Genomic DNA, 144,179 nt, shown 5'->3' with positions numbered 1-144,179 from the left:
GGGACGTGTCTGTCTCAGAGTTTCCATTTCCACTGAGCTGGGTCTGCTACCAAAATTCTTTACTGTTCTGTTTTGTGGCAGAGGCAATGACAGTCCCTGAATTTTCCTCTGGTCCCTTATATTTGCTAGCATTTTTATTCCAGTAGATTTTTTTAAAGAAATCAAGTATAGACCTCTTTATTAAACATTTCAAGTAAAAAATTCTTTTGTTTTATGCTGTACAGGAATGTCACATCTCATGTTATGCAGCCACTGTCTGTTAATGTGATATGACAGCCCCTTTGATGAGAACATCACCTTCCTTGTAGTTTAATAATTTCCTATTGAGTTCATTCATTCAAATGACAAGTATTTATTAAGTAACTATTATGTAACAAGCACCGGGTTCTATGAAACAAAACTGACCAGAAATCCTGCCTTTGGGGAACTTACATTTTAGTGTAGGGGAACAAACACAAAATATAAATAAAAGAAAATGATGTACTCTGGTCGGAGCTCATAGATGAAAGGAAATGGGTCACTTCCAGGATGAGGCAATAAAAGCACTAGTGTCTGTTTCCCTGTCTGGTTGAGTGAGGAGACCACAAGTTCCCGATGGTCTAGCTGTGAGGTAGCTGGACTTCATTTGCAGCTGGGGTCCCTGAGAAATGGGGCAGATACTATATGCCCCATTTTCCACCTCCCCACCAACTTCTCCGACTCCCACTGGCACTGAGTATGTACTGTGAATTAGAAATAATCCCCATTGTGTTAAGCCACTGAGAGCTTGTGGCTCAGTTGTTATGTATCATAATCTCACCCATATCAGCTAAAACAGGCTTTATTCACTATATGTTTATGAGCAGGAAATGATACCAAATGGAAAGGCAGATCTGTTTCTGAGAGACAATCTAGGAAAATGATTCTCAATCTGTGGTCTGCTGAGCATCTGAATTATTGTTAAAAATACAGGTTCCCAGGAGGTTTGCACATATGTTACAATGTGAGGGCCTCAGGCCTGGGCTTTATCCCAAAATTTATCTAATGCAGATTTTCAATATGTTTGCAATACTTGCCTACTTACTTAGGATGATTTTGAGTTAACATTCATGTAAAATTTATATGAAGAAAGAGTATTTAAGGTCTCACCTTGCTTTTATGGCCACCTGGGGTGGTCTCCTCAAACTCTTCTCCCAGTCTAAAGGAGATCTCATGGTTTTTAAAGATGCTTTTGGTCTTAATATTGGTCACATCCCCCTCTGTACTGATGGTCACAGTGAGTTTATCTAGGCAGCCAAGCTTCCTGCTGGCTCTTCCTGTTCCTGGAAACCAGAAAAAGGACACAATAGTTAACTCTGTTCTCAGCTCCCAGACTTCACCACGCTTGCTATATAATTCTTCGCTAAGTGGGAGGTGTGTGTTTAACAGATTTGATGCTACATGAATTCAAATTTCTAAAGCTAGTAGTCCGTCATTATATGTTAAAATGATTCCACTTGCAGAAAAATACCAGTCTCTAGTTTTTGTGTTATGATGGTCCTGTTTCTCTAGTCTAGTAGTTATTGATCGTGTTGGTTCATAGACCTCTTTGAAAATGTGATTAAAACGATGGACCACCTCCCTTTTAAAATAATACACTAATTTACTACAAAAACATACATTGGCATGAAGTCTTCCAGACGTTTTGCTCTTCACTTCCATTCTTATATGTACACAAATACAGGCTTTGTTTTCTCCATTATGTAGTTCTTCTTCTAGTTAAATATATATAATAAAATTTACACTTAATACCACTTTAAAGTGGTAAAGTGGTATTACACAGTTCAGTAGCATCAAGTACACTCACAATATATTGTGCAACCATTACCACTGTACATACAGGTTTTTTAACTATATAAATATTATGTCATAACTGTTGTTATTCAAGTTACTTGTTCCCCTTAGCTGTATCTCTCAGAGATTTTCCATATATATTTTTGTCATAACTACAGAATATTCCATAGTATGCATACACCAAAATTTATATCTGTTTCCTTATGGATGGGCATTTAGTTTGTCTTCATTTTCTATTGTTACAATGCTGTAGTGAACATCATTGCACACATAGCTTTATGCAGGAGTATTTTCTATAGAAATAGCTAGCATTCCATACACAGCAGTACCTAGGTTACATGTTAAGAGGAGGTACATTTGAGAAGCACTCAGATATGGTTTGTGGAATTCATAGCATACAACAGGATGACAAGATGTGATAGATTGGTCCCCAAAGGTATTTACACCTTAATCTCTGACCCCGTGAATGTTACTTTACATGCCAAATTACAGATTTCATTTAAGGATCTTAAATTGGGGATATTATTCTGGACTATACAGGTGGACCTTAAATGTGACCACAAGTGTCTTTATAAGGAGAGCCATTCCCTACAGAAAGGGAACAGAGATATGAGACCACAGCGAGGAGAAGGCAGACTGGGGTCATGTGGGCACACCAAGAATGCCAGCAGCCATCAGAAATGGGAACAGATGACCCATTCTGAAGAACCTCCATAGATTTAGGGCAAATGTTTGCCAAATAATAATTATTTTTTTAATTATTGTGAATTTTTATCTTAAATCATTTACTAAAACCATTTGCTGATTAGTATGTGGCCTGTACACGTTTTATCTATGTATTGATAAATTTACAGTAAATTACACAAAGGTAGGGATTGTGTCAATCCCAACCTAGTTTTCCACAGAACTATCATGTAGGTTCTGTATTAATATTTGCTGTTTCTATGTGAAAAATTGGAGGAAGGGGTCCAAGATTAACCTGACATCATGCAGAGTAAGTTCTGTGCTATCAAAGTTGCCATTTTTACTGTGTATGATGCATTAGGAAAGATGGCTTACCCTGTTCTTTCATAAATTCATCAAAATTTTTGCAAAAAATGAATTTCCAAGTTCCCTGGAGCTGATCAATTATTCTGTCCAAGCTGATGTTAAGGACAAACAATATCACATGGATGAATATGTTGGTGTTCCCTGAAATAGAATTGTAAAATCAGGGGGAAAAAACAAGGAACTCTATTCTTGTCATCTTCCCTTAACACCATCTAAAGAAGACAAGGTCTCTCAAATGTAAATAAGCCAGAATGACTTCCTTGTCTCCAATTTTTCAGTCCTTTCCCTTCCAGAGCAGCCTATCAGACTAGACCCTATACTCCGAGTATTTCATATTCCCACCTCAGACCGCTGGTCTCTGCATGCAGGAAAGTAACCGGTGCACCCTCTGAACTTTGTCCGTTGGGACCAGTTTTCCTCACCATTGTTTCTCTAGTCCTGTCCCACCCTAAGTGCCACTAAGCCTAGTCCATCAGCTTGCACTACACTCTGAGTTGACCTACCCATAACATATATTCAGTCTTTTCCTGCTCCTTCAGCTGGTCACAGGGACCCCTTCCATAGTCCTGAGAGAGGGTGTTGGTACACCTGGGGGGGGGGGTGACATGGGGCTCTGGGCTGCCTGCTCCTTCAGTCACCTCAGATCTTCTAGTCTTGCTTAGCCTTGGTCCCAGGTGCACAATTTCAGTCTAATATTGGGCGCCTGCTGGGCCCAGTGGAGTGTCTGACTCTGAGGGTCTGCCAGAACCCAGCTTACAATGGACAGTTCCACACGCACAGTGACTTGGTATACTCTCACCAAGAATTCTGCCTCTGTTAGGTCCCGGCAACACGCCGGGAATGCTTCCTCACAGAGTACATGCTGCTGCTGCAGGTGAGCTGGCCTCGCTCCCAAACCCTGGAGGCCTGTGTTCTATGCTCCCACCGGGACTTCATCTACATGCCACACTGTACCCTCTCCTGTCACTAAGGCCTCCAACGGCACAGCATCTGCCAGATCAGGTGGGCCAAGCAGTGGGGCCCCACCCAGCACACGGGCTGGAGACACTGCTAGAGGTAGAATTTGTTGTCACCATAAGCCAAGGATCCTATTAGGAATTTTGTTTCCTTCTTCCTGGTAGGAAAGCAAGATGCAGCAACTTGTCGTTGAGAAGACGTCCTCGCTTTCCCTGGATCCAGATGGATCCCCACACACTTTTCAACAGTGGAAGGTGCCTCAGTTGTCGCCGACTCTAACTTCCGTACCCTGTAGCACACAGCTCTGCAAGGCCCCTGGGATGCTAGCCACTGCTTGCTACCCTCCAGCTCAACACAGTGATGCATGAGGTGTCCAGACAGCTCAGACTGCGCCTGACTGTGCCGTGACAGAGACCAGAGGTGGAATGAGAAGAATTCAGTGTGGGGTTACTACACGTGGGGCCTGGGGAACTGACACCGGGTGGGTCTAAAGAACCACTTAGGCCCAGTGAGTCAGACCTCAGCCTGGATTCTATTTATCCCCTGCTCCCGCAGGCCTGCACTCTAACAGGACGCTTCGAAACTCCACATCTATGTTAATTCAGACCAACTGTGCTTAAAATAGTTGACTGTTTTTTCCCCACTACCCATTTTCTCAAGTGTAGTAAATGACCATAGGTCTCTTCGGAGAAAAACGGGGATATTAACACAGTATTTTTTTTTCCTGTGTAATTTATTAATTAAATTTTTTGAATTTGACTTTATTGGGGTACACATTCAGGTGTGAAACTCAATAAAATTTCATCTGTACACTGCACCATGTGCCCACCACCCCAAGCGAAGTCACTTTCATCCCCGTTTCTCCCCGTTGCCCGTCTCCCCCACTGCCCACCTTCCTTTCCCTCTGGCTCTCACCACACAGCATATTTTGGCCGTGGTATTTCAGGGTTCCTCTTCCGGTGGACTTGTCTGCTCTTCAGCCAATGGTTTCTAGGTCTGAAATTGGCTGCGGTCTGGGTCCTGACAAAGGATCATGACCTTCTAAAGGGGTGATGCCCTCAGCTGCCCATCCATTCTTGCCTTTTTTTGATCATGCTTATGAAGCAGCACCCTCATTGGCTATTCATCATCCCAACGACACCCTCTGGGCCCAGCCTCCTTAGCTGCTCGGCAACCTTGCCTGTTATGGTGATTGCAACCCTCGGGTTCTGGAAGTAAAGTGCTACCACCTGGCCCTCATTGCCGGAGCCTCATCATTCTGTTGCTATCAATGAGCTAATATACCCATAATATAGATGGATGAAAGATTGATGATTGATAGATAGATAGATAGATTATAGAAAAATATCCCTTTCTACAGGAAGGTATTTTGACTATATTGGTGCACAAGACAAGTACAGGTCCCATAACTTTCCTACAGAGGAGTGGAGAAGAGAGCCCACCAGTCTTTTGTCATTCTGAACTTGAACTACATTTCAACTAAGCGATCTGAAGCAGATTAGAGCCGGACAAGGCCCAGTGGGCACTCTGCAGAGACTGGCATGCTAGGGAAACTCAGGTCTTACTCATGTGCTGTTCATTCAGTGGGCATCTGGTCACCTTACAAATGCAAGATGCCCATGGAAAACACCGAGCACACAAAGGGGAATGAAGGAGATGCCCAAGATATTTGCAACATCATGGAAGAAAATCTGAAGTTACATTAAATTCACACTGTCTCTGTCTCTGGATACCTATCAATAGAGTAGAAGCGCAGAGAACTGGTAGGCATCTTAGAGCAGGACACTTACAATGCATTGTATTTAAAATTGTACAGGAACATGGCCACACTCACTTCTTTACCTATTATCTGTGGCTGCTTTCAGGTATAGCAGCAGAGTTGAGGAGCTGTGGTCACAGTGAGCCTTCCACCCTTTTGGTCACCTTAGTGATGGTAAGCATCAGGTTTTTCACAGAGTTGTAATGAATTCAAATTAAAACCATGCAGTAAGAAAAATATCTTTAATGACTTTGTAATGGAAAATTTATTGAAAATAAGGGATGGCCACTACAAGGCTTTCTGTGTTGTGGCCAATGGAAAACAGCGACTCAAAGAGCATCATCGTTCTCTCTCTCCACTGGCAGGCTTTGGAGGGCATTCGCGGGACTTGGGAAGGAGGCAGCCATCCTTGGTGAACCCTCGGTGTGTGCAAGGACAACAGGCCAATGCCGGCAGTGTGGTGTTAGCGAGATGCAGGTGTCTCTGCACGGTTCCTCTTGCTCCTGGGTAGTGGAATGTGGGCGGCAGACGGAAAGCTGAAACGGTTGGAATGGGACACACGACACACCAGCAATCAGTCACATGACATGTCTCCACACCAGCATTCTTCACGCATCTGTTCAATATTTTTAATAGGGTTGGGAAGCACTGTGAGTTGAATTGTGTCTCTCAAAAAGATATGTCCACATCCTAATCTTTGCTATGTGTGAATGTGACCTGTTTGCAGAAATGGGAAGGCAGCCATAGCCAAGGACACCACATGCTGCCCACAGCCACCAGAAGCCAGGAGCTGCGTGGGAGAGAGCTTTCCTCAGAGCCTCCAGAAGGCTGCCAACACCTTCATGTCACCTGTCTGGCCTTTAAGACTCTGGGAGAATACATTCCCATCTTTTCTAAGTTATAATAGTTTGTTATGGCCGCTCTTGGCAACTAGTTAAGGAAGAAACTAATTTTTAAATATTGTAGGTCACCTGACATTTAAAATCAGGAGTTTATTTTATTACTGTAATGCTGGTGGCCAAGGCCAGGCAGGTTCACACTGGATTTGCACAGACGGTAGAGAATTTGTGGAGCCAGAAAGTGTCAGGTCATATCTGTTTATTGGAGGCTTGCAAAGACAGTTGAGCAAATAAGCAACAAAAGTGAAAGAGCTAATGAACAAAGGAAAATCTGCTATTCACAGTAAGGGCAAGGGAGCAAGGAAAACTGCACCTCACGGTGGTGGGAGAGCGATCTTAGAGAGTCACTGCCCAGGGAAAGCACCCATAGCCTTATATAGGCTACGCACACGTGCCTCTGCCATGTGCTCACACTAATCAAGTAAAGTGCTTGCAGCTGGTAAACCCGCGAGCAAGCCTAACACAGCTGCCCCACATTCTACCCCTTTAGGGTTGCTCACCTCATAATCTATGCGACAGGTTTCTTCTGTGATGGTCCCTGTGCGAGGCATGAGGTATGTTACAAAAACCAAAACAGTACAGTCAACAGCAACAGAATTACAAACACAGCTATGGGCGAAATGATGGAGTGGTCAGCGGCACCAAGAGAGACAAATCTTTCCCTTCTGGCAGAATACAGGCCAGAGTTCTGTCTGCAGACAGCACAGTACCTGGTACCACAGGCCGCCCTGGACAGGCATACCAAACCTTATTGGCCAATATACCAGCATCTGCTGGTTCGATGTGCAGCAAAAGAGGAGAACTCATTATAAGCCATAAAGAAATCACAAAGGTGCCCTTCATAATGCTGCCTCCCTGAGCACTCAAGGGATAATACACTCTACCTTAGGTGGCCAGGTGCTGGTGGACCAGAAAGTTAACTGGAGATCCACCTCTAGCCCCTACCCCACGGTGCCAACAAGGCCACCTATCGTAGGTTGGGGGCCTGTACAGCCCAGGACCATGTCTATTGAAGCCACTGGCCTTTAAGGGGGACTGCTGGGGCAGGCAAAAGCACGTTGCCCTGCCATCCAAAGCCCAGCTTGAGCAAAGCGTCCTTGGTGCATATCTGCAACTGGATGGGAGCAGCTGTCTGGTGCAGGAGGGCCTCCACTGAAGCTGGGCACCCCCTGTCGAGGTCTCTCATTCAAAATCCAGAGTACTGTCCATAAGCGGCATGTCCATTCAGTAAGGGAGCCAGTGCCCCTCTCCTGTCACAGTCCCTGCTTTAAGAGGCCATTATACCGCTCAAGATACCAGCAGCCTGGGGGTGGTAGGGGACATGGTAATTCCAGTCCACCCCTACGTCTTGAGCCCATTACCTCACCACAGAACCCGTGAAATAGCTACCACTGTCACTTTCAAGGACCAGTGGCTGCCCGTATGCAGCACTCAGGTGGTCCAGAGCCTGTATGACCGCCCTTTGGTCTGGGTTACGGGCAGGGTAAGCAGCAAGCAGACCAGTGGCAGTATCTACACATGTGTAATGCCATTGGCTGAGGCCAGGCAGGTTCACATTGGATTTGGGAAGATGGTAGAAAAACTGCAAAGCCAGAAAGCATTGAGCCATTCCATTTAATAAAGTCTCACAACAACGGACAAGCACACAGGCAGGGGAAATCACCTCTTAGGCAAATAAACTGCAAAATGACCCCTCACAGTGGTGGGCAGGCAATCCGCACATCTGCAATACTTCTGAAGCACCCACAGCCTTGTATAGGCCATACACACATGGCACTGCCACGTACTAATGCCCTAATCAGGCAAAGTGCTTACACCTGGTAACCCCGCTAGTGAGCCTAACACAGCTGCCTCACATTCCACCCCTCTAGGGTTGCTCACTTCCAATCTACATGACATCAGAGACTACAGCAACAGCAAAAGTTACACAATAGCACAATAGTTATAATAATTACAAAGGTGTCCTTCACAGCGACTCCCTGGGCCCTTTGCCCAAAGTGCAAACTGGAGGCCCTTCTCTAACTCCCTACCCCATGGTGGGTAGGAGGGCCTGTATATTCCAGGGCTGTGTCCGGGGAAACCATAAAGTGTCCTTGGTGCGTCTCTCCCAGTAGACAAGAGCAGCTTCCTGGTGCAGGAGGGCCTCCACAGGTGCGATCCCCCCTACCCTCGATCAGGGTCTCTCATAGTACTGTCCACGAGTGTTGTGTCCATCCATCAAGGGAGCCAGTGCCCGCCTCTCGTCACAGTCCAAGAGTCAGTCCATGATAGATAGCCCAGCTGTCTGTGCAAGTCACCAAGGTAAAGATCCATTACAGGCAACTAGACATACAGCTCTTTATTAACGGACCTCAGCACCTTTCCATAGTGTGCTGTCTGTTGCCACAAGCCCCATCCAGACCCCTCAACAAGCTCACAGGGGCTGGCGGAGTCAAACACATTCAAGGCCTGTGTTGCCTTGAACAGTTCTCTTAGCTGCTGCTGCTGTTGCTGCTGTAAAAATAAAAAATGCACCTATTACCTTCTAATGCCTTCACTTACTGCACATTAGAAGGGGACCAGTGGATTGCCAATTACATATGAGGCCTCTGGCCCCCACCCATCCCTGGCCGACAGATCCCTCGCCCTTCTCTCTATCCAAACTATGACAACGGGTCTTGGGGATCCTGTAACCTGAATGCCAAGCCATTTCCTGGCAGATGCCAGGGCCACCCACTTCCCCTGCTCTTTTAGTGGCTGGAACCTTTGTTCTGACTCAAGCAGCTGCCAAAGCTCCATCAAGACCTTATTAAACTTGCCATCTAATTTCTCTCTATCTGCCCTGGCCACAATCAAATCTACCCACATCTGTGTTCGGGAAACTTTCAGAGTCTGTTTCTCTTGGTGGGAGGGGCAGTAGCAGCCCTCACAGCCTTATGGTCCATCTCTGTCCCAGAGATTATGATGCCATCCACCCCCTATGTCCCGCAGCTGCACCAAGCAGGCTGCCAGTGACTCAGTGGCTTTCTGCCTGAATTTCACCCCAACTCCATCAGCTCTGCCTGCGTGTAGGGCTGGGCCACAGAGTGTTCCACTACCTGGAGAGGAGGCTGTGGCTGCCCCTGAGGGACTCCTGCTGCTGGGATTTTGCCTTCTTGGCGACCATCGGCCAGGATCCAGTACTACAGATGAGAGTTGGAGCCTGAGCTTCCCCTCTGAAGAGTCGGAAACACCTACTCCCACCAACTCAGAGCCAATGCGTCAACACAAATGCAGGCCCATAGTTGGTGCCCAGTTCTGTTCCTGTGGCTGCCAGCTCTCGGCCTGAAGCTGACTCTTGAGCTCCTGAACCCTCAGTTGTTTCTCCAACAGTTGTCACTGCCAACGTTCAGCTTTCAGGACAAACTGCCACTTGCAAACCCATAACTATCTGTCCAGAGATCGTTCCAGTTCCAGGCGCTGTTGGTGCTCAGCCTGCAGCTCACACTGCAGCTCTCAGACCCAGTCAGCCTCCTTCTCCAGTGCTCACTCCAGTTCACGCCATGGTTGGCGCTCAGTATGCAGCTCATCCTGGAGCTTTTGACCTTGCTCAGCTTCTCGCACAGAGTTCCTGGTGTCTTCTCACAGGATTGTAGAAAACACCCAGCCTGCAGTCCCCAATGGGAGAGCCAATGGGAACAGCCATTCCTCTATTCCACCCCTCAAGGGTTTCAGCAGCTCCATTACCAATCTGCTGCAAACTCTGCTCACCATGCCAGATGTAATGCCAGTGGCCGAGGCCAGACAGGTCCACATTCAGGCAGACAGTAGAAAAACTGTGGAGCCAGAAAGCATTGGGACATTTTGTTTAATAAAGTCTCACAACGATGGACAAGCACACAGGCAGGGGAAATCACCTATCAGGCAACAAACCACAAAATGACCTCTCACAGTCGCGGGCAGGCAATCTGCGCATCCTCAATCCCCCTCAGCACAAGCGCCCATAGCCACACACACGTGGCACTGCCACACACACGTGGCACACACACGTGGCACTGCCACATTCTCACACACTAATCAGGTAAAGTGCTTGCACCTGGTCACCCCACGAGCAAGCCTAACACAGCTGCCCCACAACATGTGACTGCATACTGGTACAATTTGACTTTGGTAAAGGTCCAATGATGTCTGTTTGCTGCTGTATCACTGGGTTGTGACCTCTCTGGGTCTGTACAGGTAACGACAGCCAGTTGTCTCCGTGGGTGCTCCTTGGAACACATTGCACATTGCTCGCAGGCTGCAAGTACCTCTGCATAGGACACAGGCAAGTTCCATGCCTTAATGGTAGCCCACATAGTTTCTCGTCCCACATGGAGCAGATGCTAGTGGAGCCACTGTGCCATGATACCTGCCGGTACAGTCTCCAACCATCGCACCCTAGCCAAAGTGTCTGCCTCTTCATTCCCAGGTTGGTCTAGAAGGGCATGTCCTATGGTAGGGTATACCGTCACCTGTTTCTGGTGTCCTATTTCCCATAAATCCTCTATTTGGCACCCCATAGCAGATGGTGCATTGCCACCCACTGGTTAATGTGCCAAGTAGCAATACAAAGGGTCAATCCACAATAGACAGCCTAGCTCTCGGTGCAAATCACCAGACGTGAAGATTCATTATGGGCAACTAGCCAAACAGCTCTTAATTCTGCTCATTGGCTGCTTTGGCCTGTACCTGTGTCCATCCAAATAGTCTCAGTGGCTGGATGGAAGGCTATGGCCATCCACTTGGCCGGTTGGCCCTTGCTAGAACCATCAATATACTAGGTATACTCGGGGATGAGCATCCGCCACTCCTGGTAGGGACTGACTTCAGGTTCTGCCTTCTGAGCCTCAGCTGCACCTGATTCTAAGGTCACATAGGTGACTGGACCCAAGACTTCCTACAGTTCTGCTCTCAATGGGCTGGTGCTAAGAGCACAGCATTGTTGCAAATATACACCCCACTTGGCCAGGGTGGAGGTTTAGGCTGTGCCAGTACGAGGTTTGGTTGCCCAATCTCCCACCCATCCTGCAATAGGGTATGTGGTCTTGACCGTAACTAGAGTTGTGGTCGTAATACTCTCAGTGGCCAGGAGGGCAGCATACACAGCTGCCAACTGTTTCTCACTAATGAGTAATGGACTTCAGCACCTTTCCACAATTGGGACCAAAACCCAACAGGTTGCCGTAAGCGCTCTGTCTGTTGCCACAAGCCCCATCCAAACTCCTGAGGGGTTACATGGACATCAAACTCACAGGGCCGGGCAGTATGAAACACATTCAAGACCTGTGCCACCGTGACAGCTCTCTTAGCTGCTGCAAATGCACCTTGTGTCTGCTCAGTCCAATCCCAGTGACCCCCTTCCAAATAAGGTGATATAAGGGACACAGTAACTGAGCTTAATAGGGTATGAATGCTCACCAATACCTCAGAAGACCTAGGAATTCCTGTAACTGCTTTACCGCAGTGGGCATGGGGTACGCTTGGATCTTATCTATAACTGCGTCAAGGATAACCTTTGTCTTACCTGACCAGACAACTCCCAAGAACTTAACAGATAACACAGGTCCTTGTAATTTGCCCTCATTGACCACCCAGCCACATGCTTTCATATGGGATAGCAGGGTAGGGACTGCTTGCTCCAATTCTGGAAGAAAGTCACTGGTTAGCATAATGTCATCACTATAATGACACATACAAACTGCCTCTGGTTGTTTCCATTTAGCCAGGTTAGCAGCCACCAGCCCATGACACAAGGTGGGGCTATGCAAATAACCCTGGGGTAATACTGTAAAGGTCCATTGCTGCCCTTCCCAAGTGAAGGCATATTGGTCTTGACTCTCTGCATCTATATCAATAGAGAAAAAAGGGTTAGCCAAATCTGGCACAAAGTGGTATGTCCCCAACTCATGGCTTAACCAATCCATCAGGTTAGCTATTGAGGATACAGCAGCATGCAATGGGGAAACAACTTTATACAGTTCCCTGTAATCCACTGTCACTCACCAGGTTCCGTCTGGTTTGCGCACAGGCCACCCTGGGAAATTGTAAGGGCTGTGCTGGCCAGATGATCTCCTCTTTTTCTAGTTCGAGGACTGTCCCAGTGATTTCTTTGTAGCTGCCTGGCAGGCAATACTCCCTCATGCTAGTCATACACCAGGGACCAGGTATTTGCAAGGGGGAATGTGCTGCATGTCCCCGCAACACTGCCTTCATGACCTGGACTTGCAGGCTCAACTCTCCAGCTATAGTTTCCAACCACAGCCCTTGTAAGACATCTATCCCCAAAATATATTCAGGAATAGGGGATACATATTTCTATATGGCTTAGGAGGCAGTCTTCCTATCCCCAATGGAATAGTTATTGGCTTCACTTGAACGGTTTGGCCCCTATACCCATCAGTGGCCACTGGGGTCCCAGCAAACTGTTCTGGGTTCCCATAAAGAAGGGAACATTCTGTACCTGTATCCACCAAGGCCAATACCCATTGTACATTAGAAGGGGACCAGAGGATAGCCAGTTCCACATGTGGCCTCTGGTCCCTGCCCGTCCCTGTCAGACGGGTTCCTCGGCCTTCCCCCTATTCAAACTAGAGCAGCGTGTCTTGGGAGTCCTCCTCTCCTTCAGCGGTCTCCTTCATGCAATCTTGTGCCCATGCCACATACACACCAATCGTTTTAATTGATAGCTGCTGGGGCCATTCATCTCAGCAGCTGGAATCTCTGTCCTGCTTTAAGCTGCTCCCAAAGCTCCAAAAGAACCTTATTAGGCTTGTCATCCAATTTCTCCCTATCTGCTCCAGCTGCGATTAACTCTACCCACATCTGTGCTCAGGTAACTTTCACAGGCCCGTTCCTCTTGCTAGTCGGCGGGGGGGGGACAGCATGAGCAGCAGCCCTCACAGCTTTGTGATTCTGTGCTACCTCCAGCTCCCTCAAATCTGTGACCATCTGTGTAACTGCGTTGATTGGCTGTCCCACATAGGGGCCCAGGATAGCCACTAGTGACTCTAAAAAGGGCTGATGGGGCACTGCAGAGGATAAGATCCTGCATCCCAGCTGTCAACACTTCCTAGTCTGGTCTATGGGACCCAGGGTGGGAAGTAGCATTCTTCATATCTAGTTCCTGAAGGACTTTTACTAACTCACTATAGCACTGCCATCAACTCACTGCCTCCAGCAAGTCTCCAGCATTCTGCCAGACCATACACATGGCAGCCATCACCCATTCTAATAGGGTATGGTTTCCTGGGTTGTCAGAGTAGTTCTGAAGATGCTGCCTCAAGGAGGACTGTGTGGTAATGGCGGCCAATTTCTCCATCTCTGTTCCGGAAGCATAATACCATCTACCCCTACATTCCACAATCTCCATAGCCAGGCTGCCAGCGGCTCCATGGGTTTCTGCCTGAATTGTGCCACCAACTCCATCAGCTCTGCCTGGGTGTAGGGCTGAACCACAGAGTGCTCCACTACTGAGGGAGGAGGCTGTGGTTGCCCCTGAGAGACTCCTTGCTGCTGGGATTTTACCTTCATGGTGACCACCGGCCAGACTATGAGTTTGGGGACAGCAGTCGCAGCCTGAGCCTCCCCCTCAGAAGAGGAGGTGTTGGAAACTCCTGCTTCCGCCAACTCAGAACTGCTCCATCAGCAGGAATGCAGCTCCATCTTCCATGCCTGCTTCAGTTCCTGCGGCTGCTGACTCTCAGCCTGAAGCTGATTCTCAAGCTACTGAACCCAACTCTCGAGTTCTTGAACATGCAGTTGTTTCTCCAACAGCCATCATTGCCAACATTCAGCTTCTAGGGCAAACTACAACTGGTGAACCTGTAAGCCCTTCTCCAGAGACTGCTCCTATTTCAGGCACCGTTGGTGTTCTGTCTGCAGCTCACAGTGCATCTCTCGAATCCAGTCCACCTTCCTCTCCAGTGCTGGCTCTTGTTCATGCCATTGCTGATTCTCAGCCTGCAGTCTGACTTGCAATTCTTGGATCTGCTGCTTTTTCTCCAATGACTGTTCCAGCTTGTGTTGTTGCTGCTTGCTCTGTAGCTCACCCTGGAGCTACTGACCTTGGACCACCTCTTGCACAGAGCTCTTGGTTTCCTCTTGCAGGACTGTAAAAAACACCCAGCCTACAGCCCCCGAAAGGACAGCCACAGGAAACCATATGCTGGAAAACAGCGACCACTCCTCTACCCCACCCTTCAAGGGTTTTGGCAGCTCCATACCCATCTGCTCTGAACCCTGCTCACTGCACCAAATGCGATGCCGGTGGCCGAAGCCAGGCAGGTCCACATTGGATTCGGGCAGATGGTAGAGAAACTGCGGAGCCGGAAAGTGTCTGGCCATACCTGTTGAATGGAGGCTCACAAAGACTGGTGAGCAAATAAACAACAAAAGGGAAAGCTAGCAAACACAAAAAAAATCTGCTATTCACAGAAAGGGCAAGGGAGCAAGGAAAACCACACCTCAAGGTGGCAGGAGAGTGATCTGGGGAACTGTCGCCCAGAGGAAGCACCCGTAGCCTTATATAGGCTATGCACACACGGCTCTGCCACGTGCTCACACACTAATCAAGCAAAGTTCTTATAGCTGGTACACCCACAAGCAAGCCTAACACAGCTGCCTCACACAAAGATAGAGGTAATTTTTATAAATTATAATAACAATAATAGTAAATATGATACTATAACAAAAAGCTGAATAATAGTGCATAATAGTATGACTCTATACTAAAATGTATAAATTAAATTTTTTTCTGTAAGTTTATTTATGAAACACATTTTCATGTTTCTCTAGTTTTTTCTCCTCTTCCCCTCCCCTACCTATTTCCTTGAGAAACACTCAGAATATGCACAGCTTATTTCTGGTGACTGTCAGAGGATTTAGGACTGAGACAGTGACACTCAGGGGATGCTGGTAAGAGTGCAGGTCTCTAGCTTTCATCGTGCACAGGCTGAGTGCTATCTGCTTAGAAGCTGTCCTGTGACTCAGACAGATCAAGGGAGGCTTCCTGGAAGGATGAGTACAGACTGCAACATTGGGGCCAGTGGGCTGGAGGCTCCTTTATCCTCACCTCCCACAGTGGGGGCTGTTCAAACCCTGCCTGCTGCCTTGGTGTTGTCCTGGGGCTCCATGTCACACTCAGCATATTGTCAACTCCAAGGGGTCTTGACAATGTTTGTAAAATGTTGACTCCTGGGTGCCGCCCTAGACTTTCTCAATCAGAATTGCTGGGGACCAGACCTGGATATATACATTTTTAGAGCGTCCCCCAGGTGACTCTAGTGAAGTCTGAGGTCAGTGATGAAGGACCCATGCTCGAGGCCAGTGGTCCCCAGAGTGAGCTCTCTGGACCGGACCAAGTCGGAAGCTCTGGGAGGGGGGCCTGGCAGCCCGAGTTCAACAGCTCTGCCCATGAACCCAACATGGGCTCACGTTTCAGAAAGGCTGGCCGCTTAGACTCACCTCCAAAGAACAGAGGGCGGAAAGGGAAAAGAAGCAGTTTTAGAAACCCGGCATGATCACCTTACTTAACCAAGTGATTGAGTTGAAGGTCACCTGTGCTGAGTCATGCTGATATCATGTGACCCCTGCTACCAGGCAGTGAGAAGGTCGTTCACCTCTGCAGCCCTCCTCTGAAGCAGCCGTCACCCAGACCTAATCACGAGGAAGCCTCAGGCACAAGCAGACAACAGTGAGGACATCTTGCAAAACACTCCTGAAAACAGTTGAAGTCTCGAAGAGCAAGGAAAAACTGAGACACTGCCTTGTGGGAGGAAGCCAAAGAGACAGGTTGACTCGCTGTAAAAGGGAGTCCTGAATTCCATCCAAGAACAGAAAAGGACAGTACTGAAAACCTGGGGAATCTGAACAACGTCTGTAATTTATGTACTAGTGTTGTACTGACACTCATGTCTTAATTTTGATAAATGTTCACCATAACATAAAATGCCAATCCCAGAGAATATGAGGACACTCTGTCCTATAATTGCCATTCTCTGTCAATCAAAAATTATTACAGAATTAAAAATAATAATAAGTAAAAACTAATAAAAAAATAAGACCCCCCACCCAAGAGTGTGGCCCCCAGCTGAGCAGCACCTGCAGTGCCCAAGAGTGTGTTAGGGATGCAGACTCCCAGAGCCCACGCCTCATCTGCTGCAGCAGAATGCATTCTGCAAGACCCTCAGCGAGCCTTATATTGCACAACAAAACTGCAAAAACCATGCTCCTTACCAGAAGCTTGACATTTAGCATCAGCTCAACCTTGTCTGGGCCTGAACCGTGCGCTTGTGGTGATTACTGAATGTCGGCCTACTTCTCAAGACCTCGGGCTCAGTTTTCAAACTAGTTCAGGGGCTGACTTCGAGGCCACTCTTTAGGGCTCAGCCTCCCCTGGTAGCCCTTACCAACCGACTCGACTTGATCTTGTGTTTGCGAGACACCTTTCTTCCTTAGATACAGGAGTCTTGCCTTTGATCCCTAACTCCGCCAGAGCCTTGTTCCCTGCCCGAGACCCCCTCCTGCTGACAGCCAACATGCTTGGTGTTGTCAGAACCGCCTCTTCAAACCCTCCTCTCACTTTGTTCCATGCACCTCCCAGGCCAATGAGTGCTAAATTTCCACCTATTGTCACTAGAAACTCAGATATCGTGTTCCACTTGCCAGATTCAACCATGTCTGGAAGTATCTAGAGATAAGGTGGCATGTGGAAAACTCATTTCTCCATCAAAGGGCTCAGCATGAAGGGCAGGACTTCCCAGAGGCCCCAGTGTTTACAAAAATAAAAATAAAAAAAGGTTCAACAGGATGTGCGATTACAGGTAATGGCTAGGAGCCACTGGAGGGCAGGGAATGAAACTGGAAAGGTGAATGGTTTCATGAAGTCTCAGAAATCAGAAGCAACTGGTTCTAGAAAGATAGTTTCTGGTTGGGGTGTTATGAGATCCAGCTAGAATAGGGAAAAGGGACACTTCCCTGGACCTGTTGGCATTGACCTTCTTCTCTTTGAGTAAAGGACCTAAGTGAACTGCAGGTTAGAAGTCAGGAGAAACTACTCCATGAAAACATGCCTGACACAGTCTGCCATAAGGGAGACTGGGGTTTCTTGTTTCTGATACACAAACACTGGGCAGCTTGGGGCTGCTTGGCAAGTGTCATCCCAGGAAACATTGTCTGAATAGGACCATGGCATATGGATTTTTCAAGAGGAGTTGCACTATCACCCCAATGACTTGAGGGCAACTGAGGCAATCCTGCAATGACCTGAGAGTCAGAAACAAGTTTCTGAGTGGGACATGGGGAAAAATGTGTGGGATTCCACATTCTGCTGAGCCTTGGAAGAACTCTGGGCGAGGCTAGGTGCTCCCATGTCTGCAGGCAGTGGGCAGCTCATAGATAACCAATAAGCAGCTCTGCGGGTGTGCCAGATGTGCTTGTCATGTGACTCAAGATGTGCATTTGAACCAGCATACCGATACTCCACCAATGCACTCATTTCTAATGTTTTGTGCCTTATTTCTTTTCATCTCTACTTAAAAAAAAAAAAAGTTAATCTTGTTGCTGATGAATGAAGAGATTTTCCCACATTTTGATCAGGAGAGAAAGGAGATTAATATCTTCCACAACATCAGTGACTAATGCAGTTGCACAACTTGGGGAAACTAGGGAGGAAGGGGTGGGGTACCTGAGGACACTGACTCCCGGCTGCGGGGGAGGCATACTGCACCCCACGACAGAGAGGGCTGACTTCCGTGTCCACTGTAGGAACAAAGTCCACTGTCCTATCAAAAGGCTTATGCAATAATCTAACATCTCCAGTTAAGATACTCAGGTTTAAAGTTTTGAGCCTTTAGTATTTAAAAATCACAATGCAATATCCAAGAATCAAAAACATCGTCATAGAAGGTGGAGCATTTGCAACCTGAGCTGTATGATCCCAAATGTGCGTTGTGCATCCAAGTAGCCACAGGCTAGACAGCATGTGAGTCATTTATTCTCCTTCTATTAAATTCAACTGTGAAATCTCAGGTGAATAATGGTATTCCAGAAACAACTGTCTATAACAGATCTTCAACAGGTTGGGGCAAAGCAGAGTAGCTGTTAATGGGGATACATCACCTCATGCTGTTTGAATCATGATGGCTCCACTGGGAAGGAGCATGCAGGGTAGGGGTTGGGGGGTTAGCATCTGGGCTCCAGTTAAAGTGAAAGTAAAGATAGAAACCAAATATTGTTTTGAAATTAAATTTAGGAGATGGTTAGTAACAGATGAGGACTTCTATTTCAGGAATGTCTATAAACAAACACCCACAACTTTGAAAAGCAGCAAGATTTGCCCCTTCATTCATCTATGGGTATACAACATTATTTATCCTGTAATCAAAAATATGAAAAAATGCATACTAAAATGGCTGGGATTAAATGTACTAAGTTAATGGTGAGCATCTTTGGTGATATAACTATGGGCACATTAAGTTTTTCTTTCTTCCTACTTCTCAGTGATTTCAATTTTTCTAAAATTGTTCCATAATTAAGAGAATAAATTCTACTTTAAAAATAAAGCATCAGCCTGACCTGTGGTGGTGCAGGGGATAAAGCGTCGACCTGGAAATGCTGAGGTCGCCGGTTCGAAACCCTGGGCTTGCCTGGTCAAGGCACATATGGGAGTTGATGCTTCCAGCTCCTCCCCCTTCTCTCTCTCTTCTCTCCCTCTCTGTCTCTCTCTCCCTCTCTCTCTCCTCTCTAAAAATGAATAAATAAATAAAAAAAGAAAATGTCTAAAAATAAAGCATCAAAGGACAAATACTCTATGATTCTACTGATAAGAGGTATCTAACATACTCAAAAATCTCAGAAACAGAAGGCAGCAAGGTAGCAGCCAGGAGATGGGGAGGAAGGAGTTTCGTTCGGTGTGGGGAGAGGCTAGATGCAGAGTTTCAGTTTTGCAAGATGAAAAGTTATGGAAATCTGTTGCATAACAATGTGACTATACTGAACACAAACTGAACCATACACTTAATGGTTCAGATAGTAAATTTGATGTGATGTTACAATAATGTTAATGTTACATTATAAATAATGTTAATGTTAAATTATAAATAATAATATAATGTCATATGTAAAACAACAATACTAAAGAGATAAAACTTTAAAAATAAAATCTGTTCAGTAAGGACTTGTGAGGCTGACAAGTTATGAGAGTGAAGGTCAGAGATTTTAGTGGACAATTCCCTCCTGATGCTGGTACCCTGTATAATACAGGGCAAGCAGGACCGGAAGCAGTTCTGTAGAAAAAAGGGAGATGTGAGTTCAGTTACACACCCAATATCTGTAGCCAGGTGAAGTGTGCAGCAGGAAGTTACATACACAGATCTGGAACACAAGAGAAAAAGACAGTGGTATGGGATGGATAAGGTGAGTCGAGGTTTAAGGTGAAGCGTAAGAGGGCCTGGTGCAGAGTTATAGGAAAACTAACAGAAAAACAACCAGTAAGACCAGTAAGGTGACTGAGAAAAGGGGGTGTGTGTTAGTTTATAACAACAGAAAAGTCCTCTCCCCCAGTTCTGAGGGCCAGAATTCTGCAGTCATGTGCTCCCTCCAGAACCCCCCCCAGGGGATCCTTCCTGCTTCTTCCAACCCTGGGGGCTCCGTGCCCTTGGCTCATGGCTGCATTCCAACGTGCTCCGCCGCCCTTCACACGGCTTGTCCTCATGCATGTGTCTTTTCCTCTTCCAGCTCTTATATGGATATTTGTCATTGACTCCAGAGCCCACCTTGATAATCTAGGATGAGGTCATGTCAAAATCCTTAATTCTATCTTCAAAAACCTTACTTCCAAAAACATCATATTCCCAGGTTCCAGGGATTACAATGTAGACATATCTTTTGAGAGCCACTGTTCAACCTACTGTTGGGAGAAGGTAAAAAAAAAATTATAGAATTATGGGGGAAGGGTTTCTCTGAATGGGTCAATCAATAAGAAGTCTTACACTTAAAAAAAAAAGTGTACTTAATTCTGTTGAAGGAATTTTTCCTCAAATGCATTAGGCTCCATTTTGTCTTTGTGTCAGCACAAAGAGGAAGAAGACCCCATCCCGGCCTCGTGGTGCCCGGTTGGGGGAGAAGTGTGGAATCAAAACCATTGTATGTATTGCTTACGTGCCACAGTAGAAAAATGTCCAAGGTGCTACGGAAGCCCAGTGCAAGGCAAAAGTAACTTTATGAAGAATCAACGAAGAGTTTACTAAGTGGAAATTCTAACCAAAATAGCAGAGGGTGAGGGTAGAATTCCAGGGAGGCGTTTCATGACCAGTGGCCAAGAGGCCAGGCTGTGCCCATGGAGATCTGCAGAAGAGGCAAGGATGATAACCGCAGAGGGTGTCTAAGGTCAAAGGTAAAAGTGAGCAGGAGGCTGTGGTAGCAGTGGGGACTGTGAGTGGATGTCACCTTTACCTTGATGTCTCATGCTAACCGAGACCTGCCGAGTTCAAGGGTCCTGGTGTGGGAAAAGCGGAAAGAGGGCAGTGACCCTGGGGCTTCGAGCCGAGACTGGGGCTCTGTGAGTCAGGCTCGCGCCATGTCTGGATGGACAGGTGGCACCGGTGGGGACTAGAAACGGCGAGGTGTCAGAGGAAGGCACTTGGAGGAAGTCTGAGGGGAGGCGTGAGGGCAGGGAAGGCCAGCCGTGAACAGCACACTGGTTCCAGGAAGCGGCTGGAGTACAGGCAGGGGCGCCTGTGACCTCTGGACGTGCCAGCTTGAAAGAGGAGTGATGGAACCAAGAGGGAGGGACAGCGAGGAAGGAAATGGAGGCCCAGCTCACATTCCCTTACCCACAGTTTCAAATCAGAGCCCGCGGAAACAGAAAGTCTGGCACAGGTCGCTTGAATAAACACGAGGCCATTCGCAATCTCTGCAAAGAAATGAATCAGCAGTTTGATGAAGAAATGTTGTATTTGATTATGGGGTGTAGCCCCCACATGACCTGACCTAGGCCTCGTGATACCTTTCTTCCTATCTGATCAAGCGTCTGAAACCGGACATTTCTGATTTCAAGGCTGGAGGGTATGGGGTGAGGAACCTTGCACCTGTAAAGAAGGCCAGTTTGGAAGCTAATTTGAAGTGTTGAAACTGAAAAGGTTCTGTGGAGAGCAAGTCTGCTCAGAGTACAGGTTTGAAAAAAGAATTCCAGCAAACCAGAAAAATTTCTATATCATGGGACTTTTCAATACAAGGCCAAAGTAATCTGGGGCAGTGGGGAGAATCTCCTCACAGGATGAGTTCTTGAACACATTGATACATTGAAACAAATTGCACAGAAAGGTGGCAGTGAAGGTCTAATGGGTACAGTCACCCCTGCAGACAGATTTCATCCACGCTGACTGCTGTGAGGAAACGTCAGCAGGTAAACTGCCCGTGTTGGACCTGCACGTCTCACTTCCCTATCTCTGCTGGTCACCGGCCCAACCAGTCCGGGGGGGATGCTGCCTGTCTCCGTCTCTGCGTGCCCGCCCCGAGGCGCAGACCTCGGCTTTCTTTTGTAGTGAGGCCCTTGGATTTCATCATTATCCCTTGGGCAGCTCTTACTTGTTCGTACAGATTTATGAGAGTGTTTTCAAAAACTTACTTGTTCCCTTTCCCTTTAAAGTATAGCCATGCAAGGAAGCAAGGAGGGAAAAATCAGAATTCCCATGCTTTTATTCCAAGAGAGAATAAAACGTGCAAGTTGAACAATGATCAACGATGTAGCTCACAAAGTCCATAAGCCAGGGCCAGGTTTTGTGTGATATCATAAATATGAAAGCATGTTATTAGAGTTCATGTCTACACACACACACACACACACACACACACCATAGACAACAGGAGGTACCATTCAAAAGTGTCTCTCTCCTTGCCCTCACACCATCACCCAATGACCTCGAAGACCTCTGGGAGTCAAGGGCAACCAAGCATGCTATTGCAAGGAAGGTCTGGATCCAGGTGAATTTGTTGGACCACATTCTAGTTTCTTCATTAACTCGGCTCGTGTTAATGAGAGAGAAGGCACAGAAATTAGAACTGCTTTTTTCTCAGTCAGTAGTACGGGCGGAAACATGTCGTGAATGACTGCAATGCATCTGCAGTCACATCTACAGTCTTGTCTCTGCCTCAGAGGGGCAGTGGCATCCACAAAGCCAGCGAGGCAAATGAGACATCACCACTCTGTTGGCCCCATTTACATCACTCAGGGCTGTACCCATCACTTAATTTCCCACCCCACATTCATTCACTCACTAAACATTTCACCTGCACTGTGTTCTTGTCCAAGCAGCGCTCATGCCATGACAGAAATCGACAATGTGCATGTTTGAGGGGAGGTGTTAACATGTGGAAGCATCCTCTATGAACCAAAGAACTTATTTGGTCACCTCATTTATTTCTCCCAAATACCCCAATCCATATAGGCATTGTTATCCCCACTTTATAAATAGGAGAAACAGGGTTACGAACATGTGAAAGACCTTTCAGAGTTCACACAGCTAAAAAAAGTGGTAAAAATAGGATCCATTCCATCAAATATGTGTTGACCACTTACCAGGTGCTTGGCACTGACCAGGGGACACAGCATGGTACAAAACCAAGGTCCTCCTCCCTCATTGCTTTCCACTCTAACTGGGATCTCAACCCTGGCTGAGATGCTAGAACCACCTGGACAGGTGCTAAAACACACCAGTGCCAATGTCCACCCTGGTCAGTAAGTCAGACTCTGTGGAAGTGAAGCCCAAGCTTAAGAATTTATTTAAGTTTATCACATGATTCTAAAGTCCATCCAGGATTGAGGATCTTTGCCTTTATTAGATCATGGTGTCTACAAGGTCACCACCGTCCAGACACTCTGCACAGAAGGTAGAGATAGATGCACACAGACATAACCCAGTGGGAAAACAATTTGAGGGTAATGCAAAAGGAAATTTGAAATCGAGTCATACACATTTATAGTGCTAGAATTCACAAAGGAAAAATGCTTTTGAAATTGGCACAGTATCCTCGGCTGAATTTTGTCCCCCCAAATTTATATGTTGAAACTCTAGTCCCCAGGACCTCAGAATGGGTCTGCATTTGGAGATGGGGCCTTTGATGAGGTCATTACATTAAAATGAGGTCACAAGTGTGGGCTCCAATCTAATCTGACTGGTGCCTTTATGAGAGGCAATTTGGACATGCAAGGAGACAGACACGAGGGCTGTGCACACACCTGAATGGCAGGCAGATCACGTGAGGACACAGTGAGAAGCTAGCTGTCTACAAGCCAACAAGAGAGGACTAGGAGGAACCAACCCTGCCAACACCTAGTTCTTGGACTTCCAGCCTTCAGAACTGTGAGAAAACACATTTCTATTGTTTAAGCCCCTGAGCCTGCAGAATTTATTTATTTATTTATTTATTTATTTATTTATTTATTTATTTGGCAGTCTTACTAAAAACAGGTGGGTTCACAGAAAGTATAATTTCAGAAATGAAGGGAATGGAGGGAAGCCACATGAAGACAGGGCACACTTTGGACTAAGCTGTGATTCTCAGACTCTGGTGTGATCAGAATCCTCTACTGCACATGGTGAAACGCAGATCCCCAGGCCCCATGCTGCTCCCACAAGTTCAGGCCACTCAAGTCTTTGCTTGCTCCCAGGGATCCTGAAACACAAACCAGAGTTAGAGATTCATTAGACTAGAGCATGGAAATCTGCAGTATACAATTGTCAGGAGAAAAGGTTGTTGCTACTAGAATAAGTATGTTATGTATGGAGGGGAGTGATGATAAGATCATCTACATAATTGGGACAGAAACAATACTGGTTGATTTTATGCCAACATGACTGAGCCATAGTACCCAAATATTTGATCAAATCTTATTTGGGGTGTTTCTGTGAAGGTATTTTTTTGTTGGGTCTTTTTTATTTTTATTATTTATTTATTTTTTTGTATTTTTCCAAAGTGAGAAGCAGGGAGGCAGACAGACTCCCAACCAGGATCCACCCGGCATGCCCACCAGGGGGCAATGCTCAGCCCCTCTGGGGCTTTGCTCCTTTGCAGCCAGAGTCATTCTAGCGCCTGAGGCAGAGGCCATGGAGCTGTCCTCAGTGCCTGGGCCAACTTTGCTCCAATGGAGCCTTGGCTGTGGGAGGGGAAGAGAGAGACAGAGAGAAAGGAGAGGGGGAAGAGTGGAGAAGCAGATGGGCACTTCTCCTGTGTACCCTGGCCGGGAATTGAACCCAGGACTTCCATATGCCGGGCCGACGCTCTACCGCTGAGCCAATCGGCCAGGGACTGTGAAGGTACTTTTAATATGACATTAACATTTAAGTTGGTGGACTTTGAGTAATGTTGATAATGTAGGTGGGCCTCATTCAATCGGTGGAAGGTCCAAGTAGAACAAAGATTAACTTCCCTTAACAAAGACCTTTGCCAGAAGATGGCCTTTGAGACCAGGGACAGCAACTCTGCCCTGGATACCACGCCTGCTGGCCTATCCTGCAAATTTGAACTTAATAAAGTCCCACAATTACATGAGGCAATTATTTAAGATAGATAGACAGATGATAGATCAATAGATAGACAGATGAATAAAGATAGATGATAGAAGGATGGATGGATGGATGGATGGATGGATGGATGGATGGATGGATGGATGGATGATGGACTCATACACAAATCTACGTCTCTACAGAACCACACATACTGTTGATTGTGTTTCTCTAGAAAACCTTTACCTAACACAGAAAGAGAAGTTAGAAAGATGGGAGTACAGTGAAGAAAGGCTTGGCTGGGCAAGCTAAGGAGTTTGGTCTTTACCCAATTGGGTATACAGACATTTTCAGACCGCGAGGTGAGCCTTCAGACTACAGGCTTGCCTTTGGCACTCATTCAAAGAGCAAACAGCAATATAGAGTGAGGGTTAATCCCTTTTTTTCTACAGATTCCAGAAAGAGGAGCAGCTACTCAGAAGCATGTGACTTGTCAGAGCAGGAACGAGAAGTTTGCGAAATGGTGAACGCTGCTCGTTGTGGTGCCAAGAGGTCAGCAGTGGGCCACGGGGGCATCACGGGGAAGAGGTGACACAGGTGATGTGAAACAAGACAGTGGAGTTCAAACCCTTCGTGCGGTGCCTGGCCCTGGCCTGCTGTCCTTCCCTGAGACGTGGAATCTGTGCTCTTCCAGTGTCGTCACCACGAGAAAGAGCTCAGAGATTTAAGAAGTTAAACAAATCAAAGCTTTTCAAAAGAGTCACATGAGGAATAGTAGGGATTTTGTAACCTACAGTTCCAACTTGGTTTTCAAAGACTTCTGCTTACATACACCTTGAATCCCCAAAGCTGTGGGAAGAGGGGGGGATGCTCTGCAGCTATCATGCCCTTGTCAGTTTGTCTGACGCCTGCCCATTCCTCCTCCAGTGCTCCACACTGGTCTGTACTGGGATGCCACTTCATGCCTATGTGCATGCTAACCAGCATTTATTTAGTGAATATGCATGAGTACCCACCCCAAGCTCTGCTCTGCAGCAGATATTTGGAATAGTGTTCAACAAGCCGAAAGATACAAGCTTATTCTCATTATAATCTTCTGATAGCGTATAAAACTATGTTTAAAATGAAAAAAAAAAAAAAAGGGAGAAATGTTCCAAAGGATACTGACCTAGGCAAACATGTCCAGGGTACTTTTGTGGCTGCTTGATTTCTAGAAACTTCTTGGAGCAGAATTAATAATAAAATACTTGAAAATGGAAACCTAGTTTTAAAGTGAAAAACTCATTTAGCAACTAATAAAACTTTCATGGAAATGATGGGAAGAATATAATGGTATAGGATAATTCTCTATCTTTCAATGATTTTTAATAAGTCTTTAACATGTTTAAGGAGATTGATCATAATTTTATTTTGTATTTCTACATGTTTTCTTTATTACTTAAAGTATTAATTCAATTAAAGCAACATCTTATACCATACTTAAAATAAGGCAGTCTGTTAAATTTCAGATTAGAATAAATTTTAAAGTGTATTCTTAATAAAAATTTTTAATAAGAGGACTTGGAATAAAATAAAAAGGATTCAGGAAGGTAATTTCACCCCCAGGACACTAGAAATAGTTCAGCTCAAGTGATCAAAGGTTCCAGATGTTCTAATTTTTTTTTTTTGAAACTAAACTTGGAGTGTGGAAAACTGTTAGAATGAATTTTTTAATATAGTTTGTGAGCATATAAGAAATGAAGTGGTGAGCTCTAAGAAATCATGGTTCTGAATACAAATCACACTTTTTTAATGAGCAAACCGAACCGTGCTACAGATGCAGTGCCTTGGTGTTTGTAAGCCATTGTTCAAAATCCTTCACAACATCTGTTGCTGAGATGTTAAGAATTGTACGTGCAATGCTGCATCGAGCAAGCCCCATTCCCAGTTATCAGGCAGCACAGGTTCGCGGTTTGATGGAAAACACCTTGTTTCCACTCCTGTGCCCTTTAACATTTCTACCGCGGGTGGCAGTGAGGATGTGGAAGGCATGTTACCACATGTAACAATGCACACAGTTTTGGATGAACGCTAACAAAAGGGGAGATTAAAATCATCTGCATGGACTGGGCCAATTGCGAAGGGCCAACCCATTTGGCTGCCATGATCGGAAGCTGGCCGGCACTGCCTCCTCTCTCAGGGGTTTGCTACGGCCAGAGCTCAGCGCTGAGGGAGCACCTCTCACTCACAGCACGCCAGTCACCAGCACTGGAGGAAAACATGAACACGGCCAGAGCCCAGCGCTGAGGGAGCACCTCTCACTCACAGCACGCCAGTCACCAGCACTGGAGGAAAACATGAACACGGCCAGAGCCCAGCGCTGAGGGAGCACCTCTCACTCACAGCACGCCAGTCACCAGCACTGGAGGAAAACATGAACACGGCCAGAGCCCAGCGCTGAGGGAGCACCTCTCACTCACAGCACGCCAGTCACCGGCACTGGAGGAAAACATGAACACGGCCAGAGCCCAGCGCTGAGGGAGCACCTCTCACTCACAGCACGCCAGTCACCGGCACTGGAGGAAAACATGAACACGGCCAGAGCCCAGCGCTGAGGGAGCACCTCTCACTCACAGCACGCCAGTCACCGGCACTGGAGGAAAACATGAACACGGCCAGAGCCCAGCGCTGAGGGAGCACTTCTCACTCACAGCACGCCAGTCACCGGCACTGGAGGAAAACATGAACACGGCCAGAGCCCAGCGCTGAGGGAGCACTTCTCACTCACAGCACGCCAGTCACCGGCACTGGAGGAAAACATGAACACGGCCAGAGCCCAGCGCTGAGGGAGCACCTCTCACTCACAGCACGCCAGTCACCAGCACTGGAGGAAAACATGAACACGGCCAGAGCCCAGCGCTGAGGGAGCACCTCTCACTCACAGCACACCAGTCACCGGCACTGGAGGAAAACATTAACACGGCCAGAGCCCAGCGCTGAGGGAGCACCTCTCACTCACAGCACACCAGTCACCAGCACTGGAGGAAAACATGAACACGGCCAGAGCTCAGCGCTGAGGGAGCACCTCTCACTCACAGCACGCCAGTCACCAGCACTGGAGGAAAACATGAACACGGCCAGAGCCCAGCGCTGAGGGAGCACCTCTCACTCACAGCACGCCAGTCACCAGCACTGGAGGAAAACATGAACACGGCCAGAGCCCAGCGCTGAGGGAGCACCTCTCACTCACAGCACGCCAGCCACCAGCACTGGAGGAAAACATGAACACGGCCAGAGCCCAGCGCTGAGGGAGCACCTCTCACTCACAGCACGCCAGTCACCAGCACTGGAGGAAAACATGAACACGGCCAGAGCCCAGCGCTGAGGGAGCACCTCTCACTCACAGCACGCCAGCCACCAGCACTGGAGGAAAACATGAACACGGCCAGAGCCCAGCGCTGAGGGAGCACCTCTCACTCACAGCACACCAGTCACCAGCACTGGAGGAAAACATGAACACAATAGTCTTTGTCCAGAAATTCTAATTATAACTGGAGGTGATAAATAGACTTGATGCTATTATTTTCTTTGAGCGAATAAAAGTTTATAATTTTAGAGTAGAAAAAAAGATCCCATAGAAATAGCATAATTTCACTTTCCTTTTCAGATTCTAAGACGTCCTAGAACAGCCCCAATATGTGGTTATCTTGAGGCCTTTCCTTCAGTTTTTCATGGCTATCTCCCGGTGTTAGAAAAATGCATGGAGCTTAGCCACAACAAACGTTTGTATATTGAATGATTTTAGGGAAAGGAAACTTTCTTTGGCTTTGTACTGCATTTCTAGAAGATACCAGCTGCTGGAATGGTCTTCCTTAATACCAAGCAAAAGGCATTTTCCTATCATCCCTATCTACTAGATATAAATTTTGCTTTCCTGATCTGGACAAAATAAATCTAGTTGTCTTCCAAATATTTTAAGACAGCTAACATTTCCATTTTAAGTGCGTGTTATTGTTTTCCCCCAGGAAGAATGTAATAAATTCCTAAACCTGCTTTATATAACATGGTTTCCTATCCCTTCCTCGTTCTTCTCATTCTTCTCTGTGTGTGCCTTAATTCCCATATTTTCTCATAAGGTGGTGCCCTCAGTGAAACACATCTTCAGATAGAAGTTGATCCGAACATCATACTCTGTTATTTGTAAGATTAGATTCATTGCTGGAAAGAAGCTAGAAAGATTCAGCAATTTTTTCAGTTCAAGGTGAAATCAATTAAAATCTTTTTTCAAACTACATGGAGGTCCTAGCTGATATCTGAATTAAATGTGAATTTTTTTATTTCCAAAATAAAATTATATTTTCCATTTTGTTTTCTACAGCAAGTCTTTTATTAGTCAAAGAATAAAAGTAAGACATTTATTATAAGAAAAAAGGTTTAATCCAAGGCTACGTAAATTTGGTTTTTAAATCTCAGGTAGGCCTCATCCTGGGCTCAGCCTTGAGACCTGAAAGTCACACCTGGCACTCGTGGCCCAGAGTCTCGTTGGGCAGAAGCCAGTGGGGGCCCTGGGTCAGCATGGGGCTCTTGGTGAGGACAGTCTGAGAAGCCAGTTAGGGAAGAAGCCACTGCACCGCAGGATGTGATTGCCCAAGCCCCTTTCTGGGCCGAATGGACACGAGGATTGCATGAACACGACTATTGGCAAATAGAGAACCGGTCCCTGTGACATGTCCCTGCTGCTCCACCCTGTGCTCTGGAAGGAGGGAGAGCGGAGACTTCCAGCCCAGGAGGGAGGAGGGCACATGAGGACACGTCCCTGCCCGCCCTCCTCAGGCAGTGAATGGATGGAGCACAGGTCAGAGGGGAATCCGGCCTGTGTACTCCTGAGAGGTGCACAGTGATTAGAGTAAGAATGCTGCCAACTCATGCCCGGCGGCTTGGGTCATGAACCATTTGCTACTCCGGGAAGGGTAACCCAGGAAGTCAGGAAGCCCTCCTCTTTATTTTTTCTGCACCACAATGAGCCAGGGTCAGCTTGTCCCTGTTTCTTTCCAGCCTGCCCAGGTCCTCAGCCTGCTGCAAAGGCAGGCAGCTTTGACTGATCAAGATGTATCACCCTCGGGACACACATGGCCAACTGTCCTCACCAAGAGGACACCCCTTGACGTTTAAGTGAATGGAGGGTTGGTGAATACTTCAGGGGGAGGACAGAGAGTGAGGACCCCTGAGAGAAGCCATCAGCAGCAGCCTCTCTCAGGTCCTCACAATTCTGCTCTGGCTCTAAACTTGCATACTCCATTCAGCAAGACGCAAACAGGGCTCAGGAAGACCCTTTCTCCTTAGACAGTGGGCTAGCAACCATCTCTCACTCCTTGTGTGTCCTATCCCGATTTACCCTCCCATTCCAAAGCATTCCTCTCCACACTGAACAGGTTTTCCAGTGGTGACATTTTCTCTATCCTGTGACATTCTCATGATACTTTATGCCCACTATAGAGTGGTGTCCTGGGATGTTTCCTCTAGGACCCACTTCCAATTCCTTGGTCAGGATGATAAGAGGTGTGTGGTTCAAATAGGTCCACAGTGACATAGTAAAAGGGGTCTTTCACCATCTGCCTTGCTAGGTAGCTTCTCTCTCTGGTCATGTGCCTTGCTTTCTACAACTCTAAAAAAGGTGAGATGGAGGATCATTGACTTACCTTTCCCTAAAGCCCCCATAAACTCAGCCTTGCCTGGTAATATAGGCTGTACTCTGCAGAAAACTCCAGTGTCTAACTCTCTGTTCCTGGGAACCCAGGAAAAGCCCGAGTGAGTGTTCAACACCACTGCTCCCTACACTGGGGAGAGGTGTGAGTCACCAGGAACTCTGAAGGGTTATAATGACCCGCAGCATGGGCTGATCAACCTCTCTAGTCTGGCCCAGGAGGAAGTAATTTAACTCCTAACTCCTGAACTGTAAGTTTCACAAGAGGAAAGGGCTCCCAAGTAGTTCAAACAAACTCCGTAGAGAATGTCAGGTTCAGAAATCACGTGACCGAAGAATGATACGCTCTATTTATAAATTTGCTCTTTCCCTCCAGCCTCGCCGCACTCCTTTTCCTTGAGTTCATTTTGAGAAAATATAAAAATTATGACAAATATCTTCCCAACAGCATCTTCGCCGCCATACCCTCGGTGGCACTCAGATGCGGCTGCAGCAGCCGTCTCCTGGTCCGATGACGCAGACACGGAACAGAGAACTCCCGCGGAGGGAAATGAAGACGCAGCCAGTCAGCACTGTCGCCCGCACTGTCCTCTCCCGCCTCTGCCTCTCTCATACTTCACGTGCGCTGTGGTAACAGGATTGGGGGACCCACCCTCTCCCCAAATGTAGAAGATGATGCTGGACCTGAAGCCCCAAAAGGAGGAAAAATGTGCATCCCCTTTTTTTTTTTTATCATGCCCAAGGCATTCCTAGCCTATGGTATTTGCCTCAGAGAAGTTGTGTCACATCCTAGATAATGGGCCATCCTTCCATCTGTCACACAAAACGCAGCTGTGGCATGTGTTCAGACAGCTGGGCATGGCCACCAGCTACACCTGCGGCATGTCTCAGGTTCTTCCAGGGTCACCTCCATCTGCCCAGGCCCCTAAGAACTCTGCCACGGACCCTGTGCCAGGTGTTAGGGGGGCTGTTACCTCATTTAGTCCTCTCAACGTTTGACAGAAGCATTTATTTGAGAGATTAGGTGATGTCCCCCAAGAGCACATGAGCTAATGACTGGCCGAGTTAGGACAGGGCACTGTGACGTTGAAGTCAGTGATCTATCTGAGCCTTCCAGGCGTCCCCAAACTACGGCCCGCGGGCCGCAATTTGGCCCCCTAAGACCATTTATCCAGCTCCTGCCGCACTTCCAGAAGGGGCAACTCTCTCATTGGTGGTCAGTGAGAGGAGAACTGTATGTGGGAGCCCTCCAATGGTCTGAGGGACAGTGAACTGGCCCCCTGTGTAAAAAGTTTGGGGACCCCTGCCAGTGCTTTTCTGCGGTAGGTGAGGGAAGCACTGGAAACCCTCCCTGAAAAACTGACACTGTCTCGTCTTTAGGCTGTGACCCAGGGGAGCCGAGTGGCTGCCCGGTGCCCAGGCCACTCTTCCCAGCACACAAGCCTTCGCATCCCACTTGGGAGTGGGTCGTGCAGCTCCTGTGAGGAGCTGTCATTCCCCTTCCCCAGCCTGTAGAAGCGATGAGGTTGGATGGAAATCTGGCAGAATCTTCTCCTTCTTGTCCCTGGCTTCCTTTGGCAGCTATGACAGACATCTTGAGCAACTCACAATTGTTCTCAGTTCCCAATCTCTAAGGTGATCACCTCCCATCCTTCCTGAAGGAGTCAAATGATGATCACATGTGTGAAAGTGCTTCATCAATGGGAAAATATCCTGTGACACACAGGCCCAAGCCTGAGTTCCAAAAGTGGGGTCCATGTGTTCATTACCATTCTTCCATACTCCCACTGGCAACAAAAGAAAAGAAATTTGAACTAATTTTTTTCCCTTTGCTATCAGCTAACGCATTAGTCTAAATCTGTGATATTGTAGCTAGCGTTTTAAAATATATTGGTGTTTAAAATGCTGGTTTAGCCTGACCAGGCGCTGGCGCAGTGGACAGAGTGTCGGACTGGGATGTGGAGGACCCAGGTTCAAGACCCCGAGGCCGCCAGCTTGAGCGCAGGCTCATCCTGTTTGAGCAAAGAGCTCACCAGCTTGGACCCAAGGTTGCTGGTTCAAGCAAAGGGTTACTCGGTCTGCTGAAGGTCCGCGGTCAAGGCACACATGAGAAAGCAATCAATGAACAACTAAGGTGTCGCAACGAAAAACTGATGATTGATGCTTCTCATCTCCCTTTCTGTCTGTCTGTCTCTATCTATCCCTCTCTGACTCATTCTCTCTGTCCCTGTAAAAAAAAAAAAAAAATGCTGGTTTAACCAAAAAGGCTTTTGGTAGAAACCAAGGCAGTTGTCAAACAGGTTTCCCCTGCAGTTCTGCGGAGCTGCCAGACCCCACAGGGATGAGGTCACAGGGAGACCCCCCCCACCACGGGCATTATACCCTGAGGCTGCCAGTGCTGCTGTGGGGAGAGGTGGACTCCTGTGCTGAAGAGAGCAGGTGACTTAGGAAACGTCACCACTTCCTCCTCAGTGTGGACTGCACTCCAGACAGGAGGCAGGCTGGCTCCTGGCCTCCCTGACCTCTGCCCACCAGTGTCAGGAGACCTCAGGACTCAGCACGCAGGTACGCCGCCCTCCAGGCTAAGGGGTCAGCCTGGGCTCTGACAGCCACGCGGAAGCTCCAGCCTGCTCCTAGGAGTATGACAATGACATGTCTTCCTTGAAGTCATGATGAAAAATTAAAATTCAGCTCTTCCTGGGCCCATCACAGAAAAATTTCCTCTGCTTAACAACCAGTATGTTCTTGAAATAGTGTTTGCAAATATCCTACTGTATGAAAGGAAGAATTATTCTCTTTTTATATATGGGAAAAAAAAGACAAAATATCAGAGAGACTCGGTCACTTAGGTAGTAACTGGAAGTGGCCAAACTTGAACCCTGGCCTTCTTTTTCAAAACATCATGCCCGTTGTCCTGTCCTCCAGCCCCTTTAAATTCCATCAGCAAAACGCTGGGGTCACGTGAAGCCACAGCCTGGTGTTCAGAGAAGCAACTTGCAAACCCGGCAACGCAGGAAACTAAGAAACCTGGTACTCCAGGGCTCACAGGGTGAACGCAACCTGAATGCCCACCTCCGGCTGTCCTGCCACATGCTGTCATAACACACTGCCCAAGTCTGCTCGCCAGGACTGCTTCAGACAGAATGCCAGATGGCTCTACACTCTTCACCTTTGCTGTGAAATACAAATGCTGTGTGATACAGAATTGGGGAGAAAAAGGTTAAGTTGGTCATTGAGGAGAGGACAGATCAGACACCAGTAAAGACTTTGACCCTTTTCTCATCGAGGAACAGGGAAAATGGGCAAGTTATGTATTAATTTCATTTCACTTTCAAAAAACAAAGATTGGCCCTGGACCATTGGCTCAGTGGTAGAGCGCTAGCCTAGCATGTCTATGTCCTGGGTTCGATTTCTGGCCAGGACACATAGGAGAAGCGCCCATCTGCTTCTCCACCCCTCCCCCGCCCGCACTTCTCTCTCTTTTCCCCTCACACACAGCATGGCTCAATTGATTCATGTGCATTAACTCTGGGCACTGAAGGTGGCTCCGAGAAGCCTCCTTCACCTCAGGCACTAAAAATAGCTTGGTTGCGAGCATGGCCTCAGATGGGCAGAGCATCAGTTCCAGATGGGGGTTGCCAGGTGGATCCCTGTCAGGGTGCATGTGTGAATCTGTCTCTCTATCTCCCCTCCTCGCACTTGGAAAAGAAGGGGGGGAGCAAAAACAACAAAACAGTGTGACCAGGCAGTGGTACAATGGATACAGCATCGGACTGGGACACAGAGGACACAGATTCAAAACCTCAAGGTCACCCGGCTTGAGCGTAGGCTTATCTGGTTTGAGCACAAGATCACTGGCTTGAGCGTGGGATCACAGACATGACCTCATGGTTGCTGGCTTTAACCCAAAGGTCGCTGGCTTGAAGCCCAAGGTCACTGGCTTGAGCAAAGAGTCACTCACTCTGCTGGTGCCCACCCCTGGTCAAGGCACATATGAGAAAGCAATCAATGAACAACTAAGAATGCAATGAAGGATTGATGCTTCTCATCTCTCTCCCTTCCTGCCTGTCTTTCCCTATCTGTCTCTCTCTCTGTCTCCCTGTCTCTGTTACAAAAAAAACAAATGAACAAAAAAACCCATCATTTTGCCTATTCACACCCAAAATATAGGTGAAAGGTTAGACTAGAGAATTTCTTCAAAGAAAAAGAAATACTTTTTAATTATTTTGAAAACTATATTTTCCACCTATTTCCCCCAGATATCTATACATGCCCTTGTCCTTGCAGTGAAAGAACAATGTCATTTCTTCCTGTTTCATTGAGAATAATAGAATTTCCTTAGTCGGCCTTCATGTCTACAACTGACAGGATGTCTGTGTAGAGCAACAGTAATAATCCTGCGTGTATGTTGGTCTTTTCTCCACACTCTCTAAGCCCTTCATGGGGTCGTGGTCTTCCCCATGTTCAGGAGATCCTTATCATTAATTTAGTGTACCCCATATTTAATGGGGGGAACGAAGCAAAAAGGAGTGTGTGGCCTTTCTGGAGTTGTAGGTTACTCTCTAAAGGAGGTTGGACCAGGACAGGGGGCCTCCCTTTCCATCTGGGGCACCCGTGCCCACACCAGCCCAAGCCTCAAAGAAAATGAGGTTCCGTGATGCTGGCGGGATAAACCAGGAACTCGGTCAACAAGTCAACAATTGAGCCAGCCAGCGCGCCGTCTCTGGGTTCTCCCTACACAATGTCCTGTGAGAATCTTTCTCATCTGAAAGAGCCACTTTGGGGGTGTTTTTATGATAAAATGTTCATTTCTTCATCGTTGTCACAACAGTGTGTGTGGCACCATGGTGCCATGTCATTCATACAATGATGGAGGCACCTGCTGGGAGGGAGGAAACATAGAAGGGAACAGAAGAATGAAGACCTCCTAGAACAGAACAGAGGTCTGGGCTCTCCGCCTCCACGGGTCTGTCTGAGTCAGATCAGCTCATCTTGGAGCTCCCGCAGTTGGGCGTGTGGGGCTCCTTGGAGACTGACCTCAGGTGGCCTTGGCCTCTGCAAACTGCGGGCCTGGTGTGCCTGTGCTTGGACTCACTCCTCTGCGGGGCTGAGCCTCCATCACAGGGATGAGCACACAGCCCGCTGCAGGGATCCTGGCTATTGACTTTTCAGTCTGCCCAGGCAGTGATTTTTCTGGGGCCCCGGCCGACGACAAGTAGCCAGTCGCCTGCCTGAGGTGCCGTCCAGTGTGTCAGACAAGAGTAATCCCTTACCAGACGAGCACAGTCTGCCTCTGTGGCGGAAGCTCCCGAGAGCCTGTTGCTGCAGACTTCCTGGCACCAGGGAGCTCAGAGGCCAAGGGTCCAGCACCCGAGAAAGCTGCTCACAGTGTAAGGGCCCGTTGGGGCTGGGCTCTGTGTTCCTGTGTCTTTGGGGATCCCCACAACTGGAAATTAGAGAGGTTTGGTTGCAGATGCAAGAGGAAGCTGTGAGCTGTGACTTCAAGGCCACCACACAAGGGATGGCACCACAGGGCAGGAGACAGGAGGGTCAGGCCTGAGGTGGTAGATAGGGACAGACATCAGCTGTCCTGGGACAAACAGTGTGACAGCTGAAGGCCATTCTTGTCCACTTCTGAGGAGATTTGTTTGTTTGTTTTTATTATTTTTTTATTTATTTATTCATTTTTAGAGAGGAGAGAGACAGAGAGGAAGAGAGAGGAGAGAGAGACAGACAGAGAGAAGGGGGGAGGAGCTGGAAGCATCAACTCCCATATGTGCCTTGACCAGGCAAGCCCAGGGTTTCGAACCGGCAACCTCAGCATTTCCAGGTCGACGCTTTATCCACTGCGCCACCACAGGTCAGGCGTTCTGAGGAGATTTGGACGTTTAACAAGACCCAGTCAGCTGAACACTAACCGAATTGCAAAAGATATTGATCTACACACACACACACACACACACACGCACGCACGCACGCACGCACACACGCACAGCATTCGGGGAAAAGGGTCTTGGCAGATATGGTTCAGGATCTTATAGAGGACTTCTCTGGGTTATCTGAGTGGGTGAAAAATGCCACCACTGTGTCCCCATAGGAGAGGTAGAGGGAGATTTCACAGCAGGAGGTGGTGTGAAGACAGAAGCCCGAAAAGTTCTGAAATCCCAATAGCCCTGAGTCCCCTCCTTACCTGGCAGTGTCCGTGATGCCTCATCCATCCATCAGTTTTCTTCTGTGTAAGGAGAACGGGACATGTCAGTGGTCCTGGATCGAGCAGCCATCTGATTAAGGAAAAGAGGCTCTTGTCTCTCGGGCAGCGCCAGCCCCCCCAGGATTACCTGCGCGTCTCCACATCTTTGGGCTGTTGAGAGGCATTCCACTCTCTCTGCAAACTGTACTTTCCCAGACAGGTAGCCTCTCTTCCCACTATTAGCCAGATAAACTGTGACACTTCTGGCTTTAACAGTGCCTCGGTGACTGAAATTTACACACGAGAGTGACTTGGGGTTCATAGCTCCGAGCCACTGCAGTTCTGAACAACATGAAACATTCCAAGCAGTGTTCTATGATTCATATACAATACATATCTAATAAAATGCGAAAGGCATTTCTAGAATGCTTCTATTGTGATCCAGTAATCTGTGTGTAAGCAGTAGTGTGTAATAACCAACAGTGCCAGGAAGCCACGTGATGGGCAGCTGAGGACGGAAGCTGGGACTTAACCTGCAGGGGGCGCGGAGGTAGCGTTCAGACAGTTAATCGTGGCGGGTGACGGATGACCAGCTCTGTCCGAGGATTACCTCTCTATTTATGCCCCTTGTCCTGTCATTTCAGCATGTGTTCAACGTGGTTTGATAGTGGTCACTTACACTTTACAAACCCAAAATGGATGTCAGATACAGGACGTTTAAGTGGAAAGCAAAATATTCTGATTCACAAACTCTCTGACTCAAGCATGCAAAAAAATGTGCATAAAGAAATGAAAGTTGGCAAACTTTGATCTCCGAAATAACCAAGTAATGGCATTTCCAATAATCTTTAGAGCAGCATAAATCTGAGTTCCCAAAGACTAGAAATGTGCAGGCATTCATGATATATTTTGTTCTTTTGCAGTTAATGAAATAAAAAGGATTGATTTCCTTCTTCCCAAAGTTTTGAAAGACTATATGAACCACATTTCAATTACTCCTTTCAGCTACTACTTGATTTGACCTGAGTTTTTAAAAACTATTTCCTTAAAACATCCAGACTGTGACATCAGCCCTGGTCTTCCCAGGAACGCCACACTTTGAAGGGCTTGGGGCCCCCCTGCTGGGGAAAGCTTGGCTTATGTGAAGCAGCAGGCTCCCTCTTGTGGGCACTGACAAGGAAGCATTTGACTCCTTCACTTGAGGATGAGTTAGATTTCAGTTTTTGAGGAGGAACTCTTGATTTGGGGCTTCAGTTCTCCCTGCAAAACTGCAGGCTGTGACTTCTATTTACCATGGCTCCAGCAAGCAGGCTGCGGGTCTTTTTGCTATAGTGTCCTTGTACGTCCCTGTGTCATCTTTCCCTCGTCACAATTCTATTCATTGTTAAAGTCAACTAGCCAACAAGAATTTACAAATGTCTGTCCAGCATCGGACATGGCTCCAGGCACTGGGGGCACAGCAGTGAGTGAACACCACCATCCAAGACTTGTCATAGGGAGCTTCAGATGCACTGACTGTGTGACAGGCACTGTCGTTACAACCCTACGGGGGTCTGGGAAGTGAAGACACTGGCCCCGATCACACAGGTGGCACAAGGTACACCACACCTCAGACAGACGTCCGGACCGGAACACATGGCAGCTCTGCATCTGGTGGCCGGAGTGGACTTCCATCTGTGGTGTTTCCGTCACTGCCTGTCTCCATCAGCTGACGTGCATGTGCTTGTGTCTCACCATACCCAGCACCGGAGGCTGGCCCTCCTGGTTCACCGGAATAACTCGCTTAAAAGCTTGATGACCTTGAATCGATGACAGAAGGTAGAACTCAGGGATTCAGGCCTGGCTGACTCCAAGCGCTCCTCACCCGTGTGTTCTGCCACCTCCTTGAGTTTCTAAAACATAGGGAGCGTCCCCTGACTGCTGGCTCAAGCGAATTGTTTTAATTACATGTCCTCTCCATTTTCTTATGGAGTAAGGGAAGGAGTCCGAGTCTCAAATGACAAGAAATGAATCTTCAGAAGATGCACAATCTTTAAACAGATCCTTGCTTGTATGACAAGAGCAGACAGGAAGAAGCCAGCACGCACACGGGCTGCAGGGGCTCCCCTGGAAGAGAAGACACAGGTGGGCGGCCCTTCCCTCTCACCTGCCAACTACAGATAGAACCTAGCGCCCGTGTAAAGAGTCGTTTCCATGGTATTATTTTGTGGTTTATTTTATAGCCGTTGTTTTCTTGGTCGTTATATGTCCTAGACCGCTGTTTGACACTCACCACAGGTCCTAAGAGCATGACAGCTATCATTCGACTCTATGAGCCTCTCCTCGTGTGTTTGAATGGCATTAGCTGCACCCTGGCCTGAACCACCCACGGCAGGTTGGTAAACACGGAAAGGGTAATCTTGCCATTTGAAGTGCTTCTGGCCTGAATTCCTGTTTGCTCAAGGGCGGCACAGCCCGGAGATCGCGGGGCAACGAGGCAGGATCCGCCTCCAGTGCTGGGCCAGCAGGAGCAATCAGCAGGGGCAGGCCCGGCTGCAGAGGCACCTTTCATCCGCATTTTAGGGAGAAATTGCCCGTGTCTGGTCCTGTTACTTGAGGCAGGAAAGCAAACCCAGAAAAGGAAACCAAACAGAGGTTATTTCAGGCTGATAGTTATTTTAAAAACAACAAAGCCACCCAAGAGCATCCTGAACTTCACCTATCAGGAGGCCTCCTGGGTCATCCCACCTTTATGACAATCCCAGAGTGGTTCTCCTCCCCTCCCCCTGCCCCGTACCCCTGCCGGAAGTCCTGTGTCTAAGCCAGCTGCAGTTTGCACAGGTGAGTTTGCTAGTTGACTTCACACAGCTCTCTCATTGCACCCAGGTGGGTTTTTCCACACTCAGATGGGTTCCCGGTGAATAACCCCCATTTTATTCGGAGAGGTCTAGAAGATATCAGTGTCTGATGTGCTCATAGTCACTCCTTTTAGTTTGATGCATGCCAGCTCTCCTGGTACACCTGTCTCCAGGTGGAGGGCCCCACACTCTAGGAAGATGTTCCAAGGAGGAGCTTTTCCTCCAACTCCTCCTACTTCCCACAAAGACCTCTTCTCCTGCAGTGCCCGCTGTCCCCTCTGCAGACTCCCACAGTTGACCAGTCCTCCCTTCCTGAAAGCACGGTGTATCTGGGCACCCCCAGTTGGGTTTCCTGCTCTTGCTGATAGCTTCGCAAGTCCGAGCTGAGCTCATCCCAGACTCTGCTCCTACCTCCCTAATCACAGGAGGCCTCTAAGGGTGACGCCTCTACATGGCTGTGGGATCTGTCCCACCTGTGAGCCCCTGCTGCTCACAGCCCAGTGGCCTCCCTCTCTCCTTCGTAGGTTTCTTTAAACTTAGCCTCCCTGCTTTCTAACCCCCAAGCCCACCTGCACTCTGCCTGTCTTCTCAACACAGCTGCTGTCAATCACCCGCTGCCCACCAACCTCCAGACCCCACCGCCCAATAGAAACGGCCCAGCTCAGCAGGCATCCCAGCCCAGTGAGGTCCTCCTGGCGGCCCTCAGACTGACCCTGGACGCCCACCACACTGCGCCCTCACCCGTCCCCCACAACAAATCGTCTGCTGTCTACAGGTGTTCTCTCAGGCTGTTCCATCTCACTGGGGTGCCGGCCACGACACCCTCTTCCCGGTTCCATCCATTCCTTTGGGTCTGTTCTTGACTCACAAGCCAATTTTCCAACTCCTCCTAAGGGAGGCCGTTCTCCTCCAAATCCTTTCAGCACATGGTTGGCCTTTCTCCCATCATGCTTGCCTTATTTTCTTCTTGGTGTCAGTTACTGATTTACACATCTTATTACACATACACATGCACCCCCACACACCCCCCATGATGAAGGGGGTCTGTAATTAGGAGAACGCAGCAGCTTTGGATTCTAACACTAACCACAGAGCAGGTGGCCTGAGCAAGTTCCTCATCCATTTAGGACTCGGGTCTCTAAAAGGGAGTGATGCTCAACTTTTTCAAATTTGATTGAATTCTGCATGTTAACTGCCAGGTGCTTGCCAAGCGCTGGCCCTTGTTAACCCCAATTACACACCGCTCGCCGCCTCCAACCCCTGAGCTGCCAGCGGTGCCTCAGAGCTGGGCCTGAGTGCTGGCTGAACTGAAGGCCTTGTCTTTAGGTGGATCTTTTTGCTTAAAACTGACCTCAAAACTTGGCATCAGTTTGATGAGCATGTTGATGATATACAGGGCACCAAGAAACATTTCCAGGGTTTCAGTGGGGCCCAAATGACCCAATTCTTACTCCACCTGCACAAAGCTGATCCAGGTGTGATGAGGCCAAGTTGCCACCTGTGTGAGAAGAAATGGGCCATGTGACAAGGATCCCCAAAGTGGAGTCCCAGCAGACGCGGTGAAGGCCCAGCCTCACACCTGTTTCTCCATTGGAGCCAATGTCAGGCCGCATCCCACAAGGGGCTCACGCTGTGGTCTCCCTGGCGCTTCCTCCTGGGAATGACTAAGGAGAGGGAGACAGGAGGGACGTCTGGTCCTCCCAGCCAGGCCCCCGGGTGAGGGAAGAGCAGCCGGTTTCCCAAGCGTAGGCTTCCCAGGCTTCAGCATTCACAGCCGCGTTGGCCATGGCACATTTCCCCTCCCTGAAGCTTGTCTAAACAATGCCCGGGTCCCCTCACTCTCGGTAAGCAATTTGGAGAGTCCCCCTCTGAAGCGCCCATAAATGAATGCCTTCCTGGGGATTAGCTAGTAGGGGACAGAAGGCAAGACAGAGATTAGGGGGAAAGATCTGGGGCCACGCAAGAAAGGGCACAACCGTAGGGAAGGGGCAGTGCCCTGTATGCTGGTGGCCGAGGTCAGGCAGGTCCACGCTGGATTCGGGCAGATGGTGAAGAAACTGCGGAGCCAGGAAGCACTGGGCCTTTCTGTTAATAGTCTCACAACGGCGGACAAGCTCACAGATGGGGTAAAACCTCTTCTCCGGCAAACAAACAGCATAAATGGCCCCTCACAGTGGCGGGCGGGCGGGCAATCCGCCATCCACAGTCCCCCGTCTCTCTCCAGCGCAAGCACCCATAGGCTTATACAGGCCACACACACGTGCCTCTGCCAGGTGATCACGCACTAATCAAGCGAAGTGCCCGCAGCGGGTACACCAGTGAGCAAGCCTAACACAGCTGCCCCACAACCCCAAACACCCACATCACTGCTTTTGATGTGGTCATCAGCTGATGCATAGGCCATGAGTTTAATGAAGGGCAATAGGAAATACATTTGCTTTTTGATGGAAAAATTTAAAAATCATTCACTGATACACCTGACCTGTGGTGGCACAGTGGATAGATTGTCAACCTGGAATGCTGAGAATCTGAAGCCCCAGGCTTGGGGAAGCAACTACTAGGAGTTGATGCTTCCTATTCCTTCTCCTCCCCCTTTCTCTCAGTTTCTAAAATCAATAAATAAAAATCTTTAAAAAAGTCATTCAGCCTGACCAGGTGGTGGTGCAGTGGATAGAGCATCAGACTGGGATGCAGAAGGACCCAGGTTCGAGACCCCAAGGTTGCCAGCTTGAGCGTGGGCTCATCTGGCTTGAGCGAAAAGCTCACCAGCTTGGACCCAGGGTTGCTGGCTCCAGCAAGGAGTTACTCGGTCTGCTGAAGGCCCATGGTCAAGGCACATATGAGAAAGCAATCAATGAACAGCTAAGGTGTTGCAACAAAAAACTGATGATTGATGCTTCTCATCTCTCTTCATTCCTGTCTGTCTGTCCCTATCTATCCCTCTCTCTCTCTCTCTCTCTCTCTCTATGTAAAAAAAAAAATGTCATTCACTGATAAACACAAGTACTCTCTAGCATGCATTGGCGTGCGTGCTCACGCCAGCACGCACCGGGCTCTCCCCAGCTGCACCGAGTGCACTTGCCCTATGCTCATCCCCAGGACTGTATTTCCTCCACAGAAGCCGAGTGTCATACGACTTACATATTTCTCTGGCTACCTACCTGTTTCTTGTTGTGTTCCAAAACAACTTTTTTTAATGGCTTATTTGGATATGTAATAGGACAAGAATTTAAATTAGAAGAGAGGTGAAAAAAGAAAATACAAACCAAATATGAAATCAGAGGACTCAAGAAAAGAATTAAAAAGCACAGCACAGCGATCTCTACACCTGTACCCGGGAAACCATGAATTTGTCCCTGAGCTTTCTAGTGGCCAAGTTTGAAGAGAAACCCAGTCAACCGTGTAATCCTCATCATTAAGGGTTCCCAAACTTTTGTGTGCACCTGAATATCCTGAAGACCTTATAAAACTAGACTCACTCAGGCCCACATCAGCAGAATTTCACATTCTTTAGGTCTGGGGGGAGGTCCCGGAATGTGTAATTTTTTCACTTTGCCCTTGACCACTTAGGTAAGAGAAACTAAGTGCTCTGAACAAGTGTAAGGTTGGTGGATAATGGGGGATGGTCACGTAGGGAACTCAGACCCGCGAACTTTGGCTAGGACCGCCCACAACCAAGTGCGCCAAAAGAGGCTTCACAGGAACCGTTTGGAAAAAAGCGACCGTCTGCCAGCCAGTGAGATTTCACCACGTCATGTTAGCTCGACTTCCCTAGAGGGACCCCTTTAAATATCTCCCACGTGATTTAATCCTTGTGACTTCCCTGGCCTCCATCTTTCTTTGTTAGGGGCCAGGGAACCTTGCCGGGCGGGATGCGCTCTGTACTCAATAAAGCCGTTTATTATTCCACACTTTGTGGCTCCGAGCCCTCTTCCTTCCTTCTCGGTGGGGAAAAATACCTTACAACAAGAACGGTTATTTTTGGTAGTAAGATCACACAGGAATTTTTCTTCCAGGTAGGAGGTAGGGGAAGGGCATGGAAGAGAATCTGTCTTTCAAATGGAAACTGATTTTTGTGAAGACCTGTTTTCCATGGACTGAAGTCATCTATCTAATGTTTTTGTTTGTTTGTTTTTTACCGAGACAGAGAGAAGGATAGACAGGGACAGACAGACAGGAACGGAGAGATGAGAAGCATCAATCATTAGTTTTTCATTGTGCATTGAGACACCTTAGTTGTTTATTGATTGCTTTCTCATATGTGCCTTGACTGTGGGCCTTCAGCTGACCGAGTAACCCCTTGCTCAAGCCAGCAACCTTGAGTCCAAACTGGTGAGCTTTTCGCTCAAGCCAGATGAGCCCGCGTTCAAGCTGGCGACCTCAGGGTCTTGAACCTGGGTCCTCGGCATCCCAGTCCAATGCTCTATCCACTGCGCCACCGCCTGGTCAGGTTATCTAATGTTCTTTATGTGCTGAAGTTCCCAAGACTTTGTGTGAACTTTGTGTGATCCTGTAAAGTTTTATTGGTTTCAATTTTGTAGCCAAAGAGACATAAATTTTATTATATTTTTCACATCTCTCATCTTGTCACCTTGAAGCTGCAGTGTATCTGAAAGACTCTGAGGGGGCTCCCTTCATGTTTTTAAATAAGACAAGAAATAGCTGAGATGACCTTCAGTTTTTCTAGGAAAGAGACCCTGTAGGCTGGTTTTAGACAATTTATGTTTGCAGGTGTGTGTAGAGGAAATGCTCTCAAAGCCAGGCACAAGTTCTAGACACGAAGACCTCACTAACTGTCCCATAAACATCTGTAGAGGACTTGGGATTTGATGAGAATACAAGAACAAGCAAGACTGCCTCTGGGTATCTGCAGACAAGAAAAGATGCTAACATGTGTAAGTAGTTTGAGTGAGGAAATGCAGAACACTCCAGGGAAGCAACGCAGCCATACTGGGTGGTCAGGGAAGGCTTCCTGGAAGAGGTTATGTGAAAGCTAAGACCTAATATGTAGGTAGAAGTTAAACATATGAAGGTGGGTCAGTGCATTGGGATGGGCTTGAGAATGACAGTTGTGTGAGAATGTTACAAAATAAAGCAATGCCAAGCAACTTGTTGTGAATATTCATTCCTGAGACAGATGGGGTTATGTTGCCAGAGCTGAAAGCATTCAATCTGACCTCCAGATGTGGTCTATGGGGCAGGGAGTGAAGCTGTTGAGAGGCCAGGTCTTGCAATATTTATAATTGTAATCCTTATTAAAGTTACAGATGGGCCTGACCTGTGGTGGCGCAGTGGATAAAGCGTCGACCTGGAAATGCTGAGGTTGCCGGTTCGAAACCCTGGGCTTGCCTGGTCAAGGCACATATGGGAGTTGATGTTTCCTGCTCCTCCCCCTTCTCTCTCTCTCTGTCTCTCTCTCCTCTCCCTCTCTCTCTCCTTTCTAAAATAAATTAAAAAAATAAATAAAAATTAAAAAAAAAAAGTTATAGATGAAGGATCCTTGTAATACACATTGAGGAATTTAATCTACCATATGAGAACTAGGGAGCATTCATCACTGATGATCATTTATTTGCATTTAGAAAGATGACTTGAACCTCTCAATCACTCCGATCATATCTTCTATCATGTGGAAGGTCAGATAAGGGACAGGAACTATTTCACACTTGAAATCCTGAGAAGTGACAGACATTTAGAATGGAGAAGCCAGGCAGCTCTGAAGATGAGCCCCATCTTGCTGCCCTGAGTGTGCCAGCTCGGAGGGGCTGGACCACCCACTGTGCCTGAGGTCACGGGAGCAAAGGCACTTTGCTGGTGGTAAGTCCCTAAGTCAGTGGTTCTCAGAGTGTGTACCAGGGCGCACTGGTGTGCCCTAGATTTCCAGGTGTGCCCTATGGTATTCCAGAGAAATATGTGCCTATTGGGAATCAAAACACCAACAGGGTTTTTGGAATTTAGATTTTTGGGGGACAGAGGTGTGGGGAATTGGCTGTAAGCTGACAGTCTGCCCAACCCCCCACCTCATTTGCCTGATTAGGTTGCAAAAGGCTGTTAAGCTGTGGTGCTGGATTGTTTACACTACCTCCCATGTTCCCCGGAAAGACTGGAGGCAAGTTTCTTCTATCCTTTGTTTGGCGTAAAGTTAAGATGATATGTATGGTGGGGGTTTTCTGCACTCAACACAATTAAGAGTAAAAAGAGAGGAATTCTTCAATGTAGTGATGAAGAAATGAGAGTTTGCCTTTCAAATATATGCCCAAACATTGAAGAAATTGATAGGACACATCAGGCTCATGTTTCTCATAAACATAAGAATAAAAAACACATTCACGCCGGGACCTGCCGAATTTACTAAATCTTACTAAGAATGTATCTACATATATAAAAAGATAACTTTTTGTTTTCTTTTTATTTTTTAACCCCTTTTTTACGAATTCTAAAAAGCATGACAAAAAATGTAACATAAGCCCTGGCCGGTTGGCTCAGCAGTAGAGCGTCGGCCTAGCGTGCGGAGGACCCGGGTTCGATTCCCAGCCAGGGCACACAGGAGAAGCGCCCATTTGCTTCTCCACCCCTCCGCCGCACTTTCCTCTCTGTCTCTCTCTTCCCCTCCCGCAGCCAAGGCTCCATTGGAGCAAAGATGGCCCGGGCGCTGGGGATGGCTCTGTGGCCTCTGCCCCAGGCGCTAGAGTGGCTCTGGTCGCAATATGGCGACGCCCAGGATGGGCAGAGCATCGCCCCCTGGTGGGCAGAGCGTCGCCCCCTGGTGGGCGTGCCGGGTGGATCCCGGTCGGGCGCATGCGGGAGTCTGTCTGACTGTCTCTCCCCGTTTCCAGCTTCAGAAAAATGGAAAAAAAAAAAAAAAAAAAAAAAAATGTAACATAAAAATGTTAATATCAGAATAAATTTAATTTTGTTGTATTTATTGTTTAGTTACCATAAAAGCATGCTTGGACTTACTTTATATTTTTTCTTTAATATTTGACTTAATTATTATAACATATTTCTCAGAAGTTTGTACATAGTGCGCCTACAATTATGTGTAGGATTTTAAATGCACCCTGACTTCAAAGAGTTTGAGAACCACTGCCCTAAGTCAATGATCACATTCGTGAACTTCTCTTATTTTTCTCCTTACATATCTCACCCCATAGCTCTATTATCCAAGCAAGTTGTTTCTACAGAAAAGGAAAATCAGGCGTGTAATACTGTCTACACACCCTGCCTGCCAGGCTGGAAGTATGGCCAGCTCCCCGAGAAGGGCCCGCAGGACGGAAGCAACGTTTCAGGAATGGGCCCGTTAGTTGGCAGGGACATTGAAGGAGAGGTGCTCTCCAGTACAATGACAAAGGGCAAGTATTTATGTGTTTACAATTAATGAGCCCCTTTCTAAAGCTGGAGCTGGAAGAACGCACATCTAGGCCACAGAATACACGGGGCATCCACAGCTCTGCTGGAGGGAGTCTGTGTTGACCCACAATCCAGAGTAACTCAATTCATGAGAAAAGTTCCCTGGTTTTAATATTGTGTCATTAAACTCAAATACTGGCTAATGAGGTTATTTGAAGGAAAAATAATGTTTTCAGAGATGAAAATGCTAACCTACGATGATTCCCTATGTGCAGTTTGCCACCTAGTGGTCATTGGCGGAAGTACAAAAGGCAGGTCCGATAATTTTCAAATCAGGCCCCAGTGGCAAAGGAATGACTCATAACCACATTTCAATCTAAAGACATCAAATGACACCACGAAGCGCTCTGTGGTTTGTGGAGATGGGGGAGTGGTGGGTGGACAAAGCCATTTCTAAGAAATCAGGTGCTTCTGAAAAGCAGTACAGAACAGTCCTCAATTCCAGCACCCACAGAATTACCCAGGCCATCTTAGACATACAGACGGCCAGGCCACACTGCAGACTGGGTGAACCGACTCCCTCCGGTGGGACCCAAACAGTACATGCTCAAAGGGCCCCAGGGATTCTCCCGTGCTGCCCAGGTGGGGCCGCTGGGCAGTGGGGAAAGGCTGTAGACTCCAGCTGCACCTCTCTCTACGTGAGCTTCGGCGCGTGTTACCGTGAGCAGGGAAAGCAGGCTAACCAAGTAACACCTCTGTGCCTGGGCAGTGAGGGTAACAACCTGGGCAGTGAGGGTAACAACCTGGGCAGTGAGGGTAACAACCTGGGCAGTGAGGGTAACAACCTGGGCAGCGAGGGTAACAACCTGGGCAGCGAGGGTAACAACCTGGGCAGTGAGGGTAACAACCTGGGCAGTGAGGCAGTGAGGGTAACAACCTGGGCAGTGAGGGTAACAACCTCTCCTGGGTTATGGGGGGGTTAAGTACAGCCGCGGGCGTCATGTGCAACGCGTGGTGCTGTGCTCAAAAGCTGAACATTAATCTATTTCTTATCAGAGAAAATGTTCTATGAGTTACTAAATAGAATAAAAAAAGTAGTTTAAACTGTAAACCTTGATAGAAATTTCAATTATACTTTTTATTTAAAATGTTCTCCAGGAATGTCTTAATTAAAATATATTTGCTTGCAAAAACAACCTTAGAATACAGTATGAGATGTTATACTGCACGTGACCAACAGCGCAAATGCAGTTATCACACTCAAGTCTCAGCATCACGCACGGCCTACGGCGCAGACGTACACTGCAGTAAGATAACCCTCCCTGAACACTTCACAGGGCGCTTTGCTCCTCACATTCAAGTCTCACATAAGCCAGTAACAAACTTAATAATCTATTCACATGCCAAGGACAAGGCTAAGCAATAAATTAATCTCAAAAAGTGTCTACGCACTGGAACAAGTTTCTGAGTTTGATAAGCCAGTGGCAGCAAAGGAGCCGAGAAGAAAGAAACAGTTCGACACCATCAGCGCTGTGGCTCTGCCATGTACTGGGTCCCGGTGCTCAGCCAGATGGGTCTGAGGACGGGGACTATAAGAGATTCAAGTAAATACTGTGACACAGCGTCTGGGAAACAGTCGCTGCAGAAATGTCCCCAACAACGCACGCCACCTGGCGGCGTGTGACTGAAATGGCATGGAGTGAAATGTTGAATGATACTGTGAAATATAAAAAGGGTGGTAACTGTCACTTCAAATCCTGAAGGAAAAAAATACAGAATAGTGAGCTATTACGTGTCTGTTATAACTAGGATTTGCGACCTTCAAAATAGTCATCGTTTTAAACGCTCATTTTCGGACTGCCGACCCTCCAACAGGCACTGTGCTAGGGCCCACCTGTACGCCAATGCGTAACAAGGTCTCTGCAAAGCAAGAAACCCAGGTCGGGGAGGTCCTTGTCATGCTTCTAACAAATTCAATGAAATAGGGCTTTTGGACCTAAAGAGAAGTTTTTTCCCAAATAGTTGACTTTTAATTAGAATGCTTATGTACATAAACAGCGAGTCAGAACCTTGAAGTCACATACAGACAGGAACTCTAACATGCTCACTGACGATTTCGGGTGACCTGACACCCACCTCGTCCACTGCTGGTGTGCTTCTCCCAAAGTTCACGCTCACACACGATTCGACACAATGAAAACAACCTGTCATCTAGTCTTGCACACCTAGGCCTAGTAAAATAGAGAACAAGTAGCAATTTTTAAATCTGGACATCAAGGACAATTGAAGCCAACAGATTACAGGGCTGACGCAATGTCCCGAGTTCTGCGACCCAGCGGTGCACCAGCAGATCTGGGGCGGCTGCGTGCGCGCTGCTGCCAGAATCACTCCTCGTCGTCTCTCTGGAAGGGCACCACCTGAATCTCGCGGGCTATTCTCTCCGCCAAGGTTCTACTGCCCGCGGCGATTATCCTCCGCGACATCAAGTCAAACGGGCCCCCTGGAATCAATCAGATGTGGGAAACGGTTATGTCTCGGTGTCTCGGGCCAGGACTGTTCCACAGGACTAGTCACGGTATTTTAGTTCAGTTATCTTTCCAAAAAGCTGCTCTGCGGCAGAATCACCACGTTTAAGTTCTGGCCACAAGGTAAATGAGTTTCTAGGCACTTTTTTAGTACCAGGTTAAGGGGAGGAGGGGCCTCAGACACACCTGTCTGGAAAGTGTCACCTGTCTGTTCCTCCCCATGAGTCCTATCACCCCATCACCTCTGTGGCCCCGGGGCCTATGGCCGCGAAGCCTGCCCTCCACACACTGCACCCCTCTCCCCTCACACACCCTCGTGCCTGTGTTGCCCTCCTCCCGGACCACTGGCAGATTTTTGACCCAGGTTCACCCAGACTTTTAAAAATGTCCCCATCAGTTTGAAGCATTTAACCCCTCCAGGCCCGAGGGAGAAAATGACAATGACGAGGTCCATCATTAACTACCACACAGTCACCATTCAAAGGGCTCCTGGCAAAAACCTCAGGTTCACAGGCCCTCTAGCCTTTTCCTACGGCCTCTCTAGAGCTCCTGCTCCTGCTCCATTAGGAACCCACACCACCCTTAGCACCTTATCCTTGCCTCTACCCTGAATGTTTCTTTTTTGCCAAAAGTAACCTGGTTGGTGGTTTTGCCTTTAAGAGTTAAAGTATCGCACATATCAATCATTGAAAGACAGAAGCTACGCATGAAGGAAAGTCAAACAGACGAGGAAGACGCGTCACCTGTTACGTCCATCAGCACGCCGCCCGCTTCGGTGACGATGACGCCGGCTCCCGCCATGTCCCAGCAGTGGATACCCATTTCATAGTACGCATCCGCGGCTCCGCTGGCCACCAGGCACATGTTGACAGCCGCGGTCCCAACGCCTCGGATCCTGACAGGTTGGGAAGAATTATTTCAACTAAGGCATTCCTCCTTAATGCCAGCTCATTTCAAGTGCTGACCAAGAATCTGAACCCCTCTAGAGGATACAGGTAAGAAAAGGTCATATCTAATTTTAAAATAAAATACATAAAATATAATCAAACCATGGTGCACTCTATAAATGACAAAATTAATCCTCACAAAGTAATTTAATAAGATAAACATTAAAACAATATTTTCAGCAGAAAAAGGTGAAGAAACCTTTTCTGGCCTGCGTATGTATACAATCCTATTTGTTGAAACCCAGTAGGAAGGACCACCTTTGGTATCACAAAGATCTGAGTTTGCTCCCCTCTCAGCTAATGAAAAACTAATTTGAAAAAAGTTTCTTCAAGTTGTAGCCTTCTTGTCATCAAAATGGGGATGTCAACCACTTTGGCCCCTGCTGTAATGACTGTAGATAATGGAATACCCAGCAGAGGGCCCGGCACATACAAGGGCCCCAGGAAAGGGAAGCTGTTCTAGGGAAATTATTTCCTCAACCACGCCGCCAGGAAACGTTATGTAAGAAAACAGACACAGCGCGTTTCATCTCAGCGAGTCCCTAAAATGTAAAGGAAACGGACCCATGATAACTGACTTTACCTCACAAATGCCCTTTGCTAACTAGGAACCCATTGGGCTGTTTCTACGCGTCTAAGGCATTCCTTCAGACTATGACCCCGTTGAGTTTTCTCTCCTGTATAATTAAAGCTTCTGAGTTCAGGCTGAGAGACTGAAGAGTCCACTGAATGCGGATGTCATAGAGAAATCAGCACGTCTGTACTTCTCCTTGGTAACACTTCCCTGGTTATACTTTTGAAAAATTCCTGAAATAAAAGGTCACGGTTTCCGTTCTACTTCCAGCAATGGGAAATGAAAGGTCTCAGGTGTGAAGCACTGGCTTCCTCGCACGTGTAAGGTAACCATCCCATCACCCGCATGGGCGTCCCTGCTCCACACAGCACCCCGGCTGCCGGCCTCTGCAACTGCCTGCCCTCTCTCTGATGCCATTCTGGGGGTACCACAGCTTCCCAACAGTGACTGTGCCTCTGCCTTTCCTCACTACTGCAGCGATCACAGACTCACAGCCTAGAATTAGAGCCCGCACAGCGGCCGCCACACTGGACACGGCGCATCCTGACTCTAGTGTTGGAAGAAGAGGAACGGGCCGGAAGCAGGTGCTGGTCACATGTCCGTCCAGCTATGAGTTCCCAGGCTGTCACTTCCCTCTCTGAACCTCAGTCCACGCCCCTGCAAACCAGGCTGGATCATTAGGTGCCCTTTGTTCAGGTCTAAGTCTTACAGCTTGGTGGTGATACTGTCAGAAGGAAACAGGTAGAAATAACTGGTAGTGAATTAAAATCATGAGAATCTGTGGTCATTCACAGCTTTACTAAGGGGCCACGAGGAAAGGAAGACAAGTGTAAAGGGCCAGAGACAGAGAGGCTGAAGTGGAAGACAGGAGAGTGGATTCATCTGCTGGTGTCTCTGAAGAAGAAAGTGAGAACAAACCTGAACTAATATTTAAATCTGTATCTCAAGAAAACTTGAAAACAAAGACATGAATCGACACGTTGAAGGAGAAACCTATGGCAGAATGAGCAATTCCAAAACACATCCTCATAAAACAGCCAGACATGGAAGATGAAAAAATTCTCAGAGGCTCATGTAAATGAAATAATTTAAAAACCAAGAAAATCAGATGGGCATCAAATTTATGAAAACAACAGATGGAGCGATGGCGGCTAAGGAGACAGGACCACTGGTGGACCGCCACCGGGGCCTGATCCTGCCCTGGAGGAAGAGGCTACCAAGGGCATGCACAGTCAGCTGACCAAAGTGGCCTCGGGGGACTGGAAAACAAGGAAGTATAAAAACCAGTACTGCTGTGGGAGGGAGAGGACGACCCTGCTCTTACGGAGTGACACACTAAGTATTTAGGGAGAAAGAGGTACGGTATAAGTAATGTACCTTAATTCAGGGCTAAGGCGATACTGAAGGATATTTTAATGATATATTATTTCTGCAAATTTTGTTAAGTTTGAAATTATTTTCAAATAAATATTTTCCAAATTACATTATATGGTACTAGTTCCATGTCAATTAATAAAACAACTTCATTTCTAGCCTGACCTGTGGTGGCACAGTGGATAAAGTGTCGACCTGGAATGCTGAGGTCACTGGCAACAAAACCCTGAGCTCTCCTGGACAAAGCACATACAAGAACCAAGTACTAGGGGCTGATGCTTCCTGCTCCCTCTCCCTTCTCGTTCTAAAAGAGAACTCGTCCCTAACATGTTAACCCCCTGGACCTCTCCGGAGGGAAGGGCACGCTTACCCGTGAATGGGGATGCAGAGAAGTTTCTCCATGTTGGAGAGGATGGTCCTCACAGTCTCTGGCGTTCTGCAAGAACCCAGCTCTGTCACCAACAGTGACTTGGTGATATCTAAAAGAAAATGTTTTTGATAATCACTTAGAATTTAATGATAAGAATATTGGTAAAAAAAATTTGAACCTTATAATTCAGCATAAAACAGGACATTCTTAGCCCTTTTACTAATTGTAGTTGTATCAAATTTGTTTACTTCTGGCCCTGATTAGCTGTCTCAGTGGATCGAGCATCGGCCTGGTGTGTGGATGTCCTGGGTTCAATCTCTGGTCAGGGCACACCTGAGAAGCGACCATCTGCTTCTCCCCCTTCCCTCTTACTCTTCTTTCCCTATTCTCCTCCCACAGCCAGTGGCTTGATTAGTTCAAGCGTCAGCCCAGGTGGTGATAGCTCAGTTGGTGTGAGTGTAGGCCTCAGGCACTAAAAATAGCTCAGTTGACTCAAGCATCATCCCGAGACAGGGGTTGCTGGGTGGATCCTGGTTGAGGAGCATGTGGGAGTCTGTCTTACTATCTCCCCCTCTTCTTGCATAAAAAAAAATTTGTTTACTTCTAAGTCTTTAAATATTAAAGTATTGATAAATTTATTATCACTCAGTGGTCACTTTATAAGAGTCTAGCTTTTTACTCTATCCCTCCTAAAATGCAGAATTTAACCAATTTGCCTGCATGCCAATACCTTTAGTGGGATATTAGCAAATGCCTTAAATATTTAAAAACTGGAATTTAGAAATTAAATTCAATAAAAAATTTACATACAGATTTGAAATAAAACCAGTCAGAAGTGAAAGTACTCTTATCTTCCCTCCATTTACTAATCTGACAGATTACCAAGATGTCCAGTCCCTCTCTGACACTGTGACTGAATTCATGACAACTTGACACTGGGCTCACAGGACAGTGGACCTGTACAGTGGACAGCCTCCTGCCAGCTTGCTCTCAATGTGTCAGTCACTGCTCAGCTTCTTATAATCACACAACTTAGTTCAACATCATGTAAGCAGAAGAATAAGTATAAAAAGGGAAGGAGTTGTTTGTAGGAAAGCTACCGCACTCCTTCATTCTGAAATGCCCATCTTCTCCACACGTTAACATCCTGAAAATCAGGATAGTTACTCCCCCATCTTTGGAATCTTAACGTTCAATAGAAGGAAATGAAAGAGAAATCTGCTCTGAAATTAAGTGTTTGAGGAGAACAATTATGGCAGTGTGGGAAGAGTCTGAATTTAGACTGTTTGCAAGGATCTCTAAGTTCCTGCTGCACTTCAGTGGCGTGCGGCTGGAAGACGGTGGCGCGGCTCAGAGACGGTGACGACACCCTCGTCGGCTGTCACACAGGAGGACGGCTGAAAGCGTCAACCAGCAAGCTCATACAAAATGTACATGCATCCTTTTTAATGATTCCCAAATTTAACACATTTTCCCAATTTACTGTCCCATAAGTGGTCCCCGTGCCATCAGACGAGAGTGATTCTACAAAGAATTTGGGATGTAGTGGCTAAAATAATATGCCACGGCCTCCCTGTCCCCAGCCCGCAGCAGCGAGGCTCAGAAGTGTGCTCGCCCCACTCCCCCGGCTTCCCCGCTTCCACTGCCACGCTCAAACTACAGAGGGGAAAAAAGTAAAGAGAAATAAGCACAATTTCTGAATCACCTGACACCTGGAGAACCCCAGAGGTAAACATTCAAAGCAACACAACAGGAGTACGTAGTAGGAATCACACCACAGCAGGAGAAACCCACCTTCCTGCTGCGACACCTGCAGCTTCTGGCCGTTGCAGAAGGCACCCTTCCCCTTCCTGCCCGTGTACATCTTGTCCTCCACACAGCTGTAGACAACTCCGAACTCCATCTGCAGACGGAAAGCGGTTTCCCTTACCACACCTGGGGCTTCTGTGAAGGCAATACTTACACTAGGAAAGTTAACAGAAAAGGCTGGTATCCTGACAAACCATGTTTTCAAATGGCTACACAGTGGGATACTTAAAGTGCCAACTATTCAACAGATTATTAATCTAGGAGATGCTAGATTAATCAGAGGCAAGAGGTCATCAGACTTGAATCTGTGACTCTCATCCGATCCATTTAAAACCTGGGAGCACCCACCTTGACCTTCCTCCCTCGCCCAGATGAGGACAGAGCGTTCCTAGTTCCCAGGGTGAATCCTTCCTCCTGAGGTGGGTCCCTACCCACTCCTATCTCGTGGAAAGGCTCTTCCCTCCTGATCCCTCGCCTCTGCAAGGTCTGGGACCGTCTCCCCAGGCTCTCCCTGTATTACAGAGCCTTCAGTGCTCCTTCTCCCTTCACTGCCAGAGTGGTTGGTCTACACTGCGTCTCCCACTTTCCTCTAACCCACTACAGCTGGCTCAGCCCCGATCGTGAACTCTCCTGAAGCTCCCCACGAAGACGGCCAGCAAGCTCTGCTGGCGACCACCTCTCTGCAGACCGCCACCCTCCCCGGGCTTCTTCCCAGAGCCCTGCGTTCCAGCAGGACGCTCAGTCCACCTCACTCACTAACCTGGCTTGGGTCACTTTCTCTAGGACCCTCTCTGGTTAGCCTGTAACAGTTGTGTACCTCAGCGGTTCCCATTCTCCCCTTTCCCTTTAGCTCTATTCCTGCAGGCCGGCCTCTCCAGCCGGCTAATCAACTTCCACCTGGAACGAGGCTGCTGTCACCTCCATCCCCACAGGGGAGCTCATCTCCTCTGGTAGAAACCTCTGCCAGAGGCCAAACACTCGTGACCTAGCATGGCTCGTCCTTCCCCATTCTGCTCCTTCATATCTTATCTTGAAAACATTTCCTGAGTCTGCATTTCCAGCTATTCTCACCATACCATCTTAGTTCAGAATCGCCGGCCCCAATACAACCTCGACGTGGCTGGAAACACCTGTCACTCTGCTGTTCCCACCATGTAAGTGCTGTTCCCACCCGGTACAGTGGCGCAGACGGGCACTGCCCTGCCCCTGCCACCTGTAGGGACTCATGAAGCCATCACATCCCCTTATGCTCTTATCCATGCTGCTCTTTCTCACTAAAATGTGTTCCTTTTCTTCTTTGCTTGGCAAACCCTTCATTTTCTAAGATCCAACCCACATAACCAGTTTATAAGACCCTTCTGTTACAAAGATCTCCCCGACCCACTCCTGGCGACTGGTTCACCTCTCCACGCCCTAAGGGTACAGTTTTCACAGTCCACCACACGTGATCCTCTCTGCTCACACACTAGTCTGCGGAGCTGGAAGCTCAGTGCGGGACGCACACAGCGCCGGGAGGAGAACCCGCCCAGCGCTCACTCCGCTCCTCCGCACCTCCTCCCGGATCTGCACAGCCCCGTGGCTACTTCACTTGCACTAACTGTGTCTTCATTTTCAGAGCCTTCTTAACTCTCTTGTGCACATGCTGATCAAACCCATCACGAGCTTGTAGACAGGTAGAGAGATGATGATAACATCATTCATTGTTTGATCAACCAGACAGTCAAACAGCAAGGCAATGCGATGGCTGCAGCGCTGCCCTGCTGGGCTTCCAGACAGCAAGTACCTGGGTTCCTGAGCACACCCTCTGCTGCCCCCGTGTCCTGGCCCCCACCACTGCCCTGCCCAGCCCTCCGCGGGCACCCACGAAGCACCCTCCCTCAGACCTTGCCTCTCTCGTTAACCGTTTCAGGTCAGGTGTCAACTCTGCGCACCTAACACTATCATATATGATGGTGATTAAATACAGGATAGTAGGTCAGTTACTTTGTGTATTTCTTCCTTATAATGCTTGCTTCCCAAAAAACATTACATTTTCTTCACTGGCAAAAGCATCAGGATAATGTTAACGCACCTGCGTTTATTTCAAAACAAAGAAGCTGGACAGACTGAACATGGAGACAGCCTGAGTTTGTCACAATGGCACATTCACTCTCTGAGACAATGACAGCAAGGCATGTTACCAATCACAAGTTAAACCACATACCTTTTTATTCACAACAAAGCCGATTGAAACAGCAACAAAAGGGAATCTTAAAAAAAAAAAAAAACAAATTTACCAAGATAGGACTTATTTTCAATAAACACGTTTTTTCACAATATAACTGCTTACAGATGTTCCGTGTGAGGCCTCCCCGCCGCGGCAGTGTGGGGCAGTGTGCAGCCTGCGTGAGCGCAGAGGCGGCCCCGCGCGGGCCTGCGTGAGGGCAGAGGCGGCCCCGCGCGGGCCTGCGTGAGCGCAGAGGCGGCCCCGCGCGGGCCTGCGTGAGCGCAGAGGCGGCCCCGCTCGGGCCTGCGTGAGGGCAGAGGCGGCCCCGCTCGGGCCTGCGTGAGCGCAGAGGCGGCCCCGCGCGGGCCTGCGTGAGGGCAGAGGCGGCCCCGCTCGGGCCTGCGTGAGCGCAGAGGCGGCCCCGCGCGGACCTGCGTGAGCGCAGAGGCGGCCCCGCGCGGACCTGCGTGAGCGCAGAGGCGGCCCCGCGCGGACCTGCGTGAGCGCAGAGGCGGCCCCGCGCGGACCCAGGCACCAGGCGGGCACAGCCTCCAAGAGGAGTCCCCAGCTACTGAAACGGCGCTCCCTCCAGACGGGCGCTGGGACATTGGGGGCACAGATGGGAAGACCACCTCACCTCACACCATTTTATGGCTTTTGAGTGTCGAATATCACAAATATAGTAGCAACGTAAACTTTTTTTCCCAAAAAATAAAAAACAAATTTTAACAGAGATTTTTAATCAGTCATGGTTAAAAAGAAAAATGTCTTTTCTTTGGTCATTTCTCCCCAGCCTGGACCTATAGAGACAGGCGTGAATTGGGCAGAACAAACTGTTACTTGTCTCAACTCAAACACCCAGCTGGGAGCTTCACGTCTGAGGAGTGAACCGTGAGCCACAGTCACCACTATGGCGCATGACGGTCCAAAGTCACGGCTGTAATTTCTGACTCAGCAGAGAATCAGGTGAAGAAAACAGATCAAATAGGTTCAATACTACTATTAAAAATAAAAACTGTTAGGAATATTGAATAGTTTTTATTTTAACAAAATTGAGACCATATGATACACACTGCATTCTCATCTTCTATTACAGCCGCCCACGAGCATCCTTGCAATTTCACACCCACCACACACAGAGTCCACACCTCAGCCTCACAGCTGAGTGTTCCCAAAGACATGCACACCTACGAGGCCTTGAAATGTAACGTCTGCTCAGTCTAACTCTCGCTGGCAATTCCTCCAGCACTGGCCACGGCACTTCGTCCTGGTATAAAGTACTACCTATTCGGTCCCAACGACTCTATGAGGCAGGCACCCTTAATGTGCTCACTTTACAGACAGGAAGAAAACAGCAATGAGGCTCAGCAGACTGAGGGGCTTGCCCAGGTCACAAGGCTATGAAAGAGCACCTGCCTTCAATCCTACACTGTTGATGCTAAAACCTGTGCTCATTTTAAGCTTCTCTCCTGGACTGAGCCCTCTACAGGGACAGCACTCTAGTACTGATCCCAGGTGCACCATAAATGACCTCAGAGTCACGGACCCACCTGCTGGTATTCTCACCCGGGGCCCACAGTGGGGGAGAGGAGGGTGCGTTCTCACCCAGCACCAACAGTGGGGGAGAGGAGGGTGTGTTCTCACCCTGCACCCAAGGTGGGGGAGAGAAGGGTGCGTTCTCACCCTGCACCCAAGGTGGGGGAGAGGAGGGTGCGTTCTCACCCGGAGCCCACAGTGGGGGAGAGGAGGGTGCGTTCACACCCTGCGCCCAAGGTGGGGGAGAGGGGGGTGCGTTCTCACCCGGAGCCCACAGTGGGGGAGAGGAGAGTGCGTTCTCACCCGGCGCCCACAGTGGGGGAGGAGACGGTGCATTCTCACCCAGCGCCCACAGTGGGGGAGAGGGGGGTGCGTTCTCACCCGGCGCCCACAGTGGGGGAGAGGAGGGTGCGTTCTCACCCGGCGCCCACAGTGGGGGAGAGGAAGGTGCGTTCTCACCCGGCGCCCACAGTGGGGGAGAGGAGGGTGCGTTCTCACCCGGCGCCCACAGTGGGGGAGAGGAGGGTGCATTCTCACCCGGGGCCCACAGTGGGGGAGAGGGGGGTGCGTTCTCACCCGGGGCCCACAGTGGGGGAGAGCAGGGTGCGTTCTCACCCGGGGCCCACAGTGGGGGAGAGGAGGATGCGTTCTCACCCACGGCCCACAGTGGGGGAGAGGAGGGTGCGTTCTCACCCACGGCCCACAGTGGGGGAGACGAGGGTGAATTCTCACCCTGCGCCCACAGAAGGGTGAGCGGGGCGGGGCGTTGGGTCACCCATGTCCCAACAGGAAGATTTCACCACCACTTCCATATCTGATGAAAACCCTCATAACACATTTTATTCTACAAATTACAAATCCTCCAAAGCAGTGGTCCCCAACCCCCAGGCCACGGACCGGTAGTGGTCCATGGGCCATTTGGCACCAGTCCACAGAAAAAGAATAAATAACTTACATTATTTCCGTTTTGTTTATATTTAAATCTGAATGATGTTTTATTTTTTTAAAATGACCAGATTCCCTCTGTTACATTCGTCTAAGACTCACTCTTGATGCTTGTCTCATAAGTTCAACAATTATATTTAAAAATACCACAGTTTTTACGCCAGTCGCATAATTTTATTTTGTGCATTTATCCGTCCCACCCTAAAAGCCAGTCCGTGAAAATATTTTCTGACATGAAACCCGTCCGTGGCCTGAAAAAGGTTGGAGACCACTGCTCTAAAGTACATGTTCATGAATGGAGCACTTGAAAGGTCATCTACACACAATAACTACAACATGAAAAATTTAAGGACGTACCTATGTACAAAGTTAGTCGTTCCGTCAATAGGGTCAATGATCCACGTGGGGTTGTCGGTCAAGACGCTCTTCTCACCCGCAGCCACAGATTCCTCACCAATGAAACTAGAAGCGAGAATGACTCTGTACGATGCGTTCAACAGGGTTCAAGCTTAACATTTCCTTACTTGTAGTCTACTATAAAACAACGGAAGTCCACACACCACACTCTTCCATCGCTGCTCCTTTTCCCTTGGGAATGAGTGTGGGCACACGTTGCCCCCTCACCCCAGGGAACAAAGCCACGTGAAAGCCCCCGGACTGACAACCCCACTGTGCCACAACAGGGCGAGCAAAGGCACGAGCAGGTACGCACCCTGCGAAGGCGCTGTTGGCAGAGGGGGACTTACTGGGGAAGGGGGTGGTTTTAAAAATAAACCCCCAGTTCTCCCTTCTGGAGGCAGGGCCTAACGCTCCTGGCCTTGAGTGTAAACCTGAACTTAGTGACTGCCCCATCTGTGCCTGTGAGACGGCCCTGACTTCAGGTGCTTCTTTCAGATTCCCTGGAGCTGCCACAGAAAAGGTCTGCAACACAGAGCATATCCCTGTCTCTCAATCTGCCCACGGGCGATGCTGTCACGTCAGCCTCCAGCACCCCAACGCTCCTCTTACAGGAGGGAAGCCCAACAGCCCCTCCTGGCTGCCCCTGGGGCAGACATCCGAGTCTAGCAAGCAGGTGGTCCTGCCTCGGGTTTGTAATCCTGAGCTAAGAAGGCGTCAGAGTCAAGAGTGAGGTGACCAGCGGCCTCCGCGGCCATGGCTGCTGTGCAGTGTCCATGTCCACTTCCGTCCCCAGCTCCTGCCCGACCGCCACTTTCAGGGCCACTGAGCCTCCCCACACCCTCCAGTCATTCCTTTCCAGGTTATGTTAACTGAAGTCAAGTTCTGGATCTAGAATCAAAAATTTTGACTCCAACCAGGTTTCATTGTTACCATTTGAAACCGAAATAAGAAATACCTGTGTGATGGATACTTTTCCTTTATGAAAGAGAGAAGCATTTTTTCCACTTTTTGGTCAGTTGCAGTTACTAAGTCAGCTGGAGAACTTTTGATCATAACATTCATTTCATTCTTTAGAGCATCACGAACCACCTAAAAAGATGTTTTTGGTAAGCAAACAGGAAAAGCATCAGCAATTTTAACTAAGTTGAAAAATTAAATAGAGAAATCATATAAAACATTGTCTAACTTAAATGATATTCTTAAAAATTTCTTATCATAACATTCATATAATAAGCCTTTAGTGGATATAATGTTCTAGAAACAAAATCACAGCATCTTACAACCTACTTTAAAGTCGCAACTGTCATCACAAAAAGTTAATGACATAAAACCGAAGCATTCACTCCATGTCCAGTGTTCAGTGAAATGAAGAGCAACGCGCATGTGTTTTACTTAACACGGTGGGCGCTGGCTGCCCACATGCGCCACACCAGTGACAAGGTGCTGGTTCGTACCTCACCGGCCCGCCTTGCCAGGGTCACTGCATACTCCATGCACTCCTGCCAGGGATCTGCCATCTTCGGGACAGGTTTAATGCATATCAGCACACAGCGGCGACAAACCTCTAAAAGTCTTAATCACAGAACAGTTAGTTCGCAGAACCATCTCAGTCAGCAGAATACTTTCAATCAGGATTCTCATCCCCTTTGACTCCAGACTTTAATCTTTTTCAAGACTCACTGGTAGATCAAGTAAAAAACATTTTTATCCAAAATTACTCCACTTCTATTGTAAAAACATATTTCATAACAAAATATACTCTGCAAAAGTGTCTCCCAAAGTGCCCACATCACAGCACATTTACAACAGCAGCACTGGAATGGGGGTGACGAGGAAAGACACAGGAAGTTTCAAAGACTGGCACACGGGAGGGATGCAGATCAGTCTCCCCTGAGGTGTGTCTGCAGCATGCGGGTTATTTTGAGCTGAAGGCCATCGAGGCCCAGCAGCGGCGGGAAGAGCTTCCACTGCCTTCTCACCTGCCAGTGTTGCTTCTGTTTGTCACACAGTTAAGCTCAGAGGCTGGTTTCTGTCTCTGCTAAACGGGTTCACTGTAGGAATAACACAAGCCAACAGCACACAGGAGAATCCCTCTTTACAAGCCAAATAAAGCAATGACACCCTCCAAACATATGAGACATTCATCTCACTGGTGGTCCCGGTGTATCTGTTTATACCAGGTGGAGGAGGCACTTGGCGGTGCTGGAAAAAAAAATTCGGACCAAAAATAATAATAATAAAGCAAAAAAGAAACTTCTTTCTCCAAGGTTCAGAGAGGGCAAAAAACAAATATTTTAGTGCGCTGAGCTGCCCAGCTTTTCCACTGACCACTGCAGAGAGGATGAAAATAGCACACACGGCGGGACCACATTCTCAGGTCTGTAGCTAGGACAGTGAAACTTTTCAAGATGTCAGACCCAAAAATGTGGCATCGTTTATAAAGCAGCCTGAATCACATCACCTTTATTACTGAAAATAACTAATCCCTATCACAGGGGCTCTGCAGACAGGGCAGGGCAAAGGGCAGACACTGAGCTGGTTCTACTAGCCGCTTTGTCTTCCTGGGATGAGTATTTAAAACATTTACAAGGCCTTGGACAGATAGCTCAGTTAGCTAGAGTGTCATCCCAATACACCAAGGTTGTGGGTTCCATCCCTGGTCAGGGCACATACAAGAATCAACAAATGAATGCAAAATAAGTGGAACAACAAATTGATGTTTCTCTCCCTCCCTTCCTCTCTCTCTTTCTCTTTCTGTAACAAAGGAAGCCACTTTTTAGTTACAGAAGTAACTGCTTAGTGTGCTTCAAGTGCTGTTTCCAAACACTTTCTTTCATTCTTATTAACTCCCACTCCCATCTTCTGGGCTGAACAGAAGGAAAGCTGTGCTCCGGCCCCGCCTGTCCCCATCTACAGCACTGACTGATCGCCCAGCATTCTTCCCACCCATCAAAAGCTGCCCTTTCTTCTAGGCATTCTCCCCAGAAGTCATCACTCATCATCCAGAACTGTTTGCTGACTATTGCGTGTGGTGCACTGCATCACGGTTCACACTGACTCTAGTGGGGACTCAGATATTGATCAAAACAATGGGACAGCAGGCAAAAATCGCTCATGTGACAAAGACTAAGGGGAAGTGCAATGAGAAGAAAGTAACAGAGAGCTCGGACTGGCTCTCAGGTCTCAGATAAGGGTTTCCCTGAGGAAGTGACTAGACCAGGTCATGAAGGACAATTGAACAGGCATTAATGAGCACAACTGCAGGACACCTGCAAGTGCAGAGGGACAGAAAGGCCTCGGTGTGATAGACAAAGGGAAACGGGAGGAATGAGACTAGGGCCAGAGCAGGGAACACCCAGGGCGGGGCCTGGGACATTGGGCTTTCAGGTGAGGCCACCAAGCACGGACAGGAGGTGGAGATAGGTGGAGGGTCGGCAGGTCAGCTCCAGTTTTAGATTTACAACACAGGAGTGCAGAGTACACCGGGTGGTTGGCTTACAGCTGTGGGGTGAAGTGTGGGCAGGATGCATGAGGTTATCTGCTTGGGAGATAAAGCTGGGGGAACTGAGTCAGATGGGGGGTATGACAGGCAGGAAGAGCTGGACGATGCCCACAGCTCCCACGCTGACATCTACGGGTGATGGTGACATCTACCGCACAGGGAGCAATCGAAAGGAGTCAAGTTTGGGGTTGGGGGTCGGATAGGAGGTGGGGAGGGCAAGGCTTCAGTTAGTGGAGGAGCAGGCGCTTTTGAGACCGAAAGGAGTTGTCCGTTAGCAGCTGGGTCCTGAGCTCAGAGGAGCGGTGCCCCGCAGTCTATACATCAGTCACCAGGGAGGGAAATTGAGTCCCGAGTCTGAACACTGTCCCGCCCACCCGCCCGGCGGTGTCCCCTGTGTGGCCCCAACAGCGCGACTGCGAGCCCCGGGCTGAGCCGGGTCCGAGTCCCCGGAGGCGGTGAGCCGCACCGCAGGCCCCGGTGCTGCCCGTCCGCAGTCCCGCCGCCCGCCCAGCCCGCGAGGGACCGCACGGACGCAAGTCTCACCTCCGGCTGCAGACGTCCGGTTCACTGAGCACCGGCGGCCCCTCGGCTAGTACTTCCGGAAGGAGAGGGGAAAAGTCCGGGGCAGGAAGTCCCGCCCCTCGGGGGAGCCCCCGCCCCCTGGGTCCTGGCGAGTGTGACACATCCAGACCTGCTGGGTTCTGTTTTCTCACCTGTGGTTCCGACTCACTGCCTCCTGCCTGCACTTCCTTCTGCACATTTTTATACAATTCGTTTCCTCTTTACTCTGCGTACCCCTTCTTCCATTCTTTCCCGTTTCCCATTTCCCTTTCTCCATTTCTCTCACTCCAGACTACTCTTCACAAAACACAAATTGCAGGTATACATCCAGTTTTGCAACTTTTCTTTACTAAACCTATGCTAGGTAGTAAACATATATACCATGTAAATTATACATACCACATAAATTATATATAAGTCATTATGTTATATATATTATAATATACAATAGATATAATATATAATAGATATGTAGTATATATAATAAATAGGTAAATTGTTAAGCTATAGCCACAACCAACTACCCCTATACTCAGTAATTGATTTGGTTACCATTTACTGAGGACTTACCGTACTTCAGATAATTGCACTATTAAGTGCATTTCACTTGCACGTGGCAACAGTTTATGACAAAGGTGTGATTAGCTTCATCGAATGGATGAGAAAGCTAAGACCAGAGAAGTTATTTGTCCTCAGGTCACATAGCAAAGGCAGTGATTGGGACATACAGATTCAGAGTCCACACTCAGAAGTGAGGCTGCACTGTATGAAATACAAGGACTAGTCTGGTCCTTAAAGTATCTCCTCTTCTCCAAATAACAGGTCTGGCATCATGGGATATATAGTCTTACAATTATAAGTATATAATGCAAGAAAGCACTGCACAAATCCAGGCACAGCAGGACCAGGAAAGTGGGCTATTGGGCTCCTTGCTTGTGAAGATATTGCATCCCTTTATTTGATCAAAAGACGGTGCTGTCACCAACATGTTGCAAATGCAAAAGCTCTCAGAGATGACCAATTCTCAAATCTCACAAAGAGCCAGAACTTTGTTTTAATTCTTCTAAAAAGTAATGCCTTAAGTATCTGAATTGAATACCTTGATTTGTCTAGCAAAAAAAAAAAAAAAAAATGCTTTTGTGTTCTTGATTAAAAAGGAAAAAACACTTCAGAGATTAGCTTTTTTGGTTCTCCATTGTCAGTCATCCTAAAATAAACTCTCACCAACGACATGGTGACAAGTGTTGATTCATAAGCAAATAAAATTTTCCAGCCACTTGTAAAGATGGTCCCACTCAAAGACAGAAGATCAAGTATCTTATTCTCTCAAATTAAAGTCACTTCAAGCTTCCTACCTCAAATGAGCAGGAAGTCCAAACTCTTTCTAGGGGCCTCAGCTGGGGCCTCACAATTATTCTCAAGTAATGCAATGCAGAGTGTTTTCAGTCCAAAGAGGTCAGTCTGTTCCCAAACGCCTGCCTGAAAGTGAAATGAAGAGTCCTCCAGTGCACAGGGTGGTCTAATGCTCAGCTCTGGTTTTGGCTGTGTTGCAAACTGGTCCCACAAAATCCAAAAGGTTTTTGTCTGAGTGGTCCAGATGGCAGCAGGCCCTCTCTTCCTGATGCATGGCTCTTGGGTTCTCAAAGGGACATTTTTTTAAAGCTACATTTGCAGCCATTCTTTGCAGTCTCAAAGACCTACCATGCCAAGGTGGTTGGGAGATAGGGAGGTGCCAGGATCCAGCCTCAGTCATTCACAGTAAGAACAAAAGCTGCTCCCTGCTGTGGGGTCCAGGCCATACAGACTTCACTAATGGCGAGTTTCATTTTGGGGACCTCTGATATCCCTTTTCATTGGCTGACTTCCATCCTTGAGAGAGGTTTTTATTATGCTAAACCTCAAAATGGAAGAGCGAGGATATCTAAACCCCTTGACACCTTCCTGGACACTTGACTATACCTGGAGGTGTTTCTGGGGCCAGACAGAACCTAGTGCGAGTGCTCGGGTCCTGCTTCTGCATATGGGTAATAGGGGCCCAATTGCCCTGTATTGATGTAGTAAAAAGAAGCTACCAGGGTGATTCCTTCCCTGGTAATCCTGGGTATTTTACTAATGCTACTTAATCAGAGATGACTTTTAAATGGCAATGCCTTTCACTAAAAAAAAAGGGGGGGGGGAGAATATCAGGTTCAGATCTCAAGACTTTCTTGGGTAAACCTGTTGAGCAGACTTGATTAAAAACAAAATTCCCATGTGCAATGTGCATATCCTCAGTGGGTGGAGTCTCTCAAGATTTCATGTTTTCACATAAAATAGGTTGGAGCTACAGATATTGGTTAAGCCTCTGACATGCCGTGCAATGCCAACTGCTTTTGCAGATATAAAAAATATGTATCATAGAAATTTATGTATGGACAACATATTGCAGAATCATTCCTTTTCAGGGTTAGAAAGAAACTTGAAAACCAGCCTAACTCCTCTACCTGTAGATCTTTTTCTAACCAATCACAGTTGTGTAAAATATTTGGTATAAATTCACCAATCAGACAGCATGCCTTATGCATCTCATTCTTAAAAAAAAACAATTAAGTAACTTCATCCCAATCTAAACTAGATAAATTTTATTATGTAAAAATCTGTTTTCTATAATACAATAAGAGAAGTAAAATATATTCCAAGTCCCATCCATGCATTTTCAAGTGCTTCGAACGTGGAAGGCCAATCAGATGTGCACAGAGTAACAGTAAAGATGAGGTTACTGGGTGTTAGGCAGTTCTCTGAGACCCGTGCTCGAATTCACTCATTTAAACCTCTCAACAACAGCATGAGGCAGGTATGGTCATTACCCCCACTTCTGACTGACTTCAGGCAGAGTAAGTATTTGACCAATGTCATCTAGCTGGCAGGTGACAGAAGTGAAATTGCAGACCCAGGCATGGTCTGGCTCTGGGGCATATGAAGTTGACCTTTATAGACATTACTGATTAATTAATCCAACAAATGTTTAATGAGCATCTACTCTGTTCGAGGCATTGTGCTAAACACTGTAGGAAATTCAAAGACTACTACGGGAGCCCTGCGCTCAAGAAGCCCACATTTTGGTTGCTGTCTTAACTATGGCAGCCGCATGTGGTTATTCTCAACCGCCGGAACCTTCTTCACTCTGCCCCTCACCCTGCCCGTGGTGCCAGATCCTGGAGCTTCATGCCAGACCCACAGACTTGGGAGCTGAGCAACATCTCAAACCTTAGCTGAATCTTAATTTTACAGACATGGAAACTGAAGTGCAGGAAAGTGTCTTGTTCAAGGTCACGAGGTTAATGATAGTGCAACCAGAAAGGCAGGTCCCTTGTCGCTCAGTCAATAAAATAATGTCATGGAAAGGCACAGAAGTTAAATTTGTACAAGCTTAATTAAATTTCCAACCCCTAAGTGGAGATTTCTGTTTAAAGAACTCAGTGGTAAAAGATTCCGTATAGGCAATTAGCATTTTATAAAGTGAATAAATAACCAGCCACCACCATGCCAAAGCACATCTTTTATAAATCTTGCCTTTCATATACTGACTTTGATGAAATTAGAGGGAAAAAAAAGGGACTTTGGTTGTCTTATCAGCTGGCAGACTAAAACTCTGAGAATTTAAAGAATGTCAAATATGTGGACAGCCCTTCTGTAAAAAGTAGGGATAGTTTCATAACCACCACAAGAGATGTGTTTTAACTCTCTTTCCCACTTCAGAGACCATAATGAAGTATCACATTCAAATCCAACTCTATAAAACATTTCCAAACCAACATGGCAGCAAAGGGGTCTGTCTCCCCCTGAGCTCCTGTATGATAACGTATACACTCTCCCTAGCGTCGTTTTCAATCAGATCACACATGGTAGAGAGCAGCCATCATTTTAGATATTCTTTGAATCTCCCACAGTACCTCAGGCAGAGTAGAAATTCTGTCACGCTTTGCTAGATCAGGGGATTTCTTTTCCTTCTATCTTCTGTGGTAAGGCCACAACTTTTCTTAGCCTTACAGAACAGGAGGATCAGCAACATTTCGCACCCAGAACACATGGCCACTGTGAGAGGAGCCACAGAAGCCAGGTCGGCCCTGGCCTGGGAAAGGGAGAGCTGGATAACGGCCAGAGCTAAGAAGCTATTTAGTACTCCACTTTCAATTGCAACCGTTTTACACACAGGAAGAGGCAGCCTGGAGATTCTAGCAAATGAGTACCCGAACAACAAACCCAAAGCAGGGACCAAGACACCCAGTAGAAGCACTTCTAGGCTTGCCATGCTTAGAAACACGAACCCCATTCTGAATGTCAAATAAATCCCTACAGACATTAGAATAAAACTCAGAGGTCTAATGATTCTTTCCAGGACACGTGCTTTTTCAGGAATTCTATGCTTGATGACTATTCCAGCTGATATCGGCACAAGGATGAAGAGGAGGGTCGATATAATTTTTGAAACCGGAATATGAAATGTACCAGATAACCCTAACATCCGACTGTACAGGTAAGAATTGGCAGGCATCATTACCAGGGCCAATGCTGTTGATGTGCAAGTCATCAAAATGGCCAGAGTGATGTCTCCTTCTAGAAGCAGAGCAAAGAGATAGCCCCCACCCCCTCCTGGGCATGTACAAGTCATTACAAATCCAAAAGCCTGTGCCTGGGGCAATGCCAAAATACGACTCAAAAGAAATCCACAGAATGGCATAAGAAAAAATTGTGTGACTGTCCCCAGGATTACCGGCAAAGGTCTCTGCCACACTGTTTGAAAAACCTGCAATTCAATCTTGCAACCAAATGCGCATTTATTTAACAGTATCACCGGCAGGATGAGCACCAGGATATTTGTATCCATATGCATCGAGGCCTGGAAGAGACTGTCTGGTCTTTGTTTGATCACTTTGACTCTGACATCCTTTATCTCTTCGATGAGTCGTTCTTGCCTACCTTCAGAAGCCCACAGTTGAACAGTCAGATTTGTCTCTCCTTCTTCCTCAGTCACTAGCTTTACAATGAAGTTCGTTGCATCTGAGAAGGTCTTGGTCACATTCACCACCTGCAGCATTTTAGGATCCCCCAACTGCACCAAGAGGTAGCTGGAGTCGGGTTGTTTATCTCTGTAACTCGATCTGATGACGACGGTTTCCTCGGTCTTGGTGAAGGACATTATCTCGGTCCTCTCTCTGTCCAGAAATCTGAGAAATGATTTCCTGGCCTCTCCCAGCATCACAAATGACAAAAGCAAGACTATAAAAAGTTTCCTAATCATTTTGAGAGCTCAGATTAATCATATATGCTAACGCATTAAAAACCACCACCTGGTACGGGTGCCCCGAAGCTGAGCTGAGGCTGAGGCTGGAGTTGTTTTGCAGGGATCAAAGTACAGGAGGAGGGACTCTGCACTTTCAAAATACCGACCCACCCCGTGAGTGACACAACCGGCCTGACCTGTAGTTATGAAAATGTACAAGCCATGGCATATTATAGCTTCAAGTTATCTCAGCAGAAACCTAATCTCTTTCTTCCTTTCTCATGTCTGCTGATGGAAAAACAGCCTCCTAGTCTCCTGAGTTTAACAATTTAGTGTCACCATTTTCGAGTTTTCTTTCTTCCTAAGACAGATCTACACTAGAAACAGCCAAGATTTGAAAATATAAAATACTGAGGAGGCCTGCAGCGGCTGTGACTATTTTACCCATTCACATCAAAATCAAGTATTCACTGGCCACATTTGCTGGGGTGCCGGGGCTGGGGTTGGGTGTGCAGAGTAATCCAGCCCAAGCCGTCTCCACCTTCCTGCAGCTTTCTCGGGCAGCCCCTTCCCTGGACTCAGAAACCATGGAGCCCATAAATTAACCTTGCCATATCCTTAGGCAGTTAACAGATTTCCTACCTCTCTAAAAAGTGATTGCATCAGGTAGGCAAAACGTGGAACTGTTTTTCGTATCCTTAAGTAGAAAAATAATCTCCTGGATGATTACCACATAGCGTGGGAACCTAGGGAAAGTGGGTGGCCATGTCCATGGCCAAAGGGACAGACTGGGTAAGGGACCACTGCTGCTGGACACCTGGGGCCTGACACAGTGGGGCAGTGGGAGGCCACCAGCACTGACTCCCTTACTCCTCCCTTGTCACAGTGGGCCTTGTTCAGCACTAAGGGCATGGACCCAACCTGGGTCAGATGCCTGTGTCCTGGCTGCCAGGAATAAGGAAAAGCATCAGGTTTTTTGGTCTTCACCCACATATTCCCATAATTATGTATTTTCCAAGAAGGGGTGCTGATATGAAATAAAGAAAAAGAAAGAAAAGGACAAGGACAGAACAAAAGTCCACTACAAATGTATACTATTAAGCCTGCAGAGCTGGCTGTCTCTGAACATATAAAACCTTAGCTGATCCTTCATGTCATCAAGACAGAACCTGTGTTAAATGCAACAAGGCCAGCTTGTAGCAAGTATTTTCAGATCTTAATATTTGCTCCTCAAAAATTATTAAAGCAATTTTACTGGTCATTTTACAGTTTTTTAAAATTCTACTTACGTAGGTTATTCTTTCAAATGCATTAGACCACACTTGAAACTTACACTGAATGTCAATTGTAATTTTAAAAGTTAAAGAAAAAAATTTTAAGTTAAAAATAAAATGCAATAGACCCTACAATTCATAAAGTGTATTTCCATGTACCACTTCAAGACACGGTTCCAATGGTGAAAACAGAGAATGGAACTTCTGTGATTTCCCAGTCAAATTCCCAGAGACTTCCCTAGCTTAAAAGACAAAAACAAAACAAAACAAATACAACAAAAAACTGGACAGAACCAAAGCTGTCATTACAGGATGTGACCAAACATTTTAAGTGAGTTTTTGTTGCCCGGGTCAGAGGTGAGAAACAAACATTCAGTTTTCCTCAGTTCCCTCTGTCTGCAGCCTTTCCCTTCATCATGTCCTCTAGTCTTCTCATCTAACGTCTGTGGGGAACCAACCCTGGCATTATTTGGAAAAAATGTTATAACCTATCAGTCACACACCTTTACTGGCTGATTACACTCACACTGAAGCTCACTGGTATCATACCGTTGTTACATCCATTCACCTGAATTTAAAACTCTGTGTACATTTTCTGCTTATAATTCTAGTTGTCTGCAAGCCGGTGGGACTTGGGAACAGTCAAATCCCAAAATTCAATTGAGCATACTCAACTGAGAGGCCTAAAGGAAAGCGTGAGAAACTGGTCAGATGTCAGTAATTTAGAAATGAGAGGAGCTTTTCTCTTGCCTATAACCTGTTCTCTTTAGAAGACTGCTCATGCAGGAGCCCTGGTCCCTAGAGCCTCTGAGGATGCTGGCACCTGTCTTCCAGACACATTTGCCTATGTCTGAAAACTGACCTAACTTGCCATGGATGCCTAGTGACATGAGTCCTTCTGTCCATGCCCTGTGGTCTCCTTTCTGTCTCATCACTGACAGGCCGCTTCTGCCTTCTCCCGCATGTAATCAGTCTCTGCTCACCTCACCTGCCCTCTTCTCAACCCCCACAGGTACTTTCTCTGGGCTCTTTAACTTGAGCATGATCCATGAGATGTGTGTTGATCCTATATCATGTGCAAGTCATTATGACACATGCTCAGGTATTTGTATGAAAACTGTCTGGTATCTGGGAATATATTTAAGGGTTCTTTTTTTTTTTGTTTTTGTTGTTTTCTTTTGATTTTAATTTGTTGTTTACATAGATTCTAGGATTGCCCCGAATGCATCCCCCCTCCCCCGTATTCACCTCAACATCTCCCTTACCCCCTCCCCATAGTGCCCTCCCCCCTTCCCTTCAGGTTTATCCCATCCTGTCACTCCCTTTCCCTCTGTTCTCTTTTCCTCTGGTCCCTTTGATCTTCCTCCGTCTCTATTCCGTTCCTCAGTTCACATTGTTCATTGGATTCCTCAAATGAGTGAGGTCATATATTTTTCTTTTTCTGCCTGGCTTATTTCACTTAACATAATAGTTTTCATGTCCATCCATGTTGTCGCAAAAGGCAAGAGTTACTTCTTTTTCATGGCCCCATAGTATTCCATTGTATATATGTACCACTGCTTTTTAATCCACTCATCCACTGAGGACACTTGGGCTGTTTCTAGATCTTCGCTACTGTGAACATTGCCATAAACATGGGGGTGCATTTCTCCTTTTGACACAGTGCTATGATGTTCTGGGGTATATTCCTAAAAGTGGGTAGCTGGGTCAAAGGGCAGTTCGATTTTTAATTTTCTGAGGAATCTCCATACTGTTTTCCACAGTGGCTGCAATAGAATGCATTCCCACCAGCAGTGCAGGAGGGTTCCATTTTCTCCATATCCTCACCACCACTTATTCTGTGTTGTTTTGTTGATCAGCGCTATTCTGACTAGTGTGAGGTGATATCTCATTGTGGTTTTAATTTGCATTTCTCTAATGATTAGCGACGTTGAGCATTTTTTAATATGCCTATTGACCATCTGTATGTCCTCTTTGAAGAAGTGTTTATTCATTTCTTTTGCCCATTTTTGGATTGGATTATTTATCTTCCTGGTGGTGAGTAATACAAGTTCTTTATAAATTTTGGTTATTAACCTATCAGACGTATTAGCGAATATGTTCTCCCATTGTGTAGTTTCTTTTTATTCTGTTCTTATTATCTTTAGCTGTGCAAAAGCTTTTTAGTTTGATATAGTCCCATTTGTTTATCCTGTCTTTTATTTCACTTGCTCGTGGAGATAAATCAGCAAATACATTGCTGCGAGAGATGTCAGAGAGTTTACTGCCTAAGTTTTCTTCTAAGATGCTTATGGTTTCACGGCTTACATTTAAGTCTTTTATCCATTCTGTGTTTATTTATTCATTTTGTATTTTTGTGAAGTTGGAAACGGGAAGGCAGTCAGACTCCCGCATGCACCTGACCGGGATCTACCTGGCATGCCCACCAGGGGGCGATGCTCTGCCCATCTGGGGCGTTGCTCTGTTGCAACCAGGGCCATTCTAGTGCCTGAGGCAGAGGCGATAGAGCCATCCTCAGCGCCTGGGCAAACTTTGCTCCAATGGAGCCTTGGCTGCAGGAGGGGAAGAGAGACACAGAGAGGAAGGAGAGGGGGAGGGGTGGAGAAGCAGATGGGCGTTTCTCCTGTGTGCCCTGGCCCGGAATCGAACCCGGACTCCTGCACGCCAGGCCGACACTCTATCACTGAACCAACCGTCCAGGGCCCATTCTGTGTTTATTTTTGTGAATGCTGTAAGTTGGTGGTCTAATTTCATTTTTTTGCAGGTAGCTGTCCAATTTTCCCAACACCATTTCTTGAAGAGGCTGTCTTTACTCCATTGTATGCTCTTATTTCCTTGTCAAATATCAGTTGTCCATAAAGATGTGGGTTTATTTCTGGGTTCTCTGTTCTGTTCCATTGATCTATATGCCTGTTCTTATGCCAGTACCAGGCTGTTTTGAGTACAATGGCCTTATAATATAACTTGATATCCAGAAGAGTGATACCTCCTGCTTTATTCTTCCTTTACAAGATTGCTGAGGCTATTTGTGTTCTCCTTTGGTTCCATATAAATTTTTGGAATATGTGTTCTATATCTTTGAAGTATGTCATTGGTATTTTAATTGGTATTGCATTGAATTTATAAATTGCTTTAGGTAATATAGACATTTTAAAGATGTCTATTCTTCCTAACCATGAACATGGTATATGCTTCCACTTGTTTGTATCTTCCTTGATTTCTTTTATCAATGTTTTATAATTTTCCGAGTAAAAATCTTTAATCTCCTTGGTTAAATTTACTCCTAGGTACTTTATTTTTTTGTTCGCAATAGTGAAGGTGATTGTTTCCTTAATTTATCTTTCAGACAGTTTATTGTTGGTGTATAAAAATGCCTCTGATTTCTGAATATTAATTTTATATCCTGCCACCTTGCTGAATTCATTTATCAGGTCCAGTAGTTTTTTGACTGAGACTTTAGGGTTTTCTATATACAACATCATATCATCTGCAAATAATAATAGTTTTACTTCTTCTTTTCCAATTTGGATGCCTTTTATTTCTTCTTCTTGTCTGATTGCTGTGGCTACGTCTTCCAGGACTATGTTGAATAAGAGTGGTGAAAGGGGACACCCCTGCTTTATTCCTGATCTTAAGGGGATTGCTTTTAATTTTTGCTCATTGAGTATGATGTTGGCTGTGGGTTTGTCATAGATGGCCTTTATCATGTTGAGGTATGTTCCCTGTATTCCCACTTTGCCGAGAGTTTTGATCATGAATGAGTGCTGGATTTTATCAAATGCTTTTTCTGCATCTATTGAAATTATCATGTGGTCTTCTCTTTCCTTTTGTTTATGTGATGAATCACATTGATTGATTTGCAAATATTGTACCAGCCTTGCCTCCCCAGAATAAATCCCACTTGATCATGGTGTATAATTTTTTTCATATATTGCTGGATCTGGTTGGCTAATATTTTGTTGAGGATTTTAGCATCTAGATTCATCAGGGATATTGGCCTATAATTTTCTTTTTTTATGTTGTCTTTGCCTGGTTTTGGAATCAGAATTATGCTCACCTCATAAAAGGAGCTTGGAAGTCTTCCTTCCTCTTGAATTTTCTGAAATAGTTTGAGAAGGGTATTAGTTAGTTCTTCTTTGAATATTTAGTAGAATTCATTGTGAAGCCATCGGGCCCGGGCTTTTGTTTGTTGGGAGTTTTTTGATAACTGTTTCTATCTCATTTGTTGTAATCGGTGTGTTTAAGTTTTCTGATTATTCCAGATTGATTTTTAAAATATTATATGTTCAAGGAATTTGTCCATTTCATCTAGGTTGTCTAATTCTTTGGCACACAGCTCTTCATAGTATTTTCTTACAATCCTTTGTATTTCTGTTGTGTCAGTTGTTATTTCTCCACTCTCATTTCTAATATTATTTATTTGAGTCCTCTCTTTATTTCTTGGTGAGTCTGATTAAAGGTTCATCGATCTTGTTTACCTTTTCAAAGAACCATCTCCTTGTTTCATTGATCCTCTGTATTGTTTCTTTAGCCTCTATGTCATTTATTTCTGCTCTGATCTTTATTATTCCCTTCCTTCTACTTCCTCTGGGCTTTACTTGCTGTTATTTTTCTAGTTCTTTTAGATGCAGGGTTAAGTTTATTTGAGCTTTTTCTAGCTTCTGTATGCCTGTAATGCTAAGAACTTTCCTATCAGTACTGCTTTTGCTTAAGGGTTCTTTATACTTTTGGTTGCAGTTTGTGAGGAAAGAGCAGCCAGAGCCCAGCGATACTTGCTACCCAGCTATTCACTTGGTACTTGCCACACTGCTTTGTATTATAGTCACCATGGCAGTTAGGATCAAATCCTTACACCAAGTAGGTACCTGAATAACTACACTAATAAATGAATGTAGAAGCAGCTGATATAAGTTGGAAGCTATCTCCACTCTTTGCATGAAAATAATATAAAGAAAATGAGACATGAGCATTCCAAGTTTATTTCTTTAATAAAGTCTAAAGCCACTATACGTGCCCATGACAGTTAAAATAGAGAAGGGACAAAGAACACCCAGAAATCATTTCTATTCTTTCTATACAATAGTCTTTGCTGAGGATGGGGTACATCAGGCAGAAGCACTAACCTTTACATGCTGGTAAATGCAGACCCTCTGGCATGGGCTTGCTTTGGTATATACAGACTGTAATGAGGCGGTGCCACTCCTCTGCTTTCCCAAGTGTAATGCATCCCTACCAACAAGAGCAGGTAGGGATCCTTAGAAGAGAACCTTTCTCAGAGATAAGCCCTAAAGCAGTTAGAGATCACCAAGAAAACCATTTCTCCTTCCTGGGCCCAAGGTTCCTTATCCAAAAACTGAAGAGTGAAGGGAACCTTCTCTAAGAGCCTGATTCATGCACACACATCGATGTACATCACAACAAAGGCATATGGTAAAGCTATGCTTCCTGGCACCAAGGGGCTAGTATACTGGGCCATGTCATCTGCTTAAAGCAAAAGTGATACGTGTATCTTCCAAGAACCAGCTCTCTCTTCCTCTGCCATAAGAAAGGCAATGTCCCGAGAGGGATATCTGAGCCTTTGGTGTAGACCCTGGAGTAAAGATGACATGGGGCAGCTCACAGCAACCCAAGGAGAACTATACCTTTATTTTGTTACTATAGCACAGCTTAATAAAAACTAAATACAATAATGTGATAATAACTGTAGATTAATAGCTAAACTTTAAAACAAAAAACAATTTATAGAAAACTGATAATGAACATTATGACATAATGGCAAAAATTATTTTAAAGATTTTATTTATTCATTTTAGAGATACAGAAAGAGGGATAGGAGGAGTCAGAAGCATCAACCCATATTTGCTTCCCATGTGTGCCTTGACCAGGCAATCCTGGGGCTTTGAACCAGTGACCTCAGTGTTCCAGATGAATGTTTTATCCACTGTGTCGGGAAAAAATTTTAGACGAACTTTTAAAAATAAAAATATGTATCGTATTTGTAGTAAAAGAAACTGACATCATATGGAATTTTCTTTATGATTATTGAATTGAATCCTAGAATGATTATTCCAAGTAAGAATCAACATTTTTTAAAAACTGTTCTTCCTCATCAAGATATTCCAAGATAATATGTCCACCATTATATAAAGAACAGTCCTCCCTAGCAATCCAGGCTTCCAGTGTATGATCCAAGGGCAGTGCTTCTCCTGAAGTCATGTGGCACAACCTTAACTTCTGTTGAGGGAAATAAAGCATCAGTAATAAATAAACGTGTTTGTGCAGCATGTCCTAAAGCTTCTAGGGAAGTGGCTATAACCAGTTGTCACCTTGGCTGTTGATTTGTTATTGTCGTTTCTGAGACTGGCCAAAGCGGCTGCAGAGTCGATGATCTTCCCTATGCTCCAGTGGCGGCAGAAGAACATTGGTTTGCTCTTCTCTCTGCTCCCCTTGGGTAAGAAAACTTGCAAGTAAACTCTTTCTGTCTGTAAGAATAAAGAAGTTAGGACTCAGATGATATACATGAACCAGACATCTGTTTTTGTCTGGTGCTATCTCTTCCTCTCTTTTCCTAGTCAGAGATGGATTACCCTCTAGTGACAAACTTCTAGTGGGAATATCAATCATAATGGCCCCGCATCCACCTGAATGTATGGGAATAGGGCTCAGGACCCCGACCAGTGGTCTGTGCAGACACTCAGTGACCTAAGTTAGGCCAACTAAGCTTTTTTCCTAGGGTTTTAAATTTAAAAGCTGGGGCTAGAATGAAAGGGCTCTCTTTTTCTTGAGTTTTTTTAAGTCTTTCTGAATTAAACCTGTAGCTATACCCCAGGCCTCACAGCCATTCCTGAACCAATGTGAAAAAGTTTCCTCAAATGGGAAAGAATGTGTCCAACACAGAGAGAAGTCAAGGACACAATGGACTCTTTCAAGTGCATCTGAGTCTTGGAATTGAGTCGTCCCTAGAGACCCTACTCCATATCATATGAGGAGAAAAACCTGGAATAAATTAGTTGGTATCAAGTTTCTGTTGCTTTCAATGGAAAATCCTGACACATAAAACATGTCTTTTCATGTGAAAGACCTCACAACGTATTTAGAGACAGCAGGGCTTTTGAGAATAAATATACTAAAAATAATAGTGATAATAAAAAAGGAAAACCAGACAAGTACCATATCAACAAAAGAGAAGGATTAGGGGATCTGGATGGTTCCTCTCGTATTTATACCCTATATGCTTCCTAATATTGTATTTTCTTGCTAAAATAATAAATGCAGAGGGATAACAGGGCAAAGGTGTCTGACCTTGGATCTTCCTTGATTCCTAAAAATAGCTTTAAAAAGTGCTGGCTTTCCAGACCTATTGCTGTTACAATAACATTTTTTTGGCATAAGAGAAGCATCTCTAAGTCGTACAGGCAAGATTACAACTATTTTAAGAAATATTAGATTCAAGACAATTCCCACCCCAGCACTAAAGAATTCAGATTTGTTAAAGACCAATGGAGTATGTTATTACAGAGAACAAGTACTCAAAGAAAAAATAAAGAAATCATTGGAAATTCAAGCTCTGGGCCAACTCTACAGCCTAGTGGTTGCTGATCCAAAATCAAAGTACTGTGAGCATAAAGATGAATAGAGAATATTAAAAAGATAGAGCTTCAACCAAAAAAGAAGATAAATATGTCTGCAGATCAAAGATGGAACAGATGCAAAAACGTGAGGGGGGACAATGAGAAAGACATGGAAGGGACCTCCTAGTCAAGACAAACACAATCTGTAATCTGAGATTTCAAAACAAATCAAAGATCAAAATGCCTAAACTTGAAAAAGACTTTTTTTTTTAGATTTTATTTCTAAATTAAATGAAACAAGAAAAGTTATACATATCTAATAAAAATATATTAAAAAATACAGTTTCTGAAATAAAAAACTCTAATAGGGTAAATTTCTATCATCTTCCCTAAAAAGACTTACTTGACTGGGGGATGGATTTGAGGGTCATTTAGAATGCAGCACAAATAGACATCAAGGTACAAATGATAAACCTCAAAATATGTCTAAAACTAATAAAAGTAAGTCCCAAGGAAAGAAGAAACTCAAAAAGTGTGTTGGTAAATTTATATAGCTATTGATAAAAATCATCTTTATGTGTGAACCAAAGTGGTAAAATGGGAGATATTTAAGTGAATAGGCATGCAAAGTTCCCTGTCCTATTTGAAAGGATATAATATCAAGTAACTTTAGATTTTGAGAGAAAAAATTGTATTTAATTATATATGTATAAAAAATTAAAAATATAAACACATGCCTGTTATTACCATTATTATAACACATTATATTGGTGATTCTAGGTAATGTAGTATAAGAAAATGAAATAGCTAGTATAATTATTAAAAGATAAATAATACAGCTATCCTTATTTGTTAATGGGGTATGATGGCATATCTAGAAAATCAAAGGCACTAAAGGGGGGAAATTTCTAAAATTAATAAGAGTGTGTGATATGGCTGAATAAGAGAGATGAATAAACAGAAATGAAGACATTTATTTTTTCTCTACATGAGCCATAAGCCCTGAAGATAAAGACGGATGTAAATATTCTGTTCACAATAGAAATAAAACCAAAAGACAATTAGGAATAAAAAATAAATAAGATATAAGACTTAAGAGAAAAATATGTTACAAAATGTAAGAATATATGATCTGAATAATTGAAAAGACATATAAGGTTCCGAGGTAAGAAGGCCATGTAATAAAAATGTCATTTCTCTTGAAATTAATAAACAACATATAATGCAAATCGGTATGAATCCTTCAGGGTGTATGATTATTTCATTTGTATATCTTTTAATAATCACACTTGTTAAAAGTATGTACTACCTTTGCCAATTTAAAAACATCAAAAAAAGTTTTCAAAAAAGGGAAATACTAAAGGATAATCAATAAAAAAAATATGATCAATAGTTTCTAAACCAGCAGAATAAAAGAAAATATAGAAAGTTCAATCAATATAAAAGATGACAGGAGAGAGAGATAAAGGATGATGAGCAAAAATCATAAAATGGAGGAAACACATTCAAATGCACCAGTAATCATGATATAAAAGGATCCAACTCACCTACAAAAGAGGGTCACTATCAAACTGGGTTAATAAAACAAAGTCCAGCTATATGCCGCTTACAAGAAACACCCTAAAACAAAACAACAAAATAAATTTGCATATAATGTGATAAAAACAGAAAAATAATATTAAATATTAACCAAAAGGAAACTAGTGAAACAATACTATAATAATTCAAAATAGTATTTAAGCCTGACCAGGCGGTGGCACAGTGGATAGAGTGTCAGACTGGGATGCAGAGGACCCAGGTTCGAGACCCCGAGGTCGCCAGCTTGAGCGCAGGGCTCATTTGGCTTGAGCAAAAAAAAAAGCTCACCAGCTTGGACCCAAGGTCGCTGGCTCCAGCAAGGGGTTACTCAGTCTGCTAAAGGCCCGCAGTCAAGGCACATATGAGAAAGCAATCAAAGAACAACTAAGATTTAGCAACGAAAAAACTGATGATTGATGCTTCTCATCTCTCTCTCCGTTCCTGTCTGTCTGTCCCTATCTATCCCTCTCTCTGACTCTCTCTCTGTCCCTGTAAAAAAACAACAACAACAAAAAACACAACAAAATAGTATTTAAGGCAAACTTCAAAAAGAAGATTTAACAAGAAATTCCACACACCTAATAACATGCAACTCAGCAAACCATTAGAATCACACAAAAAACAAACAAACAAAAAAACTAACAAAACCATGACTCCAAAGATTTTAAAATGTTTGTCTCAGAAAGTAACAGATCAACGGCCAAAAATTAGTGTGCACACACCCATATAAACACAGGCACACATGACTGCAAATGATAAAACAAATGGCGAAATGTAAGTAACTGGTACATTTGGGTAAGGAATGTGGAAAAACTCTTTGTACTACACTTGCAACTATTCTGTGTTTGAAACTATCAAATTAAAGTTACCCAAAAAATTCACCTAAACAAGTAGGCTGAAAATAGTTAAGTTCGCCATTCAATGTGAGAAGTTGAAAACAGAACAGTAGAGAAAATCTGAACAACAAAAAAATAAAAGTAAACAATACAAGAGTAGAATTTAGTGAAAGAGAAAGCAAAGAAACAATATAGAAGTCAATACAACCAAAATATGGTTCTTGGAAAAGACTAAAATACAAAGAAATGAGATAAACACAAACCTCGAGGAAGACTGTTCAAGGAGAAAACAAAGAAAAATACAAATAAAAAATATTAAGAATGAAATGCGATGACTAAAAACACAGTAGAATTTTTGAATGTAAGAGAGTAAGTTGAACAACTTTATAACAATAAACTGGAAAAATCTATATCAGAAAGTATTAATAAAAATATTATTTACCAAAATTTATTTCAGAAGCAACAGATTATCCAAATAAGCAAGAACTATTTTTACCATTTTGAAATAGTACTAGAAATTCTCCCCTCAAAAAGGCAATTAATCCAGAGGCTATAACCATTACCAAACCTTCAAGAACAAAGAATCCCTACCCCTACAACTATTTCAATAAATAGAAGAGGGAGAGCTACTCAAATAATTGTATACAAATAATTGTAAATAATATGGCTACTATGTCACAAAATAACACTAAATAATATATTAGAAAATCAATGTAGCAGCAAATTTTAAAAGCATGATAGATGAATAATTAATTGACTTGGGGTGAACACACAATATAGTGCACAGAGATATGCTATAGAATTGGACATCTGAAACCTGTATTTTGTTAACCAATAAAATCAATTAAAAAAAGAAGAGAATTATATACCAGCGTCAAGTGATTTACCCCAGATTATGTGGGTGATTCAACAAAAAAAATCAAAATAATTTATTACATTAGTAAGAAAAAAAAGACAACCTCAACATGATCATCTTATTAGATACAAGAGAAAACCTTATAGAAAAACTTAATATGTATTAATGATATAAACTCTTAGCAAACTAGGAATAGGAAGAAATATTGTTAACCTGATAAAGGCTACTATCAGAAATCTACAATAAAGATAGTATTTAATGTTAAAACTTCAGAATCATTTGAGTTAAGATAAAAAACATGGGGAAGATGCCTGCTATACCCATATTATTCAGTATTGTTTTGGAGAACTTGACCAATGCATTAAGACAAATAATGATGGAAAGGAGGTATAATAAGAGGAAAACAATTATTTGAAAAAAGAAAAGAATCCCAAAACACAAAACTGTCACTTGCAGGAAATATAAGTGCACAGAAAACACTCCCCTAAAATCTACCAACTATAGAAACGATTAGAAGTTTCTTTGCTGGATAGAAGGACAACACACACCAACCAGCAATAAACAATTAAGAAAATATTAATAAAAAGTTATTATTTACAAATGGCAGCAAAATTATGAAGAGCCTAAGAAACACCTTAGAAAAGATATATAGATAGGTACTGTAAGCAGTACAGATGTTAACTGAAAACAGAAAAGAAGACCTAAAGAAAAACGGGAACGACAGACCATAAACATGAATGAGAAGAGTCAAAATTCTAACAGGTCAATTGTTCTAATTCAAACTCAGCATTATTCCTATCAATCACGATTTCACAAAACAGGACAAAGTGATCCTAAAATTTTTACAAAATAATAAATGACCAAGAACAGACAGCTGAGCAATAAACAAGGAGGAGAGACTTGTCCCACTTATTACATACCTATAACAAAATAATTTGATATTGATGCAAAAAGTCTAGGCCATACTACCCTGATCGCACCCAACCTTGTCTGCTATTGATACAAAAATAGATAGAAAAAGAGGAACTGAATTGAGATTCCCAAACTAGTCCCACACTTTTAGAACAATGTGGTGGGTGACACAGGAGTAATTACAAGGATGAACTCTCAATATCTTATGGCAATAGGGTAATCCATTCGAGGTGTGTGTGGAAATCTTCTACCTCATACAATTAAATTCTAAATGGAAGGAGCTAAACAAAATTATCAAATAAAATAAAACTTTTAAAGGAAAATATAAGAAACTATCTTAACTTATTTTGAAAAGTACAAATCTTAAAAGAATCATTAATAAATTTGAGTGTATTAATTTAAGAATTCTGGACCACTAAGGAGATCAAAACTAGAGAGAAGACAAACCCCAAACTGAGAGAAGATAGTTGCAACACATCTAAAGAATTTTAAAAACCTATAAAAAAAAGTGTCAAACACAAAGGAAAAATGAGCAAAGGATAGGAAGAAATAATTCACAGAAGAAAGTCAACAGCTAATAAATGTATGCAAAGCCGCGGAACCTCAGTAGTCAATGGGGAACTTAACTTTAAACCTCAGTGAGCTATAACTTCACATCTGTCAGATTGGTAACAGTGAATAATGCTCAGTGTTGGCAAGAAACGCTGAAACTCTCAGAAGGGGGGGAGAGGAGGAGTCAATATAGCCACTGAGAAAAGCTGACAATGCCCTAGAAAGCTGAAGATGAGCAAACCGTGACCAGCTTTCCTATTTCTCGATACATCCCCCGGGAAGTGTGTTCCAATCTGAGGGGCTCAATCCTTCAGGGGTTAGAAAATCAGTAATCTTCAAAATAAAATAAACAAAAATAATCAGAATATATAATACGTTCTAAGGCTAAGTTAAACTGTGTTAAGATAGGTATGTATGTATGTATGTATGTACATACATTCATACTGGGTTACTGTATAAGATGTAAAAAAAAAGTAATGGATATTATAAAGCTTTAAAGGGACTGCTCTAGAGAAATGTTCCTACTTACACACAAGGATATTCATTGTTGAACAATTTACGACAGCAAAAAATCTCGGAAAAATTCTGAATATTGTTCATTAAGAGAATGGTAAATATGGTATATTCTTATCATGGAATATGCAGCTATCACAATGAACAAACTATACTAAATGCATTAATATGATAAATGCTAAAAACATGATGCCAAGTGAGAAAAAAAAATGAGTTGGAGAAGGATCCACATAGTTCTCTGCCATTTTTGTAAAGTGAAAAATCTCACTGAACCATGTAGCATTTATTTCTGTAGCTATACACCATGCAACAGTAGGAATGGTACACATCAGATTCAGGTTAGCTGGGAGGCAGGAGTAGAGAGGGGCTTTGACTCTACTTAAATGTTTGCGTTTCTCAGTCTCTCAGACCAACCTGTGGCAACGACTTATCTCCTTCAGCATGCATCTTTAATCTCATCAGCGCTACCTTCATGGCTGTTGCACTATTTTTTGCGCCCTTCCGTCGCTTACTTGCTGTCTCTTCTGTCTTGGACTCTAAGAAATAAGATTAAGCATATAAGCACACAAGAATGTTTACATTTCCCAGACTTTTATTAATAACTAGCTATTTATTATGGTCCTGAAACATACAAATTATACACAATGGAGACATACAGAGACAGCATTCATTGTGTAGGTATTATATTTATACTACCAATGGGAAAACACTACTGAGGTTGATGTGCGAAGCCTCCACATCAAAAACTCACTGCTATGTGCTTCTTTCCATCTTAAGCCTATTTAATCCAATCACTAATTTCTACAGAGATTTGGTTATAGGAGATACTAATAAAGGTAGTATCCTTAACAGAGAAAGAAGTCTGCTGAACATGTTGCCAGGAAACTGGTCTATGTCACAGATACACTGACTCCTGTTACTTCCAATTATCAGCAGCATTCATAGGACAGACAACAAGGCTTAAAGTTTAGTCCACAGAGACCGCAAACCACTGCCTTCGCCTCCTGAATACCACTTCTAGCCATGATGGTTAACCAGCTGATCTAAGTGGCCCAGCAAAGGAACATCTGGGAAAGAACGTCCACAGAATTTCCCAATTTTCTCTGGGCAGGTGGGCCTTGTGAGAAACACAGCTGTGAGAATGTCATAAAAATCTACTGCAAGTTGTGACCACTGGGGCTCTTAACAATGTAAGCAGACATACTAATAGAATATACAGTGATAAGGAAAGCAATGAAACAAGCTTTCTTGATACTTGCCAATAATGTCTTTAACAAGTTTCTGAGTGGCAGCCATTCGAGGCTTCGGGAGTTCCAGTTTTTCACATTCATGATCTGACTGATGACGGTGTCTATGAGCAACAAAGTGACACTAGTTCAAGTATTCGCATACGAGTTAAATAGACAAGCAGAGTTTGAATGGTCTGAGTTGTCACCTCAGGCAAAAATTCTTCTCACAGTAAGGACACATAACTGGTACCAGCTCTTTTTCAGCACAGCCCTTGAATGAGCACAGGTGAGATGCATGTGTGTCTGACTTCAGCCTTTCCTTGATTACAGTCCCCTGAAAATGTAAAAAAAGAAGAAATGGCATATTTCCCACAGAAAGTAAACAACAAATCTATTTTGGAAGGCAGCATTCATATTATTTTTGCTTAAACTTGTAGAGCAACTTAACATTCCCACAAAACAGATTATAATAAACCTTTATGTGAGAAACAATTATTGTGTTGACTATTTCACATTTTCATAATTTTTCTACTGTGATAAATTTGTCTTCTAGGTCAAGTTAAAATGTTCGGTTACTCTTTAACATTTTAGTCTTCTTTTTCTTTTTTTTTAATTCATTGATTTTAGCAGTAGAGGGGGAGAGAGAGAGAGAGAGAGACAAAAACATCAACCTATTCCTGTACGTATCCTGACCAGGATTGAACTGGCAACCTCTGTGCTTCATTCAGCACAATGCTCTAACCAACGGAGCTATCTGGCCAGGGCTAATTTTAAGTCTTCTACTTTGTTACAGTCTCATACAAAGACGCCCCCATAATAATATGCTCAGGTAATAACCTCATCATCAGCTTCAAACGGCAAGTCATACCTACTTTCCGCACCAATTTTAAGTAATTAAACATATATAAATGAATACTTAAAAATTATGTTTACCCATGTTTATTCACATACCTTTAACAGAGCATTAAAGATAGTTTTCCAAACAACATAGTATCCTTGATGGTATGTTCAATATTTTATTATCAGTAAATATTACATCAGAGAAAGATGAGATATTTTATAAGATTTTTTAAAAAGCCCAGGTCAGCCAGGCTATTCTGAGTACAAGTGTCCCCCACTACCTGAAAGTCTCTGAGGATTCCTCTGAAGCCTTTCATGAGCTAAAATGGCATACAGCAAAGAATCAATTACCATTTATTTATATGTAAAAATTTTTGGGTATCCCCAGACCCCAAAATGTGCCTCCAGGATGCTCAGACACAGCTCCTCACTGCGGCGGCTTAGGGCTGTGATGCCACGGTGGTTCTAGGGGCAGACACTGGGTAGGACCACTCCCACAGCACAGGGACATGCTGGCCTACAGGGAATGGCTTGCTGCAGACAAATGCTAAACGCTATGTTCACTCTTCACCTTTTTTTTGGTAAAAGTGAAAATCCTTTTTGGATTTCTTTTAGTTAGCAAAAAACAGGTACTACTACGGGCCTTTCATAAAAGTGAAGGGGCTTAATGTAAGCTTTCGAACACTAGGAGGAACCTGTATTAAGTGGCTACCTTTCTAGAGTTTGAATGGGCATTCCTTTATGTGATAGTTACATCTTGTTGGAACTGACAACAAAATTTTTCCAAATTTGTTCCCACAGTCTCAAGGTAAATAATTATTTTTTGCAATTTAATTAATGAGATCCAATTGAGAGACATTCTGTGACAGACATTCATAGAAAATCAAATGATATCCCAAGAAAAAGCAAAGCCCAGAGCAGATTTACAAACTGTGCAGGAAACCTCAGTATGTTTACTCTAATAACTTTGAGTATTTCCTTCCAGTGAATCCTGCATAATACCATTTTGTTTATTAATTTTTAGTGTTTTCAAATAAATCCCCTAAACTTCGCTGGGCCAGATTTTGACTGAAGCTCATTTAACCTTACTTTGCTGTACTTGACAGACAGACGTAAGAATCCTCGGTCAAGTGCTGGGTAAATGCTGGGCAGCAATAAACGTATACTGCACAGTGTGAGGCTAACGCCTCTTTCCAGACAGACTGAATTCAGTTTAAGCTCCTGCCTCTCGGAGCCAAGGGAGGGAGGTAGGCTACTGATCTGACTGTCAAATCTGAGAAAACTACTTCAGGCACAGTAGGCTCAACTTCTGCTTTTTTCCTCTAGGAACTGAACTGGGAAGCCAAGCAGGAGGCCTAATGTGGTCCTGGTCCAGACTGCTGTGACTAGCAGGCCATCTGCACATACACGAAGCAACTAGTTGATTCTTCCTGCTCCTCCTCCCTCCTGCCCATCCCGCCTTCCTCTCTCTCTCTCTAAAATCTATTGAATGAATAAAATCTTTTAAAATCATCATAATAATAAAGATGACATTTTGGCTTCTACTTGTCAACCCTTTTTAAAATTTTTCCATTTAGTCAGAATTAGAATGGGATTCTCTTAGACCACAGGTTTGTTTCTGGTGGTCTCAGGCTGACTAAGTCAGAACAATTTATTGCCACTGAATTCTAAGACCAGGCACCAGTGAAAATGAACACAGGAGTGAAGGAAACTGGAAGGAGATGAGGACGCTATTCCATTTAGATGTGTAAATATAGAGCCTCGAGGTGCACGTAGGCCACCTAAACAGAACTGAAGTGTGACAAAATAATAACTGTGAGAATAAAAATGTATAAATACCAACCAGTCCAATTTTTCTTTAAAACAAACTGAGAAAAATAATATAAATGAAGCAAAAGCCTCCTCGCATAATTATGTTAGTATACCAAGTTTTAATCTGCTGTACACTGACTGGTTTGAAATCTGTTCAAAATCTGAAGACAAGTACATAAATACAAACATGTTATTACACAGAAGAATGGTTAACATACCCCAGGACAGCTGTGCGACTCTCTGCTTCTGTGCTCGAGGCTTAAACAATTAAAAAAAAAAAAATAGGGCTTATTTAAACGCAATCAGCCTGACCAGGCGGTGGCGCAGTGGATAGAGCATCGGACTGGGATGCGGAAGGACCCAGGTTCGAGACCCCGAGGTCGCCAGCTTGAGCGCGGGCTCATCTGGTTTGAGCAAAAGCTCACCAGCTTGGACCCAAGGTCGCTGGCTCAAGAAAGGGTTATTGGTCTGCTGAAGGCCCACAGTCAAGGCACATATGAAAAAGCAATCAATGAACAACTAAGGTGTTGCAACGAAAAACTGATGATTGATGCTTCTCATCGCTCTCCGTTCCTATCTGTCTGTCCCTATCTATCCCTCTCTCTGACTCTCTTTCTGTCTCTGTAAAAAAATAAAATAAAATAAATGCAAAGGCAAAGATAAATGTAGTAATTTGAAATATTTCAATGGTTAGTATCCTTAAGATTAATTATACTTATTACACTTAAGCTACATTAAGAACTCTACAAATAAGAATAAACAGCCTGACCAGTGATGATGCAGTGGATACAGCATTGACTTGGGATGATGAGGTTTGAAACCTCAAGGTCACCAGCTTGAGCAAGGGATCAACATGATTCCATGGCCGCTGGCTTGAGTCCAAAGGTTGCTGGCTTGAGCAAGGGGTCACTGGCTAGGCTGGAGCAGCCCCTCGCCCTCAAGGCACATATGAGAAACAATCAGTGAACACTTAAAGCAGGGGTCCCCAAACTTTTTACACAGGGGGCCAGTTCACTGTCCCTTAGACCGTTGGAGGGCCGGACTATAAAAAAAACTATGAACAAATCCCCATGCACACTGCACATATCGTATTTTAAAGTAAAAAAACAAAACGGGAACAAATACAATATTTAAAATAAAGAACAAGTAAATTTAAATTAACAAACTGACCAGTATTTCAATGGGAACTATGGGCCTGCTTTTGGCTAATGAGATGGTCAATGTCCGGTTCCATATTTGTCATTGCTAGCAGTAACAAGTGATATGACACGCTTCTGGAGCCCTGACGCACGCGTCCCGCGTCACCGGAAGTAGTACTATGTGTGAGCGACACTGCGCTTTGCGGCGCCACCACATACAGTACTTCAGGAGCACAGGATGTGGATGTATCCTGTGCTCCTCTCACTGACCACCAATGAAAGAGGTGCCCCTTCCGGAAGTGCGGCGGGAGCCGGATAAATGGCCTCAAGGGGCCAAATGCAGTCCACGGGCCGTAGTTTGGGGACCCCTGACTTAAAGTAATGCAACTAAAAGCTGATGCTTCTCATCTTTCTTCCTGTCTTATCTCTGTCTGTCCATGGCATCTTCAGCTTACTCAGCTCTCCCTATTCCTCTAAATAATACTCATCTCCTTCACACCACTCTTATGTACAAGATTCAGAAAGGGGCCACCTTCTTTGAGAGAGCCAGCACTCTCATAGGAGATTACCCCACTTCAGCTGCAATCCGAGCAAACAAGCTATATCAAATCTATTATTCCCAGCTTGAAAAATTAAAACCCCGAACCCCTCCTGCTCAAGGACCAGTCACTTTAAATACCCCTCTCCTTTCACCTATTCCCCTATGCTTCAAGGCTCAGGGTGACATCCCAGTTGGTCACCACCCCTCTAACCTCTGCAACACCACAATAAGTATTCAATTTCCCAAAGACCATCAGACCATCAAGTTAACTAGCAAGTCCCTCCAGAGCAAACGGATTATTTTCTAACCCTGTTCAATTCACAGGACCCCCTACTCTTACAGCTTCACAACATAAATGCTCCTATCCCACCACACGACTCTATCCCTGGTTCACTACCCCTTCCACACGGTTGCAATGCTCACACCAGGCCTCTGGTCATGCCTCTCCCTTAGTTGGGGCTGCACTTTCCTCCACCTTGACCATCTGGAGTCCAGAGACAGATGGATGAAACCGACTCCTTGTTGATCTATTCTCTATTCACCTCTCAGCCTGTCTCACCCAATCATGAACTTTCTATATGTGTGGGACCAATACCTATATGTGCCTCCCAACTAATTGGATGGGAACATGTACCCTAGTCTATCTCATCCCGAATATCAACATAATCCGAGTCTTGAGATCAGTGGCTCTGCACAAACTGGATGTCTTGGTTATTACCATTTATTGGTTCACTCACTCTCATTTTTGTCATCGTAGCATGTGGTCTCTGTCTCCTGAGCCTTTTCTCTAATTTCCTCCAGGACCCCCTAAAGGCCTTCACTAAGTGGACTGCGTTACTCCAAGCCACTGACTTCTGGTACTTTGCCACTGCAGCCCAAGGCCAGCCATCCCTTCCCCTGACTTGCTACCCCTTATCAGCAGGAAGTAGCTGCAGAAAAATGACCATCGCCCCTCAACCATATAACAAAAGGATGGAATGATAGGGTTGCAGGTGGGGTCCATGACCCCCTCCTCCCTTAAGTGGACAAAGGGACACTAACAGACTGGATGTTCCAGGACATACCCCCTGGGCATCCAGGTGACTAACCCAGGTGTGGAAGGTCCCCTAGCTTATTTACGGTTAATCTTACATGAATCACTGAAAGCTACATTTTTCCTTAATGACTACCAGCCCCGACCCTCAAATCCCGTATTTAACCTTACCTATTAGAGAACCAGGGGCTGCTCTCCCTTACGAGACAGCCCCGCAGGTTTCCTTTCATTAAAGCCTGTTACACTGGTCTTTCGGACTCTGATTGATTCTATCAGTCTCCCTCCCTCTCTCGCATGCAAAAAATAAATAAAAATTGTTAAAAAAAAAAAAAAAAAAGGAATAAACTGACATACCAGGTAAAGATAGAACATTAGTGTCTCAAAAGTTTTTAAAACACAACTATTCACTTTACATATGAGTAAAAACCATTCACCACTCCAAATTACCTTTACTCTAGGTGCCCTCAGGTGTGGGAAAAGACAAAAAGGCTTTCCATTTCTTTTATTTCTCAGACCATCAAGAACAAAAGGTGAAAGGGGTGCTCTAGTTCTAATTGTAAAACATGCACTACTTTACTTCTAATAAATCTTTCTGAATTATCTTCTGAAAAGAATATGTTCTTTCAGTGCTGTTTAATAAATTAAATGCCTATACATGCAAGTGCAATTGCAAAGAAAATATATTTTCCAAGATCCTTGGTTAGTTCTCAGGTTTTACTCTGTATCTTATGTGTGTGCAAAAGGCTTGTGATATCCAACTTAAGAAACGTATGGTTGGGCTATTTAAATTTTATTTATTTATTTTTTTTATGACAGAGAGAGACAGACAGATAGAAACAGGAAGGGAGAGAGATGAGAAGCATCAATTCTTCATTGTGGCATCTTAGTTGTTCATTGATTGCTTTCTCATATGTGCCTTGACGGGAGGGGGGACGTTACAGCAGACCCAGTGATCCCTTGCTCAAGCCAGTGACCTTGGGTTCAAGCTGGTGAGCTATGCTCAAACCAGATGAGCCCGCACTCAAGCCAGAGACCTCGGGGTCTTGAACCGGGTCCTTTGCATCCCAGTCTGACACTCTATCCATTGCATCACCTCTTGGTCAGGCTATTTTCATTTTATTAATTAAAATAAAGAGTAATAATCATAATGGGACTTTTTCCATATTCTTTATATTGTGGATTTGTTCTCTTCTTGTGATTAAAATACACAAATCAACTTTTATTTTTTAAAAAACCACAAACAATGCCATCTATAAAGTTTAAAGATTAGCCAAATATATGCATAAGTAATCAGAGCCTATGACTAGTCTGTTTTTTCCAAGTGATTACCATAATGAGTATCAAATATCAATGGCTACAGTAAAAACTATTTTAAATCATTCTGCTGTTCAGAAATAAACCTCATATTACAAACACTAAAATTACTCTCAAATACCGCATAAAAACATAACTTACCAAAATATACCAGAACAATCATCACATACAAATGGAAGAAAATCTAAAATTGGGGGGAAAGGAAAATGTTATATGTACTGGTCAGTATCTGCTTTTGATTTAGTTTTCTTAAGCATAAAGAACTTGAGGTACCAAGCCACATTCATAGAACTTTCCTTTTTGAACCGGTATCTTAGTGTAGCAAATAGAGGTTAAACAAAAGCCATCACAACCTCAAGTACTCTGGGAGGAAAGTAATTATATTAGCAAGAGAGAAATGTTAAATCCAAAAAAAAATATTTTTTTTTTGTTTTATTTGATTTCCCAGATTTAGTAGGTGCTGTTTCTGAGAACTGCATAGTGCAAAACCCTGTATTTTAAGTGAAAAAACAAACAAACCTGGGTTTCAATTCTGATTCCATGGGTTACTAATTTAGCAATACTAGGCAAGTTACTTAACAGTAGAGTTTTGGATGGAGATAAGTAGCCGGAGCCCAGCGGGGATTACTGCCCCTTTTGCCCACAGCGGGTGTCACTAATCTACTGTAGCACTCCCATTAATTCGGGCTGAACCTGAGCCCTTCTCAACAGGGACTCAGGTACCTGCTTACCAAGGCCTGACCGAGCCCGCGGCGTGCTGGGATATTTCAGGAACCTGCCCGCCGGAGACGTGTGAGATCCTAAAGCCTGAGCACAGTGCCCTACGCTGGCTACTCGGTGGGCTCTGTGGGTCACGGTCTCCCAGCTCAAGGGACAGAAGCCACGCTATTATTAACGCTGTTCTATGAAAACCCCGTGTTTTATAGCCTTGTGGAGTCCTGGACCCAAATTAAGTGCTCGGGAGATGTTTGGAGACTGGCTGGTTGACAGTCGGGATGCAAGGGAGGGCAGAGCTGGTCGAGCCGATCACCCGGCGGAACAGTCGGAGGAACCGGACCCCTTTGGGAATCTGGTGAAAGCTAAGGGCGCTCGAGCCAGCAGCTCGTCTCGCGGGGGGAGCCCACGAGACCAGGTTAGAACTGATTTCGTCCGCTGCCCCGGTCCGACAGGAACAGGTTCAACAAGAAGCTCGGGAAAGAGGAGGGGCTCGCCCGAGGCTGCAGTGGCAGGACCAGAGGGAAGCCCGTGCTCCCGGCGCGACTTCTCCGCTGGCGCCCCGGAAGCCGCGGTGCACGCCCCTGTGTGTGTGCAGGAGCTAAGGGGGTCCCCCACAGAGAAGCGCCGGCGGCCTCGCCCGGGCCTCCCCTCCCCGCCGTCGGTGGGGGCAGAGCGGGGCCGCCTCCGCCATCACCTCGCTGCCGGCAATGCTCCACCTGGCAGTGTTGCCCGATATCCAACTCGGCCATCTCCCAGCGCTGCCAGGGGCGAAGCGTGGCGGACTGGCGCGACGGCGCGACGGCGCGGACGGCGCGCGCGACGCCTGCTGGGAACGTGGAAAGACCAGGGGCGGAGCCTGAGGGTGGGGCGGGGCCTCGCGCAGCGGAGCTGCTGTGAGGGAGCAGAACTGCGTTGAGTGTGCCCAGTCCTGAGAGTTCCCGTTTAGGCAGCAAGTCATCCCAAAGAAAAGGCAGGTTGTCTTTTTCCCGGAGGGGAGCCCTCACGCCCAGTCCCTGAAGGCCTCACAAGGACTCTCTTTTCTTATTAGTATTAGTAGAACTCTAGAAGCCAGCACAACACCCGGCTCAGGTATTTGCAAAAATGAAGATAAGGACATAGGGTCGTGTAATTCCTGACTCGTCTTATACCAGTGTTACTTGGTTACGTATGTAGTTTAAAGTAAATGCCCCTTGTATAGAGGACATTTGGCAGTTTCATAAATAATGGGTTTGCCTGACCAGGCAGTGGCGCAGTGGATAGAGCGTTGGACTGGGATGCTGAGGACCTAGGTTCGAGACCCGGAGGTCACCAGTTTGAGCGTGGGCTCATCTGGTTTGAGCAAAGCTCACCAGATTGGACCCAAGGTCGCTGGCTCGAGCAAGGGGTTTCTCCGTCTACTGAAGGCCTGTGGTCAAGGCACATATGAGAAAGCAATCAATGAACAACTAAGGTGTCACAATGAAAAACTGATGATTGATGCTTCTCATCTCTCTCGGTTTCTGTCTGTCTGACTGTGTCTTTAAAAAATAATAATAATAGCCTGACCAGGTGGTGGCGCAGTGGATAGAGAATCGGACTGGGATGCGGAAGGACCCAGGTTCGAGACCCCGAGGTCGCCAGCTTGAGCGCTGGCTCATCTGGCTTGAGCAAAGAGCTCACCAGCTTGGACCCAAGGTCGCTGGCTCCAGCAGGGGGTTACTCGGTCTGCTGAAGGCCCACGGTCAAGGCACATGTGAGAAAGCAATCAATGAACAACTAAGAAGTCTCAACGCGCAACGAGAAACTGATGATTGATGCTTCTCATCTCTCTCCGTTCCTGTCTGTCCCTGTCTATCTCTGCCTCTGTAAAAAAAAAAAAAAAAAAAAAAAAAAAAAAAAAAAAATAATAATAATAATAATAACGGGTTTTTTTCTTTTTTCTTGTCTTTTTAAAAAATTCTGGTAGGAAAAAAATGCCTCTAGCTTCCAAATGCGTACTAAATCTCAGTGGGTCCCCATTAAAGAGCCCAGAATCATTGCACAACCACATGAAGCGAGTTGACAGCGATTCCACTGGCCTGCAGGAGCCCCACTCCTGCAGTGCTTGATGGGTCACTTCAAAAAAGCAGAGGAAGAAGAGGCTCCTCTGGGTGGAGTACAAATGGATGTCTTTACCCTGACGTGACATCAGATGCGAGTCAGAGTGCATAAGTGACAAATCGGAATTGTACTCATGACAGGGACTGGAAAAATAGCCAGTGCCTTCTACATGACCTTGGGCATTCCAATGACTGCTATATGATTTGGTTGTCCCGAATCAATATTCATTGAGGAAGGGGGAAGGGTGGGCTTGGGAAACAGGTATCATTACTTCAGGATTTGCTGTTGAGTGAATCTATTTAAGAAATTCATCTCAGACTTGCTTGGATCTCTGGAAACTAACTTTTTAGACTTTGGAGCTGGAAGCAACCTAAGATACCGTCTAGCTAGCTCAGCCTCCTTAGCTTTTCTTCATTAAGATGAAGATTCATAGACCTTTAAAAAAAAAAAAAAAGATTCATAGACCTTAAAAGATTTGCCCAAATGAGGACTAAAATCCAAGTATCAAAGACTTCTGGTATTCTTGAATCTAAGAATTAGTGGCTTACCTGGATTTTGTATACTTATTTTAGCCGATTGGTTCAATCAGTCAATAGCAGGAAAATTTTACTGTTTTCTAGAATTTACTAAGCAAATTTTAATTTACTAGAATGTTCTATATAAGTAGCAAATAAATTTTTTGTAAGCCCAATTATAATGGAAATAGTTTAACTTTTTCAGTTCACTTAGCCTGGGGTTACAGGTACTAAATAATTAGGGCAGCCGAGACTGCAGTAGATAGCCAAGACTACAGTCGCTAGCTCTAACGTCTCTACTTAGTCTCTTTTGCTGATTTCTCTGCTAGGTGTTAAACATGCCTGTTTTCCCCATAATTTTGTCCTAGACCCCTTTATCAACTTACATCCTTATACAAGAGAAATCCCCAGGGTTTCATCTTTTCAGCCCCAGAAACTTTCTCCTGAGCTGGAGGTCTCTATTTCCATCTGTAGATGAGACATATTTGCTTGGTGTGTCATTTGTCTTGCCTCCATTTCCAGTCTAAAATGGAATGCTCTTCTACCTTATCATTTCCTCCATAACGAGGGCAGTCTGCCCCCTCCCCTTCCTTACTTCTCTCCGGGAAGTAGCCATTAAACGACCAACTGTGCCACAGAAATATCTGTCAAATCTGTACACTTCAGTTCTCCTGTTACTTCCCCCCAAAAAAACTCACTTCCTTTCTCCATTGTTTCTCCATTATTCACATGATTCCTTGGCTTAGTGAGGAGCAAGTTTTCTGGTCACACTTTTCCCAGTCTCCAACATTGGACTTCCCACTCTCCTACCATTTCTTGAATATGCCGCCTGGCTCTTTATTTCATTTGTCCATACTTGTGCACATGCTTTTTCTCTTCCCTGGGGTGTTCTCTTTACCAGACTTTCCCAAATTTGCTTGAGAATGAGAGTCAGGTGGAATGTGTGTCAGTAAATACAGCTCTGGGTCTGATTGAGAAGGTTGGGAATGGGTCCTCATAAGCTATGTTTAAAAATTCAACTTTACATTCATTCTTATGATTAGATCAGTTTAGGGAACAGATTTCTCCCTTATCCCATCTTCGGAATGTGATTTTATTATCCTTTCACCTGAGAAGTCCTGAAGGCATCAGCAGAATTCAGTCCTCTAGGACATCAGGCACCGTCTCTGGTAGCACTTTCTGTGTATGTTTCTTATCAGCACCAACCAGGCAGGATAATTAGCTGACAAAAAAAAAAAAAAAAAAAAAAAATCAAAAAACAACAAAAAAAATCTTCATTGGCTTCTCTTAGCTGTAAAATAACATCTGCACTCAGGTCAATTCAGCAAGTGTTTGGGCACCATTTGCATATCTGATACTACTGTAGTTTGATACAGAATTGAATGAAACATGGTCCCTGACGTCAGGGAGCTCACATAGTCTGCAGAGCAATGTCTCTGTTCGGCATTTAAAGTCTGTCAAACTTGGCAACTTACCTTTCTCTCACTCAGTATCTCCACTCGGTGCTCCCCGTGGCCACAGGCCCTTTACACCTGCAGTTCCTTCTACTTGGAATGCTCTTCCCCCGTTCGATCTGGTTCATTTCTGCTTTTCCTTTAGCTGTCACCACAAGTATCTTTTCTTTAGGGAATTCTTTGTTCTTCCTTACTGGAACACCTCCTGCTGTTACTACATGCACTTCATATCTCCTTCAAAGCATTTATCCCAGACTTGATTTGGTATTTGTTTGTAAGATTATTTGATTAATAATTTTGTCTGAAACTTAATCTCTCTAAGATGTAAGCTCCATGAGAACAGGAACCATGTCTGTTTTTGTTGTCCATTGTAGTATAATTGCCCTGAGTCTAGTTTCTAGTGTTGGATAAATGAGTGCTTTTTCTTGATTCTTCTATGCATGAGCAAAGTTGAATTATTACAGATTTCCTATACATACCCTTCCTCACCTCTGGGCCTTGTGCTGCCTCCTCTGCCACAGAATGTCCTCTCCCCATCTACACAAATCAAATCCCTACCCAAGCTTGAGGGCCAAATTCAAATTTCATTTCCTCTCCAAGGCTCCCCCTCACCCCCAATATAAAGGAGTTACTCCTCCATTTGGACTCTTATTATGGTTTATCAGCACTTCTCCATTAAACCTAGTTATTCTAAATGTTGTTATAATTGTTTGTATGCATGTATTCTCCCTTACAGGCTATAACCACCTGGATGGCCGGACTGCTGCTCCATTCATCATCGTAATTCATTCAGTCTACCACGATGCCATTCAGTCTGGTCTCAGAATGAACACAAATGGAACAGACCTAAACCTATCGTATGCTGTGGAGCCAAGCTCAGCCAACCCCCAGTCTGCAGAAGAGCTACCCAGGCAGGGCTTTCCTAGCTCAGCCAAATTTCAATAGACCTGCAGGTCTGTGAGCTTGAGCACAAATGCTTATGGTCTTAAGTCCTGGAGTTTTGGAATGTTTTGTATCACAGCACCCTTGTGGCAATAGCTAATATACTGGGAATAAGTAAAACAAATAAAAGATAAAATATTCTGTAATTCACGTGACAAATTTAAAAAAAACAGTTTCTCCTCTCTGAATATCAGTTTATCCTGTATAGCATGTGCTAAATCAAAGCTTCACCAGGAGTGAATAAGACAGGTTGCTGGGTCAGGCTTCCAGGAGCAAAGAAGCGGCCAGTGCAAAGGTTCTGCAGGAAGAACGTGGTGAATTTGAGCCAGGGTGGGTCAGCCAGTGTGGCTGGAGCGGAGTGGACTGGGAGTGGGGTGTGGTGGGGATGGGAGGTATTGGTGATGTGAGAGCCGGGGTTGATAACACTTTATGGAGGGGCTTGAAGGCATGTGTGAAAACCTTAGCTTTTTTGTCTGGAATGAGGTGGGAAGTGACTTGGGCTCACTGCAGGGAGATAGCATGAAGGTGAAGGTGACCTCGGGAAGGTCAGTTGGAAGCTCAGTGCGATGTCTAGCAGACAGAGCAGAGTGGGTCAGAGCAGGGTGTTAGCAGTGGTGGTGGTGAGGGCTCAGGGTTTTGCAGTTGTGAGAGCCCATGGGGCTTGCTGGCAGGTTGCACGTGGGGTGTGAGAAGAAGAGAGTAGTAAAGGAGGACTCCAAGGCTTTTGGCCTGAGCAAAAGGAGAGCTCTAATTAGTAAGTGAGAGACAATCTGTGTGTTCCTTGATTAGGTCCCAAATCTCACGAGATGGTATTCAGGCATACAGGTGACACTGAGGTAGAGTTCTACATCTCATTTTATATCCATTAAGTGGTTGGGGTAGAAAACATTTTACAGCCAAATCTGATCATCTTTAGATTCTATCACTTTTTCTGGTCTGGGACAGACAGAGACATGAAACGGGATGGATGAAGAGCTTGGCAGGCAAAACTCAGTCACAGACACCATGTATCTTCATTACGAATTAGGGCAATGCAACTTTTAGTTTTGAAAAATTATTAGTTTTCCTAATGGCTACTTTTGTGCTCATTACTGTGACTATTACATACAGTGAATGTTGGGTCCTAAGAACCAGAACTGCTGATGAAAAGAATGTGTACATGCTTGTTGAGCTGCTTAATAAATAAGTATTTGATGATGATCCTGCAGTGTGTTGAAAGGGCAATTCTTCTTCTGTTGCCTTAGAGAGCTCATCTGGCATTCTAAAAATGGATGTGATTCTAAGGGGTGGCCAAAATGTATCAATTAGCCTGACATCAAGGTCTTTTTTATCAGATCTATAAATTTCCAATTTCCTTTGCCGTCATCACCATGGTAAATCATCCCTAATGAGACCATTCTTTTGAACAACAGCCTTCTTATTAGCTGAGATCAATTGAGATTAGAAAATGAAAAATATAGCAGATGCTGAGAACTCTTTATGAAACCCCATTTGTAGGATGCATAGTGAATGAAGATTAATGTGTTATTTTTCAGCTTCTACATCATTGATTTTAAAATTTATTCTCTATATTTTATTGCTGGATTAAGTGCTAATATATATTTGGATGGTTTGCTTGCTGGCAAATATTATCTTTTCCCTTCTGAGATTATGTATTAATGGAAAGGAATAATTTTAAATTCCAATGTATCTTGCTTTGCATACCACATGTGTTTCTGGAAGTACTAGATATGAAATCGAGTAAAACTGATCCCTTTTTCCAATTAATTATAAATTAACAACTAACCCCTTTGTTTAAATTTCTGATTGATTTTCATCTGCCCTTTGGATAAAATAAAAGATCCTTATTCGCACATCAGATGGACCCCGGATCATGTCTACTCTGACAGACAATCTCACAGAACTCTCCTTGTCTGCAAGCTCTGGGCACTCTGGCTTTCCTTTGAACCCTAAGGCTTCAGACTCAAGAGTTTGGAAATGTTGTCTAAAAGTTAAATTCTCTAACACTCCATGCTTTATATTTTTTTCTAAATAGCACATGCATTGCTTTCTTAATTCATTGCCTGTCTACCCCCAAGCAAAATGTAGGCTCCCCCAAAACACACAGTTTCAGTTTTTCTTTTTTTGCTGCTGAGTCTCCGGCATCTGAATTGTGTTAAGCATGTATTAGCACTCAGGCAAAATGATGTTATTGCTGTCACTGGAAGGTAAGCTCTTTAGGGCAGACTATGCCTGTGTTCCCAATATCTTATATATAGATATACTCAGCAAAGGTTGATGTAAATGACCAGCAATGGGAAGTTCTCAGAATATGTGCTATTTCTCAATCAAGGGGCCTGACCTGTGGTGGTGCAGTGGATAAAGCATCGGCTGGGAATGCTGAGGTCATTGGTTCGAAACTCTGGGCTTGCTCCGTCAAAGCACATACAAGAAGCACCTACTACAAGTTGATGCTTTCTGCTCCTCCCCACCCCCTTTCTCTCTCTCTCTCTCTCTCTCTCTCTAAAATCAGTAAATAAAATCTTTAAAAAAGAATCTCAAGGGGCTTAGTCTAACAAAGAAAATATGTTTCAAAACTGATTTATAAAATACTCAGACAATAATGAAATACAATAGTTATTAATAGTTTACAATACAGAGATTAGAACAAAGTATGTGCTACAGATTGTTAGCACTCTGGATGGCCAGGCAGGAGTGGCTGGCTATGGTTATTGAGAAATGACAGTTCATATGTTTGTGTATATAAGATATAAACCAATGCGCCCTCTAGGAAAATATTCACTTTCTTTGGCAAAATTTGATGTTGGTTACTCCAGTGTTGGGTAAAATGGACTGACCTGCTGCTTCTATGTCGGTATGATGGAAGACCAATGGGGTTGTTGATATTGGGGATCAAGGTGTATTTGTTATAGTAATGGATGCTTTCTTCCCATTTAATAGTTGTTGGTTAGCTAACAATCACAAATAGGTTCTGGTGATATTGGGTAATGTTGCTGAAATAGGGCTGTGTTCTGTGGGGTACATAGAGCCCTTGGACACCGGAACACAGACTCAAATCCGTCTTCCACCTCTAGGAGGCGTGCTCAGTGTCAGCCACAGTCATCACATACTGGTGTCCTTTCGGCTTACCAGACACCGTCTGCGGGTCTCATAGATGGGACTCCGACAACAGCGAGCTGGAACAAAAGAACATTTCTTTTCTCAGGGACTTTTTCTCCTTTTGTTACTTGGGTGTCTGTGTAAAGGCATTTGACATAGATCCAAACACAAGGGCCCCCATGAAAGGTGACTGCTACACTAACCATCATGCCGAACACTTCAGATTCCTAGTCACAGAATTGAATGCGACAACCAAACTCATTCAGAAATCTTAATGTTGGGGAAAGAGATGACCACCATCTCCTACTCACTCCAAGCTAATGCAAGAGTAATGCAGAAATGACCCACACCGAGGACAGCCAGGCACAGGGTGTCCTGACCAGATTCCTCATCTGCAGAGACAAGCCCCTCAGACCAGCTGTGCCCAGAGTAGGCCATGTGCCTCACCCCTGCACACTGGCAGACCTGGGTCTTGGAAAACAGGTGCCTCTGCACACTCATACCCATAGACAGGACACACACCTAGATCGACTTATCTGTAGTTCTTAGCTACAAGCACAGAGACTTGTGTACAGGAACACTGTGCACACACACTTACAAACAAATGCACAAGCACGAGTGGAATAAAGCATAAAGCACTTTTAACACACACACACACACACACACACACACACACACACACACACACACACACGTTCCAAATAAGAACCCTGGAGCATGGGCGTGCAGTCCTCCACGTCAGCGGTCCCTAGCGGAGGCAATGCCATCATGGGGCTGCCGTCCTGCGGGGAGTTCTGCACTCCTGCCTGGAAGTCCCCAACTCTCCAGGCCGGTGGCGCCGGCGGCCACGTCCCACCGCAGGGCAGTCCCCGCCCAGCAGCGCCAAGGGCGGGGCGTCGGCGCCAGGAAATGCCCAGGAGTGTGTGTCACCTGCCCCGACGACTTGTTGATTCCCAGGAGCGCCGCCTTTGAGGACGGAACCCGAGACCCACAACGATCGGGCTCCCTGGGCCCCAGGCGGCCCCCAGCTCCCCAGCCATGAGCAAGTTGGGCAAGTTCTTTAAAGGGGGAGGCTCTTCTAAGAGCCGGGCAGCCCCCAGTCCCCAGGAGGCTTTGGCCCGACTTCGGGAGACTGAGGAGATGCTGGGCAAGAAACAGGAGTACCTGGAGAATCGCATCCAGAGGGAACTCTCCCTGGCCAAGAAACACGGTTCGCAGAATAAGCGAGGTAGGCTCGGCCGCCCCAGCGCGCTCACCTCCCACCGCAGCCCTGAACCAGCCAGGCAGCGCCCTGCACCTGTGCCCACGGCCAGGCCAGGTGTGCGCCCTCAGCCTTTCCAGCGACTGGCACTGACCCCCAGGCCCGGACCGCAGGGGGCTTCAGGGCCAAGTAGTGAAGATGAACAGTATTTGTAGGCAATACTTAAAAAACTCAGAACGAATGCAAAAAAAATTCACGATGAACAAAATATCAAAAATTTAAATAAAGACAGGATGGGTATTACTGGTTTTTTTTTTCTCTTATGATTTCTGGCTCTTAAATATGTTGTGCATAGCACTTCTTTACTTAAAGTTTTTTCTTTTCTTTTAATGTACTATTTTGTTCTACGTGGATTTCCCCATTCATTTTGAGTTTTAAATATGTGGCAGAAGAATATTATTTATCTTGCATTTTTTGGTCCCCTTAAGTTTCACTCCTGTCTGGCCTCGGCCCAGTCTGGCCTTGCCAACCTCAACACTAAATACTGGGTTTCCTACTGTGTGTTTGGATAAGGAATCACACATTTCAACTTGCATGTAAATCTCCAGTGAAGTATATTCTAATATGTTCTGGTTTACCTGGTGCCTCAGCTGTTGAAGACTTTAGTTAGCTGTTGTGCAGCTGAGACATAACAACAACAACAGCAACACAAGTCAGGGAATTAATTATTAAATTCCCTATCACTGGTTTTTGCTAGCCTCCAGGGACTTTGAGTCAGTAGTGATACTAACTGTTCCTATCGCACCTTGAACCCTTTGTCCTTTGCCAGAATTCATTGGTTTCCTCAGTGAACAGCTCTCTATATAGATCACAGATCTGAATAGCACCCTGTGGAAACACATAAAACCCGGAGAGAAGTTGAAGAGGTTTGCTCTTGTAGCCCGAGGTCAATGGCAGACCCGAAATAGAAGTGCCACACAGGACTCTGCTCACTGCCAAAACCTGAACTTGCCTCTTTAAGTCATAAGGAATCTTGGGGAGACTGAGCGCCTCCCACCAAGCGATGCTGCCATTGTTAAACACAGGAAAGGCATGGTTCCCAGAGCTGGCCTTGAAACTCTGCTGCTCCCATGAAAGTGCTCCTGATACTTTTGTGCCCATTATTACCAGCAATGAGAAGGTCAAGTTTCATTTTTCTCTGCCGCTGCATATAACTTTTGACCATTATTACAGCTTCTTTCTGAGTTAAGGGCTGGTTTCTATTTTGACTTTATGTCTGAATCTATTTTGGGAGGTTATTAAATTGCAATTTCTACAGGGAGACTGTGTTATTGTGGCTTGCCAAAAATTCATTGGCCATTCTGCCCCATCGTCTTCCTCTCCAGTTTGATGTGTACTCTGACATTTGCTTAGTATCTGTCAAGGGTTCTCTCTCTCTCTCTCTCTCTCTCTTTTCTTTTCCATTTGGGTCTGTATAAAGCTTTATCTGTAGTAGTTGCTCAGTAAATATTGGTTTAAAAATGTGAAAAATTGAACAACTGTTTCTAAAAAGTGATAAAATATAGTGCTTTCAGAAGACAAAAATGTAAAATAAATATAGAAATATTCTCCAATTGGCAATGCACTAAAGCATATACAAATAAACTTTATAAAAGAGACTCAAAAATATAAAAGGCAACACTAAGAACGTTAGCCTAACTCCCTTTGACTGGAGAAGTTATATACGGATGCCAGTATCAAGTGTAAATTATCAATTAGTGTCATGTATCCTTGGGAACTTCACTGGTGTTAGCCCAGCCCTGGTTCTGCAGCGGCCTGGGGAATAGGCTAGCTAGCGTGAGGCCGTCTGTAATGTGGCCCATGGAAAGAATTCAACGAGACCATGCTCTGGGAACACTGTCAATATCATCACCACCAAATAAACCAGGTCACTTCATATACACACCATTACTGATTTCAATTAGCCACCAGGAAATATTTTCACACACGTGATAAGGCCCAATACATTTGGTGCTAAATAGACCTAGTGTTACTCAATGTCAGTGCTAGAATGGCCATAATTTCAGTGATAACCAGAGTGACATCATGTATGAGCAGTTAAACTCTTACTTCTAGCAGTGTTTGGACAGCTAACGTGTTGTCAAGAATACTAGTTGGGTCACCAGCTAGTATTTTATCAGAAAAGACCACACTCCTGGTCTGTACAAATTCTTTAGCCATCTGTTTCACTATGACAACAGAAGGCTTGATAGTATTCTGTATGTCAAATGTTTTATTGGTCAAATGAGAAACTCAAATTAGCATAATAAATGTTAGAAACGGGGTCTCCCTGGTGAGGTTGTGGGTATTCTCAACAGCTGACTGGTGAAAATAGTCTAGAAACCCTTCCTTGTGCCCCATGTAAGAACGGGTGATAAGAATGTGCTGGGTGTACAGCTCACTGTGGGGCAGCCGTGTTAGGCTTGCTCGCGGGGTTATTGGCTGCAAGCACTGTGCCTGATTGGTGCATGAGCGCATGGCTGTGCCACATGTGCATAGCCTATATAAGGCTATAGGCGCTTGCGCTTGAGAGAGATGGGGGGCTGTGGATGCACAGATTGCCTGCTCGCCACTGTGAGGGGCCATTTTGCAGTTTGTGGTTTGTTTGCCTGAGAGGCAGTTTCCTCTGCCTGTGTGCTTATCTGCGTTTGTGAGACTTTATTAAACGGAATGGCCCAACCTTTTCCGGCTCCGCAGTTTTTCTACTGTCTGCCCGAATCCAATGTGAACCTGCCTGGCCTCGGCCACCTGCATTACACTCACCTAATATGAGGGCAGTGCCTAAGGCTCGACCTCAACTCAGTGCCATGTCCAGGCCTTGGATCAGGTGGTCTCTGACCCAGTTTACTTCCCACAGGGCATAGCACACTGCCAGGGACATGGCTGTGTCTCCAGTGAGCCTTTCATTCGAGCTGTACTGGACCTAAAGAGACATAGAGCTGGGACTTCACAGAGCTCATGCAACAGGTTGACAACCTGCTTTTTGCCTGCTTGGCCAGTGTTTGTTCACTAAGTGTATCAGCAGAACTTGGTTGGAGATGTGCCTTCTCTGTACCTCATAGCAAGTGGTGCAGTGGTAGCTAATTCTTCTCGTGGCAGACTTCTCTGGCAGTTACTGTATCTTTACTGGAAAGACCCTTTGGTTTTGCAATGTATGTGATATTCAGGACTGTGCCGATCTGAAAGAGTAACAGTTAGAGCAAGAGGCATAATTTGGTTAAACACCTTAGGAGTTCAGATATTCTTCAGTGCAGTTCATTCAGATGCCTGCTGGATCTCCTGCGTTGTTGCTAGTGATCTCTTGTGGAAAAGCAAACGTTTTATATAGCACTTATATTTTTTCTACTGCTGAGTGCTGTCACCTAGAGCAGCTTTCTCTCCTGGTTGTATATTAAAGTCCCCTTGATGCCTGGGCCTCCCCCCTATAGAGTCTGATATAATCGGCGGGGTGTGACTTAAATAAAGTGATTCCTCCCTGTGCCCTGGGTTAAGGATTAGGACCCTACATTCATAGTAATGCTAATGAGGCAGAAGTAGAAGTCCTCTTGGTCTTACACTGCTTCCTCACCTTTTTTCTTTTCTTTTTTAATGTTTATTTTATTGATTTGAGAGAGACAGAGAGACAGGAACATTGATCTGCTCCTGCCTGTGCCATGACTGAGGATCAAACCTGCAACCTCTGTGCCTCAAGATGATACTCTAACCACTGAACTATCTGGCCTGGGTATTCCTCAGCCTTTCATCTCAAGGCACCCACAGGGCCTGATGTTTACACGTTTCACTGGCTGGTGGCCTCAGGAGCTGAGGGCACATGGCCAACCCCTCCTGCACAGTGGGTTGATGGAATGTCTTAGGGGTCACTGTTCTAGCCTCCCTTGTGATATATGGTCATAGGGATTTTGCTTAAGTGTAATATTGTGGTCCAAATTTTTCCACATTTGCTAGAAAGTGACTTAGTGTTGTAGTTAAGAGTCTGGACATCAAAGCAGACAGCCCTGGGTTTGAGCCTCAGTCCTGCCTGGCACATGTAGAAACTGGGTAACTTTAGATCACTTTCTTGCCCTAATTCTCAATTACCTCATCTACATAACAGCAATGATAAGGTTGATTCCAAGAACTGGGAGAATTAATGATGTTATTGTGTGAAGCCCTTATTTCAATGTTCTAGAAATACCAGCCAAAGTTATAACAATAGCTCTTCTTTATACTCTGACATTGGCTTCCAATTACGTTCCACTTGTTGGCTCCAACTGTGTCTTCTGGAGTAACAGAATAAATCTACTCCATCTGAGTGATGTGAAGACTATTTACATATCTGAGATAGAGGCCTCAACTCAGGATCTCCTCTGCATGATTGCAGCCATGTTTCATTCATCTAAGATTCATCTAAGTCGTGGCGACCAGTTTGAAAGATCAACTGAATGAGTTCAGTTATTCCTCTAGCTATGAAGACAACTGACTTACACCTGTAGCCCAGATCACCTTAATTTTCTAACCTTTTCTCTTTTCTCTAACATTGCCTCAATCAATATACCTTGTGAATTATTGTCCTAAAACCAAACTACATTCACACCCTCTGTTTCACAGATGCTGGCTGTTGGGCAGATAAAATATATTATGCTCACTTTGTTAAAGATGGCACTGCCCACCTGGAAGCCCATCGCCTAGGTGATAATATTAGTTGCCCTTCTTGCTTGGGATGGGCGTGATTATATTAATGTGTGTTGGGAGAGGGCTTTCGTGCTAAAAGGTTTTAAAAGGAAGAGAGATCACATTGCTCCGGAGAAGAGTAATTACATTCTAGGATCATAATGGCAAAACTTTTTATAAAAACCACCCACTTTTGCAGTGCTGGTCAACCTGGTCCCTCCCGCCCACAAGTGGGCGTTCCAGCTTTCATGGTGGGCCAATTGCAGTGCTGTTTGGTTGCTCCACTACCACCCACTATGAAAGCTGGAACGCCCACTAGTGGGCAGGAGGGACCAGGTTCACCTTCATGGTTCTAGAAGGAGCCCATGCTGGAGGAGAGCAGAGAAAGGCCACATGGAGGAGAGGAGAAGCAGCCAAGATGGTGGAGTGCTGAAGGAGAAGCCAGTTTGTGCAGTGTTTGTGCAGAAAGAAGGAGATGGGGAACAGAGGTGAATAAGGCTGGTGAGGTAGAAACCTTTGATCCTAGGAAACTCGAATAAATCAGTGGCTTTGGGAGCCCTGAATGGAAAGGGGAGTGTTTTCCAACTGTGTGTATTTCTTGCCTGCCGGGTGCAAGCTAAAATGAAAGCTAATGACCCACCAGTTCTTGGCTCCTTTGTTTTATTACCATCTGTCCGAATCAAATGCTAACCTGCACGAGCCAGTGATGGTGGCTGTGGCTACTGGCTTTACACTGGCTTATGAGCTGATAGTGTGTTATAATCATCAGGTCACCTGAAGAGCTTTTAAAATTTTTGTTACAGAAGATCTGAGATAAAGTTCCAAATTCTGGTGCTCAAAGCTTTCTGGACAACTTTGATGTGAAGGTGATTAGGACAGTGATGGGCTGTGGCTTTTCCTAAAGTCAGAATCCAGAAACCCAAAGTGAAGACATCTGTGAGATTGGTGTGATATTTTGTATCTTTGGAAACTCATAATGGCTTCTAGTTACCATTGTCTTCTTTTCTTTTCCCTCAGAAAGTAGAAGGTGAATACTGTATTTCCCCATGTATAAGATGCCCCATGTATAAGACACACCTTAATTTGGGGCCCTGAAATTTGAAAAAAATGTATTACATAAAGTTATTGAACTCAAGTTTTATTCATCATAAAATGCATACAACTCATCATCACTGTCAAAACTCCCATTTATTAGCTTGTTCTCATCTGTGTCTGATGACAAATCACTGTCTTCATATATTGCCTCATCCTCAGTTCCATATATGGCATTTGAAATGCCATACTTCTTAAATAACTTGACAACGATCTCAATCTTGATATTATCCCAGGATCTTTTCTCCCAGGTACAAACTTCTCCCATAGTTGTTTCTTAACTCTTCCTGCTGATATCAAATTGTCCCCAGAAGACTTCATTCATTGGTTCCATTCATCTCTCATGGCAGCTTTGAAGGGTTTGTTAATGCTGACATCAAGTGGTTGGAGCTGGGATGTCAAGCCTCTGGGTATGATGGCAAGTTTGGGTTTTTTTTATTATTTTAATAAATAAATTTTTATTTTAATGTGGTGACATCAACAAATCAGGGCACATATATTCAAAGAAAACCTTTCCAGGTTATCTTGTCATTTAGTTCTGTTGCATATCCATCACCCAAAGAGAGATCGTCCTCCGTCACCCTCTATCCAGTTTTCTTTGTACCCCTCCCCCTTCCCCTCCCCCTCTCCCTCCTTCCTTCCCCCCACCCCCCATAACCACCACACTCCTGTCCATGTCTCTTAGTCTCGCTTTTATGTCCCACCAATGTATGGAATCCTGCAGTTCTTGTTTTTTTCTGATTCACTTATTTCACTCCACATAATGTTATCAAGATTCCACCATTCTGCTGTAAGTGATCCGATGTTATCATTTCTTCTAGGTGAATAGTATATCATGGTGTATATGTGCCCCATCTTCTTTATCCAGTCTTCCATTTTTTTTTTTACAGTGATTAAAAGCCTTTAAGCAAACTCTTGGCCAATACAGCAAGAATCCATAAAAGAGTAGTGTCCTTAACATGTTCACCAAGTCCAGGTTGGCCCCATCACCATGCCAACTCCCTGAAAAATGCAACCCAACCCACAGTTCAGTCTGTTAGGAGCTGTCACAGGGAGCAGGAGTCCAGGAAAAGTCCACATCCAGGAAAAGTCCGCCTGGCACTGGAATTGTTGTTGCCATTCTATACTTTGCAGCTCATGTCCAAGTCCCAATGACCGCTGCTTCTAGCTGGTAATGATTCAGGTAGACTGGAAAAGCCATTTGCAGCATGCGTGGATATTGAGCTTCTGTTCTCCTCTGCCTGGAGAGATGAGACCAGGGTGCTTTTCTCTGGAGCTCTGCGACTGTGGCACGGTAAAGAGAACCTTGGGATACCCTAAGCTGGGTGGCAAAGGTAGATTCATAATAGAAGGTGGCAAAAGGGGGAAAGAGAGCTCTAAATTAGGAGTAGGTCCCAGCCTGAAATATGAGTGGGGCATTGAGGTAGGAGGGATAAAGGAAACACTATATATTAAGCAAAGTCACAGAAAATAGGATTATCAACACCCACAACAGAGATCTTTGAGGAAAGAATAGAAAACCTGACTATTCAGGCAAAACATAGTTAAGTGGCCCTTGTGCAAATGAGATCAGTTTACCTGCTTCTTGGAAGAAATACCCTAGGCTCGTCCACAGTGTTGTAGATGGGGCCGACGGCCCTGGGCACCTTCAGCCTTCAGTGGCAAACCCCAGCTTTCTGGGCAAGGTTAGGTCATAGGTGGCTGGAGCAGGGCTGGAAGAGACTGAACCCTCCCTTAGAGGAGTGAGGGGGAACCCTACCTTCCAGTGTCCCTGTTTCCTCACAGCAGAGGCATGTAAGCCTGGCAGGCTTTATCTCAGTGACCTTCCTTTCCACTATTGAAGCAGGACCCAGATGGCATCCTATGAGACCCCTTTGGGGCGTTGGAGCCTTTAAAGGTGTATCCTAAAAGCTGGTAGTTCCCCTGATCTCTATTGGGCTTTTTCTGCCTCTAGGTATCTTAAAAGCCATGCTCAGAAGATCTCGCTGAGGGGTTTGAGGATCCCCATGCCTATATAAATCTTTTCCATATGACTGGAGCTATTTGGAAAAAGACAAAACAGTGTTGTTAGCTGGATCTAATAAAGAAGGTAGTAGTTTGCAGGCGAAAAAGATTTGGTGTCTCCTGTTCATCTGCATTCAAAAGAAATGTAAATTTTTTTTTTAAGTAAAAAGCATGATATGGTAGACCCATAGGAGTTCCAGGATATGACTACCCCCTTTAAAAAATTTTTTTAAATTGACCTTAAAATGTTTGCTGAGTACACTTTAATAATACCTTAACTTTAAAGATTGTAAGCATGACAAAATACAGTAAATGCTTTTGCTCCATATGCAGGAGCATTTTCAGTTTAGCCAGTTTAGGAAATCCAATAATAGAACAATGCATACAGACAATGAGCTATAACATGCTTAGCAGCCTCTCCTGTTATGACAGAGGTTACTATAGATCCAGAATATGTATCCACTGTAATGTGGACATACGACTGTTTGCCAAATGAAGGTATATCCATCTGCCAAAAATTGTCCTGGTAGGGGTCCTTGAGGGTTAACTCCAAATGAAGGGGCAGTATAGGACCACTTGGACAGGATTTCCCAATCTGTTGTGCTGCTTCCCGAGAAAGTTGAAACTGTTTACACCGCGCTGCAGCGTTCTGGTGATGAATAGCATGAGACTGACTTGCTCGGTCTGTCATGGTTGCTCCATATAATTTTCTTTTGGGTAGCTTGATCAACAAGGGCATTCCTAGGCCCTGGCCGGTTGGCTCAGTGGTAGAGCATTGGCCAGGTGTGCAGGACTCCCGGGTTTGATTCCCAGTCAGAGCACACAGAAGCGCCCATCTACTTCTCCACCCCTCCCCCTCTCCTTCCTCTCTTTCTCTCTCTGTCCTTCCCGCAGCCAGGGCTCCACTGAAGCAAAGCCACCCCGGACACTAAGGATGGCCCCATGGCCTTTGTCTCAGTCGCTAGAATGGCTCTGGTTGCAACAGAACAACACCCCAGATGGGCAGAGCATTCCCCCTTGGTAGGCATGCCGGGTGGATCCTGGTCAGGCGCATGCGGGAGTCTGTCTGACTGCCTCCCCATTTCCATCTTCAGAAAAATACAAAAAATAAATAAATAAAAGAAAAAATACAACCAAAAAAAAAAAAAAGAAAAGAAAAGAAAAGAGAGGCCCTGGCTGGTTGGTTCAGTGGTAGAGCATCGGCCTGGCGTGTAGAGGTCCCGGGTTCAATTCCCGGCCAGGGCACACAGGAGAAGCGCCCATCTGCTTCTCCACTCCTCCCCCTCTCCTTCCTCTCTGTCTCTCTCTTCCCCTCCTGCAGCGAGGCTCCATTGGAGCAAAGATGGCCCTGGCGCTGGGGATGGCTCCTTGGCCTCTGCTCCAGGCGCTAGAGTGGCTCTGGTCTCAACAGAGCGACACCCCGGAGGGGCAGAGCATCGTCCCCTGGTGGGCAGAGCGTCGCCCCCTCGTGGGCGTGCCAGGTAGATCCCAGTCGGGCGCATGCGGGAGTCTGTCTGACTGTCTCTCCCCGTTTCCAGCTTCAGAAAAATACAAAATAAATAAATAAATAAATAAATAAAAAAGGAAAGGAAAGAAAAAAAAAGGGGGGGGGGCATTCCCTTGTGCTAAAGCTCCAAGGAGCATGGAGTGAGCTTGAGTATGTCCTATGAAACATGGAGCTCTATGTTGACATATAAGTCTTTGAAGAAGGAGGAACTGCTGAAATAGTTCATCAGCATTTGTCCCTAAGACAGCAGTCTTTATAGTGGAAATACCATAAGTAAATATTTGCTGTCTGTCTATAGATTAAAGGAGGAATATGGCAAATGCTGAAAAGCCATGATCTTTGTGCCTCTCCCCTCCCCCAACCCCCTCCCTCTCCTCCCCCCACCCTGTAACCCAACACTGTTGTCCATGTCTCTGAGTCTCATCTTTATGTCCCACCTATGTATGGAATCATATAGTTCTTAGTTTTTTCTGATTTACTTCTTTCACTCAGTATAATGTTATCAAGGCCCATCCATGTTGTTGTAAAAGATCCTATGTCATCATTTCTTATGGCTGAGTAGTATTCCATAGTATATATATACCAAAGCTTTTTAATCCACTCATCCTCTGATGGACACTTGGGCTATTTCCAGATCTTTACTATTGTGAACAATGCTGCCATAAACATGGGGGTGCATTTCTTCTTTTCAAACAGTGCTATGGTGTTCTTGGGGTATATTCCTAACAGTGGTATGGCTGGGTCAAAAGGCAGTTCGATTTTTAATTTCTTGAGGAATCTCCATACTGTTTTCCACAGTGGCTGCACCAGTCTGCATTCCCACCAGCAGTGCAGGAGGGTTCCCTTTTCTCCACATCCTCGCCAGCACTTATTCTGTGTTGTTTTATTGATGAGCGCCATTCTGACTGGTGTGAGGTGATATCTCATTGTGGTTTTAATTTGCATTTCTCTAATCATTAGTGATGTTGAGCATTTTTTCATATGCCTATTGGCCATCTGTGTGTCCTCTTTGGAGAAGTGTCTATTCATTTCTTTTGCCCATTTTTGGATTGGATTGTTTGTCTTCCTGGTATTAAGTTTTACAAGTTCTTTATAAATTTTTGTTATTAACCACTTATCAGATGCAATGTCAAATATATTCTCCCATTGTGTAGTTTGTCTTTTTATTCTGTTCTTATTGTCTTTAGCTGTGCAGAAGCTTTTTAGTTTGATAAAGTCCCATTTGTTTATCCTGTCTTTTATTTCACTTGCCTGAGGAGACAAATCAGCAAATATATTGCTGCGAGAGATGTCAGAGAGCATACTGACTATGTTTCTTCTAAGATGATTATGGTTTCACAGCTCCATTTAAGTCTTTTATCCATTTTGAGTTTATTTTTGTGAGTGGTGTAAGTTGGTGGTCTAGTTTCATTTTTTTGCAGGTAGCTGTCCAATTTTCCCAACACCATTTCTTGAAGAGGCTGTCTTTACTCTATTGTATTTCCTTACTTCCTTTGTCAAATATCAGTTGTCCATAGAGCTGTGGGTTTATTTCTGGGTTCTCTGTTCTGTTCCATTGATCTATGTGCCTGTTCTTATGCCAGTACCATGCTGTTTTGAGTACAATGGCCTTATAATATAACTTGATATCCGGAAGTGTGATACCTCCTGCTTTATTCTTCCTTTTCAAGATTGCTGAGGCTATTCGTGTTCTCTTTTGGTTCCATATAAATTTTTGGAATATGTGTTCTATATCTTTGAAGTATGTCATTGGTATTTTAATTGGTATTGCATTGAATTTATAAATTGCTTTAGGTAATATAGACATTTGAATGATGTTTATTCTTCCTAACCATGAGCACGGTATATGCCTCCACTTATTTGTTTCTTCCCTGATTTCTTTTATCAATGTTTTATAATTTTCTGAGTACAAGTCTTTAATCTCCTTGGTTAGATTTATTCCGAGGTACTTTATTTTTTTGGTTGCAATGGTAAAGGGGATTGATTCCTTGATTTCTCTTTCTGACAGTTCATTATTAGTGTATAAAAATGCCTCTGATTTCTGAGTATTGATTTTATATCCTGCCACCTTGCCGAATTCATTTATCAGGTCTAGTAGTTTTTTGACTGAGACTTTAGGGTTTTCTATATACAATATCATATCATCTGCAAATAATGATAGTTTTACTTCTTCTTTTCCAATTTGGATGCCTTTTATTTCTTTTTCTTGTCTGATCGCTGTGGCTAGGACTTCCAGAACTATGTTGAATAAGAGTGGTGAAAAGGGGCACCCCTGCCTTGTTCCTGATCTTAAGGGGATTGCTTTTAAGTTTTGCCCATTGAGTATGATGTTGGCTGTGGGTTTGTCATGGATGGCCTTTATCATGTTGAGGTATGTTCCTTGTATTCCCACTTTGCTGAGAGTTTTGATCATGAATGAGTGCTGGATTTTATCAAATGCTTTTTCTACATCTATTGTTATTATCATGTGGTTTTTCTCTTTTCTTTTGTTTATGTGATGAATCACACTGATTGATTTGCGAATATTGTACCAGCCTTGCCTCCCAAGAATAAATCCCACTTGATCATGGTGTATGATTTTTTTTATATATTGCTGGATCCAGTTTGCTAATATTTTGTTGAGGATTTTTGCATCTAAGTTCATCAGGGATATTGGCCTATAATTTTCTTTTTTTGTGTTGTCTTTGCCTGGTTTTGGAATCAGAATTATGCTCGCCTCATAAAAGGAGTTTGGAAGTCTTCCTTCCTCTTGAATTTTTTGAAATAGCTTGAGAAGGATAGGAGTTAGTTCTTCTTTGAATATTTGGTAGAATTCACTTGTGAAACCATCAGGCCCAGGACTTTTCTTTTTTGGGAGTTTTTTGATAGCTGTTTCAATCTCATTTGTTGTAATTGGTCTGTTTAGGTTTTCTGATTCTTCCAGATGGATTTTTGGAAGATTATATGATTCAAGGAATTTGTCCATTTCATCTAGGTTGTCTAGTTTTTTGGCGTACAGTTCTTCATAATATTTTCTTACAATATTTTGTATTTCTGTTGTGTCAGTTGTTATTTCTCCACTCTCATTTCTAATTTTATTTATTTGAGTCCTCTGTTTTTTTCTTGGTGAACCTCGTTAAAGGTTCATCGATCTTGTTTACCTTTTCAAAGAACCAGCTCCTGGTTTCATTGATCCTCTGTATTGTTTCTTTAGCCTCTATGTCATTTATTTCTGCTCTGATCTTTATTATTTCCTTCCTTCTACTAGCTCTGGGCTTTACTTGCTGTTCTTTTTCTAGTTTTTTTAGATGCAGGGTTAAGTTGTTTATTTGAGCTTTTTCTAGCTTCTTGAGGTATGCCTGTAATGCTATAAACTTCCCTCTCAGGACTGCTTTTGCTGTGTCCCATAAATTTTGAGTTGATGTATGCTCATTATCATTTGTTTCTAGGAATTTTTAAATTTCTTCTTTGATCTCAATGTTAACCCATTCGTTATTTAATAACATGCTATTTAATTTCCAAGTGTTTGAATATTTTTCAATTTTTTTATTGTGGTTGATTTTTAGTTTAATGCCATTGTGATCAGAGAAAGTGCTCGATATGATTTCAATCTTCTTAAATTTGTTGACACCGCTTTTGTGCCCTAACATGTGGTCTATTCTAGAGAATGTACCATGAGCACTTGAAAAGAATGTATATTCTGCTGTTTTAGGGTGAAAGGTTCTGAAGATATCTATTAAATCGAGTTGATCTAATATGTCCTTTAAGTCTGCTGTTTCTTTGTTAATTTTCTTTCTTGAGGATCTATCTAATGATGTTAATGGGGTACTGAAATCCCCTACTATTATAGTATTGCTGTTGATCTCACCCTTTAAGTCCATCAAAGTCTGCTTTATATATTTAGGTGCTGCTATATTAGGTGCGTAGATATTTATAATGGTTATATCTTCCTTTTGGATTGCTCCCTTTATCATTATGTAGTGACCTTCTTTATCTCTAACTATGGTCTTTGTTTTAAAATCCATTTTGTCTGATATAAGTATTGCTACCCCAGCTTTCTTTTCATTTTCATTTGCATGAAATATTTTTTTCCATCCTTTTATCTTCAGTGTGTGTGCATCTTTTGATTTAAGGTGTGTCTCTTGTAGACAGCATATGTATGGTCCTGTTTTCTTATCCACTCAGCTACCCTATGTCTCTTGATCGGATCATTTAATCCATTAACATTTAAGGTTATTCCTGATATGTAATTATTTATTGCCATTTTTTTCTTTAAAACTGTATTCCTGTTTTGCTATATATTTTTTTTCCTTTGATCTGTTTACAACAGGTCCCTTAGCATTTCTTGCAGCCTTGGTTTGGTTGCAGTGAATTCCTTGAGTTTTTTTTTTGTCTGGAAAGCTTTTTATTTCTCCTTCAATTTTAAATGATAGGCTTGCTGGATAAAGTTGTCTTGGTTGTAGGTTCTTGTTCTGCATTACTTTGAGTATTTCTTGCCATTCCCTTCTGGCCTCAAGTGTTTCTGCTGAGAAGTCAGAAGTTATCCTTATGGGGGCTCCTTTGTAGGTGATAGTTTTTTTTTTCTCTAGCAGCTTTTAATATTTTCTCTTTATCATTTAGCTTTGGTATTTTAATTATGATGTGTCTTGCTGTTGGTTTCTTTGGGTTTCTCCTTAATGGAGTTATCTGTGCTTCCTGAACATGTGAAATGTTTTCCTGCCTTAATTGGGGGAAGTTTTCTGCTATGATATGTTTGAACAAAGTCTCTATCCCTTGTTCTTTCTCTTCTTCTTCAGGTACCCCTATGATGCAGATGTTATTTCTCTTCATGTTGTCATAGAGCTCTCTTAGAGTTTCCTCAGACTTTTTGAATCTCTTTTCTTTTTTCTGCTCTGCTTCTGTGCCTTTATTTATTGTGTCCTCTAACTCACCGATTTGATTCTCTGCTTCATCCATCCTGCTTTTAACTCCTTCCATTGTATTCTTTATTTCAGATATTGTATTTGTCATTTCTGACTGATTCTTTTTTATTATTTCAATGTCCTTTTTTATATTTGTTATCTCTTTATTTAGGTTTTCATAATGGCCATCTATGGTTGTTCTAATATCTTTGAGCATCCTAACAATCATTATTTTAAACTCTGCATCTGGTAATTTGGTCATATCTGATTCACTTAAGTCCTTTTCTGGGGATTTCTCTTGGTTTATTTGTGTTGTATTTCTCTGCCTCTGCATTTTCTCTTCACAGGAGTGGCTGTGATCACGCGCTTGAGTGCACAAGCTTTGGTGGCCTTGGCCTTTGCCCCGCCCCATGTGTGACATTATGCTCAGTTCTGAGGGCACTGGCGAGCACCTTTGCTTAGCTGCGGTCTTTGCCTGTTTCCAGGCTTTCGCCCTGCCCTTGCAGGAGGATTCCACTCAAGGAATAGCTGCTAGCCTTGGCTCTACTGCCGGGCAGGACTGCGTGCCCAAGCTCAGCTCAGTAGCGGAACTCCGCCTCTTCTGGGCTTTTGGCTCCACCCCCGCAGGAGGAGCCGGCTACCAAGTCAGACCGCAAGCCTGGGTTGCACGGGCGGGGCAGGGCTGTGCTCCTCTGCCCTTGCTCCAGGGCTGGTCTCCACCCTTCCCGGAGTTCCCGCCCTTCTCCTGCAGGCTGGATTACAGGCTGCCGGCAGCTGAGTTTGACCGCTTTTGCACGCCCCCTTCTCCCCAGCCAGGCAAGATTGAGCTCACACCTGAGCCCAGTGGTGGCCAGCTGGCTTCCGCCCCTGCCAGCAGAACCACGCTTTTGTCTCCCACTGCTGCCTGCCCTCCGGCGAGCCCTCATCCGCGTGGGTGAGGGCCTTGCAGCTCAGACCCTAAGACTTACTACTGTAGACCCAAAAGCTCCCTCCTTCTATGCGACTCTGCTCTGATTGCCGGGGGGAACTTGTTTGGCTGCTCTCCTGCTTACCTTTGCTGGTATTGCTGTTTCCAGGGGAAATATTCACTTCAGCTTTGGGGAGTGACTCATCCCAGGGGTTAGGGTGGCTATCCCCCAAAATGTTTCTCCCTGTGCCTCCTAGATTACACTCTCTTCCTGTTACTCTGGTCCTCTCCTCTCTCCCCATCCCCAGGAGCCCCGATTGAGTGGTTATGAGAGAGGTTTTCTGCGCGGTCCCTTTAAGAAGGATCCCGGGTCTGAGAAATCAGGCTCTTTCTCACAAACAGTATTTTGACTTGTTTCCAGCTAAATTCTGTCCTTACACCTCTTCTGAGCTCTGGGGCTGCAAGCTGGGGCTTTGTTCGTGGGGCTCAGGACCCTTCCCCCTCTGCTAAACTCACTTCCCGCCACGCGAGTTTCTCCTGGCTGCTGTTCGCTCCAGGGAGCTGGGAAGCCCTCTCCGCGTTTCCGCTTTTCCTACCAGTCTCGGTGTGGCTTCTTCAGTGTTCCTTGGTTGAAGAGTCCTCTTAGTTTAGTCCAAAGTTGGTTTTTCCAGATGATAGTTCTTAAAATTAGTTTGTAATCCACTTTGGTTCTGGGAGGTAGATGTTGGTACGTCCGCCTACTCCAGTGCCATCTTGTCTCTCCCTTTCAAGGAATATTTTTATGCCATTGTGAAGTTGGCAATTCCAAAGTCTGTAGAGCAGGCCTGCAGGATGGAAACCCTCAGCCAGGAGCAGATGCCACAATCTTAAGCCGGAATTTGTTCTTCAGGGAAATGTGACTGGAGAAGGCCCAACAGCATTATTGAGAATAGTCTCCTTTACTGAGAGTCAACTCAAGTTTGGTTTTTTTATCTACAGCAATCTTCTTTGTGTTTTTTGTTATGTGTTCCCTGAACTGATCAAGCACCAGTAGGGCAGATTTGCGTAAGAATCCACCTGGTCTCCTTCTCCACACTTTCTCAAACCAGATCTTTATCCCATCCTGATCCATCCAACCCTTGTCATGAACATGGACAATCACTCCTTGAGTAATGTCTTCTTTTGGCATTGTTTTGTGTTTGAAAATCAGCATAGGAGGCAGCTTGGTTCCATTGGCACAACAAGCTAGAACAACTGTATAATGGCTCTTTTCATGTCCACTTGTCTTCACAGTTAGTTTTTACTCCTTTCTTATTGTAAAGCCAGTAGCCATGGCCACCATCACAGCCCATACAGGTTCACATTTGTTTTGGACAGATGGTAATAAAAGAATGGAGCCAAAAACTGGTGAGCCATCACCTTTGATCCTAGCTTGCACCCAGCGGGCAAGAAATACACACAGTGGGAAAACACTTCCCTTTCCATTCAGGGCTTCCAAAGCCACTGACTTACTCAAGTTTTCTAGAATCAAAGGTTTCTACCTCACCAGCCTTATTCACCTGTTCCCCATCTCTTTCTCTCTGCACAAACTCTGCACAAACTGTCTTCTCCTTCAGCACTCCGCCATCTTGACTGCTTCTCTCCTCCATGTGGCCTTTCTCTGCCCTCCTCCAGCATGAGCTCCTCTGCCCCACCTTATAGTATAGAAATCAAAACCTTTAATCCAATATACAAACAAGGAACTCTCTGATACAAAGTCACTTATCTGAGGCATAATGGGATTCCTCAAGAGAATGCACCACCCTACATCATGCAACAGTCAAGGGTGTGGAGAAAAGCTTAGTTTTAAAACTAAGCCTTAGGCTATAATGACTTTGCCAGCTTACAGTCTGTCTCCACACCCAAAGCAAACTATAAGCGAGCAAACATATACATATTTACAAACTTATTTGACCAACACTTATCAACAGTTCTGTTACTTGGGACATCAGATTGAAGGGACTTTGTTCATATTTGCAATCTGTCCCAACTCAAACTGATGTGTCTTCTGACATTAAATGACAGCAATGATGAAATTCAAGGACCTTTTGCTCACAGCTTTCAGGCATCTTTTGGGCAAGTCTGGTGCATGTACGCATGCTTAGTCCATCCTATTTTATGAACCTGAAGCACCAATTGTGTCCTCCTTTGAAAGCAGTAACTTCCTTTCCATCAGCAATTCTTCTTGCCTCATGCTGAATCATCCTTGTGGACGCAAGAATTCCAATTGCCCTTTGCTCTTTAACCCATATCTTCAATTCCCTCTCTCAATCAGGCCATTTTGCTGACTTGCCTCTCATGGCCTTCTTCTGTTGTGTTGTTTTCAGTAGGGTTTCTTCTTCCCATAACCAGTCTCCGATTAATTTCTCAGTTGGAGGAGGACCAAACTTACTTTCAGCAGCATGATTTCCATTCACTTTTGCAAACTGGATCACTTTTAACTTGAATTCAGCACTGTACAAAAATCTTTTCTGAGCCGTTTCTGAGCAGAATGTGACAAAACATAACATGCCGTAATATACTGGTAACAAGTGCAAAACAATGAGCGCAAAAACAAGTGTGAAAAGGTGGGAAATGCAAGTAAAAATATCTTCAACCACTGTATAAGACGCACCCAGTTTTTAGACCCCAAATTTTTCAGAAAAGGGTATATCTTATACATGGGGAAATATGGTATTTCTATTCTAGAAGCATTTTTCCAGGTTTCTGTGACACCAATTTTGACTGCTTGCTGATGTGTCATAGCTACTTCTAGAAGGGTAATTGGTAGTGTTCTTGTGTTATGTAACCTTACGTCTAGTGTGCTGTTTTCCTTCATGAATTTGGAGCAGTATTATAAATATTGAAACAGTCATTCATACTCCTTCATCATGTAAATTTCACAACACTGGATAATAGAGCACCACATTTGGGGAAATATTTACATTAAGCAAAGAATATAATTTTCTTTAACTTATGCTTATTGCTTATGGAAATATTGGAAACTCAGTCCAGAGTTTATATGGTCCTCCCTTAAAGCAGTCAGAGTTCCCAAACCTGGACCAATGGCTGTTTGAGCCCATGGCTAATCCCTTTATTCAGATATTTCTAACTTGTGGGTATTTCCAGGGAGGTGGTGAGGGGTAGCTAAAAGCCCCCACACCCATCCACTCTGGGCGACCTCCATCAACCCATCCTCAGTCTACAATCAGGTGACTCCAATACCAACAGTCATCGCTACCCTCAAAATGAAACAATCCCCTCCAAAAAAGCAAGCAAACAAGAATGGTGATTTTAAAATTATAGGAAAGGAAAAGTTGATGATTCTCTGCTACAAGTTAGGATTCCTTGCCTTTGAAGTTAAATTCTTTATTTAAAAATTAAAGTTTAATGTCAACCATCTAACTTAAATGAAATACAGTGTACAGTTTTATATTTGGTTTCCATATATATTTAGAGGAATAAAAGTAGGTAACCAAATATTTGACAGGCACCTCGGACATTTTAGTTTCTATTTTAACCTGAATTGCTGGTGGCTCCTTCTGACTGGGGGACCTATGCTGCCTGGTTATAATGGGTGTTTCTTGTTTGCTCTACTCTAACATTGTTCAATAAGTCCTTTTTAGTAGGTGGGGCTAGTTAGATGACCAATTCTGTCCATATATTTTATACATACAGAATGAAAGTAAATATAACCTTGGAACCTGAACAAAGATATTATCCTAGCTCAAAATTTATGAAAAAAAAAACTGCAGCAAGAAAAAAATTATGAGTATGTTAAATCAATGTATGCATCTTTTAAAGATCACAATATGCAAGAGCCTATGATTTTGTGAGCAGTTTAAAATTTTTTATTTAGGTAAATTCTCTTGATTTATTGGGTATTGTTCTCCCACTTATATCTGAGAAATTAAAGAGTGTTATAGTTCATCACCAATTTCAAGGTAAACCTCTTCTTAAAGAATAGTAGTAATAGTCATTGTGAGAATAGGAGCTGTTTCTTTCTTGAGATTTGGTGATAATGGGATCTCAAGGGAATAATTGTACAATTACAGATGGTGAGAGCTATAAGGGGCTATAGGGTTCTAGTGTGTTGGTTCTCAGGCATCCTTGCCATCTATGGGCACAGGGACAGGGAGTATTACTGCATCACATGAACAGGGAGTACTTGTTTATAGAACAAAACCATATTCTAGAACACATACACATATACAAACATGCATGCCCACATATGTATACATACACATATATACGCACACAATATAAAGTTACATCCATAGGTACATATGTCTACCTTGTAGAATTAAGCAAAATCAACTGTTTCTGAGTGTTTCTGTTTGATACTGCTAGGTTCATATTCATACTATTCTTCCTGTACTCTAGGCACTAGCAGGCCTGCAGAGTTACCAATTTCTGAGCTTACAAACATTAGTAGCAAGTAAAAAAAAAAGAAAGGAACTCATTCAAGTAGTTAAACATTCTGCCTGGTGCCCAACATTAATTGAGTTTTTACAAAGAATATCAAGTAGACTTTAATTAATATATTGGCATGTTTTTTCAATAACAGGCTAATTCTGTTTGCTTGGCAATTGACCTAGGATGCAGTTGGTTATAATAAATGAGAATTTCAGTGGGACCAGGACCGTCCCATTCTGTGATCCACCTGCTGTAATCCCCTGTGTGTGATGTCCTGGCTGGAAGAAGTGTCTTGTCTCCAACGAGGACAGGAACATAGTTTCTGTTGGAAAATAGCCTGAGTTTCTTTGTCCATTTTCAGTCTTTCTGGGGATAGGAAAGGGCATTGGTCACTCTCCTTCTAATCTTTTATACTTATAATATTAATCATCACCATTTCTTTTTTTTAATTATCACAGAATTCAGCCCCACGTTACTGGCTTGCTTACACAGCAATGGTCATTTTGCAAATGTCCTTTCCTCAGAATGTCCCTCGTTCGCTCTCTGCACTCCCATTCTGTGCCTGTTCTCCTAGCACCTGCTCTGCTGCTGTCCAATTGTATGTCATTGCTTCTGGCTTCAGATTTACTTTTCTGTGACATTTAATAATGGTGCGATCTCTGACAATATGGAGCCAGCAAGCTGCTGTGATTAGCTCAGTCCTGGGGTGTTGAGTCTCTGACTCCTAATGGATCTCAGCCAGGAACTTGGCATGGTTCAGTGGGGGAGGTGGGGACAGGGTCGAGGCTGGAAGGAGTCATTCGTGTGACGCCTTTCATCACGCACATTCCCTAGTGAGCAGTGTTTGACTAAATGTGTGGAGAGGCACCTGCTTCCTCATGGCCCCTCTGTGGAGCCTCCTCTTGCACCTCCAGAGCGTGCTAACACAGTCCTCTGAGTACCCCCTGAAACTTGTCCTGCTCCTCTGCCTCCTCTGCTCCCTGAGGTGACAGATGTGACATATGCATGCTAGGGTCCCTGCACATAGTTGTTGAAACACAGTAGATGCTTAGTAAATGCTCACTGAATGATGAATGAGGTTAAACCCCATTTTGTACTTGGTTCCTCTGAGTTTGAAGCCCCTGTCTTTGTCTCTGCAGGGGCCCACAGTTCTAGGCATGTGCTAGATCCTCAGTCTGTCCTTGTCCTGTGACTGAAATGAACAGATAAGGAATAGCTTATGGAAGTGACAAGGGCCAGGGGAATTCATAACAGGGTGGCACTGGCCAAATGTAAGAATTTCTAGTACCTGCCCCCTTTCCCAGCTGTTTCTATCTAATTTGGGACTTTGTACAGGAACATTTCAGTTTAATTCTGTTTATGAAATCTTGTGGTGATGTTCATTCAGTTTGCGTTTTTTAAGAACTAAAACAAGCTGCCACAAACAGAAAGGGAAGTGTGGTCATAACACAGTCTCAGACATCGCAAACAGGGTTGTCCGCAGTCATGGAGATGATGGTTCCTAAAAGGTTCTTGCTTTTTGCCAACTAATGGGTCAACAATGCACACAGGTACACACCCTGAATGCAGAAAGAACAATAATAGGATGACCTGGAAACCAACATGCCCTACTCATTATATGAGCAATGAAACTGCCACTCTTCTCTATTTTGTGACCAAAGCCTTCCTCTGGCAGCCGAGTTGAATAGGGCTTGATGGATTTTGTCAAGAGGGTGATTCTTATGTTTTAGTCCCAATCCTCAGGGGACTAGAGTGAGGGCTCTTCCTGGCTCCCCCCAGCAGCAGGACACAAGGGGACACTGTTATGTTACTCCACTGCTGAAGGATGGGCATTGTCAGGCCAGGAGACAAACCCCCGCCCCTGGCCATTTCTCCACTGCAAAAGAATACAGTAAATTCCTTTGTTTCAGGAGGAATGTCTCCCAGGTTTCACCAGGTGCTTTATGCACACACGGAGCTTGAAAGATTAAATTGTACCTTCCTTACAGGTTAAGTAAAGAAGGCTCCCAACATGCCCCTCTTTGCCAAATTAGGGGCTATGCCTGATATGCAGATTGTGTTGCATGTCTTTGAAAAACTACAGCTGTTACTTTCCCAAACTGCTTATTAGAAAGCCAAGTCAGAGCCTGTCCAATTTATGGAGGGCCCGTGGCATCCTCATTTCACTGGAGAAGCAGCTCCTGGGGAGAGCCCTCCTGGACACTTCTTGGCTCTTTGAAATAGAAGCCTCTTGTCTTATTGTTTGCAAGAAGCTTACTGTGCCTGGCCAGTGTCAAACATCGCACTGGGTGTCCTGGGGCCAGACCCAGACATGCAGGAATCATCGGTTTTGCTCACACAAAGTGTTTTTTCTTAAACATTTTAAAACAGGTTTAAATTTAGGGATTTTGCCTGCAAATCCAGATTTCTTGCCTCTTTGACCAGGCAGAGGCCCTGGACAGGTGCCAAGCATGTGGCCTCCCTGAGCTCAGGCTTCTGTTCTCCGGTCACCAGATGTCCCGTTCCTCCTGTGGAGTCCCTGGTACTGGAGCCTGTCACTGCCACTGATCATCACACCTGCATGGTCTTCTCTTGTTATAGCAGAGAGACATTCCTCTGTCTCCTTCTCTCACAGGGGAGAAGACAAAGAAGGCTTTTCCTCTACCCTCCCTCTGTTCCCCTCCCCTCCCCTGTTCCCCCTACCCTCACCACCTGCCTGCTCCCTCAGAGCTGAGGGCTGTGGAATAGGCCAGCTGTAGTCTGTGGAGTGGTGATCAGAGTTAGGGTAAGTTGAGATCTGAACTTTGGGTGAATGTTCTAGTTTGTCCCAAACATTCTGAAGATCAGAAACCATATGTTAATACATGCATTTAAAATTATGCTAAAACCCAGGTCTGGTTATTACTAATAACAAACATTTGCAAGGTTGAGCCTCATGCCACATGACCCTACCATAGGGCTCTGACAGCTCTGTGAAAGAGATGAGGTGACTGTGGAGTCCCTGACATTTAGTAATCACTCACTGTGTGCCTGGCACTGCCCTGAAGACTTTATTATTTCGTTTAATCCCCAACAACCGAATGAGTTATAGCTCCATTTTCCAATAAGCGATTAATCCACAAAGCTCTGAATAAATGGAGTCTAGATTGAATGTTGGCATCCTGACTCCAGAGTTAGTGTTCTGTTCTCTCCTAGACATTATTGTTGCTATTCCAATGGGCGACCATTTCTTCAGAAGACTGAAGGTCACACCTGAGGTTACTATGCACAGTGACTCCCTGGTAGAGGCAGCATTGACATGTAGAGGTGGTGACTCCCAAGTCTCATCCTCTAGAGCAAATTGCATTTCTTGATTGTCAGAAAGTAATCTAAAATTAGTTCTCATTAGGAAACATGGCATACTTTTAGTGGAGAACTTTAACATTTTTCTCAACAAAGAAAAATGCTGTTGGGTCAATAGGTTTCAAATAAGTGTAGACACTGGTCCAGCCCAACGAGACTGGAAGGAGACACACTTGGCACTCTTGGCTTCGGGGCTGGTGGGCAGAGATGTGTATCTGGGGTGCAGTGCCTCAGGGCACTCTGCTGAAGAATGTGGCATCCCACACCTGTTGAAATGCAGGGCTGCTTCGGAACATTATGTCCCTGTTCTGGCCCGTTATGGTGACCAAAATAGGAAACTTGTTACTCAGTGGTCTCAGAAATAAGATACACAATCTCCTGAAAGAAATGTTAAAGAAATTGCTATTATTAATTTTAGTAATCTCCTACCATCCACAGGGACTGTGTAAAGTGTTTTCCATAAATTATCATGAATGCTTAAAAGTCACCCAGTTTTAAGGGGATCCCGCCCCCATTTCCAGAAGAGCAAACTGAGGCTCGAAGAAGGGATGTGACGGAGCCAGGTTGGGGGAGACGGCATCACACCCTGGCCTTGAAGAACATGCCTTTTTTGTCACACAGTGTTGTCATTGCTCTCTGTGCACAAAATCACCAAGTTTATTTATTTCATTTTTGTTCATTTCATCTTCTGTAAAAATAGGCCAATGGCAATGCCCACTCTTGGAGTTTGCGGGAGTTCATGGTGTAAGTCACATAATGCACACGGAGTGCACAGCCTACAACACATATGTATCATGTTGGTATTTGTTATGTGTCTTGTTCGCCATGTGCTGGGAACTGGGGAACTGCCTCCAAGGGCTTATAATTTGTGCGGGGGAGGTGGCGTGGAATAGATGTTACAGATAATGACGACCCAGTGCAGTAAATGCAGCAACAGCTGCACTCCTGGGCAGGGTGTTACCACGGGGGTCACCAGGCCATTCTTCCTGTATGGGGACAAAACCTTCACACAACTTTGACTGTGAGTGTGACAAGCCTCTCTGCAGAGCAAGATCGGAGAAATGCCTTCATGCCAGATGACTTGAAAAAAATTGTTTTTGTTTCTTCCTAAAGAAAAGGTTAAACAAATAGAAACTGTTCTATAAATAAAGAGTAAGTGCAGTTCAGCAAGAACTTAAATGGTGGTGTTGCATTTGGAAAGGGAAGCAGAGCAGAGCCTCCACAGTTTGCAAGGCAGGGAGGGGTGGGGAAGAAGTGTCACCACACAGAGAAGTATCCCCCACCCAAATTAAAGCCTTTTTTTGGCAACTGTGGCAACCCACCGCATGTCCTCTTGCTCCCTGCCCACTGAAGGCAGCCTGCCTTCTGGCATGCCCCACCCACTTCTACAGAGCTGTGGGCAGCCTGCCCTTTCAGGAGGAAGAAGCTTCATGGAGGACACACTTGTGTGACTACAACAGGCACATCTTCTCATACTAACTATTCTAGTCTTTTACTGATGCATGTGAACCTAGAATATAAGGTCAACAGAATTTCGAAAAAAAGGCAATTGCATGAAAGAGAAGCCTCAAGATAAGCAAAGCAAACAGCAGAACCCAAGAGAAGAGAATGCGAGAAATAAAAAAAAATAATGTTAAAGACAAAACTTGCAATAGTGTCTTCAGGGAAGTTCGGAGGCTATGGAGGGGTAAGACAAGTAGGGCTGCCATGTAAATGAATGGCTAGGAGAAAAGGCCCTTAGAAATTAAAAACATAATTAAAAATAAATAAATAAAAGGGTTTAAAAAAAGAATAAATAGAGCTGAACACGAGTTAGTGATTTGGAATATAAAATTGAGGGGTTCTCCCAGAACACAGAGAAACAAAAAGAGAGATATATTAATAGACTGAGGGATAGATCCAAGGAATCCAACATCCATTGCAGAGGGATTTCAAAAGACAGAAAACAGAGAGAATGGCTTGGGTAGGCTCAGGGTGCAGATAATACAGTGTGTCCATAAAGTCATGGTGCACTTTTGACCAGTCACAGGAAAGCAACAAAAGATGATAGAAATGTGAAATCTGCACCAAATAAAAGGAAAACTCTCCCAGTTTCATACCTATCTAGTGCAGTTCGATGTGGGCTCATGCACAGATTTTTAGGGCTCCTTAGGTAGCTATCCCATATAGCCTCTACAGACTCGTCACTGACTGATGGCCTACCAGAACGGGGTTTCTCCACCAAACTGCCGGTTTCCTTCAACTGCTTATCCCACCGAGTAATGTTATTCCCATGTGGTGGCACTTCGTTATAAACGTGCCGATATTCACGTTGCACTTTGGTCACGGATTCGAATTTAGCGAACCACAGAACACACTAAACTGTCCTCTGTACCGTCCACATCTCGACTGGCATGACTGTGGGCTGCTCCGCTGTATACACGGTGTTATGTCATCATCTGCACATGTGCACATGCTGCCACATCATCCTACAGAAACTGGGAGGGTTTTCCTTTTATGTGGTGCAGATTTCACATTTCTATCGTCTTTTGTTGCTTTCCTGTGACCTGTCAAAAGGGCACCATGACTTTACGAACACACTGTAATATAAAATGAATAGGGATTTCAGAAGATTGAGGGCAGAAATGATGGAGGGAAAGAAGTCATAAAAAGCTACAGGATTCAGTTTCCATAAGACACAGGAAGATTTGACTCTTCAGAATAAAAATATGCCATGAATCTTTACTTAAGAAAAATAAAAGACATATTTCTAAACCTATACTCATGAAATTTCCCAACTCTAAGGTAAAAAAGAAAATCTTAAGCATGTCAGAGATGAAACAAACAGATTTTTATCTATAAAGGGATGAAAAGAATATTATTACCAAACTTTTGAAATACTGGCTCCCCAACAAAAATAGAAGTGTCTTAAAATTTGTTAAATATTCTGAATCTAGAATTCTGTAAAAATTCAAACTATCATTCAAGCTTGAAACAAAATGAAGACATTTTCAGACCTATAGGAATTTAGAGGGGTTCTATGTATGCACCTTTTCTGAAAAAAAAAATAGTTGAAGACTTATGTGGTAAGAACAAAAACAAACAAGAAAACAAATGATGGCAAAGGATATAGGCACAATACTAAGAAAATAACCAGCCAACACTATAGTTGAGTGCAAATAACTATTGAAATAGTGTCCATCAGTTTAATACAGGTGCTAAGAAAAGTTTCCTTAAAAATTCACAAGAAAATAAAAAACAACTAGTAATTAGCTGAAACTAATAAAATTGTAGATTATTTTTAATTAAATATGGGCAGGTTTGCGATGGAAAAGGAATCTTTTCAGGAACAATAAATTTCAGGTTCTGATTAGGTTTCAACATGGATAGAAAAATTAATTATATGCATATATTTTAAATACAGTGGTATTTATTAGGAGAAAAGATTTAATACATGGTAACTGTCCAACAAATTAAAGGGAGAAAATGTACAAAGGAAATGTGATCTATCTACATAAAGATAAGACAACCAGAAGAAAACAAAAAGATAACAAAGAAAACACAAATAAAATGACAGTAAAAAGACTATATTTGATAACATGTCTGTTGTCCCAATAAAAAAAATGAATTAAAATCTTACAATAAAAGATAGAGACTATCTGACTGGGTTAAAAACAGTCACACAAATATCCAGCTACATGCTATCCGTGACAAGTGTACTGAGAAAGAGCAAATATAGTATAAAACTCTTTTCCAATAGAGGTCCCCATAAAGATAACTGACAGGCAAGTTGTAACAAAAAAGAAAGCTAAAATGTTAATTTAAATATAAAATGAAATGGAATTTAGGCAAAGGGGATTAGTGGGACATAGAGTAACACTTCCTGTTGATCACCAACAAAACCCAAGGAGAAAGCGTAATGACAATGAGTCTCTGTGCACCAAACAAAAAGCATTGGAATGAATATACCAAACCTGTTGGAATGACAAGAAAATAAAGTGACCAACACTGAGTTAAGAAAAGAGCCTTCTCTCAGAAATCTGTTGCAATAACTTCTGTGTTTCACTCTGAAACCATTAACCGATTCGAGTCCTTTTGCCGGTTCCACTTAATCATCTTCATAGGAACGTGCTCTGCTGGTCTCTTCCTGCTCTCTCTGAATGCCTTATCACAACTCACATTTTAGGGCCTGCTTTTGGGTGCCTTCCAAGGTGCATAGTCAAAAGAGCTCTGTTAAGTTTTGTGATTTCTGAATGAAGCTGATAAGGTTATTTTATTAGAGTGGGAACGGCAGGATAGTTAGATATCATTTCTCCTAAGGCCCTGGTTGGCAAACTGCAGCTCGCGAGCCACATGCAGCTCTTTGGCCCCTTGAGTGTGGCTCTTCCACAAAATACCATGTTGTGGGCGCTACCTCAATAAGGAATGTACCTACCTATATAGTTTAAGCTTAAAAAATTTGGCTCTCAAAAGAAACTTCAATCGTTGTACTGTTGATATTTGGCTCTGTTGGCTAATGAGTTTGCTGACCACTGTCCTAAGGAAACACTCTATTCCCTCCCCGGTGTGCCAGCTAATCCTTGAGTGTGACTCTGGCAGCATCGATTTCGTAGATGCTCATGGTGAAAGGGAATCTTACTGCCCATCTCGTGATCATCTCAGACCAAGACATGCAGCTTGGCATCCTAGGTTTTGGACGGCCACTCACTGTTTACATTCAAGCAAGTCCGGGAGCTTCTCCAGGTCTCAATTAACTTGTCTTTGAAAAAAGGAAGCAGGGCTAGAATAAACAGTCATTAAACTTCTTTCTATCTCTAAGTTTTATTTTTCTATTGCAGGATTTTTATACTTATTTTTTTAATCCAATTTCTATGGTATAGTTTATGGACTGTGAAAATGGACTTTTTACCCTATGACACTTGCCAGATCTTTGGAAGAAAAAAATAACGTTGACATGTTTGAGGGCGTGGCACTTGATACAGATGAGGAAGGGACAGATGTCACTCCTGAGTCTTTCAGCCCCATCTGGTCTCCTCTCTGTAGGTGCCAACCATGCTATGTCCCCTGTTGGGGCTGAGCCAATGTCTCTTGAGTGAGTGACTGGTCTCTCTCCTAACAAACACGGCTTCTCCTTTGTCTAGCTGCGTTGCAGGCGCTGAAGAGGAAGAAGAGGTTTGAGAAGCAGCTCACGCAGATTGATGGCACCCTGTCCACAATCGAGTTCCAGAGAGAAGCCCTGGAGAACTCACACACCAACACCGAGGTGCTGAGGAACATGGGCTTTGCGGCCAAGGCCATGAAAGCAGTCCATGAAAACATGTGAGTGCCCCTAGGCTTCTCCTGAGTCATGATGTCCTCCACGTTGGGCATTATGGTGTGATGGTTTTGGCAGGAACAGGCTTGTCCTTTTGAAGCTCTTTGACATGTCAGAATGGAAGGGTCCCTCAGAGAAAGATTAGACATTGTATGTGCCAGAAAACAAACAGAAAAGCCAAGAACACATGCAGAACATTCATTTTGGCCTTAAGGTTCCCCAGTCACCTCACTCTCTTCTGACACTCCACCTGTAGCTTTTCATTATAGAGTTTTCAAAAGGCTGAAATGTCTGCATTTGTGAGAGTGTTGCACTATGGAACAGTGGTGTCAGACTTTGCTGGGATTCAAAATCACCCGGAAGGCTACTAACGAGAACAGAGATGGCCAAGCTCCTTGAAGAAGGGCAGGGACTGGGCCTTTCTGTTTTTAAACAAGTTCCCCAGATGTTCTGGTACTTAACCAATGTATGAGAACCATCGACATAGAATAATGGGTATGAGCATGGAATTGGGGGTCAGACTTTCTGGGTTCCAGTTCCAGTTCCATGGCCCACTGTCCTTAGGCAAATTGCTTTGTCTCATCTGTATTTTTGTCTGTAAATTAGAGATAAAAATAGCATTTGGGGTTATCGTGAGACTCTGTGATACCAGATATAATGCACTTAGTTCCTGGTACAAAATAAGCAATAAACAAATCAATATTCAGTAGTAGTAAGGGGGCCAGTGACAATTTACTTTACGTTCACACTGTGCAGTCAACACTGGGGACCGGATCCTTTCCTGAGAGTAAATGTGACAGTGAAGTCTGAGCCACTGTGCACAAGAGCAGTGGGGACCTGAGCAATGCAGAGCTGTTTCCCCAGATGGGGGAGGGTGGACCAAGGGGGACCAGAGCAATGTAGGGGTGTTTCCGCGGATGGAGGAGGATAAACCAGGGAGCTCCTAGGGCCAGTGGACACCTCTTTGCTGATACTTTCTTACTTTGATAATTTGTTGGTGATCCACCATCATTTTGACAGCTCTGGGAAGATCATTGCGTTCAATCAGTTAGAATCCTTCGCTATAAACAGCAGGTGCTCACCTGCTTTGCGAAATTGCAGGTGGTTTAGCAATGTCATCCTATTGTGTTCATTTTGAGAAAAACTCACCCCCAGGCCCAAATGTTAACTGCATCTTTCTTATACTCCCTTTACAAAATAAATTCTTTTTTTTTTTTTTTTTGTAATTTTCTGAAGCTGGAAACGGGGAGAGACACTCAGACAGACTCCCGCATGCGCCCAACCGGGATCCACCCGGCACGCCCACCAGGGGGTGATGCTCTGCCCCTCCGGAGCGTCGCTCTGCTGCGACCAGAGCCACTCTAGCGCCTGGGGCAGAGGCCAAGGAGCCATCCCCAGCGCCCGGGCCATCTTTGCTCCAATGGAGCCTTGGCTGCGGGAGGGGAAGAGAGAGACAGAGAGGAAGGAGAGGGGGGGGTGGAGAAGCAAATGGGCGCTTCTCCTATGTGCCCTGGCCGGGAATCGAACCCGGGTCCCCCGCACGCCAGGCCGACGCTCTACCGCTGAGCCAACCGGCCAGGGCCACAAAATAAATTCTTTGTATATTTGTTATAAATATAAGAATTAGAAATAAGGGGTGGTAGGAGAATGGTAAAAGTGTTCTTTCTTTTTACTACATGAAACTATGTCAGAATATCCAGCTTTTTCTACATACAGAGTTTGGGAAACTTTCGAAAGATATATTCCACTGGGAATCAAAATGTCAGGGTTTAGGTTGCCTGATACTGAGGAAACTTGTCACTTTTCTAGTTTCTGATCAGTGGAGGGATGACTGGGAGACAGGGTCCTAGAGACACAGTCCAGATCCTGGCTTTCAGGCCCTGACAGCTCAGGTTGGTGGCTGGGGGCCACTGGGGCTCAGGTGCTAGAGACTGTCTTCGAAGAAGCTGTGTGTCCTGGGCCTGTGGCCGCCAGGTTCCTTGGCTGAAGTTGCTGGTTCTTCTGAGAGCCTCTGGGGCCTAATCCCGCCCTTACCTGTGATCTCCCAGGACAGCAGCTAGCCTGGGAAAGCCCTCAGGGAGGCAGGATCTCAGAGCATTCTGGAAAACATTTCTCTTGTTCCAGAGCTCAGCTTCTACAAAGGGCTGTTATCAGGTGGCAGCTGCTGAAAACCGCCCCTGCTTGGCTTAGTCATGGTGCCCACTGGGAGTCCATGGCACCATTTCCTGTGGAGTTCATACATAGTAAGATATATTTAGATTTTACATATGCCCTACCAGACAAAATTTCAGAATGGGTCTACAAATATTGTAAGTTATAAAATAATTTGCTCTTTAGTGACTCCCAAATGTAATGCCTATTTATTTATTTATTTATTTACTTACTTACTTATTTTTCTGAAGTGAGAAATGGGGAGGCAGAGAGACAGATTCCTGCATGCACCCAACCGGGACCTACTTAGCAAGCCTGCTAGGGGGTGATGCTCAGCCCATCTGGGACGTTGCTCCACTGCAACCAGAGCCATTCTAGCACCTGAGGCAGAGGCCATGGAGCCATCCTCAGCACTCGGGCCAACTTTGCTCCAATGGAGCCTTGGCTGCAGAAGAGAGAGCTAGAGAGAAATGGAGAAGGGGAAGGGTGGAGAAGCAGATGAGCATTTCTCCTGTGTGCCCTGGCTGGGAATCGAACCCGGGCCTTCCACACACCTGGCCAATGGTCTACTGCTGAGCTAGCCAGCCAGGGCCTACCGCCTATTTATTTAATATTTAAACTATATGTACCCATACTGGATTCTTCTTTTTTTTTAAATTGATTTTATAGAGATTAGAAGGGAGAGAGATAGAGAGACACAGGAACATAGGTCTGTTCCTGCATGGGCCCTGACCAGCGAAGGAACCTGCAACCTCTGCACTTTGGGACGACACTCCAATCAACTGAGCCATCTGGCCAGGACAGGACTATTGTTTTTATGAAATGTAAATTGTAAAAAAAAATTTGTTTTTTAGAGAAAGACGGGGAGGGAGAGAGATGAGAAGCATCAACTCATAGTTGCTTCACTTGAGTTGTTCATTGATTGCTTTTCATATGTGCTTTGACCATGGGGCTCAGGCTGAGTCAGTGAACCCTTGCTCAAGCCAGTGACCTTGAGCTCAAGCCAGCAACCTTGGGATTATGTTGATGATCTCATGCTCAAGCTGACGACCCTGTCCTAAGACTGGCAACCCCAAGCTCAAGCTGATGACCTCGAGGTTTCAAAATTGGGGCCTCAGCATCCCGGGTCAACTCTCAATCCACTGCACCACTACCAGTCAGGCGAAGTGCAAATTATTTGTAAAGTTGGTAAATATTACTACCTAGAATTTTTGTTATCCTAGGTAAATAACTAAGAGTTTATATTAAATTGTCTCATTTTTTTTTCATATGGGAGTAGATCTAAACTTACCATTTTAAAATAAAATTCTAAACCGTTTCAACCAAATGTTTTTCCCCAGGGATCTAAACAAAATAGATGATTTGATGCAAGAGATCACGGAGCAGCAGGATGTTGCCCAAGAAATCTCAGAAGCATTTTCTCAGCGGGTTGGATTTGGCGATGACTTTGATGAGGTTGGTAACGCAGCACAAGGAATGGAGTGTCATAGGCTGCTCAACACACAGCTCCCCGCTGTCTGCAGCAGATGGGGCTTCTTAAATATTGCCTTAAGTGTCATCAAAGAACAAATGGTACTTGCTGGAAACATACTTACGGGGGAAATGAAGTGTTTGGTGGCTCTGATTTAAAGGAAAGATTAATACAGTTTGGCAAACAGCCCCCTAATTAAGTTTCTACACTATTAAGGAAAAGCTGCCTGTGATTATGTAAAGTTAGAGACTGTTAATGGTGGGAGCCTAAATAGCCCATTATGAGGAGGAATGGCATGCTCGTACATCTGGGCAAAACAAAGCCGACTATCTCCCTGCAAGGAACAGACGCCTCACGCTCTGTGGCTGTTAAATTGGAGGTTAGGCTGCCTTCGTTCATTACTCAGACTGTGGAGAAAAATAGGAGTGGACAGGCATTATTAACACACGCATTCCATTGGGATTCATCAGCCTGGCCCAACAGACTGTCATGAGAATGGTGGCGTCAGCGCTGTGAATTTCAATTGTTCTGTTCCAAGCACACACCCTTGTACAGATCTGGAAATGTTTCCAGTTCTCATAGTAGCATGACGAGGACCCTGACTCCAACATCCACCTGGTTTTAAATGTGAAGCATCCCATGAGGACGGCGTGGTCCCATGGAACCCTAGAAAATGAGAATTGTATTATGCACAACTTTTAAAAATGGAGTAGCTCAGCATTCAGGCCCAATCTTGCCCAGGGCCTGCTTTTGTTTGACTCACAAATTGAGGATGGGTTTTACATGTTTAAGAGCTTGTAGAAAACAACACCACCAATAACAATACCAACAGAGAAGACTGTGACCCTGTGTGGCCTGCAAAGCCTAAATTAGTGCCATGTGTTTGCTCAGCCTGGTTGGACCAACACGCACCGTAGGGCTCTGGGCTCCTGACAGCTGGGCTCTGACACTTACGACTGAACTCTGTGCAAGTCCCTCCATCCCTTACCCTTTGTTTTCTCATCTATGAAATGAAAATTTCTGGCTCCCAAACTTATCTCTAAAGTTTTTTAAAATCTAAAATTCTTTTTACCAAGTGAACGAATAAGTGGTTGGTACCCGAAGTCTGAAGATGAGGGAGGAGATGGTTATGCTGCCACCCTGTGTGCTGAGGGAAATATCAGTGTCTTTTCCATGCTTCTGATAACACCCAAGCACTCCGGGCCATCCTGGGCAACATGCTCAGTGTAGGACGGTGTGTTCTGCTCTTGCTGCATTTGCTATGTTTGTTCTGATTGTTTCGTGAGCAGACACAGGACGTCAGGGTATTTGTGCTGAAGCCACTGTAATCATAAAGCCCGTGGAGAACCATAAAGCACACAGCCACATGGCCACACTATCTCACACACACTTGCATGTTTGATTTCCTTTCCGTGAGGGGGACTTACCAATGGTCACACTGTTGTTCAGCCTGCTGCCTATCTGATACACACTGACTCTATCGAATGTTGTGTTTGGTTTACGTATCTCCTCTCCTGGCTCCTAGTATTATTACTCTCATTTTAAAAGAGGATAATTACCTGTTTATGTGCCTTTCTCCCACATGCAATAATAAACTCCTCTGAGGTAGGAACTGTTGGTTGAACTTGGCATCCCCAGATTGAAGTTCAATACCTGGCCAGAAGTGAGCTCTCAATCAATTTGTTCAATGACAAATGATGACAGATTTACACATTCTGGGATATGCATCCTGGCCTCACTCAGGAGTTTGACTCTACCTGAGGACCCAGGGAGCCAGGCAGAGCTGGAGTACCACAAATCATCTGTCATAAGAAGACTTACACTCTTAATGTCTCCAATTAGTCTTGCGTCTCTAAGGTTCTGGGGACAGAGAGTAGCTTATAATTAAACCATACCCTCTGAGACTATTGCTAAAAGAAAGAAATACAGTGTATCTACATGGGGTTGAAGTTTATTTAACCCCCATGCATACTGGCTTGGGTAATTTAACAAAGGAATCATAGCATCTTTGATTCTTTTTACTTTCTGTATGTTACACTTTCACTATACCTGTTGCTTATTTTCAATAACATTAACCCAAATGAAAATATTTATTTCCTCCAGTTACGCTTTCACAGATTCTTAATTTCTAATGGTAGAAATGAAAAGATGTGTTGGGAAAAGAACAGACAGGGTGTAAATTTCCTGGAAACTGTGGAGGTTTTATACACAGTAGCACAAATTACTCGAATAACTGTTTACTGAAGTATTATAAGATTATCTATGACAAATTTGCATAACAGAAAAATATTCCTTTTTTTAATCATTGCTCAGTGTTGCAAAAAAAGGCGAAGTCTTCCATAAACATTCCATTTCGCTGGATTCTCACATATCAATTGGGTAGCAGATGTTCTTGTTATTGTGTTTGAGGGAGCCCGCTGCTTGAAATGCTAAACCCATAATTCTTTTTTTCTCCTGTGTTCAGGATGAGCTGATGGCAGAACTTGAGGAACTGGAGCAGGAAGAATTAAATAAGAAGATGAGAAATATCCAACTTCCCAATGTGCCTTCCTCTACCCTCCCCGCCCAGCCAGCCAGAACGCCAGGCACGTCATCCACTGCACACAGATCCCAAGCAGGTGCGTCCCCAGTTCCCTGGCCTGTGGTCACACAGTTGCCTAAAGGGTTAGCCTGACCTGTATTCGGTTAGCACTTATTTCTTATTCCACAAATATACACCATTGTGTACATAGTTCATATTCGTTTTCTATGCTAAAGCACGAATGTCAGCAATTACTAATTTTTACCCTTCTTATGTTCTAGCATCGTCCAGGAGGACAGATGATGATGATGACATCAAACATTTGGCGGCTTGGGCTACTTAAATGAAAACGGAATTTGACACCTACGTTAATGAGCTGTACATAGGACATTTCAAAAAACACACCTGTTTTTGCCAAGTTCAGAACTTAACGGAGACCCTGTTTTATATTTGTACTGGAGGAGTAGTTATCTTAAGAAAGGAGGCATGTCACACAGAAGCAGGGATGGAAAGGAACTTCCTGGGGGTGCCTCGGAGGGCCTCTCCACACGGATGGGAGGGCCTCTGCCTTGTTCACACTGGAACCTAGCTCTGGGACATGGCTGGCGTTCTCTATATTTGTTGACAGGAGGCAGAAATCTGTTCACATGTAAAACATACAATCGTTTCTAAGTCACTTGAGGGAGATGCGTCTAGGGCAGTTGGGGAAAATAACTTCCTGCTTTGTGCAGACGCAAGCGTGCTCTGTGTCCTCGTAATGAACACGGCGCCCATGGTAGATGGCAACACGCTTTGTCTCTAGTAAGAGAGAAACTTCACATCGGGAAGTCCCCTAGGACTCTCTACATACACAGTTTCGCTTGCGTTTTGCTGTTTAAAATCTTAAAGGAGGCTTAATTGACATTTATTATGCCATTAAGCTGGGAATGGGGGCAATGCATGAACTTCCCAGAAGGTCTGAAAGTGCTGAGGATGCACACTGCTCAGCGTGAGTCTCCTGAGTGTGATTTCACCACTTAGGGCGCCGTGTGCACATCCCCAGGCCGGGCCATCAGGATGCCACTCCAGCTGCTGAACGTGTGACTGCTTATCCTTTCCTTCTTGTGTTCTCTTCTACATTAATTTACACTTTGCAGCATTTTTCTTATAAATACACTGACAATATAAGAATTAAAAGTTTCTCTTGAATGACATTTTGGCTGTCGTTACTTTTAAATGAAAATATATTACCAAATTATGTATTGGTCATAATAGGTCATGGACCATGAAATGACAATGTGATTATGTAAAATGTTCTAGTGTTCCCTACACTTGCTTAGCAACAGGGCACTGGAGAGAACACTGGATGTGGAGGGAGGGGTCCTGGGTCCTGGATTCCAGCCCCTGTCTTGCCACCAATGTAGCAGGAGGAGGCATGGACTCCAAGCGTTTGGGCCTTTATTGGGAAATCTAAGGGCTGGACATGATGCTCTCTAATGGTTCTATCCTGCCATAGGCCCTTTGCAGATGCTGTGCTTCTTAGTCGTCTCCTCACCCTATACAACACAGGTACCAAATCTCACTTATTTCCTAAATTGTAGTTAAAATGTCTGTACTCTTGGAAAACTTTTCTTGATGGCACAGAATACATCAGGTCTCTCTGTTCCATGCATCCATAGCACTCTGCTCTCTCTCCTGTCACCTGTCGGGTTCACACTGCGTCGTTACTGGAAGTATTACTCAATTCTTGCTGAGCTTTCCAGCTATTCTGCGGTGACCACAGGGCAGGACTGTATCTCTTCCTGTTCAGTAAGGGATCCTCGTCACCCTGTAGAGCTCCTCGGGCACAGTAGTCCTTCAGTAAATGAATGGTAGTTAAGTTTTACATCTTTTGGGCCATTCATCAGGGAACCTGATTGATGGTCTCCCTTCAAAACTGGACTCAATATATGAGACAGCAGATTCCAGACACTGGACAACAGGCAGCATGAGACTGAGTCCTGAGAGAAACCAGTGAAGGGAGTCCTTAGTGCCCTGGCTCACTGTGTTCAAGCGAGGGGGGACCCAAAGAGAGCCTGGTGGTCTTAGATTGAGAGAGAGGGAGGGAGGGAAAGAGGGAGCTCTGGAGATAAGATCAGCAGGGGGTCACTTCAAGTCTCTGGCCCAGCACTGACCTGTGCACATACATTAGGAAACTGCTAAGGCTCAGATGAACCCTGGGGAGAAGCAGGCAGGTAAGTCCCAGAGCTCACAAGAGGTGGGAGTAGTGTGTGTGCCCACTGGCTGTCGTATAAAGACCTCCTACCCCAGGGGCATCAGATGGAGTCCTCAGGTGGGCTTTGCCTCAGTACTGAGGTCAAATTAGGCCTGGACCAGTGGTCGGCAAACCAACCATGGCTCGTGAGCCACATGCGGCTCTTTGGTCCCTTGAGTGTGGCTCTTCCACAAAATTCCACGTGCAGGCGCTACCTCAGTAAGGAATGTACTTACCTATATAGTTTAAGTTTAAAAAATTTGGCTCTCAAAAGAAATTTTAATTGTTGTACTGTTGATATTTGGCTCTGTTGACTAATGAGTTTGCTGACCACTTGGACTAAAGGCTTTTCTGGGCCCACCCTGAAAAACTTAAAAGCAAGCTTTGAAAGAATGGAATGATTCCAAGTAACCAAACTGCATCCCAGGGGAAAAAACAAAACAAAACTCTAATACTTTAAGGAATATAAAAGTGAATGAGTAACAACAACAAAATAATAAATAAAAGCATGGCACCCAAATCTTTGCATTTCAAAGACTTAGTATGAAAGAATGTAGACTATCTCTTTAATACTTTTACATTGATTTCATGTTGATATATTATTTTAGATACACTGGGTTAAATAAGCTATATTATTAAGTTTTATTTCACCTGTTTCTTTTTACCATTTTGGACTGTGGCTACTTGGAAATTTAAAATTGCATATATGGCTTACATTCTACTTCTATTGGTTAATCTTGGGCAAGAAGATCAATTTCTTATTATCCATGAGTACACAGATAATTTGAAGTGCTAAAATGACAAACTGTTAAAAGGAATTTTTTCAGAAGGTGACATCTTATTTTGAAAAGAAAAATGCTTTGAAATAAAATCATGACATTGCATCTCTGTTGACAGTAAACAGAGTGAAACACGAGAGAGAAAAGGTATAAAAGTAAATCATCCTTAGGTTGAAGAGGTATGAAAAAGAATAAAAGTATTAATCAGACATCTGACAGCGTTTCCAGCAAGGCGTCTTAGGAGAGCTTTTGTTAGAAGTTGTACATTCTGGGATGTTTGCTAAAGATTGGTCTCAGTACATGACATGGTACCTCAGGAGTGGACTTCCATTCGCTCAGCAGCGGAGTTATTTCTTAGCACCTGGGGCAGAGGCTCCACAGAGCCATCCTCAGCACCGATGCCAATTTGTTGGAGACAATCAAGCCATGGCTGCAGGAGGGGAAGAGAGAGAGGGAGAAAGAGAGAGAGAGAAGAGGGAGGGTGAAGGAATGGAGAAGCAGGTGGTCACTTTTCCCGCATGCTCTGACTGGAATTGAACCTGGGACATCCACAAGCCGGGCCGATGCTCTATCACTGAGCCAACCAGCCAGGGCTGTGTTTTGTATTTTTAAATAAAACATTTTCCAATGTATCAGTTAAGTTTTTTGTTTGTTTGTTTTGTTTTTGTGCGTTTTTGTGGGGTTTTTTTTTTTTTTTTGGTGTAAGATACACATTCAAGATGACTTAAGAGGCAAACTCAGATTTCTTGGAAGTGCTTTGGAGATGCTTAAAATGCAAATCTGAGGAAGCTCGAGACCAGAGAGGCTCTGGAACTCATGCATCCAGATCTGCTGGCCCCGCTATCCGCGTAGCCAACTGTCGGCCAAAGTGAGCAAGCTGTTCTGCTTCAGTCCAATTCCAGAGCCAGACGACCTGATTGGCCAGGCTTGGCTCATGCAACTCCCTCTGAGTCACCCATCATCTGAACCCTCCTGATGCTAGAGCATAATCCAGGGGCTCCTACCAGAAGAAGGGGGCGTGGATGTTAGTCACCTCGAACCTGAAAACACCACTGCAAGCAATAAATGTCCACAACTGAGAGTAATTAAATCTGAACTGCAGCATTTCCTCATTTTTGGCAAACACCGATCTTTGTCAGCAAAGAGTCTGAACACTGACTTACTTAGCAGAAATTGGAACAGGAAATAGTTATACAACATGATGGGAAGTGTCTTGTGAAAACAGGATAATGTGTCAAAGTTAGCAATCCAAACAAGAAAGAAAAAAAAAAGGAAACCCAGAGAAGCAAAGACTAATGAGGATATCTTGGTACTAATACATCATGGCCCTAGGGAACAAACTGATGAAATGTTAGTCAATTTCAATTTCATCTCCCCTCTTTCTTTCTTCTGTCCCCTTAATTTAAGACAGATACCAATGCTTCTGCTGGAGAAAGCACTTTTTAAAATCCTCTTCTGACTTCAAATTCACTTTGCACCATTTGTTTCTTGGCTTACTGGATGTTTTATTGCACTCTCTACAAGAGAGTTGGGCTGCTTTTCAGAAGAAAACGACTTACTGTAGCTTAAAGGGGTACAGATAGGGCAAAGCAGTGAAGTTGTTATTTAGAAGGGAGATGTCCAAACACAGAGCAAGTAGGCAATGCCTCTGATTATAAACAATTCTCCTGAACATTTCTAGTTTTCAGAGGCTATCGAAAGTTCCAAAGACACTGTTATCTAGGGTGCCAGGACGGTTATGTGTTCCCTTCCAGCAGCCAAAATACACTCTTATTCAGACTTCTCTGAAAGGTTGACATGTATTGATTGTTTTTACATATGTAATATATCTATAAATACATAAAACATGTGTATGTTGATTATATATGTTATATACACATTAGACACACTCTCTATATTAATACAATTGCCTGTACTCTTTTAAGTCTGCTATTCATTGCTCTCTATAACATTCCTCAATTTCCATGTTCTAACTTTTGTTTTTCTTTCTTTTTGGATAACTCAGGCTTCTTCCTGCCTCACAAATGTGACTCTTTTTCACATTTTTTTTGTAATATAGTTATTTAATGTCTCTTCCTTCTATATTCTTCATAGATCTTAGTTTAAATTATATGTAGTTTCAACTATCACTTTTATATGGGTAACATAGAGTTCATATATATATATAAATTTACTCATTTAGTCAACCAATATTGACTAAATATACCCTGAGCTAGTATGGAGAATGAAGTTTAATAAAAAATGGTATATTTCTATCCATGACCTCTCTCTCTGTCCCAAGCGCCAGTCAATTGGAAGTTAGTTTTCCTGTCTTCTCACTATCAACATGTTTGTCTTAAAGTATATTTTGTCTGGTATTAGTTATAGTCATTTCATCTTTTGGTTACAATTTGCATGAAGTATCTTTTATCTTTTTTTTTAACTTTCAATCTACATCTGTGCTTGACTCCAAAGGAAATGTTTTGTTAACAGCATGTAATTAGATATGCTTTTTTAAAATCCATTCACCAATCTCTGTCTTTTTAGCCCTTTTTAAAAAAATTTATTCATTTTAGATAGGAAAGAGAATGAGAGACAGAGAGAGAGAAGAGGGGAGGAGCAGGAAGCATCAACTCCCATATGTGCCTTGACCAGACAAGTGCAGGGTTTCGAACCGGCGACTTCAGCGTTCCACTGCGCAATCACAGGTCAGGCCAATCTCTGTCTTTTAATTGGGGAGTTTGATCATTTACATTTAAATGTAGTTACTATATCTACCATTTTGCTTTCTGTTTTTTATGTCTTATGTCTGTTTTTTTTTCCTCAATTCTTCCATTACGTACTTCATTAAGAAAATTAATAAATAAATGTTAAGTCAATACATTCTATTATACCATTTTAATTTCTTTGTAGTTTATTTTATGATATAATTTTGAGTTACTTTTTTAGTCATTTCCTTAGGGATTACAAATAACATCTTAATTTATAACAAAATAGTTTAGATTAATACAATTTATTTCAATAGTAAACAAAAACTTTGCTCCTACATGTCTCCATTTCCTCTTTATACTGTATGTTACATCTTTATACATATACACCCATCAACATAGATTTACAATTATTGCATTATATACTTGCCTTTTAAATAAAATTGAAAAATACATGAAAATTTACATATGTTGTTACCTTACTGGTATTCTTTATTACTTCGTGTTGGTTGAAATTACTGTCTAGTGTCCTTTCATTTAAGCTTGAAGGACTCTTTTTAGCTGATAGGGCAAGTTTATTAGCAATGAATTCTTACAGTTTTTGTACTTGAGAATGTCTTAATTTCACTTTCATTTTTTTTAAAGAACAGTTTTGCCATTCTATGTACAGTTCTTGGTCGACATTTCCTTTTTTCTTTCAAAACTGAATATGTTATTCCATTGCCTTCTGGCCTCCATATATTTTTGTTTGTTTGTTTGTTTATTTTTGACATACTACATTTTATTTATACATTCTTGGTTTACAGAAATTAAGGTTCTTTTTTTAAAAAAAATTATTTTTTAATTTATTGGGTTGAGATGGTTCACCAGACTATACAGATTTCAAGTGTTCAACTCAATACAACACCATCCATTGTTTTTGATGAGAAATCGGATGTTAATCTTATTGACAATCCTTTGTCTATGAGTCTTCTCTTCTGCTGCTTTCAGGATTCTTCATCTTTGGCTTTTGACAGTTTGATTACAATGTGTCAAAATGTGGGTCTCATTGAATTTTTTCCAATTTGGGGCTCATTGACCTTCTTGGATGTGTTGGTTCATGTCTTTAGTCAAATTTAGGAAATATTTGGCCTTTATTTCTTCAAATATTTTTTTCTGTCCTTTTCTCTCTCTCTCTCTCATCTCCTCTTGTCGTCCCATTACATATGTGTTAGCATGCCTGATTACATCACACAGGACCTTTAGGATCTGTTAGTTTAATTCACGTTCCTTTATTCTCCTTAGGCTAACTAATCTTAATTGATCTATCTCTAGGTTCACTGATTTGTCTCCTGCCTAAATTTGCTGTTGAATTCTTGTAGTGAATCTTCCATTTCAATTATTGTATTTTTCAAACTCAGAACTTTTATTTAGGTACTTTTCAGAATTTCTTTCTCCTTATTAATATTTCCTATATCAATAAAAGGTGTTCACATGTCATCTTGAAAAGTTCCTTAATCTCTGTAAGGCTGAAATTATTTAGTAAAACAATAAAAAATACTGTCATTGATCTCACTGGATTGTCATGAGAATTAAATAAAAATAGGTATGCAAAACTAGGGCAATACCTAGTACAAAGTTAAGGCTTAATACATTGCTGCTGTCAATTCTCAAAGCAACGAAGGCACTTCAAGTATTGATTATCACTATCTGTCATAGGCTTTTATGTCAACTGAGTACAGTCTTATTCCATATTTGATTTAGTTTTTAAAACTGAAAAAGTATGAAAAGGTATTAACAGAGTAGGTATTAACTAATATAGGTATTATATTAATATACTAATTAATATATTAACTAATGTAATATAATATAAATAGTAAAATTGGAAGTAGCCCAAAGAGATTAAAAAACTACTAGAAGTTACACAATTCCTAAAATAAGGTTTAGAATTTGAAGTCAGGTTTGTTTTCATTCAATGTCTATATCTTTAACCTCTTTCCTGCATCTTGCTAATAATACCAACACTTCCCTCTCAAGATGACAAAGGCATAAAATCCTTAAGGAAATAGTTCTGGACCAGTAGAACCTAAGACAGGAATGTGCTTTGCCTGTCTGTGGCAGCAGAGGGCAGCAGAGAGTCAGACTGTGAAAAGGTGAGCACTAGCATAGAATTAGACATCCTTCCTCCGCGGGTATTTTTCCTAGGTTATTCTAATTTGAATAATGCTCATTCCCAGAATGGGCTCTTGGTAAACGGGGACAGATTGGTAGGGTTTTACAATCTTATTTGTTTATTTATGTATTTATCTGACAGTTGTTTTTTTTAAAAAGAACATTCCTTTTTTTTTTTTTTTTTTCTTTGCAGAGAGAAAAAGCAAACCAGAGCCAAAAAGGCTGAGCCAGTAACAGTTCACCTACGGTAAAGAATGCTCCTTTCAATCCCTATTCGCAAAGTTAGCCCTTTTGTAACTTGAGTATTTAATCAAGATCAAAGAGTTCAAGATCATATATTTTAAAACTAAAGTTTAAAGGAATCAAGCAGTCTTTATTCTCACAGAAGTCCCCCTCCTGGAGGTTTGTTGCTTGGAAGAGAGCACTCCTCACAGCCCAAGGCTTCAGATGGCTGCAGGGCTTGTCGCCTGGTGCAGATTTTAAAGTTTAGGGTGGCCAACTAGTGACATGGACACTCCCTACAGGGTCATTAGGCTCTTGTGAGCTCATTCTCTCTCCTTCTCTGAAAACATTCTGCTTTTTAAATGATTAAAGGTATTTAGTAAAATATGATTTGGGTCAAGCTTGTCTTTAAGGAGTAAAAATATAGTTGCTAAAAATTTAAGTTTCTCAAAGTATTGATACATAAAACAAAGTCCAAAATCAGAGCATGCCTGTGTACTGAAAGTTTAAAGTGCCACTTATTGACTTGATCTTAAAATCATGAACTTCAGAATATGATTTGCCTGAACCTTCAGCCAACAGATGAGATTGTTAGGTTCTGGAGGGTGGAAATGGTAAATGAATGACCATAACCACTACCTGCCCCTCATTGAACCGATTACAAGGCACACTGACAAATACTTGTTGAGTGCTTATGCTTAGGACCAGGGATCCAGAGATAAACAAGGCTTGTTCATCGTAGGAGGTGGCACGGTCTAGTGGGTTAAAGTCATAGCTGTTGACTTAGACTATCTGGTACAAGT

At 44.3% G+C, this 144,179-nt stretch overlaps 5 protein-coding genes across 9 annotated transcripts in view; 1 reads left to right on the top strand and 4 right to left on the bottom strand.

The window, feature by feature from the left end:
- The window catches only part of LOC136397460 (fatty acid-binding protein 12-like), an 8,415-nt gene extending 5,046 nt beyond the window's left edge, over positions 1–3,369 (bottom strand). Inside the window, 3 exon segments of the mRNA XM_066371952.1 lie at positions 1,129–1,301; positions 2,872–3,003; positions 3,366–3,369. Coding sequence (XP_066228049.1) covers positions 1,129–1,301; positions 2,872–3,003; positions 3,366–3,369 — 309 coding nt within the window.
- A 43,243-nt stretch (positions 3,370–46,612) lies between these two features.
- On the bottom strand, positions 46,613–65,836 carry IMPA1 (inositol monophosphatase 1). Of its 5 annotated transcripts, none has more exons than XM_066378819.1 (11): positions 64,356–65,836; positions 61,177–61,294; positions 60,678–60,811; positions 59,681–59,785; positions 56,840–56,885; positions 54,622–54,730; positions 52,828–52,936; positions 50,306–50,457; positions 47,996–49,537; positions 47,904–47,924; positions 46,613–47,819 (listed from the first exon to the last, which is right to left on the bottom strand). In XM_066378819.1, exons 1-9 carry the CDS (start codon positions 64,385–64,387, stop codon positions 49,422–49,424), a joined length of 921 nt encoding a protein of 306 aa, XP_066234916.1. In that variant the 5' UTR covers positions 64,388–65,836; the 3' UTR covers positions 46,613–47,819; positions 47,904–47,924; positions 47,996–49,421. The 5 variants fall into 5 exon arrangements, with proteins under 5 accessions (XP_066234916.1, XP_066234917.1, XP_066234915.1 ...); XM_066378820.1 differs by lacking the exon at positions 47,904–47,924 and adding an exon at positions 47,883–47,903; XM_066378818.1 differs by lacking the exon at positions 47,904–47,924 and adding an exon at positions 47,883–47,903 and having other exon boundaries at positions 46,613–47,798.
- A 551-nt stretch (positions 65,837–66,387) lies between these two features.
- Positions 66,388–69,158, bottom strand: SLC10A5 (solute carrier family 10 member 5). Its single transcript, XM_066378815.1, has one exon. It carries the CDS (start codon positions 69,064–69,066, stop codon positions 67,750–67,752), a length of 1,317 nt encoding a protein of 438 aa, XP_066234912.1. The 5' UTR covers positions 69,067–69,158; the 3' UTR covers positions 66,388–67,749.
- Positions 69,159–75,280: 6,122 nt separating this feature from the next.
- Positions 75,281–92,557, bottom strand: ZFAND1 (zinc finger AN1-type containing 1). Its single transcript, XM_066378814.1, has 8 exons — positions 92,460–92,557; positions 91,190–91,232; positions 87,240–87,279; positions 84,576–84,703; positions 84,400–84,491; positions 83,555–83,676; positions 76,649–76,804; positions 75,281–76,556 (listed from the first exon to the last, which is right to left on the bottom strand). Exons 1-8 carry the CDS (start codon positions 92,512–92,514, stop codon positions 76,386–76,388), a joined length of 807 nt encoding a protein of 268 aa, XP_066234911.1. The 5' UTR covers positions 92,515–92,557; the 3' UTR covers positions 75,281–76,385.
- An 8,212-nt stretch (positions 92,558–100,769) lies between these two features.
- CHMP4C (charged multivesicular body protein 4C) lies at positions 100,770–138,873 on the top strand. The gene is made up of 5 exons (XM_066378813.1): positions 100,770–101,082; positions 128,989–129,166; positions 132,653–132,767; positions 135,248–135,401; positions 135,586–138,873. The coding sequence occupies exons 1-5, from the start codon at positions 100,893–100,895 to the stop codon at positions 135,645–135,647; spliced, it is 699 nt and encodes a 232-aa protein (XP_066234910.1). The 5' UTR covers positions 100,770–100,892; the 3' UTR covers positions 135,648–138,873.
- The last annotated feature ends 5,306 nt before the right edge of the window (positions 138,874–144,179 follow it).

Source organism: Saccopteryx leptura, chromosome 3 (genome assembly GCF_036850995.1).
Source record: "Saccopteryx leptura isolate mSacLep1 chromosome 3, mSacLep1_pri_phased_curated, whole genome shotgun sequence".
In the NCBI taxonomy this organism is placed as follows: Eukaryota; Metazoa; Chordata; class Mammalia; order Chiroptera; family Emballonuridae; genus Saccopteryx; species Saccopteryx leptura.
This window is presented reverse-complemented; position numbering and strand designations above follow the sequence as displayed.

Excerpts from the sequence above, each read along its gene's own strand:
- IMPA1 (XM_066378819.1), bottom strand. The coding sequence starts at position 64,387 with ATGCACTTAATAGTGCAATTATCTGAAGTACG. Across the intron at positions 60,812-61,176 it reads TGGCAAGGCGGGCCGGTGAG|GTGGTTCGTGATGCTCTAAA; the intron begins GTACGAACCAGC and ends ACATCTTTTTAG. Across the intron at positions 49,538-50,305 it reads CGTGCTGATGGACGTAACAG|GGGGCCCGTTTGACTTGATG; the intron begins GTGACGCGTCTT and ends GATTGATTCCAG.
- ZFAND1 (XM_066378814.1), bottom strand. The coding sequence starts at position 92,514 with ATGGCCGAGTTGGATATCGGGCAACACTGCCAGGTGGAGCATTGCCGG. Across the intron at positions 91,233-92,459 it reads GGAGCATTGCCGGCAGCGAG|ATTTTCTTCCATTTGTATGT; the intron begins GTGATGGCGGAG and ends CCCCAATTTTAG. Across the intron at positions 87,280-91,189 it reads GATTGTTCTGGTATATTTTG|CCTCGAGCACAGAAGCAGAG; the intron begins GTAAGTTATGTT and ends TAATTGTTTAAG.
- CHMP4C (XM_066378813.1), top strand. The coding sequence starts at position 100,893 with ATGAGCAAGTTGGGCAAGTTCTTTAAAGGGGGAGGCTCTTCTAAGAGC. Across the intron at positions 101,083-128,988 it reads CGGTTCGCAGAATAAGCGAG|CTGCGTTGCAGGCGCTGAAG; the intron begins GTAGGCTCGGCC and ends TCCTTTGTCTAG. Across the intron at positions 129,167-132,652 it reads AAAGCAGTCCATGAAAACAT|GGATCTAAACAAAATAGATG; the intron begins GTGAGTGCCCCT and ends GTTTTTCCCCAG.
- SLC10A5 (XM_066378815.1), bottom strand. The coding sequence starts at position 69,066 with ATGATTAGGAAACTTTTTATAGTCTTGCTTTTGTCATTTGTGATGCTG.